The 135,982-nt window shown below is 42.9% G+C and overlaps 4 protein-coding genes across 11 annotated transcripts in view; 1 reads left to right on the forward strand and 3 right to left on the reverse strand.

Moving 5' to 3' along the window:
- Positions 1 to 8,605, reverse strand: part of TNS1 (tensin 1) — a 673,270-nt gene extending 664,665 nt beyond the window's left edge. For 3 of the 7 annotated variants that reach the window (XM_073634393.1, XM_073634391.1, XM_073634390.1), the window contains exon 1: positions 8,358 to 8,604. In XM_073634393.1, coding sequence (XP_073490494.1) covers positions 8,358 to 8,468 — 111 coding nt within the window. In that variant the 5' untranslated portion in view covers positions 8,469 to 8,604. Of the gene's footprint in view, positions 1 to 8,357 lie in introns of all 7 variants that reach the window. The other 4 variants (XR_012245040.1, XM_073634389.1, XM_073634394.1 and 1 more) reach the window with 3 other exon arrangements.
- Positions 8,606 to 34,023: 25,418 nt separating this feature from the next.
- Positions 34,024 to 77,139, reverse strand: LOC141147228 (keratin, type II cytoskeletal 8-like). Its single transcript, XM_073634401.1, is given in 10 exon segments — positions 34,024 to 34,443; positions 41,826 to 41,893; positions 42,944 to 43,164; positions 48,477 to 48,602; positions 53,854 to 54,018; positions 56,673 to 56,768; positions 58,893 to 58,953; positions 60,281 to 60,489; positions 76,746 to 77,052; positions 77,054 to 77,139. Coding segments are annotated over 10 exon segments (1,467 nt in total). The 5' UTR covers positions 77,125 to 77,139; the 3' UTR covers positions 34,024 to 34,300.
- A 2,760-nt stretch (positions 77,140 to 79,899) lies between these two features.
- LOC141147229 (keratin, type I cytoskeletal 18-like) lies at positions 79,900 to 121,557 on the forward strand. Of its 2 annotated transcripts, none has more exons than XM_073634403.1 (8): positions 79,900 to 80,446; positions 93,691 to 93,773; positions 94,100 to 94,256; positions 101,584 to 101,748; positions 103,234 to 103,359; positions 113,280 to 113,500; positions 116,284 to 116,327; positions 121,417 to 121,557. In XM_073634403.1, exons 1-7 carry the CDS (start codon positions 80,075 to 80,077, stop codon positions 116,318 to 116,320), a joined length of 1,161 nt encoding a protein of 386 aa, XP_073490504.1. In that variant the 5' UTR covers positions 79,900 to 80,074; the 3' UTR covers positions 116,321 to 116,327; positions 121,417 to 121,557. The 2 variants fall into 2 exon arrangements, with proteins under 2 accessions (XP_073490504.1, XP_073490503.1); XM_073634402.1 differs by having other exon boundaries at positions 116,284 to 116,312.
- A 12,635-nt stretch (positions 121,558 to 134,192) lies between these two features.
- Positions 134,193 to 135,982, reverse strand: part of ARPC2 (actin related protein 2/3 complex subunit 2) — a gene marked incomplete in the record, with an annotated part of 16,639 nt that continues 14,849 nt past the window's right edge. Inside the window, 1 exon segment of the mRNA XM_073635237.1 lies at positions 134,193 to 134,297. Coding sequence (XP_073491338.1) covers positions 134,193 to 134,297 — 105 coding nt within the window.

Consider the following 135,982-nt stretch of genomic DNA (forward strand, 5'->3'; position numbering starts at 1 on the left):
GCCACACAGCACAGCCCGGGATACGATACCCGAAGCTCTACTGCTTGATTAGGGAGATCTGTGGCTGGAGAGCTCCTGGCTGGGATGTGCGGTCCCCCCGTACACCTGAATAGTAGCGAAAATTAGCCGGAAACTCGGTAAAATCTCCAAAACTTTTTTATTGGCTACATGTAGAAAACACAGTGATACAGCGAACGCGGTTTTAGGTCGATATGGTATTAGTTGTAGCAACAGCTAGGACTAAGGTCACAACGCGTTCGAGGTATTCACTGTGTTTTCTACATGCAGCCAATAAGCCAAATTCTTATTTTGGAGTTTACCGAGTTGCCGGATAATATTCTCCACTATCCACGACACAGCCTTGTCTGGGGGGGGGGGGGGGGGGCTTGGGGCGCCGAACAGGGGGGATGGACTTTTCTCTGCTGCGGTTCAGTAACACTTACAGGTCTTGCTCCCCCCCCTCAGCCTGTGATTGAACAGGGAAAAGGAGAAAAAAGCAGACTGATGTGCTCATCTCTCTGCTCTCTCCTCCTGTCAGCATGCAACTTACAGCGTAGCACAATATATTGGTTATACATACAAGTTCTATATTGTGTATAAATAAGTGTATATTATACATATGCTATATAAATACATATACAATATAAAAAAAACGTGTATATTATACATATACTATATACTGTAAATTAGTGTATAATATATTCTATCGATAAAGAATATATATATATATATATATATATATATATATATATATATATATATATATATATATATATATATATATTTATTTATATTTATTATACACACACACACACACAGTATTTTGAAAATAAAATTGTAATTAAAAAAAAATGTAAAAATATTGAAAAAAAAGAGATAGATTATATCGATCTATCTATAAATCAGAATATATGTACATATCACAATAATGTACATATATTGCATAAACAAGTGTAAAACTAAGAGATATTATTATCTATTTAATCTGGGCCATTTGAGGACTCCTCGTTGCTGTCCGCACTCCTCCGGACCTCCTTGCTTTTGGGGTAACATTGGAACACTCTTTATGGTGGGATGCATTGCTATACATAGATTACATCAGTTATTGATATGCGAGTATACAACCACATGGGTCTCCTTTCTTTTGGATGACAGTTGTATATGCTATATATTAATTGTGGCTCTCTCTCTACAATCATAGTGTTACCTGATGAAGCTAATCGATGACGAAACGCGTCGAGACCCTTGACCACACCCTGTATCTCGGCCCTGTTTATATGTCGATTTATGTAAATTGGTCATTACAAATCATTGTAGTTGGGCAGCACAGGCTAAACAGTCCTCTGAGTAATCATAATTGATATACACCAAATCATTCATAACATTAAGATGACTCCCCCCCCCCCCCCCTCCCTCCCCTTTGGCCACCAAAACAGCCCTGACCCGTCCAGACATGGACTCCACCAGACCTCTGAAACCATCAGTAGCAGATCCTTTACGTCCTGTAAGTTGGGAGGTGGGTGGGGCCTCCACGGATCGGACTTGTTTTTGCAGCACATCCCACAGATGCTCGATGGGACCGAGATCTAGAGAATATGGAGGCCAAGTCAACACCTCAAACTCGTTGTTGTCTTCCTAAAACCATTTTTTGCAGCGTGGGAGGGTGCATTATCTTGCTGAAAGAGGCCACTGCCATCAGGGAATACCGTTTCCATGAAGAGGTGTACTTGGACACCAACAATGTTTAGGTAGGTGGTACGCGTCAAAAGGAACATCCACGTGAATGGGAGGAGCCAAGGATTTCCAGCAGAACATTGCCCAAAGCATCACACTAACCCCCGCCGACTTGTCTTCTTCACATCCTGGTGCCATCTCTTTCCCAGATAAGTGACACACGCGGCCATCCACATTACATAAAAGAAAAATGTGGATTCATCAGACCAGACCACCTTCTCCCATTGCTCCGTGCTCCAGTTCTGATGCCCATTGTAGACACTTTTGGCTGTGGACACGGGTCAGCATGGGCACCCTGACCGGTCTGCAGGCTACACAGCCCCCATACACAACAAACTGCAACGCCCATTTCTTCTGCTTTCAACAACTTCGGGGACAACATGTTTACTTGCTGCCTAATATATCCTACCCACTTTCAGATGCCATTGTCACGAGATAATCAATGTTATTCACCTTACCTGTCAGTGGCCATAAAGTTTTGACTGATTGGTGTATATATATATATAAAATTCATTATATGGTCAGCTTTAGACTCCAAAGTCCATTAATAATAATTCATAATGGGGAGAACAAGAAAAATTTAACACATTTTGGCTCAGAAAAACTCGCTTCTGCGGGGCTTTGGTGTGCGGTCATCTTTAGGCATCTAAGTCCCTCAATAATAATTCATAATGGGAGAACAAGAAATTTTTAACGCGTTTCAGCGCCTCAAAAGAATACTCCCTTCTTCCAGGCATAGATGTTAGGAATAGTTAGGAGGACTGAGTAACGGCACAATACCGGGATTGATTATTAGTTGTGTGAACAATAAAATCAGCCAGGATCACTGAGTCAGCAAAAATGGGTAGGAGTAGGAGGAGGTCTGTGAGTCCCTGAAACGCGTAGGTTGTTTCCTCTTCTCCCAGTGTGAATTATTATCAGCATCAATCCTCTCCCCGTCCAGCCCCAGGGACCCTTTTAATCGGGTCCTTACAACAAAAATCTTCCAATGGGGATGCTTGTTCCAGTGGCAGTTGCATAAAAGGGGATTTGCTCTCACTTCCTGTTGCGTCTCCGGAACAGGAAGTAAAGCTAAATCCTCACAGTGGGGACATGGAAAAAAAAATATTATATATATATATATATATATATATATATATATATATATATATATATATATATATATATATATATATATATATATATATATATATATATATATATGACACGGGTTCTGGTCATTTCCTACTCCTAAGGTTACTTGAGGAACTAGAAAGCTGATGCAATTGTTTGGCATTGTCTTACTGCTGAAATAACGCAGAGAATACTGGCCCAGTGGGTAGTCTGCCTGGTGCAATTTTTTAGGGCCTATTCAGAGCGCACCACATTGCACGGCAGAGCGCAACCCAACACATATTAAGTACACGGGTTCTGAGGCTAATTTATTGCAGATGAGGCACCAAGTGAGTTTAATTACCACCTTAATTAGCCACAGAACCTGTGCAATCAATATGTGTTCGGGTTTAAAGGGATGAGGTGGCAACACTAAGCGCACCGCTCAGCAGAGTGTACCGCCTAACGCACCACCCAGCACAGCGCACCGCCCAATGTACCGCCCAGCAGAGTGTACCACCCAACACACAGCCCAGCATAGCGCACCACTCAATGCACCGCACAGCCCAACCCACCAGAGCACACCGCTCAACGCACTTCACAGCGCACCGCTCAACGCACCGCCCACAGGAACGCACCGCCCAATGCACTGCACAGCAGAGTGCACCACTGAGCGCACCGCCTAACGCACTGCACAGCAGAGCGCACCGCTCAACGCACTGCACCACTCAACGCACCGCCCACCACAGCGCACCGCCCAATGCACCGCACAGCAGAGAAACCACCCAGCGCACTGCACAGTAGAACACACCGCCCAGCAGAGTGCACCGCCTAGTGCACCGCACAGCAGGACGCACCACAGGATGCACTGAAGTGGGGAAAAAAAAAAAAAGTAATGTGCATTTTTTTTATCCATTATAATGAATGGGTCGCCTTGCCGTAAGGCTCCTGTGTTAAACCACCACAACAGATATAAAAGTATGAATGGGCCCTTTATCAGAAACAAAAAAATCACCGACTGGAAAAGATCAGTTATAGCAACATGACTGACAGCCCGGCTTCTCCAAGAGCTTCTGCAGAAGTCGCCATCCCACCCATGAAGCCAGGACAAAACCTTCTCCCTCTATTAGGCTGGCCATACATTATACAATTTTCCTTTAGGATTTACCAAAACACTCTAATATGAGGTCACACCGAAACACTTCCAATTTGTATGGAATCAGGCAGACCCTTCCACTACCCAGCTGAAGGTAAATCTAAAGTTGAAGAAAATAATGCATGAATAACGCATAACACATGGTCAGCCCTTAGGGAGGTGGGGCCCTGTGATGGTGGAACTACAAGTCCCAGCAAGCCTGCCCCCTCACAGCAGCTGCCATAGGCTTGCATGACTCCGAGTCACAGGAAAACAAAGCGCTGTTTGTGTGCCGGTGTGTCTGAACCTGCCCAGATGACAGGCCTGCCGCTACAATGCTACGACTAATTAAAAAATGAAAATAAATAAACATCACAGCCCCTCCCCCCCCCCCCCCATCGCTGTGAGCCTCCGTCCTACAGAACACAGAACCGGATTGTCTGTACATTGATACCGACCGAAGAGACGCATTTCCAGAGACATAAAACAGTGCAACTTTCACCCGGAGCTCAATCATATCCCTATAGATCATATACAATGTATATACAGAACTCTACACCATAGATTGTATATTCCGAACACAATAATAGACATGTGCAATTCGTTTAGTTCCGAATTCATTTTTTAACGAATTTTGACAAATTAGTTAATTCCGAAATTTCCAAATTTTACAATTTCTGAAATTTCGAATTTCCTAATTTCTTATTACCGAACTTTTGAATTTTCGAATTTCCGAAAAAAGTGAAAAAACAAATGAAACGAAAACGAACTGATTTTTTGTCAGTGCACATGTCTACACAATAATATCCTTATAGATTATATACAATGTATATACATATATGATACATTTTATACCCGGAATCATAACCTTATAGAATAGATTACATTTTATACCTAGAGTGCAATCACATCCTTATAGATTAGATGCAATTTATAGACACGCTCCGGCCACTTTATTAGGTACACCTGTTCAATTGCTTGGCCATACAGATTGCTAATCAGCCAATCACATGGCAGAGCAACTCAATGCATTTAGGCATCTAGGATGTGGCAAAGACGACTTGCTGAAGTTCAACCTGGGCGTCAGAATGGGGAAGAAAGGGGGATTGACCCCGGGATCACACTAGTGCAATGCAGAGATTCCAGCGCCGGGTTCCCGCATCGCTCCTCTCCCGCAGGCAGCTCACACTGCCTTCTATGAACCGCTGCGGGTGACACCTCCACATAGCACCCAACTGTCCCTGATTTGGAGCAATGTCCCTCTGTCCCTCTTTCCTCCTCATTTGTCCCTCATTTTGGTCTGATCTGTATAGTTGTATATAAAATGCACTTTTTATATTTCAAAAAGTGTTTCCCAGTGCTAAACCTTTCATCCCATTTCTAAATTGCTGCATTTGCAAATTTTAAAAACTAATATAAAAGGAATAGTAGCGGTAAAAAAAAAGTCCTTGTGGATTTAAATTATTCTTTTTTTGGTAATTCTCCTTTAAGGGGGTGTGGCGGGGGGGGCGTGTCCTATGCCTACATACGTTTGCTAGTAGGTGTCCCTCATTCCCATCTCAAAATGTTGGGAGGTATGCATCAAGTTTAGTTGGCAGATCGCAGTGCGAACTGTGAACTTGCACAGGAATCGGATCGCATAGATGAGAACACCCAATGTGATCCGATTCTAGTGCAGGGAAAAAAGAAGTCCCTGCACTATTTTCTGTGCGAATCCAATGCGAGTTCAGCCATACAAGTGTATGGCTGAACTCACATTGCTCAGAGATCACCACCTGCGGTGCGGGTGCGAATCACAGGCAATCTCTGATATTGCGCTAGTATGAACTCGGGCTTAAAGGGGTTGTCCTATGCATTAAGGTGAAAAAACACCTGGCAGTGACCCCCCCCCCCATTTTACTTACCTGAGCCCTGGAACATGATGCGACAGGGACTCACTCTCTTCTCTGCCCGGGGTTCTCGGCTCTTGATTGGATAGATTGATAGCAGCGCAGCCATTGGCTCCCGCTGCTGTCAATCAAATCCAATGATGCGGGCGCTGGGGGGGCGGGGCCGAGTCGTACATTTGGAGGCTATGGACGCCGAATGATGGACTGGGGAGCGCGCCCGCAAGGTAACCCCCCCTTGGGAGAGCGCTTCTCCTAGGGGGTTATCTGATGTGGGGAGGAGCTGTGAGAGCTATTCACCGCTCCTATAGCGCCCCTGCCCATTGAAATCAATGGGCAGCACTGCCGTACTGCCGGCAAACCGCCGCTGCAGTGGCATTTTGCGGGCGGTTTTAACCCTTTTCCGGCCCTTAGCGGGGGTTAAAACCACCCCGCTAGCGGCCGAATAGCGCCACTAAAGCGACGGTATAGAGGCGCTAAAAATAGCGCCGCTATACCGTTGACGCCCAGGCGCTTTCAATGTAAAAGGGCTCTTACCATCACTTTAAGTGACTTTGAACGTGGGCATGGTTGTTGGTGTCAGACGGGCTGCTCTGAGTATTTCAAATACTGCTGATCTACTGGTATTTTCACACACAAGCATCTCTCGGGGTTTACAGAGAATGGTGGGAAAAAGAGAAAATATCCAGTGAGCGGCAGTTGTGTGGAGGAAAATGCCTTGTTGAGGTCAGAGGAGAATGGGCAGATTGGTTCCAGATGATAGAAAGGCGACAGTAACTCGAATAACCTCTTGTTACATCCAAGGTATGCAGAATACCATCTCTGAACGCACAACACATCGAACCTTGAAGCAGATGGGCTACAGCAGCAGAAGACCACACCGGGTGCCACTCCTGTCAGCTAAGAACAGGAAACTGAGGCTACAATTCGCACAGATCACCAAAATTGGACAATAGAAGATTGGAAAAACATTGTCTCGATTTCAGACGCGACATTCAGATGGTCGGTTCAGAATTTGGCGCATGGCTCCATCCTGCCTTGGGGAAGCCGTGTTTTTCCATATATTTTAGGGATGTTGGCCATATAAGTAGCAGTTTTACCTCCCATTTAATTTTTTTTTAAATATCAGTAAACTAGCGCTGCATGTAGCTCAGTAAAAAAAATTAAAATTGTGTTACTGGTATTTTATGTGCAGGTACACGTGTCAATGTAACCCCGCCCCCACATAGTAGAATATATTACAGATAGAAGAATTTTTTTTTTTTTTTGGCGCAGGAATTTTCTGCCCGGACTTTCCAGCGTTCGTACATCAGAATCAGGAGCAAGAACACTTTATATGTTGCTCTTACAAAACTATTTAAATATCAAAATATTGATATTCCACAATATTTCATCAGAATGCCATGTTTACTAAACAAAGTCATCAATACATCCTCTGTAATCTAATAATAATAATAATAATAATAATAATAATAATAATAATAATAAACGCATACACACAGTTGTATTATAAAACAGTGTCCATAAATAAAAAATACAAAATATTTGCAATTTAAAGAATCGTTCATAGAAAGCCGATCACTCCATGGAGCAGGATAAATGAAGATGGAAATCAAACCCCTCCTCCTATAAATCACAGAGTAGGCAGCAGTGGAAAATCTTTTTTTTTTCCCCCCATTCTTATTCACATCTACAGCAGAAAGTCTTATGGATTCAGCACAGCAGATGCTGCCAATAATCGCTCTGAAATTCCCGCGTCCGTTATCAATTCTATAGCAACTATAAACTTTCAGAAAGGTGAACTCCTTGCCTGTGAAACTTTTTTTAAAGGGATATTCCATTAGATAGCGAGGACTGGATGCTACTTTAGAAAAGAAGTGACGGATTTGGATCCTCGGGCTTTGGGTCCGTGTTCCAGGTGCTGGGATGGATTGTAGGAATGGGGACACAGAAGGGAGCGGAGGGTCATCCATGAGATACAATGTACCAAGGGTGAGATACAATGTACCAAGGGTGAGATACAATGTACCAAGGGTGAGATACAATGTACCAAGGGTGAGATACATTGTAACAAGGGTGAGATACATTGTACCAAGGGTTTACTAAACAAAGTCATCAATACAGGGTGAGATACAATGTACCAAGGGTGAGATACATTGTACCATGCGCGAGATACAATGTAACAAGGGTGAGATACAATGTACCAAGGGTGAGATACAATGTAACAAGGGTGAGATACAATGTAACAAGGGTGAGATACAATGTAACAAGGGTGAGATACATTGTACCATGCGCGAGATACAATGTAACAAGGGTGAGATACATTGTAACAAGGGTGAGATACATTGTAACAAGGGTGAGATACATTGTACCATGCGCGAGATACAATGTAAAAAGTGTGAGATACATAGTTACATAATTGGTCTGGTTGAAAAAAAGACACAAGTCCATCTAGTTCAACCAATACAATGTAACAAGTGTTGTACAATGTGGTGGTGGGGGGGTCTTACCTTGCTGAGGAGCCTCCTCTTCTCCTCCATGCTGATGGACTCATGCTGGGGGTCTGCAGACATCTGAAGGGGCTCCTCTTCACAGCAGATGAAGCTCACGGTGCATCCCATGCAGCCAGCAGAGGTAGTGGTGGGGCTCACCTGTCCCACACCCCAGAGGTAGAGGTTGGAGCAGAGCTGGGGGGGTGCAGAGGGGAGGCTCAGAGCCCAGCCTGGAGGCTCCCCATAGCTGAGGACTGTCACAGGCAAGGATGATGGAGACCAAAGCAGTTTGGAGAGTGGAGGGAGAAGAGGAGGAGGGGAGGGGGGGGACTATGGAAGTTGCTTGTTTTTCCCTCTCTGCTCCTCCTCCTCCCCTGTGCTCTGTTCAGGAAGTCACAGAGATGATCACAGACCTGACATTGCAGGAACACACCTCTGTGCACGCCGCAGCGCCCGACAGCCCCCCAGCCCTAAACTGGTCCTGAATTTCCCCCCCTAGATCCCTCTTTCCTCCACCGCTCGCCCATCTTTTGGGTCTGATAACCTACCTGCCTAGGACCATGTAGCAGTCTGTAGAGGAAAAAGTCAGACTTCTTCACACTTGGCCAGTTTCGCATGGTGCTATGCGTTCTAGGGGGCTGCATTCACACCTGAGCATGCAAATTTAAGCGTTTTTCTGCCATTTTTTTTGCGCGACTTGCACGGTTTTACACAGCGTTTTTGAGCTTTGGCGGGTTTTTTTATCAGCCGATAGAGAAAGCTATCATCTGTTCCATCATTTGTTGCTAAGTATTTCAGCTTTTTTAGTTTTTCCATTAGCTTTTATTTTTATTATTATTATTGTTCATTTATTATAATTTATTTTTGTTACGGTAAGGGGTTAGAGTTGAGGTTAGGCTTAGGATTGTTTATTATTATATACAGTGGGGACAGAAAGTATTCAGACCCCCTTAAATATTTCACTCTTTGTTATATTGCAGCCATTTGCTAAAATCATTTAAGTTCATTTTTTTCCTCATTAATGTACACACAGCACCCCATATTGACAGAAAAAACACAGAATTGTTGACATTTTTGCAGATTTATTAAAAAAGACAAACTGAAATATCACATGGTCCTAAGTATTCAGACCCTTTGCTGTGACACTCATATATTTAACTCAGGTGCTGTCCATTTCTTCTGATCATCCTTGAGATGGTTCTACACCTTCATTTGAGTCCAGCTGTGTTTGATTATACTGATTGGACTTGATTAGGAAAGCCACACACCTGTCTATATAAGATCTTACAGCTCACAGTGCATGTCAGAGCAAATGAGAATCATGAAGTCAAAGGAACTGCCTGAAGAGCTCAGAGACAGAATTGTGACATGGCACACATCTGGCCAAAGTTACAAAAAAAATTCTGCTGCACTTAAGGTTCCTAAGAGCACAGTGGCCTCCATAATCCTTAAATGGAAGACGTTTGGGACGACCAGAACCCTTCCTAGAGCTGGCCGTCCAGCCAAACTGAGCTATCGGGGGAGAAGAGCCTTGGTGAGAGAGGTAAAGAAGAACCCAAAGATCACTGTGGCTGAGCTCCAGAGATGCAGTCGGGAGATGGGAGAGAGTTGTAGAAAGTCAACCATCACTGCAGCCCTCCACCAGTCGGGGCTTTATGGCAGAGTGGCCCGACGGAAGCCTCTCCTCAGTGCAAGACACATGAAAGCCTGCATGGAGTTTGCTAAAAAACACCTGAAGGACTCCAAGATGGTGAGAAATAAGATTCTCTGGTCTGATGAGACGAAGATAGAACTTTTTGGCCTTAATTCTAAGCGGTATGTGTGGAGAAAACCAGGCACTGCTCATCACCTGTCCAATACAGTCCCAACAGTGAAACATGGTGGTGGCAGCATCATGCTGTGGGGGTGTTTTTCAGCTGCAGGGACAGGACGACTGGTTGCAATCGAGGGAAAGATGAATGTGGCCAAGTACAGGGATATCCTGGAGGAAAACCTTCTCCAGAGTGCTCAGGACCTCAGACTGGGCCGAAGGTTTACCTTCCAACAAGACAATGACCCTAAGCACACAGCTAAAATAACGAAGGAGTGGCTTCACAACAACTCCGTGACTGTTCTTGAATGGCCCAGCCAGAGCCCTGACTTAAACCCAATTGAGCATCTCTGGAGAGACCTAAAAATGGCCGTCCACCAACGTTTACCATCCAACCTGACAGAACTGGAGAGGATCTGCAAGGAGGAATGGCAGAGGATCCCCAAATCCAGGAAAAAAAAATCCTAAAAAGACTCATGGCTGTATTAGATAAAAAGGGGGCTTCTACTAAATACTGAGCAAAGGGTCTGAATACTTAGGACCATGTGATATTTCAGTTTTTCTTTTTCAATAAGTCTGCAAAAATGTCAACAATTCTGTGTTTTTCTGTCAATATGGGGTGCTGTGTGTACATTAATGAGGGAAAAAATGAACTTAAATGATTTTAGCAAATGGCTGCAATATAACAAAGAGTGAAAAATGTAAGGGGGTCTGAATACTTTCCGTCCCCTCTGTACCTGTAGGTACAAGCCTACAGAATGGGTTTACATCCATTTGAACCCCTAACCCTTAAAAATAAAATAAAATAATAGTAATAAATTATTTAATATTTTTTTAAGGTTAGGAATTCATTATTTATCTATCATTATTACATATTATTAGTTTTTTATTATTATTATTTTTTTATGATGAATTTTAGTTATTTGTGTATTCATTTTACATTTATTTATTCATATGTTATTAATATTTTATTTAAAAAAAAATTAATTAGAGCAGAAAATTGCGCAAAAAAAAAAAATGCAACCAAACGCGCAAATTCCCATAAAAACACGCAAATGGCACGTTTCCGTTTAATCCTATGGGGAAAAAAAAACGCCAAAAATGGTCAAAGCTGCCCAATTTGAGCTACAAATAAAAGCTCCAGAAATTTTTTGAGCGTCGGGCGACTTGGAGTGGAATTGTGAACCATCTCCATAGAGAATAATTGATTCTTTCTCCTCCAGCGTTTTGGAGCTTCAAGTTATAAACCACTGAGGTCTGATTGGGACCTTAGAGGGCGCTCACACCGTCGCGTTACCAACGCTTTACTTTCACATAGGCGCTGGCGGTGCAATTAATCTCACTGCTGTGTGGGATTCTTAGGCTAGGTTCACATCTGTGCATGTCAGGACCGTGCGCCAAAATCGCGCGCCTTCCCGACACGCACAGAGAAGCGCTGATCTTTAGCAGGCGCACAGGCGATGCGATTAAGCCTTAGGCCAGGTTCACTCCTTTTGCATGTCAGGAACGTGCGCAAAAAATCATGCACTTTCCTGACAGCCACAGAAACTTGCTAGCCTTTAGCAGACGCGCCGGTGGTGCCATTCATTTTTAGGCTTTGCATGCTGGGAACATGCGCCAAAACTGTGCATTTTCCCGACACGCACAGAGGTTGCTTTTCTTTAGCAGACGCACCAGCGGTGCCATTAATTCTTAGGCTGGGTTCACTCCTTTGCATGTCAGGAACGTGTAATAAATTGCTCTCCCCCCCTCCACATGCACAAGTTAGGTGTGCAAATCGCATGACAAATCGCACCGGTGTGAACAGAGGCTCAAAGTTTAATTGAACAAGTCGAAGTTAGTCTTTTTTTTTTTTTTTATGGCTGTCCCAGCTGCGGTTGTATTTCAGGCCAGTAAATCACCTTTTTTGCACAACTGTCCGTACCAAACTGTCCGCGGCATCACAGCGCCAAAGTGATAAACCTCGAATATTGTTTGCACAAGCAAACGGCGTCTTGTCCATCTGTCTTACACCTTAAGATTTCCGTCTCCTGCCCACAACCCGGAGGGGGGGGGGGAGACACCTGTCTGTGTGGGTGGTCCCCGGCTACAGGCTGCCAAGTTCAAATGAGTCAACTATGGGGAGGGGGAGGGGAGCAGGTCATTTGGCTACTCCCTCTACCAATGAAACACTAACGGGGGTCCCTCTTTTAATTACTAATTAATTACTAGCAGCCACTGAGAAAAAAAAACAACTAAATAAACGTTAAAGCGGGGTTCCACCCAAAAGTGGAACTTCCGCTCATCGGACCCCCCCCCCTCCCCTCCGGTGCCACAGTTGGCACCTTTCAGAGGGGAGGGGGGTGCAGATACCTGTATAATACAGGTATCTGCACCCACTTCTGGGAATAGACTCCCGCGGGAGTCACGCCCCCTCCCGCACTCCCCCGCTGTCTCCTGGGAAACACACAGGTCCCAGGAGATAGCGGGGACCATTGAGAACGTGCAGCGCGACTCGCGCATGCGCAGTAGGGAACCGGGAAGTGAAGCCGCAACGCTTCACTTCCTGATTCCCTCACTGAGAACGGCGGCGGCAGCACCACCCGAGGACAGAGGGATGGTTCAGTCTCGGGTGCCGCCATCGCTGGACCCAGGGACAGGTAAGTGTCCTTATTTTAAAAGTCAGCAGCTGCAGTATTTTGCGAGACTCCCACTTTAACTTTTTTTGCAGCAGTAGCAAAGTCTTGTACTGTGTTAGCCTCTGAAAGTTTGGCCCTTATGGGATACTAACTTGGCAAATTATAAGAATAAAGTTGAATTTGCATATATTTTGTCATGGCACTCAGGGTACTGTTCTTCCTACTGACATGAGACACTATTCTATCCACTGACACCAACGATGGGACACTATTCCTCCCACTGACACCAATGATGAGACACTATTCTATCCACTGACACCAATGATGGGGCACTATTCTATCCACTGACACCAATGATGGGGCACTATTCCTCTCACTGATACCAATGATGGGGCACTATTCCTCTCACTGACACCAATGATGGGGCACTATTCCTCCCACTGACACCAATGATGAGACACTATTCTATCCACTGACACCAATGATGAGACACTATTCTATCCACTGACACCAATGATGGGGCACTATTCCTCTCACTAATACCAATGATGGGGCACTATTGCTCCCACTTATAATAATGATGGGGTACAATTCCCCCCACTGACACCAATGATGGGGCACTATTCCTCTCACTGACACCAATGAATGGACATGATTCCTCCCACTGACACCAAGAATGAGGTATGATTCCTCTCATTGACACCAATGATGGGGCGCAATTCCTTTCCCAACTGACGACAGGCGCTATGTAATTAACTTACTGCCATTGACCCCAAAGCCAGAAGCATTGTTTACTCTACTGATGCTGGGGGCATTTTCTACTCTCACTGGCCACAGTCCGGCCCCCCTAAAGTCTGAGGGATGATAAACTGGCCCTTCTATTAGAAAGTTTGGCCCCCTGGTCTGTTCCTTGGAGGAAGAGAGCCGAATGTTGCTTGCCATCAGACTGAGGACATCTAGTGGAAAGAAAAGGAACTGCGAGGGAAATCTCTGGATTGAAGTTGGCTGATGCTGCTTCTTCTTCCACTGTCCAGTCACAGGCTGGGGGAGGAACAAGACAGGGCTGTGCTGTGTAACAGAGCTGTGTAAATTTCAACACAGGATGGACAGAAATACAAATCCGTTGTCAGATAATAAAAAAAATAGTCGTATATGTATCTCATCTTTTATTAAAGCCGCACTTCAGGCTAAATACACAGATGGAATACCTACAGTATAGAAGAGTGGTCTATCCATCCAGTCCTGAGATCTACACAGCACTGTCACACAGTACAGTGCTGGAAATCTTATCTGTAATCCTTACAGGTCTAGTCCCTCCCCCTCAGGCTGCGACTAGACAGTGAAAGGAGAAGCAGCAGACTGATGAGCTCATCTCTCTGCTCTCTCCTCCTTTCAACACAGAAGCAAAACCGACTGGCCCCTTGCAGAGATGTAACTAAAACCTTCAGGGCCCCGATGCAAGACACCACGAAGGGTCCCTCTGACCGTAGGGCCCTTCCCCCTGAGCCCGGGGGCCCTTCCCTCCAGGCCTAGGCCCTTCCCACTGTACCCAGGGCACTTTACTCCCGTACTACACTTCCAAAACTTTGGGTGCTTTGAATGCCATAGACTGCAATGTTAATTCACAAAAGTCGCAAACAAGTCTTCAGGAAATCGCAGGCAAGTCACACAACTTTGGGGGTCACAGCAGTGTGAACCTGTTCTGCAGCAGGCCCCCTTCTTGCCATCTTGAGCCGATCCACAGTATGGGAATGCCAGGGCCCCGATCTTTGTGACCCTGGTAGTTCCGTCACTGGCTTCTTGTGCTGCTTCTCCCTCTCAAATTGAGCTCTGCTGTGCAGGGACGTCTGTACTAGTTAAAATCCAGGTCCTTATATTGCTTGCATTTATTAATACGTTTGATGATCTATAGATGATATAGGTATATAACATATACAGAGTCACATTAATATGTGTATTTGTGATCAGCCCGGAGTTCAGCTCTAATGAACCCCTTTATTGATCCCCAAGGGTGCTTGAGAGTGCGTGGAATTCTTCAGGGTCACATGACAGCAGTGGCGCCGAGCGCAGGACTTAATTATTCCCCACAAGTAGGCAGGTACCGGCCGAGTCCCCTGATGAGGAATTTGATTTTAATGATTTCCAGCACCACGTGAAACCGAACGTCCGCAGCTCCGGGCGGTGGGGGGGTGATTAACAATCTCAGGACAAGGTGATTCCACACTCTGAAGAGAAACGCCACATTGTGCTTGTGGAGAAATAGATCACATATGTGCAGGCTGGATTAGAAAGAACTTGTATAAGGATAACTCTAAAAAAGTATAAAACACTCCACACAAAATATCTATAATAAGTATCTATAAGATAGATAGATAGATAGATAGATAGATAGATAGATAGATAGATAGATAGATAGATAGATAGATAGATAGATAGATAGATACTGAAAGAAATGAGAGAGAGAAATAGATGGACGACAGACATAGGTAGAGAGAGACAGACGGACAGAGAGAGAGAGAGACACAGGCAGACAGACAGACATAGGTAGACAGACTGACATAGGTGAGAAGGAGAGACAGACATAGGTAGAGAGAGACAGACATAGGTAGAGAGAGACAGACATAGGTAGAGAGAGACAGACAAGGGGACAGACATAGGTAGAGAGAGAGACAGACAGACAGACATAGGTAGAGAGAGAGAGAGACACAGATAGACATAGGTAGAGAGAGAGAGAGAGACAGGCAGACATAGGTAGAGAGAGAGAGAGACACACAGATAGACATAGGTAGAGAGAGACAGACAGACAGAGAGAGAGAGACAGACAGACAGACATAGGTAGAGAGAGACAGACAGGCGGACAGACATAGGTAGAGAGAGAGACAGACAGACAGACATAGGTAGAGAGAGAGACAGACAGACAGACATAGGTAGAGAGAGAGACACACAGATAGACATAGGTAGAGAGAGAGAGAGAGACAGGCAGACATAGGTAGAGAGAGAGACACACAGATAGACATAGGTAGAGAGAGAGAGAGAGAGAGAGAGAGAGACAGGCAGACATAGGTAGAGAGAGAGAGAGAGACACACAGATAGACATAGGTAGAGAGAGACAGACAGACAGAGAGAGAGAGACAGACAGACATAGGTAGAGAGACACAGACAGAGAGAGAGAGAGAGACAGGCAGACAGACAGACATAGGTAGAGAGAGAGACAGACAGACATAGGTAGAGAGAGAGAGACACAGATAGACATAGGTAGAGAGAGACAGACAGACAGAGAGAGAGACAGGCAGACAGACAGACATAGGTAGAGAGAGAGACACACAGATAGACATAGGTAGAGACAGACAGAGAGAGAGAGAGACAGGCAGACAGATAGACATAGGTAGAGACAGACAGACAGACAGACATAGGTAGAGAGAGAGAGACAGACAGACAGAGGTAGAGAGAGAGAGAGAGACAGACAGAGGTAGAGAGAGAGACAGACAGCGGTAGAGAGAGAGAGAGAGACAGACAGACATAGATAGAAAGACAGACCGACATAGGTGAGGAGAGACAGACATAGGTAGAGACTAGAGAGACAGACAGACGGACAGACATAGGTAGAGAGAGAGAGAGAGAGAGACATGGGTAGAGACAGACATAGGTAGAGAGAGAGACAGGCAGACAGACAGACATAGGCAGAAAGAGAGACAGACAGACATAGGCAGAAAGAGAGACAGACAGACATAGGCAGAAAGAGAGACAGACAGACATAGGCAGAAAGAGAGACAGACAGACATCGGTAGAGAGACAGACAGACAGACATCGGTAGAGAGACAGACAGACAGACATAGGTAGAGAGACAGACAGACATAGGTAGAGAGAGAGAGAGAGACGGACAGACATAGGTAGAGACAGACAGACAGACAGACATAGGTAGAGACAGACAGACAGACATAAGTAGATGTAGAGAGAGACAGACAGACATAGGTAGGGAGAGAGAGAGAAAGACACAGACAGACATAGGTAGAGAGAGAGACAGACAGACAGATATCGGTAGAGAGACAGACATAGGTAGAGACAGACAGACATTGGTAGAGAGAGAGAGGGACAGACAGAGATATATAGAGAGAAAGACAGAGAGACAGACATAGGTAGAGAGAGAAAAACAGGCAGACATAGGTAGAGAAAGAGACAGACAGACATATGTAGAGAGATACAGACAGACATAGGTAGAGAGGCAGGCAGACAGATATATTTAGTGACAGAGAGAGAGACAGACAGATATAGGTAGTGAGAGAGACAGGTAGAGAGAGAGACAGATATAGGTAGAGAGATACAAATAGATAGGTAGCCCTTTCCTCCCCAGCCTGGCAGTCCCTGGCCCTGCCCCTTTCATTCATTGGATTTCAATTCTTTCGGTCAGGAAAATTTTGGAAAGTTTTTGTTTCTCACATCTCCCAAAATGTATAAAAATGTATCATCATAGTTTGATTTTACAGTTCTGTCCCCTATGGCAGTGGTCATCAACCCTGTCCTCAGGGCCCACTAACAGGCCAGGTTTTATGTATTACCTTGGGGGAGATGCAGACTAGAATACTGCAATCACTGAGCAGCAAATGATCTCACCTGCGATGTATTTCAGTTATCTTGCAAACCTGGCCTGTTAGTGGGCCCTGAGGACAGGGTTGATGACCACTGCCCTATGGGGCATTGTACATCATGTAGTACTTGGTCCCGTGTTTCTAAGTGCTTTCTATACCTGGTTATGAAAGTCTGACCTCCAAAGCTCTGGCCAATCTGACAACATCTACAAGGGAGACAGCTGATTTATAACAGAAACTTGTCTTGGCTGTGAGCTCTTTCCCCGACACAAGCAACGGCAAGTGGAATGCAGAAGCTGAGAAGTCCCCCTTTCCTCTGCATTCCTCTTGCGGTTGCTTGTCTTGGGAAAGTGCTCATAGCTGAGACAAGTTTCTGTTATGAATCAGCCGTCTTCTTCATAGCTGAACCATGGCAGGAGTGCTGGAGGACTGGTCATACCTCATAACTATTGTTAGAAAGTCCTTAGAAACACGGTACTATGTGCACTTTGTACCAAAGAGGGAAGAACAGTAAAACAAACATTATAATGATACATTTTAAAATCTAAAGCAGGGACATCTAAGGGCTCTTTCACACGGGGGATTCGTATGTCCGTTTTTCATCCTTCCGTTTTCGGATGAAAAACGGACATACATGTATCCCTATGGAGCGTCGGATGTCAGCGGTGACATGTCCGCTGACATCCGACGCCGCTCCGATCCAAAAAGTGTAACGGAGGAAAAACCTACTTTTCCATCCGTTTTCGGATCGGATCGGGTGACGACGGACACTACGGTCTGTCATCATCCGATCCCCCATAGGGGAGAGCGGCACTCTGACAGGTCCGTAGCTGCACAGCGTGCAGCGATGGACCTGTCATCTTTCTGCTCAGCGGGGATCGGCGGAGCGATCCCCGCTGAGCCAGCGGGTGTTCACGGGGCGGATCATCACTGATCCGCCCCGTGTGAAAGAGCCCTAACATTCAACTTCACCGAATCCTGGCCTAAGCCAACAAAAATTGTCCAATTTTTGTAAATCTGACCCAGAGAGCCAAGAATGGCAAAATATTTTTTATCTCCTGACTTTTTGATTTCTCCTGATGCACTGGAGGTGTAGAATACATGTGCTATACGTGGCACCCTAGTGATTTGTATCTTCCATTCCTATTATTTAATAGTCTAGAGCAGTGGTCTCCACACTGTGGACCAGGGGCCGGATGTGACCCTTTGCTTGCCTTTAATTGGCCCCTGGGACACTATTCCTCTCACTGGAAATCAACTGTGGGGCACAATCCTCTCATTGACACCCACAATGGGCCACTATTCCTCCCACTGATACCAATGATGGGGCAGTATTACTACCACTAACACCAACGATTGTGTACTATTCTTCCCACTGGCACCAATGATGTGGTACTATTCCTCCCACTAATACCAATGATGGGGCACTATTCCTCCCACATACCAATGATTATTATTATTATTATTTAAGGTACTTATAATGATGGATCACTATTCCTCCCACTAATACCAATGATGAGGCACTATTCCTCTCACTTAGGGGAATGATGGGGCATTATTTCTCCCACTGACACCAATGATGGGGCACTATTCCTCCCACTGACACCAAAGGTAGGGCACTATTCCTTCCACTGACACCAATGATGGGGCAGTATTACTATCACTAACACCAATGATGGGGCACTATTCTTCCCACTAATACCAATGATGGGGCACTGTTCCTCCCACATACCAATGATTATTATTATTATTTAAGGTACTTATAATGATAGAGCACTATTCCTCCAACTAATACCAATGATGGGGCACTATTCCTTCCACTGACACCAAGGACGGGGCACTATTCTTCCCAACAATGCCAATGATGGGGCACTATTTCTCCCACTGACACCAATTATAGGGCACTATTCTCCCACTGAAATGAATGATGGGGCACTCTTCCTCCCACTGGAACCAATTATGGGGCACTATTCTTCCCACTGACACCAATGATAGGGAAGTATTCCTCCCACTGGCACCAATGATGGGACAGTATTCGCCAATCGCCACACTGACACCAACGATGGGACACTATTCCTCCCACTGACATCAATGGTGGGGCACTATTCCTCTCACTTAGGGGAATGATGGGGCATTATTTCTCCCACTGACACCAATGATGGGGCACTATTCCTCCCACTGACACCAAAGGTAGGGCACTATTCCTTCCACTGACACCAATGATGGGGCAGTATTACTATCACTAACACCAATGATGGGGCACTATTCTTCCCACTAATACCAATGATGGGGCACTGTTCCTCCCACATACCAATGATTATTATTATTATTTAAGGTACTTATAATGATAGAGCACTATTCCTCCAACTAATACCAATGATGGGGCACTATTCCTTCCACTGACACCAAGGACGGGGCACTATTCTTCCCAACAATGCCAATGATGGGGCACTATTTCTCCCACTGACACCAATTATAGGGCACTATTCTCCCACTGAAATGAATGATGGGGCACTCTTCCTCCCACTGGAACCAATTATGGGGCACTATTCTTCCCACTGACACCAATGATAGGGAAGTATTCCTCCCACTGGCACCAATGATGGGACAGTATTCGCCAATCGCCACACTGACACCAACGATGGGACACTATTCCTCCCACTGACATCAATGGTGGGGCACTATTCCTCTCACTTAGGGGAATGATGGGGCATTATTTCTCCCACTGACACCAATGATGGGGCACTATTCCTCCCACTGACACCAAAGGTAGGGCACTATTCCTTCCACTGACACCAATGATGGGGCAGTATTACTATCACTAACACCAATGATGGGGCACTATTCTTCCCACTAATACCAATGATGGGGCACTGTTCCTCCCACATACCAATGATTATTATTATTATTTAAGGTACTTATAATGATAGAGCACTATTCCTCCAACTAATACCAATGATGGGGCACTATTCCTTCCACTGACACCAAGGACGGGGCACTATTCTTCCCAACAATGCCAATGATGGGGCACTATTTCTCCCACTGACACCAATTATAGGGCACTATTCTCCCACTGAAATGAATGATGGGGCACTCTTCCTCCCACTGGAACCAATTATGGGGCACTATTCTTCCCACTGACACCAATGATAGGGAAGTATTCCTCCCACTGGCACCAATGATGGGACAGTATTCGCCAATCGCCACACTGACACCAACGATGGGACACTATTCCTCCCACTGACATCAATGGTGGGGCACTATTCTTCCTATTAACACCAATGATGGGGCAGTATTTTCCCCACTAAAACCAGTGATGGGGCACTATTCCTCACACTGACAACAATGATGGGGCACAATTCCCCACACTGACACCAATGATGGGACACTATTCCTCCCACTGACACCAATGATGGGGCACTATTCTTCCCATTGACACCAATGATGGGACATTATTCCTCCCACTGACAGCAACGTAGCGTTGGGGCACAAGTCCCTACACTGACACCAATGATAGGGCAGTTTTAAGCCCAAATGTAAAAAAAAAAAAAAAAAAAAAAAAAAAAGGGAAATGCTCATATTGGTATAGATGATGTCCCGGTAAGGAAAGGTGGAATTACTTTTTGTAAAACCAACATTCTTGCCCTATTTGGGTCTCACAAACTTGCTAACCCAGCCTTTTTCACCACCCGTAGTTTCCAGGGCATGCTGCGACTTGCAGTTCCTCTAGGAAAGGATGGCTGCCGCTCCACAAAGCTGACTTTTGATTGCGGCGTGTCTCATGGCCTCTGTCTGTGGCGTACCTGGCTTTCTGGACGTTTCCCTGGCTCACATTACAGGCGCGCTCTGTTCCCAGGACTCTCTACACTTTGCTGGTGAGACACGGGAGGGAAACGAGACACTGGATTTACTGAAAGAATTTCTAGGCTGGGTTTGCTGGGAGCAGATGAAAGGAGAACTACACATACCAAAGCGACAGAAGCTTCAGAATACGAAGCCCTCTTCTATAATCCTTTTACAGAATCTGTGCTCATTAGAGGCCGCGGGGTCACCCGCAGATGCAGTCTGGGCAATAATAAAAAGGACTGGCGGTCGCAAGATAAAAAAAAAAAATTGAAAAAAATAATTGCGTTCCAGGTGCATCGAAACAAAAGATGTGCGAAGGTTACAGTTTGTTTGAAAGCAGCCACAGCCTGAGTAGAATGGCCTGTCCTGTACCAGCATGCCGCAGAGAAGGACAATTCTCTGCAGAGCTGCTCCCTCCTTGTAATGAGGATTCAGAAGATGCAGTGCCTTGAAAAAGCTTTGAACATCTCACGGAGCTCTGTTCAATCCATCATCCGAAAATGGTAAGAGTATGGCACAACTGCAAACCTACCAAGACATGGCCGTCCACCTAAACTGACCGGCCGGGCAAGGAGAACATTCATCAGAGAAGAGCCAAGAGGTCCATGGTAACTCTGGAGGAGCTGCAGAGATCCACAGCTCAGGTGGGAGAATCTGTCCACAGGACAACTATTAGTCGTGTTCTCCACAAATCTGACCTTTATGGAAGAGTGACAAGAAGAAAGACATTGTTGAAAGAAAGTCATAAGAAGTCCTGTTTGCAGTTTGCGAGAAGCCATGTGGAGGACACAGCAAACATGGGGAAGAAGGTGCTCTGGTCAGATGGGACCAAAATATGAACTTTTTGGCCTAAAAGCAAAACGCTATGTGTGGTGGAAAACTAACACTGCACATCACCCTGAACACACTATCCCCACCGTGAAACATGGTGGTGGCAGCATCATGTTGTGGGGAAGCTTTTCTTCAGCAGGGACAGGGAAGCTGGTCAGAGTTGATGGGAAGATGGATGGAGCTAAATACAGGGCAATCTTAGAAGAAAACCTGTTAGAGTCTGCAAAAGACTTGAGACTGGGGCGGAGGTTCACCTTCCAGCAGGACAACGACCCGAAACATACAGCCAGAGCTACAATGGAATGGTTTATATCAAAGCATATTCATGTGTTAGAATGGCCCAGTCAAAGTCCAGACCTAAATCCAATTGAGAATCTGTGGCGAGACTTAAAAAAGTGCTGCTCACAGACGCTCTCCATCCAATCTGACAGAGCTTGGGCTATTTTGTAAAGAAGAATGGGCAAAAATGTCCCTCTCTAGATGTGCAAAGCTGGTAGAGACATCCCCAAAAAAGACTTGCAGCTGTAATTGCAGAGAAAGGGGGCTCTACAAAGTATTGACTCAGGAGGGGCTGAATACAAATGTACGCCACACTTTTCACTGGAACGCCACTGGACAGCAGCGTGTGACGTCACCAGGTCTGGCTCCCCACACTGCACGTGCGTCATCACACTGACGCGCGTGCGCGCATCGCCTAGTGTCGAATGGGCGGGTGGGCCCAAAATGCAGCCGATACAAGTGGGAGGCGGCGCTCTCGAAGGCCGGCCACTCCCACCAGGGGAGTCACATGGCTGCCGTTAAAAGGGGGAAAAAGGGGGGGCATACAAGGACCAAACGGCCAGGAACATGGGGTAAGCAACAGCCCAATACAGTATTGTAGATGAACAATCACATATAAAAGGGAAATCACAACTTTACAGTATAATGGTTGGAGATTAATAGTCAACCAACTTAAGTGCGATAGAAACAAAGAGCATAGTATTAAAGACAAAACATAAAATTTGGCAGATTTCAAACCAGGACAAGAAAAGACGGCTAAGTTGGACAGTAGGCTGACGATAAAATGGGCCAGTGTATGGTTTCCATTATTCAGTCTAAAAGGACTAAACAACGGTAAATGGAGAAAAAAAGGGGGGGTGGGGGATTTTGTGCATTTTATATACAATTATAGAGAACAGACCAAAATAAGGGACAGGTGGGAAGGAAAGAGGGACAGAGGGACTTTGTTCCAAATCAGGGAACATCCCTCAAAATCAGGGATAGCCCCTCGAAATCAGGGACAGTCCCTCGAAATCAGGGACAGCCCCTCGAAATCAGGGACAGCCCTTCGAAATCAGGGATAGCCCTTCGAAATCAGGGACAGTCCCTCGAAATCAGGGACAGTTGGGAGCTATGCTAGTCACCTATATATCCAGCATGGCTTGGAAGATGTACAAGGTTGTAGGCGCTCCTAAGGAGGAAGCAGACACAGAAATTCCTCTTCCATGTGAAGTTTTATCTGCAGATCAGAGTGTGAGTGTATAGAAGGAGTAGATAGGGGTGAATGGGAAACAGATTATTTCTGCTGAATCATTCTTCTCATCATTCACACTCCAGTGTCGGCTTGCAGTTGGGTTATTCTTTCCTTTGCTGGTTTCACAAAACTACATTTTTTTTTTTTAGTGGTCTAACAGACAGAAACAGATTTTAAAATGTGATTATTAAAGTCTAGCTAAAGCAAAAACTTGTTTGTTCATTTTGGTAGAGTGGGGAATGGTTAAAGCAGAACTCCGGGATCAGCAAATATCTAAATCCATTCATCATGTGTATTCTTCTTGCATCTCGGTGTGATTTGTGTATTTCTTCCAGATCTGTGCAGTAATCCAGTGTGAGACTTCCTGTAATAAAGACCGCTCACTGCTGCTCTCTCTCCTTGTGCAGGGGGACTGGTCTTGTCTCCGCCCCCTCCTGTAGTTTTCTGCAGGCAGCCTGTAGTGGGTGGAGCCTGCTATGCCCGTCCCACAGCTCTGCTCTCTCTCCTTGTGCAGGGGGACTGGTCTGGTCTCCGCCCCCTCCTGTAGTTTTCTGCAGGCAGCCTATAATGAGTGGAGCCTTCTTGTTCCCTCCCACAGCTTGGTAATGTACAGGGCAAAGATGATGTCACTGCTACACAAGTGGTGGAACTACCAGGGTCGCAAAGGTCGCACTTGCGACCGGGCCCTGGCGTTCCACCGCTGTAGGGGGACCCCAAGACTGCAGGAAGGGGGTCTGCTTCGGTACCGTAATAAAGGCTCCCATGATGGGAGTAAAGGGCCCTGGGATCAGTGGGAAGGGCCTTGGCCGGGGGGGGGGCCCTTTGTGCTTTCTTGCAGAGGGGCCCTGAAGGCTCTAGTTATGCCTCTGATAGGATGTAAGAGGAAATTTCTCCAAAGGAAGGAGACCCCCCCCCTTTCCTAGGCAGCTGTAACCATTACAGATGTATTTATTAAAAGTATTTTTTCTCCACCCCCCCACCATCATTTTCTGTAGAAAACAACAAACAGAGGGTGAATCTCCCCTGCGGGGGGACAGACAGCAATAAGGACAAGCTTTTTTGGTGCATTTAGATGCGTTCCGTTGTGTTTTTGATGTACTTTTCATCGGTCCATGGGCCCTGTCTGTCGGTCATGGGCCCTTTCCATCTGTCCATGGGCACTTTCCATCGGTCCTGGGGCCATTTCCATCGGGTCTAAGGCCCTTTCCATCAGTCCTAGGGCACTTTCCATTGGTCTTGGGGCCCTTTCCATTGGTCTTGGGGCTCTTTCCATTGGTCTTGGGGCCCTTTCCCTCGGTCCATGGGCCTTGTCCATCGGTCATGGGGCCCTTTCCATCGGGCCTAAGGTCCTATCCATCAGTCCATGGGCCATTTCCATCGGTCCTAGGGCCTTTTCCATTGGTCTTGGGGCCCTTTCCATTGGTCTTTGGGTACCTTTCCATCGTCCCGGGGGGCCCTTTCCCTCGGTCCATGGGCCCTGTCCATCGGTCCGGGGGCCCTTTCCATCTGTCCTGTGGCTCCTTCCTCTGGTCTGGATTTAAATGCCATAGACCAGGGCCAGGACAAGGGGTGGGCAGGAGGGACGACTGCCCTATCATATGATCTGGGGGAGGGGGGGTGCAACAAGGAGATGAGGGGTGGGGATTTGTGTTGGGGGGGAACTTGGGGTCAGCAGGGGGTAAGAATAGCTTTAGGTGGGGAAATGTGGGAAGGGGGATGCTAGGAGTGGTGATCTGGGGGGGGGGACTGGGAAATTGGGGGGTATTTGTGCTAGGAGGGGGAAATTGGGGGAGGCTCCTTTTGAAATTTACCAGGCTGTTCCTAACTGTTCTGCTGAAAATACAAAGGGCAATAGCTAAATCTCAGAATACACCCACAGCTGAATGACTTAATGCTCCCCTTTGCTTGCTGTTTACAGCTTTGTGAAGGTAAAAAAGCAGATGCAGCCTGTGTAGTCTATGGCATCCGTTGTGGTCCACAAGGTCATAGAACTTTGGATCAGAATACAGCACATGCAGATACTTTTCAAAGACAAAGCGACTAGGGACAATTATGGTCACTGTAAACTCCTAGGAGCTGTACAAAATATAAGTAAAAGTGAAATAAAAAAATACTATAAAAATATTAAATATAAACAAAATAACAAAATAATAGAAAAATAAAAGTAAACTAAAAGTTAAATAAAAATACAATAATAAAAATAATAAATATAAACAAATTAAGAAAAATAATAAAATAAAATAAAGTAAAAAAAAATAACAAAATAAAATAAAAATAAAAGTAAAATCATAATAAAATAATAATAAATGAATAAAAATATTAAATATAAATACAAATAAAAAAATCTTAATAAAAATAATAAATATAAAAAAATTTAGGAAAAATAATAAAATAAAATAAAGCAAAATAAATAATAATAAAATAAAATAAAAATAAAATAAAAAATTATAATAAAATAAAATAAAAATAAAAGTAAAATTATAATAAAATAAAAAAATAATAATAAATGAATTAAAATAATAAATATAATACAAATAAAAAATTATTAAGAAAAATAATAAATATAAAAAAATTTAAGAAAAATAAAAAAATAAAATAAAGTAGAAAAAATAACAATAATAATTGAAAATAAAAATAAATGTAAAATTATAATAAAATAAAAAAAAATAATAATAATAAATGAATAAAAATAAATATAAAAACAAATAAAAAATTATTAAAAAAATAATAAAATAAAATAAACATAAAAGTAAAACTAAAAATGTAATATATTGCAGCTTACCAATCATTAGATGTGGTGGCTGCATTTGTTTTCTTTTTTAAGGCTTTTTCCCCTCTCTGTATTCACCTGGTGATCTTGCCAGTAACACACTGGAATTAGAGCTGTATTAGAGAACTCCCCCACTCTGGATGAAGGCGCACAGGGGGCACAGCAGACAGCAGCATTTTCAGTCTGGGGGGACGGGGAGTGTTAGATGTACTAGCAGATTTAGATACACTAACAAACTGAAGGCAAACTCCAGCTCACACTTTATAAGCAGTTATAGCAAACAGTTCCTATTGGAATAAAGGTTTTACAGTAAGTAAATAAATAAATAAAAGCAGATCATTGTAAGCCCCCCACTGTCTGTAGTAAATGGTTTGTCTCAACCCAGTAACTGCTACATCTGCAGGACAGCTTGATCTGTTGAAAAACAACAGACTTACTGACCAGATCACCAGGTGAGGATAAAAGAAAACGAATGCAGCCATCACATCTAAGAATTAGTAAGCTGCAATATAATCAATGTTTGCTTTTGGGTTTAATACCGCTTTAATATCTTTTGTTTGCTTAGATGGCAGCGTAAATGTTGCACGGTAAAAGACAATTGCCACATTGTTTCAATCCTGCTCTACAACATGGCGATGATACTTCCTATAGGGCAGATTTTCTAGAACAGACCAGTGTGCGTCCGTCAGGCTTAATGTTGTACCAGAATAAGCCAAGACTTCAACCTTCTGCTCCCCGCGCCTCTGTGAAGTCAAGTCAGAGGATTAAATGGCAGTGCGGAGGCTCTTCCAGGAGGCTCTGGGCTCTGATCCATCCGCGATTAGCATTGTTGGCAAGACAAGAAGAGAACCTATGAAAGGCAGAGTGTTCCAGGTAGATTGTCCAGGAGGGAGAGAGGAAGGAGAGGCCAAGCAATTCGAAGGAGTCTGAGATCGCTGGGGAATGGGGGGGGGGCGAGAGGCCAATGGTGGAGGAACGGAAGTGTCAGATAAAGGGGGACCCAGATAACAATCCCGGAGAAAGTCAAACACTCAGCTGGATGTTTAAATGTAATGCAGATATCCATTATACTGAAATCACACTTCCTACATCCAGATACCTGATTGCCGGACTTCCACCCCGGGTATCACCGGCAGCAACCAGATATCACCATCATGTCTTCAAGACTCTTTTATAGCAGATAATGTATTAAAAAAAACAAAAAACCCTCTAATTCAAAATACACTAAAGTATTGGGACGCCTGCCTTTACACGCAGATGAACTTTAATGGCATCCCAGCCTTAGTCCGTAGGGTTCATTATTGAGTTGGCCCACTGTTTGCAGCTATAACAGCTTCAACTCTTCTGGGAAGGCCGTCCACAAGGTTTAGGAGTGTGTCTATGGGAATGTTTGACCATTCTTCCAAAAGCGCATTTGTGAGGTCAGTCACTGATGTTGGACAAGAAGGCCTGGCTCGCAGTCTCCGCTCTAATTCATCCCGCAAGGTGTTCTATCGGGTTGAGGTCAGGACTCTGTGCAGGCCAGTCAAGTTCCTCCACCCCAAACTCGCTCATCCATGTCTTTATGGACCTTGCTTTGTACACTGGTTGGATGTCATGTTGGAACAGGAAGGGGCCATCCCCAAACTGTTCCCACAAAGTTGGGAGCATGAAATTGTTCAAAATGTCTTGGTATGCTGACGCCTTAAGAGTTCCCTTCACTGGAGCTAAAGAACCAAGCCCAGTCCCTGAAAAACAACCCCACACCACAATCCCCCCTCCACCAAATGTTTTAGAGGGGTGGCCCAATACTTTTGGCAATAAAGTGTGGATGCATGAGTTTGGGGTGCAGGAACTTGACTGGCCTGCACAACTCCTGTCCTGCACTCAACTCGATAGAACACCTTTGGGATGAACGGACCTTATTTTGTACAGTAAACGTTTATGGGGAACTGTGTCAAATGCTTTTGCAAAATCCGGATACACCACGTCTACGGGCCTTCCTTTATCTAGATGGCAACTCACCTCCTCATAGAAGGTTAATAGATTGGTTTGGCAAGAACGATTCTTCATGAATCCATGCTGATTACTGCTAATGATATTGTTCTTATTACTAAAATCTTGTATATAGTCCCTTATCATCCCCTCCAAGAGTTTACATACTATTGATGTTAGGCTAACTGGTCTGTAATTCCCAGAGATGTATTTTGGGCCCTTTTTAAATATTGGTGCTACGCTGGCTTTTCTCCAAATGCGCTTCTGGAAGAATGGTCAAACGTTCCCATAGACACACTCCTAAACCTTGTGGAGGTCTTCCCAGAAGAGTTGTAGCTGTTATAGCTGCAAAGGGTGGGCCAACTCAATATTGAACCCTACGGACTAAAACTGGGATGCCATTGTAAAGGCAGGTGTCCCAATACTTTTGACAATATAACGTATACATAAAAGACACTTATACATAAAACCACAAAAAAGAAGACTAATACAGAAAACCACAAAAAGTACTTATACATAAAACCTCGACACAAAACTGCATCAGATAGTCAAGTCTGGGTTTAAACTGTAACCCATATGCCTTTTATTTAAATAAAGTGATATAAAAGATTTTTTTTCTTAAAATAAAAAAGAGTTTATACTTACCTGCTCAATGCAAAATATTGCACAGAACAGTCCATTACCTCCCCTTTGGCAGTCTCCTGTCGGTGCTGTCTGCTCCTCCTTCTGTCGGGTGCCTCCTTAGCAGGCCAGGTGTCTCCGTGCCTCATTAAGAACACTAGGTGGCGACCACTAATTCAGTAAACAGTACAGTACATAAACAACTATTGGTGCTTAGCTTCTGGGACACTGGTTCTAACAGTGAAGTCCAGAGTAGAGTAGGTCTTGATGCACAGGAGGACAGCTAGAAGGATCTCTGGGTAGGCACCACAGGCAAGCAGCTGGGGAGGTCCCAGAGCTGGTACCACAGGTGGGTGGCTTGAAGAGCTTCAGAGTTGGTACCACAGGCAGGTGGCTCGAGGAGCCTCAGGGCTGGTACCACAGGGGTGGTGGCTGAAGGAGACCCAGGGCTGGTACCACAGGCAGGCGGCTGGAGAAGCCTCAAAGCTGGTACCACAGGCAGATGGCTGGAGAAGCCTCAGGCTGGTACCACAGGGGGGTGGCTGCAGGAGTCCCAGAGCTGGTACCACAGGCAGAAGGCTGGAGAAACCACAGGGCTGATACCACAGGAGTGGTGGCTGGAGGAGTCCCAGGGCTGGTACCAGAGGCATGCGGCTGGAGGAGCCTCTGGGCTGGTACCACAGGTTTGCAGCCAGAGAAGTGCAGTTGTTTGGTAGAAATGGAGCAGTGTTCCCTGCAGTGGCTGGTTCTTCTTTGAGAGCTGTGTGCAAATGGGCATGTGCCTGGCTGCCTGGACGCTGGTATTAACAGTAGAGGTCTGTACATCTGGCTGCAGATCACATGCCTAGCCACCACTGCCTCATCAGGTCTGCAGAAAGGTCCCTTTGCAGCTGGCCCCTGGTCCTCTTCACTGAATGATGGTCAGCATCAATCAACCCACTTCTTGTGAGCCCAGGCTGTCATGGAACCGCCCCTTGGGAATGCATCACCGTATCAGCCTGGACTCAAAGTACAATACTGTTTGAGAGAGCAGTGCTGACATCATAACCGTCCACCACGTATGCCAAAGCAGAAGAGACCCTGGGGCATCACGTGACCTGCCAAAAGACTGCTGGATTTAATGTATGGGTTTATACTTTAACTAATATGTCATTTATTTAAGTAAAGTGATATTAAAGGTCACTATTCTTTTCTTAAAATAAAAAAGGGATTATACTTACCTGCTCTGTGCAACGATATTGCACAGAGCAGTCCCCTACCTCGACTTTGTTAGTTCCTGCTTGTGGTCTGGGTAGGTACCACAGGCAAACGGCTGGAGCGGGGGGGGAGGTTGTCCCAGGGCGGGTACCACAGGTGGGTAGCTTATAGAGCCTCACTGTTGGTACCACAGGTGTGTGGCTTGAGGAGTCCCAGGGCTGGTACCACAGGCAGGTGGCTAAAGCATCCTCAGAGCTGGTACCACCTATGCCAGAGAAGAAGCGAACTAGGGCATCATGTGACCCACCAAAAGTCCGCTGCATTTAAGGTAAGTATAAAGATAATATTTCAAAAACAGTTCAGGAGGGTGTGTGTGTGTAGTAGTTTTTCCCAAAGGGAAGTTCAATCAAAAAATTGATTGCTGAATATTTTTTAGCAGTGCTTTACAAGATTACCCGACACAGAATTGGTTGATTTACTAAAGACAAATAGACTATGCACTTTGCAAAGTGCAATTGCACTCTGCAAGTGCGGTTGCGTCAGAGCTTAGTAAATAGGGTAAAGCTTCACTTTGCAAAAAATACCCAATCACATACAAGCATTTTTGCTTGCACATGATTGGATGATGGAAGTCAGCAGAGCTTCTGTTCATTTACTAAGCTCTGGAGCAACGGCACTTCCAGGGTGAAACTACACTTTGCGCAGTGCACAGTCTATTTGCCTTTAGTAAATCAACCCCATACTGTCTAAACTGCAAATCTGAAGTTTGTAAGCGGATTATAATAAGTTTAATCAAATAACCATATTGCTTGCTTCCTTTTTTAGAGAAAACTGAATGCATACAAATCCAATTTTGTTCCCATTGTTCTTCTCTAGTTTTTTTGTGTTTTTTTTTTAAACAGTCCCAAAAATATTGCCTTATGAATTCTTTCACTTCTGAAGTCATTCACGTGGAGAAAGTTATACAGCATTACTAAGTAGTATAGTTGGACAACAGTGCCACCTGCTGTTTATCCTTTGCACTGCACTCTGCTTGTCTATCTGGAATGCTCCTACCCATTCATAAAGATTCACAGTACAACAATACACAGTATAAGCTGCAAATGTGAAGTTTGCAACCAGATTATAAAAAGTATAATCAAATAACCATATTGCTTGCTTCCTTTAGTAGAGAAACCTGAATGCATTCAAATCCAGTTTTGTTCCCATTGTTCTTCTTCTCTAATTTTTTTTTTTTTTTTAAGTCCCAAAAATATTGCCTTATGCATTCTCTGACTGCTGAAGACATTAAACTTAAATGAGTGGCCACGTGTCTTGTTAAACTCCCTTCTGCGAAAAAAGTTTTCTCCCTATTGTGGGGTCACCAGTACGGTATTTGTATATTGAAATCAGATCCCCTCTCAAGTGTCTCTTCTCCAGAGAGAATAAGTTCAGTGCTCGCAACCTTTCTTCATAACCAAGATCCTCCAGACCCTTTATTAGCTTTGTTGCCCTTCTTTGTACTCGCTCCATTTCCAGTACATCCTTCCTGAGAACTGGTGCCCAGAACTGGACAGCATACTCCAGGTGCCGCCGGACCAGAGTCTTGTAGAGCGGGAGAATTATCGTTTTATCTCTGGAGTTAATCCCCCTTTGAACCACCCTGACGGTATTCCCGAGTGTGGCTCGGGGTTAAATTTCAGCACCATTAGCGGTAACCCCGAGCCACACTCATGATTGCATTGCAGGATCCTGGTGCAGGTTACTTACCTTGTCCCCAGGATCCTGCGATGTCCCCCCGCGGTGTCTGCGGGCTCTGTCCTCCTCCTGAAGCCTCTCTGTGCCGGGCTCCGTTCCCTGCGAGCGACGCGACGCACGGGGGGAAAGGCCTGGCAGCAAATTTTAAAAAATGTAAAAATCATAACACATACAGTACTGTATGAAATCATTTCACATCCCTTTTTCTCCCCAGTGGTTTGTCCAGTGCCCTGCATGCAGTTTTATATGATATATACTGTTCTTTCTGCCTGGAAACTTGAGATTGTCCATAGCAACCAAAAAGTGTCCCTTTACGTCAAAAGTGGCTTTAGACCAGCTAGAAAACAGCGATAATAAATTAGAACACTTGCAGAATTGAGCGATAGTGAATCGTGGGGAATTAATTTTTTTAATATTTTTATATTATTATTTTTTTTAATTATTTATATTTATTTATTATATTATAATTTATGATTTTTTGTTTCAAACTTCATCATACCCGGGATATCTACTAGACTTCTTGTTTGGACAGATTTAAGTGTGTTATTGTTAAGAATTACAGGCCTAAAAATATAAAACGCCAAGTTTCCATGCTAAATAATTGTACCGCTTTCAGCACCTAAAATCCAACATAATCATACCGCCAGGGAGGTTAATGCATGCCAATATTCTGTTTGCTTTGTTAGCAGCAGCTTGGCATTGCCTACCATTGCTGAGCCTATCATCTACTAGGACCCCCAGGTCCTTTTCCATCCTAGATTCCCCCAGAGGTTCTCCCCCCAGTGTATAGATTGCATTCAGATTTTTGCCACCCAAATGCATTATTTTACATTTTTCTACATTGAACCTCATTTGCCATGTAGTCGCCCACCCCATTAATTTGTTCAGATCTTCTTCTTGCAAGGTTTCCACATCCTGCGGAGAAGTTATTGCCCTGCTTAGCTTAGTATCATCCGCAAATACAGAGATTGAACTCTTTATCCCATCCTCCAGGTCATTTATGAACAAATTAAATAGGATTGGTCCCAGCACAGAACCCTGGGGAACCCCACTACCCACCCCTGACCATTCCGAGTACTCCCCATTTATCACCACCCTCTGAACTTGCCCTTGTAGCCAGTTTTCAATCCATGTACTCACCCTATGGTCCATGCCAACGGACCTTATTTTGTACAGGAAACGTTTATGGGGAACTGTGTCAAATGCTTTTGTAAAATCCAGATACACCACGTCTACGGGCCTTCCTTTATCTAGATGGCAACTCACCTCCTCATAGAAGGTTAATAGATTGGTTTGGCAAGAACGATTCTTCATGAATCCATGCTGATTACTGCTAATGATACCGTTCTCATTACTAAGATCTTGTATATAGTCCCTTATCATCCCCTCCAAGAGTTTACATACTATTGATGTTAGGCTGACTGGTCTGTAATTCCCAGGGATGTATTTTGGGCCCTTTTTAAATATTGGTGTTACACTGGCTTTTCTCTTTCTTCTGGAAGAATGGTCAAACATTCCCATAGACACACTCCTAAACCTTGTGGAGGTCTTCCCAGAAGAGTTGAAGCTGTTATAGCTGCAAAGGGTGGACCAACTCAATATTGAACCCTACGGACTAAGACTGGGATGCCATTAAAGTTCATGTGCGGGGAAAGGCAGGCGTCCCAATACTTTTGACAATATAGTATGTGTGTGTGTATATATATATATATATATATATATATATATATATATATATATATATATATATATATATATATTGTATATGTTGTAGACTCTATAACTTTCACATAGACTAAAAAATACACATTGATTTGGGTTATGTTTTGGCCAAAACTTATAAAAAGAAAAAAAATATTTATTTGCCTAATTTTATAACAGCTACTATGAAAAAAAAAGATGTTTTTCCCCCATTTTTTTCTGTATTTTCTCATTTATATAGCATACATTTTTTTTTTAAACCCAGTAGTGATTAAATATGACCAAAAGAAAGCTCTATCTGTTAAAAAAAAAATAAGGCTAAAACATTCATTTGGGTACAGTGTTGCATGACTGAGTAATTGTCATTCAAAGTATGACAGCAATGAAAGCTGAAAATTGGCCTGGGCAGGAAGGGTGAGAAAGTGTCCGGTATTGAAGTGGTTAAAAACAAAAAGAACAAAAGGAGACATAGCGAAGGACTTTTTCTCATACAGTTTATTTGCAGTTTACAGATATTAAACGTCAATTGAAAACTGTTAATGTGAATTATTTCAATATAAAAAAGTAAATGGTCTGCATTGCTTGTAGCAACAGCTCTCATGTTCCTGGAGGAGGACAGAAAAGAGGAGCCCCCCAGTTGATCGGTATGGCAGACGGCAGCGTTTACCCCTTTGCATTAGTCGTCAGAGTAGGAATCAACATTTTACCCCCCCCCCCCCCCCCTTAGCATCAGCAGACAAGACAGCCCCAGTCTGGTTCACTCCTGCGAATAGTGACTGGCTTCGGACAATTTCTTGCCATCGGTGGTCTCGATGGTCTTAACGAGAACGATTTTCTTTGGGTTGGTCGATGGTTTGCGGGGCGGAGGAGAGGATTTCATGTCAAAGTTCAGAAGATTGGCTGCAGACACAAGTTTGGGCAATGATTGGTCAGACACATCGAGAAAAAGGAAAGATAAATCATACAATCAGGTCGATCGTACAATCAGGTTCGATCGCCCAAAGACCAATGTGATGTCTTTAAAGCTCCATTCCCACTTTGTGAAAGTTTTCAGAGATAAAAGAGAGTAGGAAAAGAATCAAGATCACAATATACAACACTGTAACAATGTAACCGTTCTCATATCCAGGACTTTTCCTGCTATCTCTGCTCTCGGCCATTTGCCTTCTTCCATCTGCCAAAAAAACACATTGAGGGCGATTTACTAAAACCCGGGAACACAGAATCTGGAGCAGTGGTTCATACTAACCAATCAGCTTCCATCTTCAGCTTGTTCAGTTAAGGTTTGAAAATGAAAGCTGGAAGCTGATTGGTTATAATGCACGGCCACGCCAGATTCTGGCTGCTCCAGTCTTAGTCATTTCCCCTCATTGCCTTCTGATAGTTCTGATTTTTTTTTTGTTTTTTTTTGGTTAATAGCAAACTGGTTATTACATTATTACTTTTCTCCTGTGGATAACATGTATCCCTGATTCTGTGCTCCCAACCCCTTTTAAATGACCCCCACCCCATTGCTTTCTGCTTATATATTTTGAATTTTTTGTTTTATAATTACATCTTCTGAATTCTTAGGCTGGGCAGTCCTTACTGATTTTGGAAAAAATGTGTCACTGGCGCAATATATATATATATATATATATATATATATATATATATATATATATATATAGATAGATAGATATGACTGTGCAAAGAAATGTTACAATACAAAGTGTAACTGCGCTGATTTCACCAATATTGAACATATCTTACCACAAAACACGTGAACAAATATTACATGTGATACATCAAAAATTATTAAATAATTAATACATGTAAACTCATTTTTCTTAGCCCAACATAGTGATAACGGAACAATATTAATAACCGCGTATTCAATGAATAAACAGTCCCATTGATCCTCTGTACCAATTGATCATCCGAATCCCACATGCAGAAATTCACATCCGTGACTAGAAATAACTTTTCACCAATTCGTGCGATACCGCCACCTTCTAGAATGGACACTCACCAGAAACAAGTAAAAATCTTAAGAAGCTTCCTGAAGACGCATGGTTGGATGCGAAACGCGTAGAGGCTTCTGGGTACACACCGGCGTCACTTCCTGCCCCAGCCCGCACCAGATCAGGGCTTTAATCGCACGGCGATCTCGGGACAGGGAAACCGCGCTAGCTAGCCCTGAAACGAACTGCTGGAAAGACTTAGTGTCGGTCCAAAGGCACTTTTTTTGTGAGTGTACATCTATGTGCCTATTTTATTGTCTTAAATAAATTTTAAACATGTTGCGCAATGATGGTTGTCTGCTTTCCATGAGATATCAAGATTAATGTGGAGATATAAGGAATAATCGTTGGCAACCAATTTGTGAATCTTCAGACATAGAGTGGAGTGGTTAACCCAGTATAAACCAAAGGCACATTTTTTACTTGTTTCTGGTGAGTGTCCATTCTAGAAGGTGGTGGTATCGCACAAATTGGTGAAATGTTATTTCCAGTCACGGATGTGAATTTCTGCATGTGGGATTCAGATGATCAATTGGTACAGAGGATCAATGGGACTGTTTATTCATTGAATACACGATTATTAACATTTTTCAGTTATCACTATGTTGGGCTAAGGAAAATTAGTTTACATGTATTAATTATTTAATCATTTTTGATGTATCACATATAATATTTGTTCACGAGTTTTGTGGTAAGATATATTTAATATTGGTGAGACCAGCACAGTCCTTACTGATGACATCAGCGCCCCCCCCCGCCCCTCTGCACCCACAGGCAATGTGGTGGTGACACCCCCTTAAAGGGACAGGGCCCTGACGCCTTAAACCTACGGTACTGTGCTCAGTTTTGCTGGGCGTCATTCAGCTTGGAAGACTGAGGACATCTTGTGGTGGAGAAGAGGAACTGGAGAGGGGCAGCTCTGGATCGAATGTTTATTATTGCGGCCTGAGCTGCTGTTTTAATACTATAGGACATGTTAAATTAATACAAATTTAGTCCAGAGTTTACCTTTAAGCCCCTACAGGCCACAATACATTATCTTGAAGAGTAAAACTGATATAAAAAGAATAAATAAGAGAATAAAGCATGTAGTGTAATTAGCATATTTGATACCAAGGGCTTTTCTGTATGACAAAATAATTTTCAGTAATAACGAAATCATGATAATAAATGCAGACAATGAAAATTCAAGTGTTCTCTTACATTGGGGGTCAAGAGTAAAGTTTCATCCCATATTGTTGGTAGAGGAAGAAGTGCCCCCTTACACTTTTGTTCAGAGGAGAAGTGCCCTCATACATTAGTGGTGTCATGGTTTAGCCTGCAGGTTCCTGCTTGTGAAGTTTTTGCCTCCTTGTTGCAGTGGTTCTGCTGGACCTGTGCTTCCACTCACATGTGCTGCTGGCTTCTGTGTTCACCTATGGGCGTGGCCTGTTCTACTGTGGCGCTACATCCCTTTCCCTTCTATCACTTCCAGATCCGCCTCCTTGACAGCTTCTCTATGTATAGACATGCTCTGTGCAGCCCGCGTTGCCTGAGCAACTTCCTAGTTTCTCTGTGCTCCTTTACCGCATATTACTTGTATTCTGTGTCTGACTTCCCATGTACCGTCCCCGGCTTTCTCTACCATTTTTGCCTGCCTGACGCATGCCCTGATCTTGGCTTGTTTCCCATAGCCTTTTTTGTTTTCTGCCATCTGGACTTCAAGTGACCTCAAGATTCCTAGTGTCCCTGGCTCTTCTGTCTCCTGCCTTCTGTATTCTGCACCTGCAAGCGGCCCCTGCATATTCAGCTGGACGTACCTGGGAGCCACGACCTGGTTCCAGTCTGCTGCAAGTCCATTCTCAACATCAGGGGCTCTGGTAAAGAAGCAGGATCAGGCCTAGACTCTGTGCCCCGGGAAACCCTGAGTTGGCCTTATACAAGGGCTCACTATCATAGCAGCCTGATAGTAGAAGGCCAACTTGGGGTTCCTCAGGGTGCAGAGTCTAAGTCCCAGCCTTCTTCTTGACCAGGGGCCCCTCAAGGTGGGGATGGCCCCCAGGTATGCCCAGCTGAAGATGTGGAGACCACTTGCGGGTGCAGAGTACAGATGGCAGGAGACAGAATAGCCAGGAACCCTAGGAATCTTGGGGTTACTTGGAATCTCTCAGAAAGCCAGAGACTCTGGGAACCTTGGGGTCACTACGAATCAGAATCTCTTGGAAAGCCAGGGACACTAGGAATCTTGGCGTCACTTGGAAACCCTCAGAATGCCAGGGACTCTATGAATCTTAAAGTCACTTGGAATCTCTCAGAAAGCCAGGGACACTAGGAATCTTGGGGTCACTCAGAATCTTCTTGGAAAGCCAGGAACACTAGGAAATTTTAGGTAATTTGGAGTCTCTCAGAAAGCAAGAGACTGTATGAACCTTGCAGTCACTCTGAATCACTTGGAAAGGCAGGGACACTAGCAATCTCTGGGTCACTTGGAATCTCTCAGAAAGCCCGGGACTCTGGGAACCTAGGGGTCACTCTGAATCTTCTTGGAAAGCCAGGGACACTAGGAAACTTGAGGTCATTTGGAGACTCTAGAAAGCCAGGGACCTTAGTAATCCTGGGGTCACTCGGAATCTTGAGGTCACTTGAAATCTCTCAGAAATTCAGGGATTCTAGGAACCTTGAGGTCACTCAGGAATCGGAATCACTTGAAAAGCCAGGGACACTAGGAATGTTAGAATCACTCAGAATCTCCAGAAAAGGTGGAGACACTAGAAACCTTGGGGTCACTTGGAATATCCTTAAAAGCTAGGGACACCTGGAATCGCTCAGAGTCTTCTTGGAAAGCCAGGGACACTAGGAATCTTGGTGTCACTTAGAATCTCTCGGAAAGCCATAGAAATCTCTAGGAATCTTGGGATCACTCTTGGAAAGCCAGGGACATCTTGGTGTCACTGAGAATCTCTCGGAAAGCCATAGAAATCACTAGGAATCTCGGGATCACTCTTGGAAAGCCAGGGACATTAGGAATCTTAAAGTCACTTGGGATCTCTAGGAAAGCCAGGGACACTAGCATTCTTAAGATCACTTGGCATCTCTAGGAAAGCCAGGGACTCTAGGAATTTAGGGTCACTTGGAATCTCTCAGAAAGCCAGGCACAATAGGAATCTTAGGGTCACATTTAGAATCTTCTTGGAACGCCAGGAATTCTAGGAATCTTGGGATCAAGCAGAATCTTCTTGGAAAGCCAGGGACACACGGAACCATTGGAGGACCTGCCTCCAGGAATACCCGCTGTTTCTCAGGCACTGTAAAAATTGTGGAATCAACCTGCGCTAATGAGCAAAGTGTATGAATAAAACAAGTGCAGCTGCAAATAAAACTCCAAATATCTATGAAGTGACAAACATAAAAAGTAAACTTAATTGCGCTAGCAAAAATGAAAAAATAAAGTGCTAAGAACACACCATACATATGATAACAGTGAGTGCATAAACATCTTATCCCAAAATGCGAGCAAAAATGAAAACAAAATAAAGTGCTAAGAAAGCACCATACATGTGATAACAATGAGTATACAATCATTAGTCATAGACAGAAGCCGTCAGTTAACAGTCTATAATAATGTGAATCCCATAAATTCAAGCTGAAAAAGTCCGCTCCATGTGTTTCATCCTCACACGCCAAGGGTTAATAAGCCAAAATACTTCTATTCGGGTATACAGTAACAACGACAAGAGAAGTAGTAGATGTACGCTTACCCCAGGTGTTGGACCTCCCCTGTGGCAAGGTCTTGTGAGCTTGCAGATTTCACCCTCTGCAGGGACAAGTTGTTAATCTCCTGGTCCTGGCAGCGTATGCCGCCGACTTCCGTATGGCCGGGATGATCCAACTGTTCGAACCTCAGAGGGGGGACTCAGGAATGCCAGAAACCCATAAACAGGAGAGGGAGGCAAAACGGAGAAAATACTCCAATAGTGTGATATCGTTTTTAAACTATTTATTGGTTAAAACATACCACAAGAGATCATATAAAACTCAAGTATAAAAATTCATTAAAAAAGCCGGCATATTCAAAGGCAGAACGCCCGTGCAAACAAATAATTCGAACACGTGATGGCTAGCACTGCGAGGCCACGCCCTACATGTTTCGTCATACGTGACGTCTACGCGTGCCCCCGTAGACGTCACGTATGACGAAACATGTAGGGCGTGGCCTCGCAGTGCTAGCCATCACGTGTTCGAATTATTTGTTTGCACGGGCGTTCTGCCTTTGAATATGCCGGCTTTTTTAATGAATTTTTATACTTGAGTTTTATATGATCTCTTGTGGTATGTTTTAACCAATAAATAGTTTAAAAACGATATCACACTATTGGAGTATTTTCTCCGTTTTGCCTCCCTCTCCTGTTTATGGGTTTCTGGCATTCCTGAGTCCCCCCTCTGAGGTTCGAACAGTTGGATCATCCCGGCCATACGGAAGTCGGCGGCATACGCTGCCAGGACCAGGAGATTAACAACTTGTCCCTGCAGAGGGTGAAATCTGCAAGCTCACAAGACCTTGCCACAGGGGAGGTCCAACACCTGGGGTAAGCGTACATCTACTACTTCTCTTGTCGTTGTTACTGTATACCCGAATAGAAGTATTTTGGCTTATTAACCCTTGGCGTGTGAGGATGAAACACATGGAGCGGACTTTTTCAGCTTGAATTTATGGGATTCACATTATTATAGACTGTTAACTGACGGCTTCTGTCTATGACTAATGATTGTATACTCATTGTTATCACATGTATGGTGCTTTCTTAGCACTTTATTTTGTTTTCATTTTTGCTCGCATTTTGGGATAAGATGTTTATGCACTCACTGTTATCATATGTATGGTGTGTTCTTAGCACTTTATTTTTTCATTTTTGCTAGCGCAATTAAGTTTACTTTTTCTCAGGCACTGCTTGAGTGAATGAGCCCAGCCTAAATAGAAAGGGAGATGCCCTGACTTGGCTGGTCTTGTAGCTAAACAAATCAGCAGCAGGTGATCATCACTAATCTTCATCACAAGTCCTGTGGGATAACAGGTAACAGCAAAGCCCTGCAAGTTAAGGTTAAGGAACTACATGTACCAGCCTGCCTGCTGGTCTTTGGGAATAGAGGTGACAGATCAGCTGCTGCATGAGAAATGTGAATGCCCTGAAGGTGGTCCGGATAACTCAAGAATCCAGGCAGCTGGCAGAAGGACCTTGCTGCTAGACTCCACCTATAACCGAGAGGTAACTTAAGGGTGGACCAGCCTTTTAATACATATGTAAGTAAATAATGCACATGTCTAATGTTCTTAGGTTATTTGTTTAGGGACTGAATTCAGATTTTATGTGTCCCGCACCTTTCTGTATATTGGTTTTAGGTGAGCATGACCTCTATAAATCTTTATAAATCCCTTTAATAAACCTCACCCATAACCAACTGAAAGACAAATGCAACAGCTTACGCCCAGAAATAAAAAGGCCTAATAAACAGAACTTTGTGTGAACAGGACCTGGAAACCCGATTAGAGTAACAAATACTGACACATTTGGCATCACTTTTGGGATCACAAGTTGACTGTTAAAAAAATAATAGTCTGTAGAAATGTGTGTGATCCACTGTGAGGACTTTATTGTCTACATCCAGATCTGTGGCTGTATGGGAGGGAAGACCAACTGATCAGAAAGACTTCTAATTGACCTGTAATGGGAAAAGGTGAAATCTCTCAGGGGGGCGGAGTTCTGACCCACCAAGTGTGAAATCTCTCAGGGGGCGGAGTTCTGACCCACCAAGTGTGAAATCTCTCACGGAGCGGAGTTCTGACCCACCAAGTGTGAAATCACTTAGGGGGCGGAGTTCTGACCCACCAAGTGTGAAATCTCTCAGGGAGCAGAGTTCTGACCCACAAAGTGTGAAATCTCTCAGGGGGGCGGAGTTCTGACCCACAAAGTGTGAAATCTCTCAGGGGGCAGAGTTCAGACCCACCAAGTGCTACAAATTCAGTCTAAAAAAAAGGGGTCACTCTTTTCAGGGAAATGTGGTTTTATAGAGTGGAGGGCGGTGATAGAAACAAAGACCTGGCTGCATAGAAGGAAAGAATGGATTGTACTGGAAAAGACCATAATAAAAAAGTGTGTGTATATATAGATATATATATATAGATAGATAGATATATATCTATCTATATATATATATCTATATATATAGATATATATATATATAGATATATATATATATATAAAACTTTATATTGAGTTTAATATTCAGAATTTCTGTACTTACCCAACTTGTCTATAGTGCTATTTTGGGTATTTTGGGTATTTTGGGTATTTGAAGGGTGGTTGTTCAGTCTGCAGGGAACAAATGCATGCTGGTTAAACAAATAGACATGTATACTCTGACTCCCACCTGTACATGATGACGAGAAAGGCCATCTTTAAAACCTAGGACCCCCTCCATACTTTTGCTTCATTGATGGAGAGCAGGAGACATTTAGTCCTCCGCCTAAACAACACAGTGCCCCCCTTAGGTTGGCGGATTTACTGCAGCTCACACTGGCCTACAATCATGCTGCAGAGAAGGACCCTTGTTCTTTAAGTGGAAGCAGCGGCCTCTCTCTCTCTCTGCAGAGGTCCAACACTCTCCCTCTGCTGAGTCAAAGCTACAGCTCTCCAATCAGCAGGCAGTATGAGCTTTACTGACTGGGGTAAGCAGGGGATATAGGACCTCTGCAGAAAGACCATTGCTTTTTACGATGAGAGCAAGGGGTCCTTTCTGCAGCATGCTGGCAGGGGACAGACTTTTTTTTTTTCACCCAGGCTGTGGCTGCTTTCTAAAGAACGCAAACTGTAAGGCTTTTTTTTTTTATGCCCCTGGAATGTATTTAACTGATTTAATTTATTTATAAACACAAAAATGTGTATTGACACAGTAAAAAATTCACGTAAGCTTCCTGTTTTCTTAAAGCGCTGAACTGCAGAAGAGGGACATGGCAGAACAGAGGGACTTGTATTTATAATAGTAATATTTTTTTTTTCCCTAGGATCATCAGCACCATCTAGTGGTAATGACGCCGTATTTGTCCTGATAAACCGCAATAAGAAAAAAAAGTATATTACTGCCACTAGATGGCGCTGCTAGGAAATAAAAGTAATTTATTTACGGAAATTACGATGAAGATTCCTTGTGCGATTGATTAACACATTCGCACAACAATTTTTTATACATTGACCACTTTGTTTGCAATAATTTGCTATGAGAAACAAACAGCAGACTTATCCTCCTATAGGATTTACCAAGCATTTTTGCTTTATGCGGTAAATACCGCAATAGTGAATTGACATTTTCAGGATCACAAGTCGGTATTTGGGAAAACGCCTTGATTTGCAGCGTTGGCTCACCTGGTCTCCTCCCCTTCCAGCAATTTGCGGTAGGTGGCGATTTCGATGTCCAGGGCCAGCTTGGTGTTCATCAGGTCCTGGTACTCCCGCGCCTTGCGGGCCATGTCCTGCTTTGCATTTCTCAGAGCCTCTTCCAGGTCCTGAGCGTGGGACTTGGCGTTCTGGATGGCCTGCTCGCCGTGGTCCTCGGCCAGGGAGATGGAGTGCTCTAGATTTGCACGCTAGAAGGAGAAGATCAGCAAGAAGACACGAAAATCAGATCTCTTTGTGTGGTTTAGAAAACTAATGTGAAGCCTGTAGTTATGCCAAATTACTTGTAGTCCATTGTATAGACTGCTGTATACTGAGTACTAGAGTGTCCCTAAACCCAAGAACAAAAAAATCGATAGTATTGCAACTTACTGGTCCTCGGTTGTAGTGGCTGCATTAGTTTTCTTTTTTCAAATTTTTTTCCTTTTGCTTAAACTTGGCAATCCTGCCATCCTAATTCACTTCCTGTTCTAGGTTGACAACTGTACCTGGGCAGCGTCGTCACTCTAGAAAAAGGAAGTGTTAGAATAATGGTTCCCAACCTATTTGAGAACAGGGCCTGGTAAGTAGACATGTGCACTGACAAAATTTGTTAGTTTTTGTTTTCGTTTCATTTGTTTTTTTGCTTTTTTCGGAAATTCGAAAATTCGGATTTTCACATTTCCGAATTTTCAAATAACCAAATTTTCTAATTTCCGAATTTCGAAATTTTGAATTTTCAAATTTTCTGAATTCGACAATTTGGAAATTCGAAAATCCGAAAATTCGAAAATCTGAAAAAAAAGAAAGAAAATCAGTAAAATTTGAAATAATAGCTAATTAATAATTATTAACTATTAAATTGTAGGTATTGGAATTTCCTTTCAAATTTGTCTGTTTGTGAACGTAACGAATACAAATTTATCTGAAGTTACGAATTATCCGAAATAACGAATGCCGCATCTAAACAAATGGAATGGAACAAATTAATAATAATAATAATAAAAAGGTTTTATTATTATTATTTATTATTATAAGATCATTACGTTCCATTCGTTTAGATATGGCATTCGTTATTTCAGATAATTCGTAACTTCGGATAAATTCGTATTCGTTACGTTCACTAACAGCCAAATTTGAAAGGAAATTCCAATACCTATAATTTAATTATTATTAGTTATTATTTCAGATTTTTGGGTTATTGAATTTTAGGATTTTCATTCTTTTGAATTTTCTGATTCTTACTTTCTTATTTTCGGATTTTCAAATTTCCAAATTTTAGAATTTTCAAATTTCCGAAATTTCGAATTTCAGAATTTTCAAATTTCCTAATATCGAATTTTCAAATGTTCAAATTTCCGAAATTTTGAATTTCCGAACTTCCAAATTTTGAATTTCCGAAATTTCGCATTTCTGAAACTTCCAATTTCTGAAATTCAGAATTTTCCAATTTCCGAAGATTAAAATTTTCGATTCTCCGAATCTCCAAAATTCCAAATTTTCAAATTTCCTAAATTTCGAATTTTTCAGAAATTCAGAAATTTGAAATTCAGAAATTCAGAATTTCGGAAATTCGGAATTTCGGAAATTCTAAATTTCGGAAATTCGAAGCTTCGGAAATTAGGAAATTTTGGAATTAACAAATTTGTCAAAATTTGTTAAAAAACGAATTCGGAACTTATTGAATTGCACATGTCTACTGGTAAGTTCTTCCAAAACCTTCCATGCCCCAACAGTAAAGGATAATGTTTATACTCACGTTTATGGGAATGGATGGGGCTCGGTGATGTTGTGGTGTGGATGGGGGCTGTTGAGTGGGTCAGGGTCGGTTCACACTGGGGCGACTTGGGATCCGACTTGTACGCCCTCAAGTCGCCCCAAGTCGCCCCAGAAATAGATTCAATGGGAGTGAACGCTAGCGTCTTAATAGACACTACTGAAGTCGCTCTGACTTCAGAGCGTACTCCCTGTACTACTTTGATCCGACTTGGTAGGCGACCTGTACCATAGAAATCAATGGAAGTCGCCTCCAAGTCGGATCTCTCTGTAAAGTCAAGCGACTTTGCAGGGAAAACCCCTCCCTCCCCCCCTCCCTCCCAGAGAGCTGATTGCCCTGTGATTGGCCACAGCCGAAGTCGCCTGTCATGGAGGCGACTTCAAGTCGCCTTGTAATTTGCTGAAGTCGCGCTGAAGTCGCCCTGAAGCTGCGTTGAAGTCGCGGTACAAAGTCGCGCTGAAGTCGTGTTGCCCCAGTGTGAACCGACCCTTAGGGGACTCTGATTTCTGGAGGAGGCTGGGGAGCACGAAGGTACTTTGGGACACTGTTGGAGGTGTGCAGCAGGCAGGGGGACATTGTGGGGGCTGAAGGCTCTCAGGGGGCACTATAAGACACTACAGGAGGTTGGGGGGGGCACTGTAAGGGCTAAAGGCTGAAAGGAGTCCTGAGGGCACTGTGGGCCACTATGGGAGGTTGGGGGCACTATGGAGGGCAAAAGCGCTGCAGCAGGGTGGGGAGCACTGTGGGTGTTCTCAGGGGGCACTATAGGACACTACAGGAGGTTGGGGGGCACTCTAAGGACTGAGGGCTGTCAGGGGTCCTGAGGACCCTGTGGGCCACTCTTTGAGGTTGGGGGGCACTATGGGGGCTGAGAACGCTCAGGGAGCCTGGGGGCACTGTGGTCAATTATGGGAGGTTGGGGGCACTTTGGGATCTGGGAAGTACTGTGGGAAATTAAGGGGTCTGCAGCTGGCTGAATGCCTGGGAGAGGGGAGGCCGTGGCTCAGCAGGGGACATGGCCTGGTGGTTGAGAGCCACTGTGTTAGGGCTACATAGGTCCTCATTCACACTGGCACCGGTAAACCGTTTATTAGACATGTGCAATTCGTTTGGTTCTGAATTCGTTTTTTTAACAAATTTTTGACAAATTCGTTAATTTGGAAATATCCGAATTAATGAAAACCCGTTTAACATATTTTTCCGAATATTCGTAAATTTGAATATTCAAAAATTCATAAATTCAAAAATATGAAAATTCGAAAAATTTGAAAATTTTAAATAATAACTAAGTAATAATAACTTAACTATTACTATTAAATTATAGGTATTGGAATTTCCTTTCAAATTTGGCTGATAGTGAATGTAACGAATACGAATTTATCCGAAGTTACGAATTATCCGAAATAACTGTATCTAAACGAATGGAACGTAACAAATTAATAATGATAAATAACAATAATAATAATATTAAAAACTTTTCATTATTATTATTATTTATTATTAATTCATTCCATTCCATTTGTTTAGATGCGGCATTCCTTATTTTGGATAATTCGCAGTAGTGGCCCGTGCACTGTGGGCACACGGGTGCCGTCCCCCCATCCATGCGCCCGGCCCCTTTCAGGACGCAGGACACATGGATTCCTATGGCTGGGGCGAGAGGGGGTGGTACTTTTTGAAGCACCTGATTAGAGCCAGAGGCTCTAATAGGCTTCAAAATAGGGTGGGCTCGGGGCACAGAGAGTGCGCCCTGATCCCACCCAATTGTGTGACGATAGCCAATTAATTTTCGCTATTTTCACACTAACCTTCCTCTCCACCAATCAGGAGTCAGGGCGTCAGACCTGTTTCCTGATTGGCCAAAGCACCAGGCCACCCTATTGGATGCCTGGCGCTTATGAGGAGGAGCAGAGGAGACACACGCTGGAGCGGAGGTCGCCGCCGCTCTGGTGCACTGAGAGGAGCTGCTGCCTGACGGTAAGTGCCAGGGGGGCCGTCTGTCAGAGCCGCGCCTAGGGGGGTTGGGGTTGCTGCCAGAGCCGCGAGCCCTGTGAGTGGGGGGAGTCGGTGGGCACAGTGACTGCATATGATGGGCACAAGTGGCTGCATATACTGAGCACAAATGGCTGCATTTGACGGGCACAAGTGGCTGCATTTGACGGGCACAAGTGGCTGCATTTGATGGGCACAATGGCTGCATATGATGGGCACAAGTGGCTGCATATGATGGGCACAAGTGGCTGCATATACTGGGCACAAGTGGCTGCATTTGAAGGGCACAAGTGGCTGCATTTGACGGGCACAAGTGGCTGCATTTGATGGGCACAATGGCTGCATATGATGGGCACAAGTGGCTGCATATACTGGGCACAAGTGGCTGCATTTGAAGGGCACAAGTGGCTGCATTTGACGGGCACAAGTGGCTGCATTTGATGGGCACAATGGCTGCATATGACGGGCACAAGTGGCTGCATTTGATGGGCACAGTGCCTGCGTTTGATGGGCACAATGGCTGCATATGATGGGCTCAAGTGGCTGCATATGATGGGTACAGTGGCTGCATATGATGGGCACAATTTGCTGCATATGATGGGCACAATGGCTGCAATTGATGGGCACAGTGGCTGCATTTGATGGGCACAGTGAGGCTAAAATTGATCGGGAAGGGGGGTTTCAGTATTTTTCTGTTTGTTTGCGCCCCCCCCAAAAAAATTTTGATCACCAGCCGCCACTGATGCACAAGTGGCTGCATTTGATGGGCACAATGGCTGCATATGATGGGCACAAGTGGCTGCATATGATGGGCACAAGTGGCTGCATATACTGGGCACAAGTGGCTGCATTTGAAGGGCACAAGTGGCTGCATTTGACGGGCACAAGTGGCTGCATTTGATGGGCACAATGGCTGCATATGATGGGCACAAGTGGCTGCATATACTGGGCACAAGTGGCTGCATTTGAAGGGCACAAGTGGCTGCATTTGACGGGCACAAGTGGCTGCATTTGATGGGCACAATGGCTGCATATGACGGGCACAAGTGGCTGCATTTGATGGGCACAGTGCCTGCGTTTGATGGGCACAATGGCTGCATATGATGGGCTCAAGTGGCTGCATATGATGGGTACAGTGGCTGCATATGATGGGCACAATTTGCTGCATATGATGGGCACAATGGCTGCAATTGATGGGCACAGTGGCTGCATTTGATGGGCACAGTGAGGCTAAAATTGATCGGGAAGGGGGGTTTCAGTATTTTTCTGTTTGTTTGCGCCCCCCCCAAAAAAATTTTGATCACCAGCCGCCACTGATAATTCGTAACTTCAGATAAATTCGTATTCGTTAAGTTAACTAACAGCCAAATTTGAAAGGAAATTCCAATACCTATCATGTAATAGTTAGTTATTATTAGTTAGTTATTATTTCAAATTTTCTGATTTTCTTTCTTATTTTCGGATTTTCGAATTTACGGATTTTCGGATTTACGAATTTCGATCATAACGAATGACCCGAAAAATGAAAATAAAAAAGAAAAGCGAATGAAACAAAAATGAAAACTAATGAATTTTTGTTGACAGTGCACATCTACCGTTTATATGCATTTGGAGGATAGTATAAATGTCTCTGATTGCATATATTTTTTTGTGCGGTCAGTTTAGTTGTGTTGGAAGAAAGTAGACTTGTGCATCCAGAATCTAATTAGACACTCTAAAGTTTATATATATATATACTTTAGAGTGTATATATACCTGATTCTTCAGGGCCTCATTGTCACTGTTGATGCGTTGCATCGTGCGATGTATATCTGATAGTTCGTTCTTCAATGCCTTCAGCTCGTCATTGGTGCGTTTAGACTGATTCATCATGTCCTCAATCTACAAAACCAAACAAAAAATGAATTACAGACTACATACCAAACTACACCGGACCTTCCTTTCTTAAAGGGGACCTTGCAGTAAAAATAGGTTTATCAAGGATTTTAAGGGACACCCAGGAGGACACCCCGAGAAGAGAACCTGCGTTTTCTTGGGCTTTTTCTAGGGGGTAGAGATGCGTACGACAGAAAAATGTGTTTAGTTTCAGATTTGTTCGTTAAGTTAATAGTTTCTATATATTCGTTATGTTAGAGTGATTCGTTTTCAGAATTGGTTTTGTATATTTGGATTCGGTTAGTATATTCGTTATTTTCAAATCAATTAGAATTTTCAGAAGGTAGCTATATTACTTCTATTCTATTCTCATCATCTTATTTCGCTTTTATACCTTACTATACTTATTGCAATAAGTTTCCATTTTGAATTCATTTAAAAATTTGTTTCGGAATTTTTTGAATTCATTTTTCAACTTTTTCAAATATGTTATTTCGTCATGTTATAATTTATTTTGGATTCATTGAAATGTATTTCTATTAGGATTCGGAAATTCGGATACATCCCAATCTCTGAATGACAAAAACTTTTCAAATTCATTTTTGAGTTTTTTAAATTCAAATTGGTTTTTCAAATTGAAATTCGTTACTATTGGGATTCGGAAATTCGGATACAACCGAATCTCCAAATAATGAAAAATATTCAAATTCATTTATTTTTATTTTTTTAATTTGTTATTTTATTGCGTTTTAATTTATTTTGGATCAGTTGAAATTCATTGCTATTGTGATTCGGAAATTCGGATACACCCAAATCTCTGAATAATGAAAGATTTTCAAATTTTATTTTTTTAATTCTTTTTTCAACTTTTTCAAATATGTTATTTTGTCATGTTATAATTTATTTTGGATTCATTGAAATTTATTACTATTAGGGTTCAGAAATTGAGATACATCCCAATCTCTGAATAACAAAAACTTTTCAAATTCATTTTTGAGTTTTTCGAATTCAATTTCGTTTTTCAAATTGAAATTCGTTACTATTGGGATTCGGAAATTCTAAATCTCCAAATAATAAAAAATATTCAAATTCAATTATTTATTTATTTATTTTATTTGTTATTATTTGTTATTATTATTTGTTAATTTATTTGTTATTTGTTTCATTACGTTAGAATTTATTTTGGTTTAGTTGAAATTCATTGCTATTGTGATTCGGAAATTCGGGTACACCCAAGCCTCTGAATAATCAAAGATTTTCAAATTCAATTCTTCTAATTCATTTTTGAGTTTTTCGAAATCAAATTCGTTTTTCAAATTGAAATTCATTGCTATTGTGATTCGGAAATTCGGGTACACCCAAACCTCTGAATAATCAAAGATTTTCAAATTCAATTCTTCTAATTCATTTTTGAGTTTTTCAAAATCAAATTCGTTTTTCAAATTGAAATTCATTACTATTGGGATTCAGAAATTCGGATACAACAGAATCTCCAAATAATGAAAAATATTCAAATTCATTTTTTTTTTTTATTTGTTATTTCATTACGTTATAATTTATTTTGGATTAGTTGAAATTCATTGCTATTGTGATTCGGAAATTCGGATACACCCAAATCTCTGAATAATGAAAGCTTTTCAAATTCAATTTTTCAAATTTATTTTTGAATTTTTCAAATCCCTTATTTTGTTACGTTATTTAGTTTCTTATCATTTATTTCGGATTCGTTGAAATTTTTTTCCTATTGTGATTCGGAAATTCGAATACACCCGAATCTCTGAATAACATAAATTTTGTCTGAATTTTGATCCGTAACTAAACGAATTACGCATGTCTACTAGGGGGTATCCTGCTCCAGAGGTCAGTCCATGACACCCTCCATGACTGAACTGAATGACTTTTGGGGGCATATTGGTCAAATTAGATAGATTTATTTTTTTTTTAACTTGAATAACATCCCAAGAAAGGTGACTATTGCAGCCAGAGCTGCACCTAACATGACGACTAATTTAAAGGGGCAAAAGAAAACCCCACTCTTATCTCTGGCACTCGTCCTCTCCTCACTTCTTTACTCGATATTTCTTTGTATTGGCATAGTGGTGCTTGCTGTACAGGGCCTTGAAAAAGTATTCATACCCCTTGAAATTTTCAACATTTTATCATGGTACAACCAAATGTAAATGTATTTTATTGGGATTTTATGTGATAGACCATCACAAAGTGGCACATAATTGTGAAGTGGAAGGAAAATGATAAATGGTTTACAACATTTTTTACAAATAAATATCTGAAAAGTGTGCATTTGTATTCAGCCCCCTTTACTCTGATACACCTAACTAAAATCTAGTGGAACCAATTGCCTTCAGAAGTCACCTAATTAGTAAATAGAGTCCACCTGTGTGTAATTGAATCTCAGTATAAATACAGCTGTTTTGTGAAGCCCTCAGAGGTTTGTTAGAGAACCTTAGTGAAAAAACAGCATCATGAAGGCCAAGGAACACACCAGACAGGTCAGGGATAAAGTTGTGGAGAAGTTTAAAGCAGGGTTAGGTTATAAAAAAATATCCCAAGCTTTGAACCTCTCACGGAGCTCTGTTCAATCCATCATCCGAAAATGGAAAGAGTATGGCACAACTGCAAACCTACCAAGACATGGCCGTCCACCTAAACTGACCGGCCGAGCAAGGAGAACATTCATCAGAGAAGCAGCCAAGAGGTCCATGGTAACTCTGGAGGAGCTACAGAGAGCCACAGCTCAGGAGGGAGAATCTGTCCACAGGACAACTATTAGTCATGTTCTCCACAAATCTGCCCTTTATGGAAGAGTGACAAGAAGAAAGACATTGTTGAAAGAAAGCCATAAGAAGTCCCGTTTGCAGTTTGTGAGAAGCTATGTGGAGGACACAGCAAACATGTGGAAGAAGGTGCTCTGGTCAGATAAGACCAAAATTGAACTTTTTGGCCTAAAACCAAAACTCTGTGTGTGACGGAAAACTAACACTGCACATCACCCTGAACACACCATCCCCACTGTGAAACATGGTGGTGGCACCATCATGTGGTGGGGATGCTTTTCTTCAGCAGGGACAGGGAAGCTGGTCAGAGTTGATGGGAAGATGGATAGAGCCAAATACAGGGCAATCCTAGAAGAAAACCTGTTATGCCCCGTACACACGGTCGGATTTTCTGAAGGAAAATGTGTGATAGGACCTTGTTGTCGGAAATTCCGACCGTGTGTGGGCTCCATCACACATTTTCCATCGGATTTTCCGACACACAAAGTTTGAGAGCTTGCTATAAAACTTTCCGACAACAAAATCCGTTGTCGGAAATTTTGATCGTGTGTACACAAATCCAATGCACAAAGTGCCACGCATGCTCAGAATAAATAAAGAGATGAAAGCTATTGGCCACTGCCCCGTTTATAGTCCCGACGTACGTGTTTTACGTCACCGCGCTCAGAATGATCAGATTTTCCGACAACTTTGTGTGACCGTGTGTATGCAAGACAAGTTTGAGCCAACATCCGTTGGAAAAAATCCTAGGATTTTGTTGTCGGAATGTCCGATCAATGTCCGCTCGTGTGTACGGGGCATAAGAGTCTGCAAAAGACTTGAAACTGGGGTGGAGGTTCACCTTCCAGCAGGACAACGACCCTAAACATACAGCCAGAGCTACAATGGAATGGTTTAGATCAAAGCATATTCATGTGTTAGAATGGCCCAGTCAAAGTCCAGACCTAAATCACATTGAGAATCTGTGGCAAGACTTGAAAATTGCTGTTCACAGACGCTCTCCATCCAATCTAACAGAGCTTGAGATATTTTACAAAGAAGAATGGGCAAAAATGTCCCTCTCTAGATGTGCAAAGCTGGTAGAGACATCCCCAAAAAGACTTGCAGCTGCAATTGCAGAGAAAGGCGGTTCTACAAAGTATTGACTCCGGGGGGCGCCATACAAATGTACCCCCCACACTTTTCACATATTTATTTGTAAAAAATGTTGAAAAACATTTATCATTTTCCTTCAACTTCACAATTATGTGCCACTTTGTGTTGGTCTATCACATAAAATCCCAATAAAATAAATGTATGTTTTTGATTGAAACCTGACAAAATTTGGAAAATTTCAAGGGGTGTGAATACTTTTTCAAGGCACTGTAAATGTGGATTATTATCTAATTACATTTTCTGTAGCAACCTCCTAGATAAGTTGCTAGGATGGTAGGTAAATGTACGGTATTTCTTTTTGGCTCTTCTGTCATCAAGGTAGCAGCTATTGGGCTGTTCTGGATCTCACAGGCTGCAGGTTTGATTGGTCTCCCCTGCTTTCTAGAGGCTTCAGGAACATAGGAGGTTGATCAAGGCAAATGAGCAACCTGGGTATTTATTGTGCTTCAGCCAATCCCTGGGGACGGTGTGCCCAGTAGGTAGCTGGAGAGGCATATAAATAGTGTGAGCTTTAGAACAGCGGGATCTTCCTTTCTTCTTACATAGAGACTGTTCAGGGAGGTCTTTATTTAGTAGTTCTTGAGCATCCCATCTCACCCCACACCCTACACACCCTTCCAAGTTCTTCAGCAAGAACAATCATTAAAAAAAAAAAAGACGTCCCCTAGATTGATTAATGAGCCGGAGTGAGAGAATTGTTGCTGTTTGCCTGGCTGCCTCTCCGCGAATCTTGGGAAAGAACCAGTTACAGTGGCTCCTTCGGAGGGTTAGTGCTACATTTCTAAAGCCGGGACCGGTGGGGTGGTGGAGGTCATATGGTCATATGGAGGTCATAGCCTACACACCCTTCCAAGTTCTTCAGCAAGAACAATCATTAAAAAAAAAAGACGTCCCCTAGATTGATTAATGAGCCGGAGTGAGAGAATTGTTGCTGTTTGCCTGGCTGCCTCTCCGCGAATCTTGGGAAAGAACCAGTTACAGTGGCTCCTTCGGAGGGTTAGTGCTACATTTCTAAAGCCGGGACCGGTGGGGTGGTGGAGGTCATATGGTCATATGGAGGTCATATGGAGGTCATATGGTGGTCAAATGGAGGTCATATGGAGGTCATATGGTCAGGTGCAGGTCATATGGAGGTCATAAGGAGGTCATATGGAGGTCATATGGTCATATGGAGGTCATATGGTGGTCATATGGTGGTCATATGGAGGTCATATGGAGGTCATATGGTCAGGTGCAGGTCATATGGAGGTCATACGGAGGTCATATGGTCATATGGAAGTCAAATGGAGGTCATATGGTTGTGGTACCTTGCTCTTGTACCAGTGCTCGGCCTCTTGGCGGCTCTTCTCCGCCATGGTCTGGTACTGGGCCCGGACTTCATCCATGACGTGCTTCATTTCCAGGTCTCGGTTATTGTCCAGCTCCACGGTCACCTTGTCATTGTGCACCTGGGACTGGAGCTCGTTTATTTCCTAAAAAAAAAAGTCAAGTCAGATTGATAGCATCGTATTGTGTTTATGTATATATTCTCGATTAAGTTAAAATGTTATTTTTGATCAGTTATGAAAGTCTGAAACATTGCCAGCCAGCCAGCAGGAGGAGCTCCTCCCAGGACTAGAACCTCTGTTAGGATTTTATTGCCCTATGGTTTAGGACAGTCTCGTGATATAGGCACCCCTGCCATACACCACAGCCAGCACCTGGACCTCTCCTCTATTAAAAGCCCAACTCTGGCCTCATCTCTCCTGCACCGGTGCTGCCCTCTTGCCATTTATGGGGGGGGGGGTTGTGCCTTTATAGCTTTTCAGATGTCTTCAGGTAGTAGACAGTTCTCAATGAAGCAGAGATCTATATACATCATTGTGTGTGAATGCAGAGCACTATCTTGATACTCCCTCAGGGGCAGGTCCAAGGCGTCCTTGGAACTCACAGGATGTCCTCCATCCTCCAGGTTAAATGACACTGTTTTTCATTTAACCCAGAAGACTGAGGACATCTAGTGGCAAAAGTGAATTAATGCAACACCAGAGAGGGGGAGAGTATTGCAGCCACAGCACTTGTTGGAGGACTATTTTTTTTTTCTTTTGGGTTCGTTCAATGAAAATGCAGCTGAATGGACTTTTTTTCAGTGTGGATATTGCTCCAAAACTGTTAGCCTAGCACAGTGATGGTGAACCTTGGCACCCCAGATGTTTTGGAACTACATTTCCCATGATACTCTTGCACGCTGCAGTGTAGTTGAGTATCATGGGAAATGTAGTTCCAAAACATCTGGGGTGCCAAGGTTTGCCATCACTAGCCTAGCACTTGGCTCGCGGTTGTGGGGCTGCCCCATTCACCTGGATGAGTTGTGCTTGGCAGCATTACTACCCACCGAATGCAACTGGGGGGGTCATTTTTGCCGTGATGCAAATTATCATGGCCGCAGTATGTGTATACTAGACACGTGTAATTCGTTTAGTTCCAAATTAGTTTTTTAACAAATTTTGACAAATTCTTCAATTTCCGAAATTCCGAATATTCGGAAATTGGAAATTTCGGAAATTCGAAATTCCGAAATTCAAACATTTCCGAAATTCGAAATTTCCGAAATTCGAAATTTCCGAAATTCGAAAATTCAAAATTAGGAAATTCCAAAATTCTAAAATTTGAAAATCCAAAAATAAGAATGAAAATCTGAACATTCAAAAGAATGAAAATCTGAACATTCGAAAATCTGAAATAATAACTAACTAATAATAACTAACTATTTAATTATAGGTACTGGAATTTCCTTTCAAATTTGGCTGTTAGTGAACGAATTATCTGAAGTAACGAATGCCGTATCTAAACAAATGGAATGTAATGATCTAATAATAATAAATAACAATAATAATAACAATAAAACCTTTTTATTATCATTATTTATTATTAATTTGTTCTATTCCATTTGTTTAGAAATAACTTTGTATTTGTTCTGTTCAGTAAACCGCCAAATTTGAAAGGAAATTCCAATACCTATAATTTAATAGTTATTATTAATTAGTTATTATTTCGAATTTTATTGATTTTTTTTCTTTTTTTCAGATTTTCGGATTTCCGAATTTTCGAATTCTGAAAATCTGAAAATTCAGAAATTCGGAATTCAAAAATTTGGAAATTCAGAATTCGAAAATTCGGGAATTCGAAAATTCTGAAATTCGAAAATTATGAAATTCGAAAATTCTGAAATTTTAAAATTCGGAAATTCGAAAATTCGGAAATTTGAAAATTCAAATTTTCTAATTTCCGTCAAAAGCAGAAAAACGAATGAAACGAAAACAAACTAATCTGTTGCGAGTGCACATGTCTATAGTGTATACCACCCAAATTACTGCCTTTGCAGTTTAAGTCGGGGCAAAAAAAAAACCCCCCGCCCGGCCACCTATTTTTAGCACCCCCAACTCCGAGTGTGAACTAGGACCTATGAATGGTAAAATTAGCTGTGACCAAAATGTTTATCCAGCAAGTTTTAGTGATATAAAAAGATACGGGATTGGCTGGTAATAATAGGATGGTGACATTTTAGGCTGAACTCCAGACCGATATAAAAGATACAATGTAATGCAGCTCTGTAATCATTAATACATCATCACATTTTTAAATTCCAAGCCATGTAAGTACCGTACCCTGACCTGGCATCAGCCACTTACAGGCTACCGTTCAGTATGTACAGAAGAGCTCAGACAGGAGGATGGAGGTGCTGGCATGGCATGCTGATAGGAGGAGACAGCAGAGTGACATAGGGCTCAACAATCTGCTGTTTCTCCTTTTCGCCAGTGATGGTGGGGAGTTTAGCTGAAAAAATTGAAACAAAACTGAACCTAAAAAAAGATCAGGTCCCCACCCTCAGCTAGCCTGAACTGTGAGGCAGAGCTGTGTAAATCTCAGGACTGGATAAATAGAAATACAAATCCTTTGGCAGCTCTTTTTTATGAATTTTTTTATTTTTTAAATGTTTGCCCCGTTCAGCGTTCCAAATTATCGCTCAAATGAAGAAATATATCTTCAAAATAAAATCTAAAGTTTTTTTTTTTTTTATACATAAGCGAAAATGAAAAACAGTCCGGCAAGCAAGAGCGACCAATCAGAAGAGAGATTCCATTACCTCCTTATAGACCTGCTTTAGATACTCAATTTCATCGGTCAGACTGTCCAGCTTGGACTCGTTGTCCACCTTGTTCAGGTAAGTGTCATCGAGATCCTGCCAGACACAGAGAGAGAATTCATCCCGTTCCCTACACATTAATACAGAGTCTACAGAACCACATTAGTTTCAGTGACCAAAAGAGCTGACAGTCTAAAAGCGGGGGTCTCCAAACTATGGTCAACGGCGAGATTTTATCCAGCCCTCTGATGTAAGGGGGGACTCTAATGGAATCTCTGATGTAAGGGGAACTCTGGTGGACACCCTAATGTAAGAAGGACTCTGATGTATGGGGGTCTCTGATGGGGACCCTGATATAAGTAGGACTCTGATATAAGGGGGGACTCTGATGGGGACCCTGATGTAAGGGAGGCCTCTGATGGGGACCCTGATGTATGTATGGGGGGGGGACTCTGATGGGGACCCTGATATAAGCAGGACTCTGATATAAGGGGAGACTCTGATCGGAACACCTGATGTAAGGGAGGACTCTGATGGGGACCCTGATGTATGGGGGGGGACTCTGATGGGGACCCTGATATAAGGAAGACTCCGATATAAGGGGGGACTCTTATGGGAAACCTGATGTAAGGAGGACTCTGATGGGGACCCTGATATCAGGAGGACTCTGATGGGGACCCTGATGTAAGGGGGCACTCTGGTGGGGACCCTGAAATAAGGAGGGCTCCAATGTATGGGGGCACTCTGATGGGGACCCTAATGTAAGGAGGACTCTGATGTAAGGGGGGTTCTGATGGGGATTGGGGATCTCTTAGATTGTAAGCTCTAAGGAGCAGGGCCCTCTGATTCCTACTGTATTAAAGTGTATTGTATTTGTACTGTCTGCCCTCATGTTGTAAAGCGCTACGTAAACTGTTGGCGCTATATAAATCCTGTATTATAATAATAATGGGGACCCTGATGTATGGGGGGGCTCTGATGGGGACCCTGATGTATGGGAGGACTCTGATGGGACCCTGATGTATGGGAGGGGGCTCTGATGGGGACCCCGATGTATGGGAGGGGGCTCTGATGGGGACCCCGATGTAAGGGGGGACTCTGATGGGAACCCTGATGTAAGGGGGGACTCTGATGGGAACCCTGATGTAAGGGGGGACTCTGATGGGGACCCTGATATAAGGGGGGACTCTGATGGGGACCCCGATGTAAGAGGGGACTCTGATGGGGACCCTGATGTAAGGGGGGACTCTAATGGGGACCCCAATGTAAGGGGGGACTCTGATGGGGACCCTGATGTATGGGAGGACTCTGATGGGACCCTGATGTATGGGAGGGGGCTCTGATGGGGATCCCGATGTAAGGGGGGACTCTGATGGGAACCCTGATGTAAGGGGGGACTCTGATGGGGACCCTGATATAAGGGGGGACTCTGATGGGGACCCCGATGTAAGAGGGGACTCTGATGGGGACCCTGATGTAAGGGGGGACTCTAATGGGGACCCCGATGTAAGGGGGGACTCTGATGGGGACCCTGATGTATGGGAGGACTCTGATGGGACCCTGATGTATGGGAGGGGGCTCTGATGGGGACTCCGATGTAAGGGGGGACTCTGATGGGGACCCTGATGTAAGGGGGGACTCTAATGGGGACCCCGATGTAAGGGGGGACTCTGATGGGGACCCTGATGTATGGGAGGACTCTGATGGGACCCTGATGTATGGGAGGGGGCTCTGATGGGGACTCCGATGTAAGGGGGGACTCTGATGGGGACCCTGATGTAAGGGGGCACTCTGATGGGGACCCTGATGTAAGGAGGACTCTGATGTAAGGGGGGGACTCTGATGGGCTCACTTTTATTTGTAATTTCTTTACTTTGTTTTACTGAAGTTTTTTTCTCCATTGTGGTAAATCACATCACGTTATTTAAAGAAAAACAAGTAAAATGTATTCATTCATTTATAGAACTGATTTTTTTTCTTCAGCCTGTGAATATTTGTAAATCATACAATGTGGCCCCTTGTCCTGAACAGTTCGGGGCCCCCCCTTGCTGTAAGGGCCGGGTGGGGCAGAAGCTGAGTATCCAATCAGTACTGTTGTGGAAGATACGAATGTTATAGAGACTCTTGGAGGGAATTGAGCCGAGGAGCTGAGCGCTGAGAGGCAGCAATGATCACACGGAGCGCCCCACACATAGATGGAGAATACAGGACAATACAAACCTTCTTTGTTAATACAAAATCATTTTCTAAATGGTTCCTTCTGTTAATTTCATCCTCATATCTGCAAAGAAAAAATAAAGAGCGTCAGTCAGCGGAGGGAGGGGCACAGTCACTGCGCTGTACTGTGATGTCACAGAGCACAAATATCATAGACACTCATTTATGCAGCTTAAATCAATGTTTTTTTTTCTTTCTTTTTTTGGCGAATTTTCGTTTTTGGGAATATCAGATTTATCCGAATTTCCAAATTACAATAGTTCCGTATTTAAACGGATCAGAGATAACGAAAAAAAAATTCGGACGAAATTCGAATTCGAATCGTTTTCGAATACTCTTCAAATTCGAAAAGTTTTCGAATTTGAAAACGTTTCCAATTTCCACAGAGAATAAAATAGAATAGAAAATAAAGGAATAGAATAGAAAAAAAAATAGACTAGAAAAGAATATAACAGAAAATAAAAGAATAGAAGCTAATAGAGTAAAACAGAACAAAATAGAATAGAAAATAAAAGAACAGAATTGACTAGAATATAATAGAAACAAATAGAATAGAATAACATAGAAAGAATATAACCATCTTCTGAAATTCGAATTTCAAATAGAATAAATGTGAATATGAAAACATAGGAAATGAATAGAATAGAAAAGAACTGAATAGAATAGACTATAATAGAATAGAAAATGGAATAAAAAAAACAACAATATAACAGAATAGAATAGTATAGAAAGAATATAACCATTTCCCAAAATTCAAATAAAATCAATTCGAATTTGAATAGAATAGAAAAGAATAGATTTGAATAGGAAGATGGTTATATTCATTCTTTTCTATTCTGTTTTTTTCTATACTATTGTGTTTTTTTTCTATTCAGTTCAAAAGGGGGGGCCCGGGATCCCTGCTGAGCAGGAGGTCCGGCTGTCTTATTGCAGACACGGATCTGCCTCCCCCCCTGCAACACTCCTCCAGCTGCACTGCAGGGGGATTGGTCCAAGCACATGCGCCCTTTCCTCCACAGCGCTACCGGCTTCCCTTCTCTCCTCTCCTGCCTGCAGCTGCTGCGGGCACACGGGAGGGGGGTGTTTCTAGCTGGAAGGGGCCGGTAAATATGTAATTGACTGGTTTCTTCTATTCCTGAATGAACAGTGAGCAATCGGTCCATTCGTCACTGAAGCATAGTAAACTGTGTTTACTATGCTTCGGTTTGTGAATGAGCAGGAAACCTCTGTGTGCTTCCTACTCATTCATCTGTGCAGCCGAGACTCTGCACATGCTCAGTGAGTTTCTTTGCTGAGCATTTCCTCCCCTATCACATCTGAGCAGCCCATGTGACTACAGAGTCCCACATGTGGGGCGTTTACAGCACAGGAGACCGTGGATAATCAGTTACCGGCTTTTCAGCTCCTCCACCACAGCCTGCATGTTCTGGAGCTCGGCCTGCAGCTTGTCCTTCTCATGCAGCAGTGCGTCTATCTGCTGCTTCAGGTGGTTGCCGGACCCCGATGTGATCTGGTCGATGTTGGACTTGTAGCTGTCCTTCTCCTTCAGCAGCTTCAGCTGGGTCTTCAGGATCTTGTTCTGCCTCTCCAGCTCCCGTACCTAGCAATAAGCAGATATCAGTTACTGCAGCCCGGGTCAAATGTTTTTTGAGAGCGACACAAATATTAATTTTCACAAAGTCTGCTGCTTCAGTGTTTTTAGTAGACATGTGCACTGACAAAAAATGTGTTCGTTTTTGTTTCATTCGTTTTCTTGCTTTTTTCGAAAATTCGAGCATTTGGAATTTGGAAATCCGAAAATTTGGATTTTCACATTTTCAGATTTCCGAATTGTGAATTTCTGAATTTTTGCATTTCCGAATTTCCAAATTTTCAAAATTCTGAATTTTCGAATTTTCAAATTTCCGAATTTCGGATTTCTGAATTTCCAAATTTTCGGATTTTTATTATTTCGAATTTTACTGATTTTCCTTCTTTTTTTCAGATTTTCGAATGTTCCGATTTTCGAATTTTGGAATTTTCGAATTTCCGAATTCAGAAAATCCAGGAATTCGAAAATTCGGAAATTTGAAAATTCGGAAATCCCAAAATTCGAAATTCGGAAATTCTAAAATTCGAAAATCCGAAAATTCGAAAACCTGAAAAAAAAGAAAGAAAATCAGTAAAATTCGAAATAATAACTAACTATTAAATTATAGGTATTGGAATTTCCTTTCAAATTTGGCTGTTAGCGAATGTAACAAATGCAAATTTATCTGAAGTTACGAATTATCCGAAATAGCGAATGGATAAAGTCATACTTGTTACGTTCCCAAACAGCCAAATTTGAAAGGGAATTCCAATACCTATAATTTATTAGTTATTATTTCGAATTTGACTGATTTTCTTTCATTTTTTCAGATTTTCAAATTTTTGCACTTTTGAATTTCCGAATTTTCGAATTCCGAAAATCCGGAAATTTGGAAATTTGAAATTCAGAAATTCGAAAATTCGGAAATTCGTAATTTCGGAAATTGAAAAATTCGGAAATTTTGGAATTAAGGAATTTGTCAAAATTCGTTAAAAAACAAATTCGGAACTAAACGAATTGCACATGTCTAGTTTTTAGATCTTTTTGTCAGATGTTACTATGGTATACTGAAATATAATTACAAGCATTTTATAAGTGTCAAAGGCTTTTATTGACAATTACATGAATTTTATGCAAAGAGTCAATATTTGCAGTGTTGACCCTTCTTTTTCAAGACCTCTGCAATTCCCCCCGGCACGCTGTCCATCAACTTCTGGGCCACATCCTGACTGATGGCCGCCCATTCTTGCATAATCAATGCTTGGAGTTTGTCAGAATTTGTGGGAGGTTTTTTGTTCACCCGCCTCTTGAGGATTGACCACAAGTTCTCAATGAGATTAATATCTGGGGAGTTTCCTGGCCATGGACCCAAAATTTCGATGTTTTGTTCCCCAAGCCACTTAGTTATCACTTTTGCCTCACGGCAAGGTGCTCCATCATGCTGGAAAAGCCATTGTTCTCCACCAAACTGTACCATTCTTTATTCACGGCTGTGTTCTTAGGCAGAATTGTGAGTGAGCCCACTCCCTTGGCTGAGAAGAAACCCCACACATGAATGGTCTCAGGAGGCTTTACTGTTGGCATGACACAGGACTGATGGTAGCGCTCATCTTTTCTTCTCCGGACCCAGAGACCCCAAAGAATCAGAAAGGAGATTCATCAGAGAAAATTACTTTACCCCAGTCCTCAGCAGTCCAATATCTTTCCCAGAATATCAGTCTGTCCCGATGTTTTTCATGGAGAAAAGTGGCTTTTTTGCTGCCCTTCTTGACACCAGGACATCCTCCAAAAGTCTTCTCCTCACTGTGTGTGCCGATGTCCTCACACCTAGCAAGCTCCGCACTGGTGGTGCCCCCGATCTCGCAGCTGAATCAACTGTAAGAGGCGGTCCTGGCCGCAAGGCTTCACTTCCTGATTCCCTTACCAATGATGGCGGTGGCAGCATCCGACGGTTCGGCCTCGGATGCCGGCATCGCGGGCGCCCTGGGACAGGTAAGTGTCCTTATTTTAAAAGTCAGCAGCTGCAGTATTTGTAGCTGCTGACTTTAAAAAAAAAAAAAAATTTGGCGTAACTAAACTAAATTTAAAGCGGAACTAAACTAAATTTAGTATTTAGATATCCGTAACCTTTGTTCACCTTTTCTTCTCCGGACAAGGTTTTTTCCAGAGGCCCCAAACAATCGGAAAAGGGATTGTATTTAGTATAGTATTTAGATATCCGTGACACTGTTTTGAGGTTGAATTTCTAAAACAAAAAAAAAAAGCAGCGGCAAGCCTGCCGATCTCACAGGATTGATAATCTGGCAGAAGACCGCTGCTTTTAAAAATTAAACATTAAAACAGTGTCACGGATTTCTAAATACTGAATTTTCACGATAGAAGCTCTCAGTTTACTGGTAAAAATAAGTGTGAAATGTAAGATTTCGGCGGGTGTAAAAAAAGATGTCCGCTTGGCGACTTCAGACTGTAGGCATGGTGTGGACGGGTGCGGGGTGTACCAAGATGGCCGCAATGGAATGTCACTTCCGTTGCATGATTTTCACGGGTCGCCTAATCTGACGGAACACAGGCAGGAGGGTGTTCTTAGCTGGGAATCCCCCCCCTCCCCCCTCCAGAAGACTCCTGGGATGTATGACATCATTTGCCTAGGCAAAAAAACAGGAAGTAACCGGAAAAAAAAATTATAAGAAAGTAAAAAAAGAAAAAGGAAATAGGATATACTTTCCTATCTATTTACTAATGCTAGCAGCAAAAGGATTAAAAATAATCAGTGTTGACTGAGAGAGTGAAGCTCTGCTTTATTTGCTATAATACAAGTGAGTACTGTCTGTGATACTTTTTTATATTTGCACTAAACCTGCGTGTATTATTATTATTATACAGGATTTATATATCACCAACAGTTTACGCAGCGCTTTACAATATAAAAATTATTATTATTACTATTACTATTATTACTGCTAGGACCGAGAACAAGAGGGTAGATGTTGGAAAGCTTGTCCTGAAAATGTAACTATAGTGTAATTAAAAAAAATAGTATCATGGAGAGTATTCAGATTTATTCAACTGCATCTCCAAGTCCCCTAGTTTTACGGTGCAATGTAAAAATTCTCCACTAGATGGTGCCAAGAACATTTTTTTACAAATACTGTATGCTTATGCTAACTGCCCCTGATTTGGAGCAAAGTCCCCCTGTCCCTCTTTCCTCCTCATTTGTCCCTCATTTTGGTCTGATTTAATCGCTGTATATCAAATGTATTTTTTATCTTTCAAAAATTGTTTCCTGATGCGAAACCTTTCATCTAATTTCTAAATTGCTGCATTTGTAAATTTCAAAAGCCAATATAAAGGAATAGTAGCGATAAAAAAAAAAGCACTTGAAGGTTTAACTATTTTTTTTTTTGTTTGTATAACTCTCCTTTAACCACTTTAAGACCGACCATCGCACATATACTGCGGCAGGGCGGCTCTATTGCGTGAAACGACGTACCTGTACGTCGTTTCATGCAATAGATACCGCGGGCGCGTGCCGCGGGAGCACGCACGCGCAGGCCCGGCAGACTTGATGATCGCTGCACAGAGAGGCAGAACAGGGCGGAATCCCCGTTCTGTCCGGGGACAGCATGGAGATCTGCTGTCCCTAGTGATCAGGAACAGCGATCTCTGTGTTGTCCCCCAGTGAGCCCACCCCCCCCTGCACGGTTAAAACACTCCCAGGGAACACACTTAACCCCTCGATTGCCCCCTAGTGTTAACCCCTTCCCCGCCAGTGTCATTTATACATTGATCAGTGCATTTTTTTTATAGCTCTGATCACTGTATTGGTATCACTGGTCCCCAAAAAGTTTCACTTGGGGTCAGATTTGTCCGCCGCAATGTCGCAGTCCCGCTAAAAAATCGCAGATCGCCACCATTTCCAGGAAAAACATTAAAAAAAAGAAAAAGTCCATAAATCTATCCCCATCTTGTAGACGCATTAACTTTTTTGCAAACCAATCAATATACACTTATTGAAGTTTTTTTTATACCAAAAATATGTTTCAGAATACATATTGGCCTAAACTGATTAATAAATTAGTTGTTTTATATATTTTTTTTTTGGATATGTTTTATATCAGGAAAAAAAATTTTTTTTATTTTTTTTTTTTTTTACATTGTGGGCCTTTAAAAAAAAAAAAATATATATATATATATATATATATATATATATATATATATATATATATATATATATATATATATATATATATGTATATATATATATATATATATATATGTATGTATATATATATATATATATATATATATATATATATATATATATATATATATATGTATATATATATATATATGTAGCAGAATACATATTGTCCTAAATTGATTAGGAAATTCGATTTTTTTTACTTTTTTTTCGGATATGTTTTATATCAGGAAAAAAAATTTTTTTATTTTTTATTTTTTTTTTACATTGTGGGCCTTTAAAAAAAAAATATATATATATATATATATATATATATATATATATATATGTATATATATATATATATATGTATATATATATATATATATATGTATATATATGTATATATATATATATATATATGTATATATATATATATATATATATATATATATATATATATATGTAGCAGAATACATATTGGCCTAAATTGATTAGGAAATTCGATTTTTTTTACTTTTTTTTCGCATATGTTTTATAGCAGAAAGTTGTCGGTCTTTTTTATTTATAGCGCAAAAAATAAAAACCGCAGAGGTGATCAAATACCACCAAAAGAAAGCTCTATTTATGGGGAAAAAACGACATCAATTTTATTTGGGTATAACGTTGCGCAATTGTCAGTTAAAGCCATGCAGTGGCGTGTCGCAAAAAAAAAAAAAGGCCTGGTCATTAAGGGGGGTAAAAATCCTTCTGGGGCTGAAGTGGTTAAGGGAGTGTGGCGGGGGGGGGGGGTGTCCTATGCCTACATACCTTTGCTAATAGGTGTCCTTTAAATGTTGCCAACCAACATATAAAACATAAATTAATTAATAAGCAGCTGTGGCTGCTGTTATACTCACCTGATTTCCGGAGCTGCCCCCCCGCAGACTCAACAGCTGGGCGCTGCTTGGCTTTTTTTGAGTTGAATGACGCCCAGCAGCACTCAACTCGCTTCCTGTGAGCCCACAGTGTCATGGCTCCACCCCCAACCCAAACTCATAAGGAGAATACTGCAGAGAGCGGCGCCCCCATCATTACATGGCAATGCCCAGCATTCAAGATCAGTCAAATAATCAACAGGTGAAAGAGAAGAAAAACTTTTTTTAAACTTTATATCAGAATGTCAGAAACATTTGTGTCCACTAGATGGCACTGCATGCTCCTTTTTTTGTTAAAGTGAATGGTTGTAACTTCATTAGAGAAGTAGATAGGCTTCCCACTGCTGGGTTCCAGCAATACCATTCGCCTGGCTGTTATACAGCCTCTCTGTTTATCTTAGGACCCGGGTTTTACTTTGTAGGCTCATTTTGAAGCCCGCTAGTTGAAGAACTACATGTCCAAGCATATTTATAGAAGAAAAACCAGTGGTTCGATCTATTAAAAGGCAGAGGGTGACAGCCAAGTGACAAGCATTTTCAGAAGCATAGGTCAGCAACAATAGAACCTTTTATCTATCATTTTCTTTAAATACGTCTATGGGGTAGCTGCATACTTAGGCTCAGCTTCCGCGGCTTTGCAACATTATCCAGTGGTTGCACACGAGTAATTGCACTGAGCCACTGAGAGCTCCCTCTAGTGGCTATTCAGCAAATGTACAAAAACAAGAATATGGAAGTGTAAGATGTTTAAAAAAAAAAAAGCAATATAAAAATATGATACATATTTTAAAAAATTATAAAAAAAAAAAAAGCCTGGCACAAAAATGGCAAACTTTCATTAAAATCAATAACAAGAATATGAAAGTGTAAGCCTTGTAAAAAAAAAAAAAAAAAAAAAAGTGAAAGCCATATAACAAATAAGACATACAGATATTTAAAAAAAAATACATAAATAATTTTAAAAAAAGAATGGTGTCAAAATGGCAAAATTTCACTGAAGTCTGAATCTCAGCAACATTTCAGAGACATAAAAATGTCTAAACTTTCTTTTTTTTTTAGTCATTCTCAGACTTGCACACAAGTAATTGCACAGAGCCATTGAGGGCTCCCACTAGAGGCTAATCTGCAAATGTATGAATATGGAAGTCTTGTAAAAAAAAAAAAAAAAAAAACGTGAAAGCTATATAAAAAAATAAGATACATATTTTAAAATGATTCAAAAATAAATTTTAAAAAATATTTTAAAAGCATGGAGTCAACATTTCAGAGAAAGAAAAACTTCTAAACTTCCTGTTTTTGGCGCATTCTCTTCCTGCTTTGTACGCAAGTAATTGCACAGAGCCATTAAAAGCTCCCTCTAGTGGCTAATCTGTAATTGTACAAAAAACAAAAAACAAGAAAGGTGAAAGCCATATAAAAAAATAAGATACTGTATATATTTTTAAAAAATCATTTAAAAATCCTCTGTTACACATGAGTTAAACGCTGATGAGTGCAATGTAAATTGTCTAATACTATTTGTGAATTGTTTATAATCATTTGATGACATAATTGCCATGAAATGTGGATTATTATATGAAAAATTCCAATACAAATGTATTTGATTAAAAAATCATTTTTAAAAAAAAAAACATAAATAAAAAAATAATTTAAAAATCATGGCGTCAAAATGGCAAATATCCTGAATTTCAGCAAAATTTCAGAGAAATAAAAACTTCTAAACTTCCTTTTTTTTTTTGGAGCATTCTCTTTCTGATTTGCACACACGTAATTACTGAGCCACCGAGAGCTCCTTCTATTGGCTAATCTGCGATTGTACAAAAATAAAAATATGGAAGCCTTGTTAAAAAAAACAAAAAAAAAAAAAACAGTGAAAGCCGTATAAAAAGATACATTCTCATTCTGCTTTGCACACAAGTAATTGCTCTGAGCAATTAAAAGCTCCCTTTTAGTGGCTAATCTGTAGTTCTACAAAAACAAGAATATAGAAGGCTTGTAAAAGAACAAGAAAGGTGAACGCCGTATAAAAAAGATAAGACACATATTTTAAAAAATCATTTTTAAAAATACATAAATAAAAAAATAATTTAAAAAGCATGGCGTCAAAATTGCAGAAAAAAAAAAAGAGTTGAGTGTACCATAACAAGAATATTGAAATTGTTGAATTGTTGCAAGCTTTGTAAAAAAAAAAAAAAAAAAAAGAACATCATAAAAAATAGGATCAACAATGTAAAAATAACTAAAAAAAAATTAACATTTTAACCAAAATCTTCTGATTTTCAGCAACATTTTGGAAAATACAAAAACAAAATTTCTCCTATATATATTATATAATAACTCTTATCAGGTAGACTGACTTTTTTCTTATCAGATAATTCTGAAAAAAGTCTTCTGCTGTGGGCACAGAGCCCTCAGGGGTTTCTTTAGCGATAAAATACAAATATACATAGAGATTATATCAGTCTACAAAACCGAAGCGGGGCGGGGGGGGGGGGCGTGGTGCCCAGGTCAGTGAGGAGTTGGCACGGCTTGGATAATATTTGGATGGGCACACAAGCAGGGAGGTTCCATGGCTGGGGATTACGCCTGCTGTGTTTACTGAGAGCGCTGATCACAATGGTCAGATAATGAAATACGATCGCTCCATTATTTGCCTGGGCTCCTACCGCCCTTTACCCACCATTATCCCTCTGCCCAGAGCCCTGCCAATCCCTCTCCTGCGGTTATCGGGTCACACGGGTTCATACAACAAGACGTGTTCTCAGGTCCGCCAGGAGCTCAGCGCCAGGCTGGGAAAATAAACTGCGACTTTAATTAAACTTATACAAAGTAAACATGAATCAGACGAGTTTGTTAAGGGCGAAATATTGGTGTGACTGCCATGCTGGGCAGGAAGAAAGCAAACCTGGGCTGAGGGATTTGGTGTTCTACAAAAAAGAACACTTACCTAAAAAATAAAATAAAAAATCCTATTCAAGTATTTATTCTTAAAGTGGTTGTAAGGGTTAAGTGTTCTTTACAGTAAGGCATTCTCTGCATACACCTTCCGGACCGAGTACATTGGGGGCGGATGAAACCTGCAGGCAAAGCGTCATACTGGTACGTCGCTGCTTCCGGGTTTAGGGTGCGTGCCTGCGCGGCACCCCCTCCAACACCTACTGTGATTGTTCATAGCGGGAGTCTGTCAGCGGGTCCCTGGCAATGATTCACATCCAGGACCTGCTGATCGGCTGTGTCCCTTTCAACACAGAGCTCTGTATAGAGGGAATGTTCTCTCTGTTTCTTATCCCTGCATAGCAGGGATAAGAAACAAAGAGATCTGTTAGTAAAAGCAGCACATATCACACACATTAACACTTGTGCGGCACACGGTTAACCCTTTGATCGCCCTAGATGTTAACCCCCTTCCCGTCCAGTGTCATTAGTACAGTGACAGTGCATATTATTAGCACTTATCACTGTATTAGTGTCACTGGTGATGTCAGTGGCAGTTAGTGAGTGCCCCCCCCCCCCGTTTTACTCACCTGAGCCCGTTCGTTCCCTCGGCGGAGACGCACTCACCTTCTCCCGACTCTTGATTGGATAGATTGATAGCAGCGCAGCCATTGGCTCCTGCTGCTGTCAGTCAAATCCAATGACGCGAGTGCAGGGGGGGGGGCAAGGCCAACATTCTGTGTCTATGCAGGCAAATGTTGGACTCAGGAGTGCGCCCGCAAGGTAACCCCCAGGGAGAGCGCTTCTCCCAGGGGGTTTACCAATGCAGGGAGGAGCCGCAGGAGCCGCCGGGGGACCCCAGAAGACGAGGTTCGGGGCCACTCTGTGTAAAACGAACTGCACAGTAGAGGTAAGTATGATATTTTTGTTATTTAAAAAATAAATAAATAAATAACGAAGGTTTACAATCACTTTGACATTGAAGTTAGGGAAGGTTCTTTGATTACTTGAACCTTTTTTTAAAGAAACGGATTGTAATAGTTATATCGGACAAGCATAGCTCCCAACTGTCCCTGATTTGGAACAATGTCCCTCTGTCCATCTTTCCTCATCATTTGCCCCTCATTTTGGTCTGATCTATGTAGTTGTATATAAAATGCACCTCCAAGACCCGCCGATCGTTCCCCCAGAGAGGCAGAACAGCGGTCTGCCTATGTAAACAAGGCAGATCGCCATTCTGACAGGGAAGAACACAGTGATCTTGTGTTCCTGCTAAGCAGTGTTCATCCAGTTAGTCCATCCCCCACACAGTTAGAAAGCATCCCCTTAACCCTTTGATCGCCCCAGGTGTTAACCCCTTCCCTGCCAGTGTCATTAGTACAGTGACAGTGCATATTTTTAGCACTGTCACTGGTTCCCAAAAAAGTGTCAAAAATGTCAGTTAGGTGTCCGATTTGTCCGCCGCAATGTTGCAGTCCCGCTAAAAAACGCTGATCACAGCCATTACTAGTAAAAAGACATAAATAAATAAATAAAAATGCCATAAAAATATCTCATAGTTTATATGCTTATTGGGTTATATACGCTTATTGGGATTTTGTTTTACCAAAAATATGTAGCAAACTACATATTGGCATAAATTGATGAAGAAATTAGATTTTTTACATTTTTTTTATTGGATGTGTTTTATAGCAGAAATTAAAAAAATATTGTGTATTTTTCAAAATTGTCATTCTTTTTTTGATTCTAGCGCAAAAAAATAAAAACCGCAGAGGTGATCAAATACCACCAAAAGAAAGCTCTATTAATGGGAAAAAAAGGACATCAATTTTATTTGGGTGCAATGTCGCACGACCGCGCAGTTGTTAGTTAAAGTAACGCATTGCAGAAATCACAAAAAATGGCCTGGTCGTGAAGGGGGTAAAACCTTCCGGGGCTGAAGTGGTTAAATGGTATTCCCCATGTCGCAAATGTACCGTATGTTGTCTAAATAGAATTTGGGATAGACGGATTTGACAGTTCAAGTCAATGGTCTCCTTCAGGATTTATGACATTGACACATTCATCACTTGCACCTCCCAAAATGTTGCATATATGCTCATTTGTCCTTATGGCCTACAATACGTGGGTCGCACTGTTAGAGTCATGAACGTCAAGATTAAGGAGAATGTAGCCAACATTAGGAAGGGATTTCCAAAACATAGTGTCTCCAAACATTACTTGGAGTTCCATGATAAAAATCCAGCGGGTACTATGTTTATTGCTATAGATAGATATAGGTTCACATCTCACTGGAGGGGTCATTTTGCTCTAGAATGGAGACCCAATGGATTTACGATTTAAAATGTTATGTCCCCTTTGGACTCAACGCCGATTGGGACGTGAACTGCTTCATCAATAATAATAGCTAAAAACCTGTTTGCTCTGGATCCATTTTTGGTTACTGGAAGAGCTTTTTTTCTGTTCTTTAATTGTTTTTGATTTTTGTTTTTCTATATTTATATATATATATATATATATATATATATATATATATATATATATATATATAAATATATATATATATTTTTTTTTACAAAGTTTTTGAATGTTTTTCTTATAACCTATCCATATTGAACTGTATGGTGTTATGTATTATGTTTTTTGTCCACAGGGTGGAGGCATTTTCATCTGCTGGATATTTAATTCAGATAATAGTTTCTTTTGTAATTTTTCATGCATGAATGTCACCTGCATGTTGGAGGCTGCAAGTTGAGATATTTTAGGGTAGTTATTTTGTTTTGATTTAATTTTTATTGCTTTAGGAGCCTTATTATCCTGTAGTGTGATAATGCGCTAACTCTCTCCTTCTTATGCTTATGTGAATTGTATCTGGTTGGTGGAGCGCATTCTGGAGACTGGTTCTGGCCGCTCACTTCTGAATGTAATAAGTCTTGATGTGCATGTTTTACTTCTGGCCGTTGGAACGCATTGATGAATATTATTTATTTCCAGACATTGATTTTCGGTTACCGAAGGGTCCCGTTTTTACATATAAAGGGGCGTGCTTTTGTCAGTAGGCCATGCCTCTGACGATGCCCTATTGGACGAAACGCGTTAGCCAGGTTTCTGGAGACACAAGCACGTGGCACCTTTCGAGTGTTTTATATTGATGCTCGTTTTTATCTACAATTGTAAGTACAGCCTGAATAAATTTCTTTATTGCTTTGAACGTACTCCACTATACGCCTCTTTATGTTTATCATACTGGCTTTTTCCTTGTGATCGGGGGAGCGGGCTAAGTGGAGCGCAATTGCCGGATATACTTATGTGGAGTCCTATTCACCGATTGCATTATGTTGTGGAGCCGTCCATCTGTTGCCCAATGCTGGAGATAGATCCTTGATATATGCCTTTCTTCTGGTAAGGAGATTAGACTAACATTGTGGTGTGCTGTAATCTCACACTGAAGCTGGTGCAGGGCTCTCATCTCCTCCTTTTAACATACGTTATGGACTGCATTTTTATTTGTTTCTAGCGCTGCGTATGGACTTTTATGTGATAGACCAACACAAAGTGGCACATTATTGTGAAGTGGAAGGAAAAAGACAAATGATTTTCCAAATTTTTTACAAATAAATATGTGTAAAGTGTGGGGTACATTTGTATGGCGCCCCCCTGAGTCAATACTTTGTAGAACCGCCTTTCTCTCTAATTACAGCTGCAAGTCTTTTTGGGGATTTCTCTACCAGCTTTGCACATTTAGAGAGGGACATTTTTTCCCATTCTTCTTCGTAAAATAGCTCAAGCTCTGTCAGATTGGATGGAGAGCGTCTGTGAACAGCAATTTTCAAGTCTTGCCACAGATTGTCAATTGGATTTAGGTCTGGACTTTGACTGGGCCATTGTAACACATGAATATGCTTTGATCCAAACCATTCCATTGTAGCTCTGGCTGTATGTTTCGGGTCGTTGTCCTGCTGGATGGTGAACCTCCGCCCCAGTCTCAAGTCTTTTGCAGACTCTAACAGGTTTTCTTCTAATATTGTCCTGTATTTGGCTCCATCCATCTTCCCATCAACTCTGACCAGCTTCCCTGTCCCTGCTGAAGAAAAGCATCCCCACAACATGATGCTGCCACCACCATGTTTCACGGTGGGGATGGTATATTCAGGGTGATGTGCAGTGTTAGTTTTCCACCACACATAGTGTTTTGCTTTTATGCCAAAAAGTTCAATTTTGGTCTTATCTGACCAGATCACCTTCTTCCACATGTTTGCTGTGTCCCCCACATGGCTTCTGGAAAACTGCAAACTTATGACTTTCTTTCACCAATGTCTTTCTTCTTGTCACTCTTCCATAAAGGTCAGATTTGTGGAGAACACGACTAATAGTTGTCCTGTGGACAGATTCTCCCACCTGAGCTGTGGATCTCTGCAGCTCCTCCAGAGTTACCATGGACCTCTTGGCTCTTCTCTGATGAATGTTCTCCTTGCCGGTCAGTTTAGGTGGACGGCCATGTCTTGGTAGGTTTGCAGATGTGCCATACTCTTTCCATTTTCGGATGATGGATTGAACAGAGCTCCGTGAGATGTTCAAAACTTGGGATATTTTTTTATAACCTAACCCTGCTTTATACTTCTCCACAACGTTATCCCTGACCTGTCTGGTGTGTTCCTTGGCCTTCATGGTGTCGTTTGTTCACTAAGGTTCTCTAACAAACCTCTGAGGGCTTCACAGAACAGCTGTATTTATACTGAGATTAAATTACACACAGGTGGACTCTATTTGCTAATTAGGTGACTTCTGAAGGCAATTGGTTCCACTAGATTTAATTAGGGGTATCAGAGTAAAGGGCCTGAATACAAATCCAGGCCACACTTTTCACATATTTATTTGTAAAAGATTTGGAAAACCATTTATCGTTTTCCTTCCACTTCAGAATTATGTGCCATTTTGTGTTGGTCTGTCACATAAAATCCAATAAAATTAATTTATGTTTTTGGTTGTAACATGGCAAAATGTGAAAAATTTCAAGGGGTATGAATACTTTTTCAAGGCACTGTATTAACTGCACTTTTTGATGATCTGTCTCTTTGCACTTTACAATCTGATGAATTAGTTGTTTGTACTTTACAACAATTATTTGCTGGGATTATATGCACTTATAATTTATTGCGCTGCTTTTTTTGTTTATTTATAACATTAAAAAAAAAACAGAACCTCTACAATCAATTTAACACAAAAAAGTTCCTTCTATTGCTCTCAGCCTCATCCAAATCTCTGCAAGTGTGCAACTTTGTAGCAAGACTTACAATTCAACACAGCCACAAATTGGTGGCAAGTGATTCTTGCTATCTGGGAAAGCGCCACGCAAGCTCACACATGTGCAGTGGAGAGCAGGCTGTGGCTCCTCAGAAAGCCACAGTCGGCTCCCATATCCAAGATGGCGGCACTGGTGACCTGAAGCGGTAAAAAGAACCGGTTGCGGGAAGACAGCGCTGGATTCCAGGCACTGATAAGTACCTGATTTTTAAAAGTCATCATCCACAGTATTTGTAGCTGCAGATTTTTAATTGAAAAAAAAAAATCTGAAGTTCCTCTTTAATGAATGAATAACATTCAACCTGGGCAGAAAACAGCATAATAATATTTCTTTTTTGCCCATATTTGTACAGAGTGAATATACATGCAGCTTCACAGGACAAATTGCTCTGCAAAAAAAAAAAAAACATACCCCCTTTTTTTTTAATACAAATATATTAACAAAATGGAATTGTTACCAAAACGATGTAGCTGTAGACAGCCTCGAGCCACCTGTGGCTCCATAGCTGTTGCCTAGTCTTCTCTGGCTAGCGTTGAAGGAACCCTTGAAATAACTTTCCGACTATATTACTATGACTATATCTACAACTCATGATACATTAGTGTGATGGTCTATGGCAGGGATAAGCAATTAGCGGACCTCCAGCTGTTGCAAAACTACAAGTCCCATCGTGCCTCTGCCTCTGGGTGTCATGCTTGTGGCTGTCAGAGTCTTGCTATGCCTCATGGGACTTGTAGTTCTGCAACAGCTGGAGGTCCGCTAATTGCATATCACTGGTCTATGGGAAGAATGCTCCTTAGACCCCATTCACACAGGGGAAACACGACTTGCAGGTCGCCTCAGCGAGGCGACCTGCAAACGACTGCCCGGGCGACTTGCAAAACGACTTCTGTATAGAAGTCTATGCAAGTCGCCCCAAGTCGCCCCCGAAGTCGTACAGGAACCTTTTTCTAAGTCGGAGCGACTTGCGTCGCTCCCCTTAGAACGGTTCCATAGCACAGAACGGGAGGCGACTTGTCAGGCGACTAGGTCGCCTGACAAGTCGTCCCTGTGTGAATGGGCTCTTACACTTGTGGTCATTGGGAAGCCTTACCCCCTTACAGATATCTAAAAAGATCAGTGGTGTCAGTGGAGAACTTATCTGAGAGGCAGAAATTGCACAAGGAACCCTCAGCAATGTCTGGAGGAACCCTAGGATTCCACGGAAAAGATAATAAAGATAAAAAATATGGAGTCTGCACCTGCCGAGTTAAAATACTGTATAATTTCCATATTTATTCATTCCATTGTTCCAAACCTTCAAGCCTTGAAGAAGAGGTGTTTGGTCCCCGAAACATGTTGGCTCTTTCTCCTAATTCATATTGGAATACATTTATATCAGGACAAATCATTTTTCAGTATGGAGCCTCAATCTAAGATCCACCAAACCAAGGAATGAGGGGAAATATTTTGACATGGAGAAGCTGCCAGTCAAGAATCCAGATATGCCCATCCAATCACCACTACCAATCCTATATTAGATGAGCCTGGGGTCCCAGTACTAATCTTCTTTGATTTCAACTAAAGTTCCAAAATATTGATAAACCCTTACCCTGTCTATAAAGTTGACAAACTGATTGTTGAGATCTTTTATCTGCTGCAATCAGGAATCCAGATACCCCATCCAAACACCACCACCAACACTACCGTATATTCAGAGGATAACCCTAGGATCCCAGTGCTACTGCTCTTTGGTTTCAACCAAATTTATAATGTATTCTCTGTGTGGAGCTTCAATCTAAGATCCACCAAATCAAGGAAATGGGGGAAATTCTTTGACATGAAGAAGCTGCCAGCCCAGTATCCAGATACCCCATCCAAAAGACCACCACCAATCCTATATTGAGAGGATGACCCTCGGGTCCCAGTGCTAATCTTCTTTGGTTTCAACCAAAGTTCCAATATAACGTGACACCCTTACCCGGTCTGTGACAAACTGATTGTTGAGCTCTTTGATCTGTCCAGTCAGCAATCCAGATACCACCACCTATATTAAGAGGATAACCCTAGGGTCCCAGTGCTACTGCTGTTTGGTTTCAACCAAAGTTACAATATTTTTTTGTTGTGGTGCTTCAATCTAAGATCCACCAAACCGAGGAAATGACGGAAATTCTTTGGCATGGAGGAACTGTCAATCCGGAACCCAGATACCTCATCCAAATACCACCAACACTCCTATAGTAAGAGGATGACCCTCAGGTCCCAATGCTACTCTTCTTTGGTTTCAACCAAAGTTAAAAAGTATTCTCGGTGGGGCGCTTCAATCTAAGATCCACCAAACCAAAAAAAATGGGAGAAATTCCGCACATATTTTTTTCGTTGTTGTGGCGCTTCAATCTAAGATCCACCAAACCAAGGAAATGGCGGAAATTCTTTGGCATGGAGGAACTGTCAATCCGGAACCCAGATACCTCATCCAAATACCACCAACACTCCTATAGTAAGAGGATGACCCTCAGGTCCCAATGCTACTCTTCTTTGGTTTCAACCAAAGTTAAAAAGTATTCTCGGTGGGGCGCTTCAATCTAAGATCCACCAAACCAAAAAAAATGGGAAAAATTCCACAGATATTTTTTTTGTTGTTGTGGCGCTTCAATCTAAGATCCACCAAACCAAGGAAATGGCGGAAATTCTTTGGTATGGAGGAACTGCCAATCCGAAACCCAGATACCCTGACCCAAAACACCACCACCACTCCTATCGTAAGAGGATGCCCCTTGGGCCCCAGTGCTACTCTTCTTTGGTTTCAACCAAAGTTACAATGTATTCCTGGTGTGGAACTTCAATCTAAGATCCACCAAATCAAGGAATCGGGGGAGAAATGGGAGAAGCTGCCAGTCCAGAATCCACATACCCCACCCAAAACACCCCCACAAATCCCATATTAGGAGGATAACCCTGGGGTTCTTACCTTGTCTATGAAGTTGACAAACTGATTGTTGAGCCCTTTGATCTGCTCCTTCTCCTCGTTCCTCATCTGGTGCAGTTTGGGGTCCACCTCCAGGTTGGGCAGGGAGGACAGCAGGAATGTGCTGGACCCCGGGGTCATTCGAGAAATGTTAAGGCCACTGCTGGCTCTTTGAAGCCCCGGTTGGTAGCCTGTGCTGGCCCGGAACATGGAGGGTCTTCCAGACAGAGAGCCATGGGAGCGGCTGCTGAAGCCCCTGGTGGTGCCATAGCGGTTGTTGTACAGACTCATGGCAGTGGTGGTTGGATGGCGGTCTGGTGGACGAAGATGGAACACTGCAGCGGTGAGACGTGAAGCTGTCACTCCGGCCACCCAGGCTCATGTGTCACCTGTTAGTCTTTCCTTCTTGTTTATTGACACAGTATTTGAATGAGCATTCCTCCTACAGAGGCTGGACCGGTTTCTGGCCCCTGTCCCACTCCCAGGTGACACCGCCTTATCAGCAAATAATACTTGTCCCGGCTTTGGCAGTGCTCCATGGGACTAACACAGACCACCAGTAACAAATACTGCCTCCAGTACAAGACCCCAACTGAAAGCAGGAGTAGAGGAAAAGCTGCTACCTATAAAGCAAGATCACAAAACAGATTCAGACGTTGCAGAAGTCACTTTTGCTTTTTATATTAATGTCGGCATCGCAGAGCAATCAGCAGTGGAAACTGACACTGGCACATTTATTGAAACCTAGTCATGTACTCCTCCATGCCTACTGATAACTATTAAAAATGGCTGCATCCAGATGAAGTCTGATCAGATGAAGGCTCAGCAGAGACATAATAAAAGTCTAACCTCATCTACTCCTTGTGCAGGGTGACAGGTCTTGTCTCCGGCCCCCCTTCCTGTCGTTTTCTGCAGGCAGCCTGTAGTGGGTGGAGCCTTCTGGGCCCCTCCCACAGCTCTGCTGTCTCTCCTTGTGCAGGGTGACTGGTCTTGTCTCCGCCCCCTCCTGTAGTTTTCTGCAGGCAGCCTGTAGTGGGTGGAGCCTTCTGGGCCCCTCCCACAACTCTGCTGTCTCTCCTTGTGCAGGGGGATTGGTCTTGTCTCCGCCCCCTGCTGTAGTTTTCTGCAGGAAGCCTGTAGTGGGTGGAGCCTTCTGGGCCCCTCCCACAGCTCTGCTCTCTCTCCTTGTGCAGGGGGACTGGTCTTGTCTCCTCCCCCCTCCTGTAGTTTTCTGCAGGCAGCCTGTAGTGGGTGGAGTCAGTGCGGGACAAAGTCATCTAGAGCCCAGGGTGAACATGCACATGCCCAACTGCACCCCCCCCCCCCCAAGATGCATGGCCATTATGTCGGCAAAAGTTCCCCCTCCCCCACAAAAAAAAATTGAACACAATTCTGCATGCTTATGCCCTAAGCATACATCCCCCTCCTGCTGACATCCCCCTTTCCAGCACAAACTTTTGCCCCCCAACACAAATCCCCCCCCCCCCAAAAAAAAAAAATCACCCCTCCGAGCACAAATCTTCTACCCCTGAAATCTCCCCTTCAAGAATACATCCTCTCATCTCCACTCCAAATCCCCTCTCCCAGCACAAATTCCCCCCGATTCCCCCTCCAAAAAAAAAAATCCCTTCCTAGCACTAATACTTCCCAATCATCTTTACTAGCATAAATGACCCCCCCCCCATCCTCCCCTTGTCCCATCCCCCATCCCAATCACCACTCCCACCCAAATTTCTTCCTCCAATTCTTACCCCCTGCTGCCTCCCAAATTGCCCCTCCCAACACAAATCCCCCCCCCCCCCCAACCTTACATGATGCCACCCCTTGTCCCGGCCTTGGGTGGAGTCTTCTGTGCCCCCTCCGCTCTCTGCACACAGGCTGTGTACAACACATTGATGATGTCACTGCTACATTTACAAGGTAATATCTGGGTTTGCAAAGGCATTTGTTGCACACCATGAGGATTTATATCCTTCGTGGCCATTGGGAAATATACTGGAAAAAAAAAAAGTTTTGGTGCCCGGAGTTCAGCTTTAAGATTCTCACTAATACTACATAGGATACCAAAGACTATAGAGCCACGTGGAGTGCAACTTTGGAAGGGTGAGACTTGGATGCGCCTTTGACCAATGATAATGGACAATTGTCACATGTATAACATTCGGGTGCGACTTTCCTGCGACTTTTGAGGGTTTAGCCCACGTTCACACCGGTGCGACTTGTCATGCAATTTGACAGTTCCAAATCGCTTGACAAGTCCCCCCCCCCCCCATTGCTGGCAATGAAACCACTCATATCGTCGCAACTTTTTACCGATTTCATTGTGACTTGCATAGAATTCTTTTAAATAAAATTGGCAGTGCAAATCGCACCGATGTGCGGCTTTGAATTCACTCTGAAGTAGTGCGATTTCAAAGCCGCGCCAGTGTGGACCAGGGCTAACATTGCAGTCTATGTCATTCAAGTCGCATGAAGGTCAGACCAATGATAAAGGACAACTGTGGCATGTAGAACATTCAGGTGCGACTTTCATGTGACTTTTGGGGGCTTAGCCCCCCCCTTCACACTGGTGCGACTTGTCATGCAATTTTTACAGTTTCAAGGCACTTGACAAGTCGCACCCCACTGCCGGCAATGGAATCGCTCATATCGCCGTGACTCATGTCGCAGCGATTATAAAAAAGGTTCCTGCGCTACGGTTTTCATTGCGACTTGCATAGACTTCTTTTGAATAAAAAAACGACAGTGCAAATCGCACTAATGTGCGGCTTTGAAATCACTCTGAAGTATGAAAATTTCAAAGCCGCTCCGGTGTGAACCGGGGCTCACATTGCAGTCTATTGCACTCAAGTCGCACGTAACCCCTTTAAGCTGCACATGTTTGAACAGCTGTCATAGGCTGCGACTTGTCATGCGACTTTAGTGCCCAAAGCCCCATGACAAGTCGTGCAAGTGTGAATGTTGCCCAAAAGATGTAGGGCAGGACATGCTCGATCTTATTATTCCTAACAGAGAGAAAGAGGACAGGGCATGCTGGGATTTAGAGTTCCTCTACAGCTGGGGGTGTCAGATGGCTGAAAAGCTTCACATCTCACCTGTACATGGAGGCGGGGTCATACCTGAGACAGGCCCGCCCACTCATTACAGCGACAGTATATGTACACAGCACCTGCTGGCATGCAAACACAGGCAGTCACAGCTCCCTGCCCTTGCATGCTTCATCTGCTGCAAGTGTCCGTACAGATCCCGGCACACCTGTCCTGTCTGTCCCTCTATGTGCATCGACCTGTCCCCGCTCCTCACCGCTCCGTAGACACCTGAACACGCCAGCCATGTCCTTCCAAATGTCTTCAGGTGCCCCCAGTTGGAGGAGCAGTGCCTCCAGCCAGGCTGGAGAGTACAGGCTGTCGGGGTCCAGGCTCCAGGCTCTGCGCTCCGGGATGGACCCATCATCCCTAAGGTCCACCATGGATTCCTCTCTCCTCGCCATGCGCTCCAGCATGGACTCTCTGCTCCAGAACAACCACCAGGAAGCCATGCAGGGGCTCAACGAGAGGCTGGCGGGCTACCTCCAACGCGTCCGGGGGCTGGAGGAGGAGAACCGCAAACTGCAAGAGGAGATCGATGAACAATCGGCGCAGAAGAGTTCGGCGGCCCGGGACTGGGACACGTACCAGGCACCACTGCATCAGCTCCGCAAACAGGTAGGACAAAACCATAAATGTCAGCCTTGACCACTTAAAAAATAGCGCCCGTTCGTCTTTCGGACAGTTCTCCTCCCACAGTGGGTACCAGCCCCTTTCAGAACACATCCCACTCCATGGAACCGTCCCAATAGCAAAATTAAGGGGGGCGCACACCACATAGATCAACCACATCCGCTGGTCAGCTAACAGAGGCTTCAGCTACAGTCCCTAAATCTTGGCTACCCTCTGCTAACGCGTTTCGCCCTGATTGGGCTTAGTTGTAGAGGTTGACCAGCCACAGGTTGATGGGTCCTTAAACACTTCTGTGCTCAGCCCTAGCCGATGGATAAATTTCACCAATATGGGCAACTGGCACGGGTGATAAGCTCCAATACCTGTGGGGGACAACAGAAGCTGTCTATGGGAGCCAGCTGGATGAGGCCTTTGTGTAATTGAATCTTCCATCCCAAGTAGGTCCCTTCGTGAAAGCCATATAACTATTCTGTAAGTGGGGTTTTCCTCTAATCCATGAGAGTGTGGTCTTACTCTAATCTACAAGAGTGTGGTTTTACTCTGATCCTGCCCTTCTCAACCTTTTCAACGCAGAGGAACCCTTGAAATAACTTTCTGGTCTCAGGGAACCCCTGCTAAAAATGACTATATCTACAACTCATGATTCATTAGTGTGGTGGTCAGTGGGAAGAATGCTCCTTATACACTTGTAGCCATTGGGATGAATTACCATTACAAATAGCTAAAAAGATCAATGGTGTCAGTGGAAACTTACCTAAGAAGCAGAAATTGCTCATTGCTAATGAACCCCTAGGAACCTCTGGAGGAACCCTAGAGTTCCATGGAACCCTGGTTGACAAAACCCTGCTCTGATCTAAAGGAGGGTGGTCTAACTCTAATCCAGGAGAGTGTGGTTTTACCCTTATCCATGAGAGTGTGGTTCTACGCTAATTCATGAGAGTTTGGTTTTATTCTAATCCAGGAAAATTTGGTCCTACTGTAATCCACAAGAGTGTGATCTTACTCTAATCCAGGGGTCTCCAAACTTTCTGAACAAAGGGCCAGTTTACTGTCCTGCAGACTTTGAGGGGGCCGGACTGTGGCTAGTGTGAGTAGAAAATGCCCTGACATTAATGGGTGTAAAGAATGCCCCATCATTGATGTTAGTGAGGAATAGTGCCCCATTTTTGGTACCAGGGAGGAAACTAGTGCCCCATCATTGGTGTCACTGGGAGGAATAGTGCCCTACTGTTGGTATCAGCGGAAGTATTACTGCCCCATCATTAGTGAGCGTGAGAAGAACAGGGCCCTGCAGTTGGTATCAGTGGGAGGAATAGTGTCCCATCATTGGTGTCAGTGAGAAGAATAATGTTCTGTTGTTTGGGGTCAGTGGTAGGAAGGAATTATGCCCCATTGTTGGTGTAGAAAAAATAGTGCTTTGTATCAGTGGGAGGAATAGTGTCCCAAGGGCCTGATAAAGGTAAGCAAAGGGCCACATTTAGCCCCCAAGCCACAGTTTAGAGACCAGAGTGTGGTCCTACTCCAATCTACAAGAGTGTGGTCCTACTCCAATCTACAAGAGTGTGGTCCTACTCCAATCTACAAGAGTGTGGTCCTACTCCAATCTACAAGAGTGTGGTCCTACTCCAATCTACAAGAGTGTGGTCCTACTCCAATCTACAAGAGTGTGGTCCTACTCCAATCTACAAGAGTGTGGTCCTACTCCAATCTACAAGAGTGTGGTCCTACTCCAATCTACAAGAGTGTGGTCCTACTCCAATCTACAAGAGTGTGGTCCTACTCCAATCCACAAGAGTGTGGTCCTACTCCAATCCACAAGAGTGTGGTCCTACTCCAATCCACAAGAGTGTGGTCCTACTCCAATCCACAAGAGTGTGGTCCTACTCCAATCCACAAGAGTGTGGTCCTACTCCAATCCACAAGAGTGTGGTCCTACTCCAATCCACAAGAGTGTGGTCCTACTCCAATCCACAAGAGTGTGGTCCTACTCCAATCCACAAGAGTGTGGTCCTACTCCAATCTACAAGAGTGGTCTTTCCATAGGTGTGTGCAGCCTATTGCAGTAGGGTGTTCACCACAAAGCTCCGACACATATGCGTTTGGCATATTTACCGGTCTCTTACCTGCTCTCCATCCTGAAACAATGGGAGGAAGGGGGAGCAAAGGAGCACATGGGATAACCGGGCAACAGAAGGAAGAGGAACAGGGAAATGAGGGGTGGCGGGTTGGCATATATTAGTACCAATCCCCTATATTTTCCTCCTGTGGCAGCTGAATGTTGACAAAAGGGAGAGGAGAAGCCTACTTTCAGCTGCTGCAGGAGGAAAGTACAGATCGGTTCCACTAAATTCCACCCATGCCACCTTTCCTGTCCAGGTTCTGAGGGTCGGCAAGGAAGGGTTGTGGTTTACCTGTCACTTGCCCACCATTGACAGGTTGCCAACCCCAGGATTAGGGTGTGCCCAGGCACACCTTGCACACCCCTTGCGCACGCCTATGGGCCTTCCTCTAATCCATGAGAGTGGGGGTTGATTCCAATCCCTCAAAGTACCAGCGTAAAAATAATTGAGTGGTAAAGCAAACCTACCTGAACAGAACTTTGACCCGTCAGAATGGTTGGGTGGCACGAGAGACCAGACTGGTCATCTGAGGACCTCTTAGGGGTTCACAACATGTACTACTAAGAGAATTATAATTGTAATAATGGGCACTCATATCATGGAAGAACTATTAGGAAATGCCATATGTAGGATATATAAGGGGGAGGGGGGGCCTAATTAGTTTTGTGGAGGCGTAATGACCCCTTAGATCCTGGCTCTGGCGCACAAGGGAAGATCAACTTTAGCCATTTAGCAAATCAAATATAATTTCAATCAAACCTGTACTTTGCCTGATCTACACAAAGTAAGAGGATCTCCTTGTAGCACTCAATACAAAGTATTTATATTTACAAATCATCTCCAGCCAAACTTGTAAAAAAAATGTTTAGGACAGAGCAAGGAGGGTTAGAGCCTCTGTCAAGTTGAATTGCTTAATTGCTGTGGAAGCTGCCTACCTACCAATCAGATTCCCTACAGCGGGGGTCTCCAAACTTTCTAAACAAGGGACCAGTTTACTGTCCTTCAGACTGTGTGTGTGTGGGGGGGGGGGGGGCAGACTGTGGCCAGTGGGAGTAAACAATGCCCCATCATTTTTGTCAGTGGAAGGAATAGTGCCCCATCTTTGGTATTAGTGGGAGGATTAGTGCCCCATCTTTGGTTTCGGTGCGAGGAATAGTGCCCTATCATTGGTATCAGTGGGAGGAATAGTGCTCCATTGTTGGTGTCAGTGGCAAGAATTACGCCCCCGTCTCTGGTGTCAGTAGGAGGAATAGTGCTCCATCACTGGTATAAATGGGATGAATAGTGCCCCATCATTGTTGTCAGTGGGGGGAATAGTGCCCCATCATTGGTGTCAGTGGGAGGAATAGTGCTCCATCACTGGTATAAATGGGAGGAATAGTCCCCATCATTATTGTCAGTGGGAGGAATAGTGCCCCATCATTGGTGTCAGTGGGAGGAATAGTGCCCCATCATTGTTGTCAGTGGGGGGAATAGTGCCCCATCTTTGGTGTCACTGGGAGCAATAGTGCTCCATTATTGGTGTCAGAAGCAAGAATTAGTTCCCCCATTGTTTGTGTCAGTGGGAGGAATAGTGCCCCATCATTTGTGTCAATGGGAGGAATAGTGCCCCATCTTTGGTGTCAGTGGGAGGAAAAGTGGCCCATCATTTTTGTCAGTGGAAGGAATAGTGCCCCATCTTTGGTATCAGTGGGAGGAATAGTGCCCCATTGTAGTTGTCAGTAGGAGGAATAGTGCCCCATCATTGGTATTAGTGAGAGGAATAGTGCCCCCATCATTGGTGTCAGTGGGAGGAATAGTGCCCCATCATTGGTGTCAGTGGGAGGAATAGTGCCCCATGCACTGGATAAGGGCCACAGTTAGGAGACCACCGATCTACAGGGACCTCATCAACACAATAGTGTAATAAATTTGAATTAAAATCGATCACCTATCTCCTAGTGTCATTGATCGACCCCCTAGAGCAGATGTTTATTGCTATTGCTGTGATATAAACCTATAGTAAATCTTAGGTCTATTCTACTCTATCTAAAATGTAAAAAAATGGCAGAATTCGGCTTTGGGTTCCCCACCATCTCAGTTCACCCCCCCCCCCCCATCCCCCAGCCCCATCCCCCTCCCCCCCTCCCCCGGAGCATCTGAAGAGTTCTGTACTTCATAGAATTGGGCAGCACATAACTCTCGGCTCTCGGCAGTGCGGAGCTCGGGGGCCAAGCTGTACATTCCCAGGCTCAGGTCTTGTCAGGACAAGGGGAAGTGAGGATCCCCCCTCAGCTGGTTTCCAGATGTGAAAGTTGCAGAGGGGGTTTTAGGGGGGATGATAAAAAAAAGTGAAAAATAAATAGAGATTAAAGCTGAACTCCAGGCAGATAGAACATAAATCAATTAACCATGAATAAAACATTGAATGTGTTTTTAAATACAAGTAATATAATGAACCTGATATCAGCCTATTGCAGTCCCCGTACAGCTGGAGTGTGAGAGGAAGAGGCAGTACAAGGAGTCAATCAGTGCATGTCCTGACAAATAGCATGCTGATCGGAGGAGAGATCAGAGTGACAAAGAGATAACCTCATCACTGTGCTGCTCCTCCTTTCACTGTCCATTCACAAGCTGAGGATGGGTCTAGGATGCCCTGTACCCACAGGATACGAGTTGAATGTTGGCTTTTAGACTGGGGAAACATCTAGTGGCAGAAGAGAAGTACTGCAGTGAAAATCTCTGGATTGAGGGTGAATATAAAGCTGCTTTTGTTATTTTATGTTTTAATGGAACCTTCCTTTTTATCTTGTTGTTTTTTGGCTGGAGTTCTGCTTTAAAGCGGTCCTAAAATCTTGAATTTTTTTTTTGTTTACCTTAAAAGTGGCTCTAAAGCCTCAAGAAGGTTTTCTTCCTAAATGCATTCTATGCATCACCGTAAAAAAACTTCTGTGCTGCAGGAGCTCCCCAGACAACCCCGCCCCCTCCCTCCCTTATTCTTACCGGAGCCTGATCCAATTCAGCTACATGCACGAGAGCACCGCTGTCTCCCTCCTCATTGGGCAGTGGCAACCATTGGCTCACGCTGCTGTCAATCAAATGATCGGGGGGGGGGGGCTGAGTCGCCCGGTGTCAATGGACACAGACTGAGCAGCTCGGGAGCGAGCGCACACACAGGTGCCGAAGTGCAGTCGCTCGAAGAGGAGGAGCCTGGAGCATCGGCGGGGGACCCTAGAAAAGGAGGATCGGGGCTGCTCTGTGCAAAACCATTACACAGAGCAGGTAAGTATAAGATGTTTGTTATTTTGGTTAGAAAAAAAACAAGGATTTTTAATCACTTTAATGCAGGGGTCTCCAAACTTTCTAAACAAATGACCTGTTTACTGTCCTTCAGACCTTGGGGGGGGGGGGGGGGGGCAACTGAAGCCACCAGGAGTAGAAATGCCCTGGTATCAGTGGGAGTAAAAAAAATGCATAATTGGTTTCAGTGGAAGAAATAGTACCCAATCATTGGTGTCAGTGGGAGGAATAGTGCCCCATCGTTGGTATCAGTGGGAGGAATAGTGCCCCATCTTTTGGTATCAGTGGGAGAAATAGTGCCCCATCATTGGTATCAATGGGAGGAATAGTGCCCCATCTTTGGTGTCAGTGGGAGGAATAGTGCCCCATCATTGGTGACGGTGGAAGGAATAGTGCCCCATCATTGGTATTAATGGGAGAAATGGTTCCCCATCATTGGTGTCAGTGGGAGGAATAGTGCCCCATTATTGGTGACGGTGGAAGGAATAGTGCCCCATCATTGGTATTAATGGGAGAAATGGTTCCCCATCATTGGTGTCAGTGAGAGGAATAGTGCCCCATCATTGGTGTCAGTGGGAGGAATAGTGCCCCATCATTGGTGTCAGAGGAAAGAATAGTACCCCAAGGGCCAGATAAAGGCAAGCAAAGGGCCACATTTGGCCCGTGGGCCACAGTTTGGAGACCCCTGCATTAAGGTAAAAAATGTCTCACTAGCTGTATTGTCCTCTTACCTCCCTTTAGTTTTCATGCACACTGGACGTTGAAATAACGTTATAAAAACGCCAGTAGCTTTGCAGTGAGTCTTTCAACATTTTTTACCGTTTTTGCAATAGCGTTTATTAGCGTTGTTCCGCATTAGCGGTTTTCTTTTCAATGGATCAAAAACGTTAAAAAACACTGGTGAGCCATGTTTTTGAGCGTTTATTGACGTTTGGCGTTTTTGAGTGTTTTTTGTGGTCAGAAAAACGACTCCTGGACACAACTGTAGGGCGTTCAGAAAACAGCCCATAAACTCCACTGCTGATTAACGTCCATAAACATCCATGTGTGCATGGACACATAGGATAACATAGAGGGGAGTTTACAGGCTGTTTAAAAAAAAAACGGCCAAATTCCCAAAAACTTCCGTTTATGAGCTTCATTGTGCATGGAGCCTTATATTTACCATCTGCTGTCAATCAAATCTTGAGTGGGGGCAGGGCTGAGCCATGCTGTGTGTGTCAATGGATGGGCACAGCCTGGCTTGGGAGCGGGCTCGCAGGTGTGCCACCGTAGATTGCTACTTCCTATGATGTCACACAGAGAAGAGGAGGAACCGAGAGCGCTGGCAGGGGACCCCAGAAGAGGAGGTTTCGGGCTGTTCTGTGTAATACCATTGCACAGAGCAGTTAAGTATAACATGTTTATTATTTTCATTTAAAAAAAAAAACCTTTACAGCCCCTTTGATTGTAGAGTTTGCTGTCAAGTGAACTTCTTATTTTGCCTGATTCCGGTTCTGCGCTAATCCTCCTTCTAAATACTATGGGGCCCAGCAGCATAGAGGAGCTTTTCAAAACCCCCAAAAAATATACCCATAACCAGCTATTTGAGTTACTGTGTGTGCATAAGGGTGATGCCGGGATCCTGGGACACACCGTTACTGGGACTGAGGTCCAAAGTGTGGGACTGTCCCGGCAAATGTGGGACAGTCCCGGTAAATTCGGGACATTTGACATCAATGCAGCTTTAGTTTGAAATTACTTACAGGTAGTATTTAAAATGCAAACAAGTATGTACAGGCCAATTCTATATATTCCTAGAAAAATATTCAACAACGAAAGCCAAGGGCTACCCATAAATGGTGAGCCTGCTGGGCCCCTCCCACAGCTCTGCTTTCTCTCCTTGTGCAGGGTGACTGGTCTTGCCACCCCCCCTGTAGTTTTTTTCTGGGGCAAACAGAGTAGATTTATAATTATATCCTTTGGAGGTAATGATAAATGTTACATAGTTACATAGTTGGTAAGGTTGAAGACACCAGTGCATTCAGTTCAACCTGTGTATGTGTGTGTTCATGGCCAAATAAAAATAGATAAATGTTCAAATAAAGAATGAAAGAAAAACAATAATTAAAAAAAATTCAATGCAAAAAGAAAAAAAGATTTTTATATCTAAAGTTAAGCTTTTAATGGCTACTTCTCAGTTATATTCTGTATTGTAGATGGTGTCAGGATTCACATAGAGCGTACAGAGGAAATTCAGATGAATCCATTTTATTAGAATAACTGGTTTGTCCAGTTGTATGTTTGCTTTTCTTTTCTGTCATGAAGATTACAATCGATTCTCACCACAACAGGCAGTTCTGGGCAAGACAGGGAGGGAGAATGCCATTGTCACTCTATTTAACAATTCCAATGTATTTATTTATTTTTTGTAAGAATCTTCATTACATTTTTTTTTTATCTCATGATAGATTGAAATGTGAAAGGAAAAATTGCATACTACAAATTTCAACCACATTCAGGGCTAATGTACACATGCATTTATTTTATTTATTTATTACATTTATTTATTCAATTTAGGGCTAATGTACACATGCATTTGTTTTATTTATTTATTACATTTATTTATTACATTTAGGGCTAATGTACACATGCATTTATTTTATTTATTTATTACATTTATTTATTTAATTTAGGGCTAATGTACACATGCATTTATTTTATTTATTTATTACATTTATTTATTACATTTATTTATTACATTTAGGGCTAATGTACACATGCATTTATTTTATTTATTTATTACATTTATTTATTACATTTAGGGCTAATGTACATATGCATTTATTTTATTTATTTAATACATTTATTTATTACATTTATTTATTACATTTAGGGCTAATGTACACATGCATTTATTTTATTTATTTAGTACATTTATTTATTACATTTATTTATAACATTTAGGGCTAATGTACACATGCATTTATTTTATTTATTTATTACATTTAGGGATAATGTACACATGTATTTATTTTATTTATTTATTACATTTATTTATTACATTTAGGGCTAATGTACACATGCATTTATTTTATTTATTTATTACATTTATTTATTTAATTTAGGGCTAATATACACATGCATTTATTTTATTTATTTATTACATTTACTGTATTTATTTATCACATTTTAGGGCTAATGTACGTATTCATTTATTTTGTTTATTTATTACATTTATTTATTACATGTATTTATAAAATTTCAGGGCTAATGTACACATGCATTTGGGATGGGTTTACCATGCATATGTCACGTGCGTACCCTGTGCTCACAATGCCTTCAAAGGAGGGATAAAAGCAAAGAAAACAATTCTCCCAAACTGACTTCAGCTGATCTTAAAGCTGAACAAAATAAATATTGTCTAAATACAAGCAGCATTAGTATTGTTAGGCGAACCTTGACGTCCTTTGTGTATTATCCTCCATATCGTGTAGTTGTCCATCTTGAAATAACTCCTGGACTTTAGAACTCCTTGTAATAAAGACCGCTCACTGCTGCTCTCCCTCCTTGTGCAGGGGGACTGGTCTTGACTCCGCCCCCCTCCTGTAGTTTTCTGCAGGCAGCCTGTAGTGGGTGGAGCCTGAAGGGCTGTGCTCTCTGCACAGGCAATGTGCAGCACAGTGACAATGTCACTGCTACATTTACAATGTAATCTCTGGGTTTGCAAAGGCATTTCAATCAGCCATAGTGGATTTATATCCTTTGTGGCTAACTGTGCCCTCAATTGCTGCCACTGTGCAATCAAACGCTGCCACTGTGCCCATCAAACGCTGCCACTGTGCCCATCAAATGCTGCCACTGTGCCCTCAAATGCTGCCACTGTGCCCTCAAATGCTGCCATTGTGCCATCAATTGCAGCCACTATGCCAAACGCTGCCACTGTGCCCATCAAACGCAGCCACTGTGCCCTCAAATGCTGCCAGTGTGCCCATTAAATGCTGCCAGTGTGCCCTTGAATGCCCCCAGTGTGACCCCCGCCTGCTCGCAGTCTGCCCTGGCACTTACCCTGTGTCTGTGAGGCAGCGGGTGACGGCGACGAGCGGGGTCCCCCATGCGTCTCCTTCCGTCCTCATCTCCCGTCCTCTCCTCCTGATAGGCGTCCAATAGCAGCGCCTGTCGTTTCAGCCAATCAGGTGACAGGTAACAGACCCGAGCACCTGATTGGACACAGACAGAAATTAAAACACGTCTTCTAGCAGAGGACAGAAGAGTTAGAACCTTTGTCAATGTCCCCATTAGGCAGAGTTCTCCTTACTTCCTGCCCAAGAAATAAGTCTTAGAACAGAAAGTAGCGGCTTTAAGGAGTTAGTCCAACCAACATCGGTACCGCAGTTATAGGTGAAACCTCCTTGAGTAGCTCACTGACTTCTTAGATTTCCTGAGGACCTCCCTGCAAAAGTTCCCTACTCTTCCTTACCTTGGAGTTTTGAGTATTCCCATCCAGTTTTGAGGCGTTCGCACTCTTTACATTCTCCTTGTCGTAAATTAAAATAAAAAGCTGTCAGGAAGATTGTAATGGCCCCACTGGGTGACCATTTTTGGAAGTTCAATCACCGAGATCTCAGCACTGGAGTCCTTCAGAGATAACTGTGGTGGTTGACCTTCCAGGAATGGAAGGTCAACAAACCCGGCAAAAACGTTTGCCAACAAACTCGGCAATAGAGTTTTTGCTGAGTTGACTCTTAAAGGGTAACTCCACTTTCGTGGGGAGAAAAAAAAATAGCAAATAAAGAAAAAATAGTAAGTGTTGGGCAGGTTCGAAAACATGGTCCAATTGCCATTGGTAATCAGGGCATCCTAGCCCTGCTCCCCTCCTCCCACCTTGTCTTTGTAGGGCCAAACTGGCAATTTAATAGAGTGCTCTATGGTACTTGGAAATTGGGATGTCCCAAGGGTGGTCAGATGATGCCTTCAGTCCATCATGGACTTGATGGCTTTTGCTAGTGCCAGGACTCGGTTCTCCCAATACAAGTCTATGCAAATTCCAAAAGCAGCTTGAAAAAGATCAGTTGAACCCGCCACCACCAGATAATTCTGATTGACCTCAGAGGCATTTCAAACTAATGTCAAATGCTCCATCAACACGGCCCTTGGAATGCTGAACCGTCAGGAGCAGGGGGCAGAAGGATAAAGCAAAAAAAGACCAGAACACTGCCTAAAGGGCCAGCAGCCACTGTTCTCTTGCCTGGCATTTTCGTATATTATAATTACCAAGGATCTTAGCGTTCTCTCCTGTACCGTAAACACGGACATTGCGGCCACAATGTCTTCCCCCAAAATAAATAACACACCCAAACAAAACAGTTCTGTAATGTGGTGTAGCTCCAGATCTTTCCACATCTCTTGGTAAGGCAAAACCTACCCGACTCCTTTGTGATTTCTAAATCAGCATTTCTAATCCCTTTTACCATGGAAGTATCTTTAAAATTCATGTCTCAGGGAACCCTGCAAAAATCAGTATATCTACCACTCATGGTGTGGTGGTCAGTGGGAAGAATGTCCCTTACATTGGTGGTCTGTGGGAATAATTCTTCTTACATTGATGGTCAGTCCGAAGAACTCTCCTTACATCGGCGGACAATGGGCAGAACGCTCCTTACATTGGTGGTCAATGGGAAGAATGTTCCTTACATTGGTGATCAGTGGGAAGAATTACCCTTACATCAGTGGGAAGAATGCTTCCTACATTGGTGGTCAGTGAGAAGAATTTACTTTACATTGGTGGCTACTGGAAAGAATGTCCCTTACATTGGTGATCAGTGAGAAGAATGTTCCTTACATTGGTGATCAGTGGGAAGAATGTTCCTTACATTGGTGATCAGTGGGAAGAATGCTCCTTACATTGGAGGTCAGTGGGATGAATGCTCCTTACACTGGAGATCAGTGGGAAGAATGCTCCTTACATTGGTGGTCAGTGAGAAGAATGTTCCTTACATTGGTGATCAGTGAGAAGAATGCTCCATACATTGGTGGTCAGTGGGATGAATGCTCCTTACATTGGTGGTCAGTGGGAAGAATGTTCCTTACATTGGTGATCAGTGAGAAGAATGTCCCTTACATTGGTGATCAGTGAGAAGAATGTTCCTTACATTGGTGGTCAGTGGGAAGAATGTTCCTTACATTGGTGGTCAGTGAGAAGAATTTACTTTACATTGGTGGCTACTGGAAAGAATGTCCCTTACATTGGTGATCAGTGAGAAGAATGCCCCTTACATTGGTGATCAGTGGGAAGAATGTTCCTTACATTGGTGATCAGTGGGAAGAATGCTCCTTACATTGGAGGTCAGTGGGATGAATGCTCCTTACACTGGAGATCAGTGGGAAGAATGCTCCTTACATTGGTGGTCAGTGAGAAGAATGTTCCTTACATTGGTGATCAGTGAGAAGAATGCTCCTTACATTGGTGATCAGTGGGAAGAATGCTCCTTACATTGGTGATCAGTGGGATGAATGCTCCTTACATTGGTGATCAGTGAGAAGAATGCTCCTTACATTGGTGATCAGTGAGAAGAATGCTCCTTACATTGGTGATCAGTGAGAAGAATGTACCTTACATTGGTGATCAGTGAGAAGAATGCTCCTTACATTGGTGATCAGTGAGAAGAATGCTCCTTACATTGGTGATCAGTGGGATGAATGCTCCTTACATTGGTGATCAGTGGGAAGAATGTCCCTTACATTGGTGGTAAGTGGGAAGAATTCCACTTAAATTGGTGGTCAGTAAGAAGAAATTCCCTTACATTGGTGGCTACTAGAAAGGATGTCCCTTACATTGGTGGTCAGTGGGAGGAATGCCCTCATACAGATAGCAAAAAATATCATTGGTGTCAGTAGTTACATATCATATTGCTCTTTGCTCATAAAAAATCCCTAGCAACATTTGAAAGAATTCCAAGGTTCCATAGAACTCTGGTTGAGAAAGGCTGGTCCAAATAGAAACTGTGAAGGAAGTTTATACTCAGTGGAGGAATGGAGAATACGATGGTCTTCTCTAAACATAAAATGTCTGAGTTGACCTTAATGCAGCTGTATGTCACTTACTAGGTAGTTATAAAATGTTTTGTTTGCTGCTGGAGTCACCAATGACTGTTTTGAGACCTGGTTTACCAGAATCCTCATATTTCAAAGTTCCTGGGAATCCTATAGGGTGTTAGAAAAAGACTTTTAGGGCAAGGCAAAGATGTGTTAATAGGACAATGCATGCTCCAGGAGAACTTATGATGGTGGGTTTCTGGGGAGTCGGATGGGTTGTTCGAGGTACAGGCATTATAGCTAATTATGAAATTTTCAGGCAAAAATTTCTGAAAAAAAAAACAAACAAACAAAAAAAAAAAAAACCTTCGCTTTTATTTGCTTTCTCAAGGGCAACTCTAAGGTTAGAGGCTCCTTGAGGTCACACAGTCATTGCCCTATCAATTGTCTGACAGCTCATGTCTTTAACATAAGCTGTTTCCCAGTTCCTTAGTGCTTAGAACAATATAATACAACAGAATGGTGGTTAATTACTCTGGAACTAGCCTCCTCTGTTATTGCATATGGTTATGTACACTCAGGAGTCAGGAGACCTCATTAGTTTACTCCACAAGATCAGGCGGTTGGCCAGGTAGCAGTTGTCCAACCTCAAAGGATCTCTCAGCTCCAGAGTCATCCTGAAGTAAGGAAAGCTATGTGGGGAAATGATAAAGTTTGACAAGTAAGTCCTCACAATTATTTATCAGTGAAGATTACAATTCTTGTATAAGCTCAGTGGTGACAGGTGCTCTTTAATTACTGCTTTTCTATTTGTAGGTAGAAAATCTGAACATGGACAACGCTAAACTCCTCTTGCAGATTGACAATGCCAGATTAGCAGCAGATGACTTCAAAGTAAAGTGGGTATTATGTAACTAATATATATTATTTATTATATTACATATACTGTACATATATATATATATATATATATATATATATATATATATATATATATATATATATATACTATCTAAAATATACTCCACTCCCCAATTTTGAAGGTAAATCCTTTTTTCCATTTCACTGTAATAGGGTGTTTCCTATCACAGCTCCCTCCTGATATAAGTATACAGATGTCAGCTGCAGCACCACTTTGTGGTCCAATCTGATACCCCCCCCCAGTCATATAGAGATCAATGTTCACTATGAGCCTCCCTTATATATCAAAGCCGTCTGATTGCAGGTTGGAAGCAGAACAAGCCATATGTGACGGGGTGCAGAAGGACACACAGGGCCTCCGCAAGATGATCGATGATACTAATTTCCAGCGGATGAAGCTGGAGGCTGAGGTGGAGGCACTGCGGGAGGACCTGGCCCACCTTACTCAGGATCACAAGGAGGTGAGAAAAAAAATAAAGTTTATCACAAATGTATTATTTTTCCAATTTGTTTTCCAAATGAACAAGTTATATATGACAAAGGATTTCCAGAGAGCTGCGGGGTAACCTAAAGTGGCAGTAAAGTCTAAAGCAGCTCATAGATGATTCGATTCTCTTTCCTTCCACCATTTTAGCCATTTATCCAAGCAATACTGTATTACAGTCCTGCTGATCTCCGGCAGCCTCTTTGCAGGCATGACCTGCCCACATGCACTCCAGCGATGGCGGCATAGCATTTCTCAGAGTCGGTTTCCTGATGGTGACAACAGCGGACAATCCCTATGTAATGTGTGTTTTGGTACAGCCACTTGTAGTCTCCATTGGCAGAGCAATAGACAGGGTGACAATGCAGGACAGGGACACAGTATTGCCCCCCCCCCTTACCAAAAAGTGCCTAACCAAGGACCTTCATGGCAGGATCAGCATGGATTACCTAAAGGGTAACTCCACTTAGTTTTGTTTCGTTTAGATTAGTTAATCTAAATAGATTAACTAGATTCGGTAAACTAAATAACTAGATTAACTAATCTATACAAAACAAAACTAATTTTTTCGTCATGCACATGTCTATTTTTTATTTGCAATTTTTTTTTAAATTCGGTTGATTCGTTCAATTTGTATCCGGACTTCGTTTTATGTCTTCTTCCAAATTATCTTCGAATTTACCTTTTTTTTTTTCCGATTCGAATGCGGAAAAGTGAACAAACAAAAGAAAAATCTTCACCACATGATTACAATGACTCTTTAACTACTTGCCGAAAGGTGGCTACAGCGCCAGCCTTAATTGCCCGATAGGGCGTCCATGGGCGTCCTCCCAAGCAAGCGCTGTATGCGCGTTCCTGCGGGTCGCACGCAGCGCGCTCTGTGATCACCGAGTTTATGAGACTCGGCTGATCACAAATCTGAGTAAGGGGTCGATCCCGGCTCCTTACCACGTGATCAGCTGTCAGCCAATGACGGCCGATCACGTGATGTAAACAGAAGATCGGTAATCTGTAATTTTTTTCCCCCTCACGCTATCAGCGTGAGGGGAAAAAAGAAGCCGATCACCGGCTTCTGTCAGAGGGACATCGTTCCCTCACACAGAAAGCCTCCGCTAAATTTTGTGTGCCTACCAGTGTCAGCTGCCAGTGCCCACTGTGCCACCTACCAGTGCCACCTATCAGTACCCCATAGTGCAACCTACCAGTGCCCACAGTGCCACCTATCAGTACCCCATAGTGCAACCTACCAGTGCCCACAGTGCCACCTATCAGTACCCCACAGTGCCACCTACCAGTGCCCACAGTGCCACCTACCAGTGCCCACAGTGCCACCCATCAATGCCCACCAGTGCTGCCAATCAATACCCATCAGTGTCTCATAATCAGTACCACAGATCAGTGCTGCCTATCAGTGTCACCCACCAGTGCCTACCAGTGCCACCTATCAGTGATCATCAATGCCCATCAGTGCTACCTATCAGTGACCTTCAGTGCCACCTATCAGTGTTCTTTAGTGCCACCCATCAGTGCCACCTATCAGTGCCGCCTCATCAGTGCTTGTTAGTGCCGCCTATCAGTGCCCATCAGTGCAGCCTCATCAGCGCACATCAGTGAAAGAGAAAAAATCACCTGTTTTGAAAATTTTATAACAAACTATGAAATAGTTTTGTGGGGGGTTTTTTTCAAAATTTTCGGTCCTTTGTTGTTTTATTTAGCAAAAAATAAAAAACCCAGCAGCAATTAAATGCCACCAAAAGAAAGCTCTATCTGTGTGAAAAAAATTATAAAAATTCCATTTGGGTAAACTGTAGTATGACCGCGCAATTGTCATTCAAAGAGCGACAGCGCGGGAAGTTGAAAACTGTCCTGGGCAGGAAGGGGGGTTTGAGTGCCCGGTAAGCAAGAGGTTAAATCACCTTAACAAAAACAGCAATTATTTTCAAATGGTGCTCCAATAACACACACAGTCTTTGACTTCAGAAATCTGTTTACAGTTGGAATTCAAATGGAATTCGATGTAAAATTCGATTTGAATATCAATTTGAATTTTGGAAAATTCAGACAAATTTCGTTTCGTTATTCGGAACATTTCCTGTAAACTTTGTATATACTGTAATTCGGGTATTCGGATATATCTGAATCTCCGAATAATGAAAAACTTGTCCGAATATCAATTCGGAATGAAACGAACCGCACATGTCTAAAAAATAATAATATAGCAAATACAAAAGTCATATTGTAATTGAATGTTATTTAACCACTTCAGCCCCGGAAGGATTTGCCCCCTTAATGACCAGGCCATTTTTTTGCAATATGGCACTGCGTCGCTTTAACTGACAATTGCGCGGTCGTGTGACGCTGTACCCAAACAAAATTGATGTCCTTTTTTTACCCACAAATAGAGCTTTCTTTTGGTGGTATTTGGTCACCTTTGCATTTTTTTTTTTTTGCGCTATAAACAAAAATAGACCGACAATTTTGAAAAAGAAAACATTTTTTTTACTTTCTGCTCCAATACATATCCAAAAAAAAAAATATATAAAAGAAAAATGTATTCATCAATTTAGGCCAATATGTATTCTGCTAAATATTTTTGGTAAAAAAAAAATCACAACAAGCGACAGCGTGTATTGATTGGTTTGCGCTAAAGTTATTGCGGGATAGATTTAGGAACTTTTATTTATTTTTTATTGTTTTTACTGGTAATGGCGGCGATAGCGGGACTGCGACATTGCGGCGGACAAACCTGACCCCAAATGGCACTTTTGGGGACCAGTGACATTATTACATTCATCAGTGCTTTAAAAATGCACTGATCAATGTATAAATGACACTAGCAGGGAAGGGGTTAACACTTGGGGGAGATCAAGGGGTTAAGTGTGTTCCCTGGGTGTGTTCTAACTGTAGGGGGGATGGGCTCACTGGGAACAGAAGATCTCTGATATGTCATTAGAAAGAACAGGGAATCGCCTTGTTTACATACACAGCGATCGCGGGTCGTCGGCAGATATCGAGTCTGCGGGACCCGTGGGCAGTATAATGGCGGTGGCTGGTCGGCATGAGGTTAAAATGACCTTTCCTTTTCATTAAGGCAGCACTTTAATTTTATATAAAATGTAATACGGCTACCTGGAGGTGTTCTGTACACAAATGGTATACAGGACCCCCCACCCCCAGAAACATAACTTCCTGCTTGTGTAATTAGCTCACTGATTTTCCCAGAAGACTACACTAAGATACAAGTCAGATTTTTGGGCATCCCCCGCAACGAAAATTTTATTTTTGGTGTGATACTCCCAAAAGAAAAAAAATCACTTCTAAAGGGATGCAGATCATGCTACTTTCCTCATTAGAGCCCTGCAAGTGCGGCAGCTGATTGATAATTATAAAACCATTGCCATTCACATTCACTTTGCATGGACACAGACAAACAGCTATTTTTTCAGAATAACATAAGGTCGGAATCTGCAACAAAGTTTGTTAGGAATCCTTGCAATGTACAGAGATCAGCCAGAGGGGAGTTTTTTTTTTTTTTTTTTTTTTTCTCTCACAAAAGTAGAGTTACTCTTTAATGAAAGCGGCAGATTTATAAATATTGAAAATTCCTTTTTTTTTTTTTTTTTTTATGTTAAAGCTTATATGAGATTTTATTGATTGGGTTTCCCATCTACTTTACTAGAGCCGGTATTCATTGATAATCTATTTACTTATGTATATAATAGACGATGTGGCTCTGCTGGGATTGGCGGGGTTAATAATCTTTATAAAGGACTCTTTTTTTTTTTTTTTTCTCTTTACACATCACAATGTTTATTTAAAAGGTGTACAGACTACTTTATCTGGACTAACCCATTACTGTGTATTTCCCTCTTCTGTTGCATCAAACCTGCAGGAAATGGTGACATGGAATGACACGACGATAAATGATTGCTTTACAATTGTTAATAATCGGGGTCAGCATACTCTTCAACCATTTGTCTTTTTGCACACGTGGTAAAATCTGCATTTTTTACTGGAAATTTCCTTAAATCAGTGTTTCTCAACCAGGAAGACGCAGCACCCTGGATCTATCTGAGTTCCCCCGGGGGGGGAATGAGCATGGAACCCAGTTTGTCCTGCATTAGGGTCATTAGTTGGGGCTGGTAGGACGGACGCCAGAACCATAACAACCACTGGCTCTGTGATGGGGGGGACTTAAGATGTGATGGGAGCACTCATATATAGGGAGCCCCTGATGTATAAGGGCAACTCTGATGAGATGAGGGGCTCTTATGTATGGGGGGGGGGTTCTGATGTTATAGGGTGACTGTCAGGTGAATGGGGAATGCTGATGGAATGGGGAATTTCTGATATGATGAAGCGATGCTGATGGGAGGACATCTTATATAATGGGGGCTCTGGTGTGATGGGGGCCTTTTATTGGATGGGGTAGGCTTCTGGTTTGATGTGGGGACCTCTGATGTGATGTGAAGACCTCTGATGTGATGGAGAGCCCTCTCATGTGATGTGAAGACCTGTGATGAGATGGGGAGACCTCTGATGTGATGTGAAGACCTCTGATGAGATGGGGAGACCTCTGATGTAATGAGGAGACCTCTGATGTGATGGGGAGACCTCTGATGTGATGGGGAGACCTCTGATGTGATGGGGAAACCTCTGATGTGATGGGGAGACCTCTGATGTAATCGGGTGCCCCTGATATATAAGGGCAACTCTGATGGGATAAGGGGCTCTTATGTATGGGGGAGGGCACTGATATATGGGGGGGGGGTTCTGATGTTATAGGGTGACTGTCAGGTGAACGGGGAATGCTGATGGAATGGGGACATTCTGATATGATGAAGCGATGCTGATGTGATGGGCGGACCTCTTATATAATGGGGGGGCTCTGGTGTGATGGGGGTCTTTTTGATGAGGTAGCTTCTGGTTTGATGTGGGGACCTCTGATGTGATGGAGAGCCCACCGATGTGATGTGAAGACCACTGATGAGATGGGTAGACCTCTGATGTAATGGGGAGACCTCTGATGTGATGGGGAGACATCTGATGTGATGGGGAGACATCTGATGTGATGGGGAGACCTCTGATGTGATGGGAAGACCTCTGATGTGACGCGAAGACCTCTGATGTAATGGGGAGACCTCTGATGAGATGGGGAGACCTCTGATGTGATGGGGAGACCTCTGATGTGATGGGGAGACCTCTGATGAGATGGGGAGACCTATGATGAGATAGGGAGACCTCTGATGTGATGGGGAGACCTCTGATGTGATGGGGAGACCTCTGATGAGATGGGGAGACCTCTGATGTGATGGAGAACTGCTCCGCAGCCATCCCGGAGCTGTGTGAACCGGCTCCATTGAGAGCCGGCCACAGTCTCTTGACATGGAAACTCGCATCCAATTTGCACCAGTTTGAACCCAGACTAAAATGAATTTGAATGCACACAAACACAAAATAATACCTAATTTAAACACTAAGGCCCCTTTCACACTGGAGCGGTTTTCAGGCGGTATTGCGCTAAAAATACCACCTGAAAACCGCCCCTAAACAGCCTCCGCTGTTTGTTCAGTGTGAAAGCCCGAGGGCTTTCACACTGAAGCAGTGCGCAGGCAGGGCGGTGAAAAAAGTCCTGCAAACCGCTTTTTTGGAGCGGTGAAGGAGCGGTGTATTCACCGCTCCTTCACCTATCCTGCCCATTGAAATCAATGGGACAGCGCGGCTATACCGCGGTAATACCGCGGCTATAGCCACGCTGTACGAGCGGATTTAACCCTTTTTCGGCCGCCAGCGGGGGTTAAAACCGAACCGCTAGAGGCCGAATACCGCTGCAAGAACAACGGTACAGCAGCGCTAAAAATAGCGCTGTTGTACCGCCGACGCCCCCACCGCCCCAGTGTGAAAGGGGCCATACCAAACATATCAAGCCTAAAATTGTACCCATGAAATTGCAAAAAATCTAAATTCTCCATAGGCAATGCTTTAAAAGCTGTTACTGGTCATCAGCTTAGAGTCAATTGTGCATGATGGCCCTAGAATGATTGATCTCACTCTGACATGAGGTCATCACACTTGTAGTCCATTGATACTATCTCCAGCCCCGTAGCTGAAGGTCCATACCGAGACCTCTGATGTGATGGGGAAACTTCTGATGTGATGGGGGGACCTCTGATGAGATGAGAGACTTCTGATATGATGGGGAGACTTCTGATGTGATGGGGAGACTTCTGATGTGATGGGGAGACTTCTGATGTGATGGTGAGACCTCTGATGAGATGGGGGACCTTTGGAGAGATGGAGAGACTGCTGGAGAGATTTGGAGACCTCTGATGTGATGGGGAAACTTCTGAGATGGGGGGACCTCTGATGAGATGGGAGACCTCTGATGTGATGGGGAGACCTCTGATGTGATGGGGAGACCTCTGATGTGATGGGGAGACCTCTGATATGATGGAGAGACCTCTGATGTGATGGAGAGACCTCTGATGTGATGGGGTGATGTGATGGGGAGACTTCTGATGTGATGTGAGACCTCTGATAAGATGGGGAGACCTCTTGAGAGATGGGGAGACCTCTGATATGATGGGGAGATTTCTGATGATATGGGAGACCTCTGATATGATGGAGAGACCTCTGATGAGATGGGGAGACCTCTGATGTGATGGGGAGACCTCTGATGTGATGGGGAGACCTCTGATGTGATGGGGAGACCTCTGATATGATGGAGAGACCTCTGATGTGATGGAGAGACCTCTGATGTGATGGGGTGATGTGATGGGGAGACTTCTGATGTGATGTGAGACCTCTGATAAGATGGGGAGACCTCTTGAGAGATGGGGAGACCTCTGATATGATGGGGAGATTTCTGATGATATGGGAGACCTCTGATATGATGGAGAGACCTCTGATGAGATGGGGAGACCTCTGGAGAGATGGGGAGACCTCTGATGTGATGGGGAGACTTCTGATGTGATGAGGAGCTCTGATGAGATGGGGAGACTTCTGATGTAGCTGAAGGTACATACCGAGGTACGGACCTGAGGCTGGAGGAATAGTCTGCAGGATCCAGAGCATTGCACCAATGATCCACTTATTGTGACCGCAATGCTTTGCAGGCTGAAATACAGAAATATTTTTTTTAACTTTTTTGCAATATTAGCCTATTTTTTTTAATTTATTTTAAAAAGCTGGCGTTCTCCTTCAAAATACACAAATGGCAAACAACGCTCCTTCACTTAGAATTTTGGGTGAAATAAACAATGTTTGTGTATGTGGATAAATCGCCTCTGTTCTGTCTACTACAGGAAGTAGCCGCTCTTCAGGCCCTCATCTCCAACAACAATGTGATGATAGAGGTGGACGCCCCCAAGAAAGGCGACCTGAACGACAGCATTGCTCAGATCCGCAGCCAGTATGAAAAGATGGCCGAGCAGAACCGCCTAGAGGCGGAAAATGCCTACAAAACTAAAGTAAGAACGCTACTTCTGTCTAAAGTGTACATGTACATCAATCACAATTTTAACTTCTAAAAAGTAAAAAACGAAAACAAAAAAAAACACCTGAACTCATTCTATATCCGTCTGGCTTTAACTGCCTCGGTATTTGTACATCATTTAAAATTTTAACTACTGTGTGCGTCCATTCCTACTCATCCACATGGCAAAACTGAGCATGCCTGAATCCTGAGAGTTTTACTTTACCCTTCATCCTCTCGCCTCCTGAGGATTAGCCATGCAGTACACCCAGAGCAGTAGGCTGGCTTGAAGGATGGGAGGGGGAGGAGTCAAACTTGACAGTTACAGGAAAAGTCAGAATGGCATTTAACTTTAGCTGCTTAGACCTATGGCTGTTTAGATCCAGCAAATTGGTCTTTCTAAACTTTATGGACTGCAATACACAGCTGCAGTGCATTGCAGTAAGTATAAGCATATGTTAAAGCAGATGTAAACCCTCACCTTGTAAAACAATCCATTCAGCTTAAAATAAAAATGAAAAGCAAAATATTTGTGTATAGATGTATAAAAAAAAATTATAAATACCTTTTTTCACCCTTTTTTATATGTGAATTACATACCCTCTGTTCTCAGCTGCATAAGAGCTGGGGGTGGAGAAACAGCAGCACACCGATCTTCCCAGTAAATGTCCGTGCAGGGGAGGTGTCAGTACAAGCCTGATCATTGGATTAGCTCCCAGCACAGTTAAAAAACTGACTACACTGTGCTCTCATGCCTAGTGTGGTCAGTTTTTAATGGGAAAGCAGACACACTGGCAGGAACACCAGGGATTTCACACAAAGGAAGCAATACGAAGAAAACAGGATACTTTTTCATACAAGTTCATGGCACAGCAGGCACATATCGGGAATCTGAAATGTTGGGTTGACATATTCTTTAGGTCTGGCACCCCCTGTTTATATCAGCTGCTTCTCAGGCTCTCATATGTGACTTGAAGGAAAAAGACTGGGAGGTCGGTCCCCAACCGATTACCCATAAAGGGAATTTTAAAGGACTATCTCGGTACCAACTTATACAGCGTATATATATATATATATATATATATATATATATATATATATATACGCTGTATAAGTTGGTACCGAGATAGTCCTTTAAAATATATATATATATATATATATAATGTGAATGTACAATGTATATGTAACGTGCTGCGTAAATTGACGGCGCTATATAAGTACCTGAAATTAAATAAATAAATAAATATAGTGACTTGGTACAAAGTTACAAAGTAGCAGTCTGATCACTAGGTGACTGAGGAAATGCTTCCTCCTGCCTGCAGAAGACTGATGACCTCAATCTCAGCCACTGGACTGGGGCTCAAGGATGGCTTTTTATTGATAAGTTGCAGCTTTTCAGGAAATTGATACAGTTGCTGTATTTTGTGACATGCCAGGAACTAATCTCTGCAGACTTGTAATAAATAACTCCTCCTTTCAGTTTGATGCTTTGTCCCAGGAAGCGAATTTGAACACGAAAGCTCTCGAACAAGCCAAGAATGAAGTGACGGACCTGCGCCGTCAGCTGCAAGCTTTAGAGATGGAGCATCAGAACCTGCAGAAGACGGTTAGAATCTTATATGTGTTCTCATCATGAAATGATAGACACCTGAGCTAGGCAGCCTTGTAGTCCTTAAGCCGCCAAATGTGTCAGCATGCAGCCACAGGCTATGGTTGATCAGGGCCTGCTGAGACTTGCGGTACCACCAGCAATGGAGAGCTGTGCTTTATACAAGACTCGTTATCTTTTATTTAATTCAGGGGAGGGCTGCCTGGGAACAGGCAGTGCCCCACTTTACATTTAGGAAGCTATTTCCCATTTATAAAGGAGGACACTCCCTGATCCTGTAAACTTTAATGGTTTTATTTCAATATTTTTTTTAATGTTCTTTTTAATATCTATAGGTTTCTCAAATGACATTTTATGTTTATGTATTTACTATTTATAGAGCATTTTTTTGTTTTTACAAATATGCATACACAGTGGATTCACAGACCAATATAGGTTTTCTAGGGAGAGAGAAGCAGAAGCTGTTTGCCTTCACTCTCTCTCTCTCTCTCTCTCTCTGATTAAAAACTCCCTATGGTCTGAACACACCAGGGAGGGGGGGGGGGCACTGCTCTAACACATTAACTTGTGTGGGTAAATTTCAGCTTGAGTACTTGAGCTCTGTGAACAGACTTTAAACAAAGAATGTAAAGACAGCCTAGAGAACTTGCAAGGGAGGCGACAGCTCAACCTACTGAATGAAAATGAGAATAAAAAATATTCAAGTTATTATTCCTTTTCACTTACCCCCCTCCTCCAAGACATTCCTTTTCTAATTTGTACCCCCTCACTGACCCACCCACTTACCCTACATATTGTGTGTGTGTGTGTGTGTGTGTGTGTGTATATATATATATATATATAGAGAGAGAGAGAGATCTATTTTGAAGGGGGTGTCTAGTCTTGCTGTGGGGGGGGAACTTATGTTGCTGGGAGGGATCTACTATTGAGGGAGGGGTCTATTGTTGCCAGCTGCTAGATTTTTTTTTTGGGGGGGGGCTCGTCCGGGATAAGAACCCGGGACCCTGTGACTGCTCTATTGTTGCTGGTGTGGGTCTATTGTTACAGGATGAGGGGGGATGGTTTGTTGCTGGGGGGGGGAATAAATTGGTGCTGGGGAGGTCTATTGTTGCTGGATGCAGGGAATCTATTTTACTGCTTTTTCTGGTTATCATTAAATTCCATACAAATGATTTAGCGCCACGGAATGAATGGTTATGTATTCTCTAAAAGGAGTAGGGGGCAGAGATAAAGGGTGACTGGCAGTGTTAATTTTGTCGACTAAAATATCTAAGTCGACTTAATCAATACTATTTTAGTCTACTAAAATACAACTAAAACTAAAACAATTCAGATGAATAAAATACGACCAAAACTAAAATGGCATTTTAGTCAAAAGACTATGACTAAAACTAAATAGAATGTATATCACAACGGCTAAATCTGTGTGTGTAGTGCATGTTCAAACTTTAATACCATAAATAATAAACATGTTATTAGATTTTTACTCCCGGAGTATATAATATTTTTCAGTTCTATAGAAATAATGCATTCAAATTTAACTAAACCCATTAGCGTTTAGTCGACTAAAATGTTCTGGAGATTTTAGTTGACTAAAATACAACTAAAACTAAAATAACTCAGATGACTAAAATATGACTAAAACTAAAACAACTCAGATGACTAAAATACGACTAAAACTAAAACTAAAACAACTCAGAAGACTAAAATACGACTAAAACTGAAATGGAATTTTAGCCAAAAGACTATAACTAAAACGAAATCTAAATTTGATGTCAAAATTTAACACTGGTGACTGGGAAGGTGGGAGTAAGTATTCTATTATTGTCCAAGCAGTCACCACACTCTGTCTTGTTCAATCGTTCGACCGGCCATGCCCTTTCTCAGGTACATATGTACCCAATGAAGGGTGGGGATGCTAGAAATTGCTGTATTGTACATTTCTGTGTACTTGGATAATACACTTTTTCAAAGATTGAGCAAGACAAGGTGTGTGGTGACTTCTGGAACAATATATGATTTATGACCGATTGGAGCCTCTCAGTCTCCTGTCCCTGGTGAGTGGTTTAATGACTACACATGGATACCGCATCTTACTTGCTAAGGCCTCTTGCACACGATACTCCTGTTTAAGCATCTATTTGTTCAGCATGTTTGTATGTATTTGCGCGCATTTTTGCGCATATGCGTTTACGCAATTTGGCGCAAACGTATTCTCGCATTCACAATATGTTAATGGACATGTGCACACAAATGTGCAAGCAAATGCGCGCATGAGGCGTAAATTACTGACCAAAAATGCAGATTTTTCTAGTTTTTTTTTCACTAAAGAATACACAGCGCTTGTTTAAGCGCCCATGTGCATAGGCACATTACAATGAATGGGCTGTATTTTAGCTCAGTAAAAAAATAAGCTCTACTGATATTTTTCAAGCTGCAGTGTGCAAGAGGCCTAATAGATGTACAGTATCTCACAAAAGTAAGTACACCCCTCACATTTTTGTAAATATTTTATTATATCTTTTCATGTGACAACACTGAAGAAATGACACTTTGCTACAATGTAAAGTAGTGAGTGTACAGCTTGTATAACAGTGTAAATTTGCTGTCCCCTCAAAATAACTCAACACACAGCCATTAATGTCTAAACCGCTGGCAACAAAAGTGAGTACACCCCTAAGTGAAAATGTCCAAATTGGGCCCAATTAGCCATTTTCCCTCCCTGGTGTCATGTGACTCGTTAGTGTTACAAGGTCTCAGGTGTGAATGGGGAGCAGGTGTGTTTAAATTTGGTGTTATCGCTCTCACTCTCTCATACTGGTCACTGGGAGTTCAACATGCCACCTCATGGCAAAGAACTCTCTGAGGATCTGAAAAAAAGAATTGTTGCTCTACATAAAGATGGCCTAGGCTATAAGAAGATAAGTTTTTTGGAACCTCTAAGGGGATTTTTGAGGCAATGAAATATAGATTGAAAATTAGATTAAAAAGTCAATTTATTAGTATAAGTCAAAATTAAAGGGATACAAAATCATTACAGTAATAACACATAAATAATAACAATTCAAATTTTAGGCCAAAATATAATCTGTACTAAGTAGCAATGATTCCATAAAAGAGAGGTGTAGGAGAAAAAGTGATGTATCTCACTACTAGGGATGAGCCGAACACCCCCCTGTTCGGTTCGCACCAGAACATGCGAACAGGAAAAAAGTTCGTTCGAACATGCGAACACCGTTAAAGTCTATGGGACACGAACATGAATAATCAAAAGTGCTAATTTTAAAGGCTTATATGAAAGTTATTGTCATAAAAAGTGTTTGGGGACCTGGGTCCTGCCCCAGGGGACATGGATCAATGCAAAAAAAAGTTTTAAAAACGGCCGTTTTTTCAGGAGCAGTGATTTTAATAATGCTTAAAGTCAAACAATAAAAGTGTAATATCCCTTTAAATTTCGTACCTGGGGGGTGTCTATAGTATGCCTGTAAAGGGGCGCATGTTTCCTGTGTTTAGAACAGTCTGACAGCAAAATGACATTTTGAAGGAAAAAACTCATTTAAAACTACTCGCGGCTATTGCATTGCCGACAATACACATAGAAGTTCATTGATAAAAACGGCATGGGAATTCCCCAAAGGGGAACCCCGAACCAAAATTAAAAAAAAAAAAATGACGTGGGAGTCCTCCTAAATTCCATACCAGGCCCTTCAGGTCTGGTATGGATATTAAGGGGAACCCCGGCCAAAATGTAAAAAAAAAATGACGTGGGGTTCCCCCTAAATTCCATACCAGACCCTTCAGGTCTGGTATGGATTTTAAGGGGAACCCCGCGCCAAAAAAAAAAAAAAAAAACGGCGTGGGGTCCCCCCAACAATCCATACCAGACCCTTATCCGAGCACGCAACCTGGCAGGCCGCAGGAAAAGAGGGGGGGACGAGAGTGCGGCCCCCCCTCCCTCCTGAACCGTACCAGGCCACATGCCCTCAACATTGGGAGGGTGCTTTGGGGTAGCCCCCCAAAACACCTTGTCCCCATGTTGATGAGGACAAGGGCCTCATCCCCACAACCCTGGCCGGTGGTTGTGGGGGTCTGCGGGCGGGGGGCTTATCGGAATCTGGAAGCCCCCTTTAACAAGGTGACCCCCAGATCCCGGCCCCCCCCTGTGTGAAATGGTAAGGGGGTACATAAGTACCCCTACCATTTCACGAAGAAAGTGTCAAAAATGTTAAAAATGACAAGAGACAGTTTTTGACAATTCCTTTATTTAAATGCTTCTTCTTTCTTCTATCTTCCTTCATCTTCTGGTTCTTCTGGTTCTTCTGGCTCTTCTGGTTCTTCCTCCGGCGTTCTCGTCCAGCATCTCCTCCGCGGCGTCTTCTGTCTTCTTCTCCTCGGGCCGCTCCGCACCCATGGCATGGGGGGGAGGCTCCCGCTCTTCTCTTCTTCTTTTTTTCTCTTCTTCTTTTCTTCTTTTCTTCTCCGGGCCGCTCCGCAATCCATGCTGGCATGGAGGGAGGCTCCCGCTGTGTGACGGCGCTCCTCGTCTGACAGTTCTTAAATAACGGGGGGGCGGGGCCACCCGGTGACCCCGCCCCCCTCTGACGCACGGTGACTTGACGGGACTTCCCTGTGGCATTCCCCGTGACGTCACAGGGAAGTCCCGTCAAGTCACCGTGCGTCAGAGGGGGGCGGGGTCACCGGGTGGCCCCGCCCCCCCCCCCCGTTATTTAAGAACTGTCAGACGAGGAGCGCCGTCACACAGCGGGAGCCTCCCTCCATGCCAGCATGGATTGCGGAGCGGCCCGGAGAAGAAAAGAAGAAAAGAAGAAGAGAAGAAGAGAAGAAAAGAAGAAGAGAAGAGCGGGAGCCTCCCCCCCATGCCATGGGTGCGGAGCGGCCCGAGGAGAAGAAGATAGAAGACGCCGCGGAGGAGATGCTGGACGAGAACGCCGGAGGAAGAACCAGAAGAGCCAGAAGAACCAGAAGAACCAGAAGATGAAGGGAGATAGAAGAAAGAAGAAGCATTTAAATAAAGGAATTGTCAAAAACTGTCTCTTGTCATTTTTAACATTTTTGACACTTTCTTCGTGAAATGGTAGGGGTACTTATGTACCCCCTTACCATTTCACACAGGGGGGGGGCCGGGATCTGGGGGTCACCTTGTTAAAGGGGGCTTCCAGATTCCGATAAGCCCTCCGCCCGCAGACCCCCACAACCACCGGCCAGGGTTGTGGGGATGAGGCCCTTGTCCTCATCAACATGGGGACAAGGTGTTTTGGGGGGCTACCCCAAAGCACCCTCCCAATGTTGAGGGCATGTGGCCTGGTACGGTTCAGGAGGGAGGGGGGGCCGCACTCTCGTCCCCCCCTCTTTTCCTGCGGCCTGCCAGGTTGCGTGCTCGGATAAGGGTCTGGTATGGATTGTTGGGGGGACCCCACGCCGTTTTTTTTTTTTTTTTTTTTTGGCGCGGGGTTCCCCTTAAAATCCATACCAGACCTGAAGGGTCTGGTATGGAATTTAGGGGGAACCCCACGTCATTTTTTTTTTTAAATTTTGGCCGGGGTTCCCCTTAATATCCATACCAGACCTGAAGGGCCTGGTATGGAATTTAGGGGGACTCCCACGTCATTTTTTTTTTTAAATTTTGGTTCGGGGTTCCCCTTTGGGGAATTCCCATGCCGTTTTTATCAATGAACTTCTATGTGTATTGTCGGCAATGCAATAGCCGCGAGTAGTTTTAAATGAGTTTTTTCCTTCAAAATGTCATTTTGCTGTCAGACTGTTCTAAACACAGGAAACATGCGCCCCTTTACAGGCACACTATAGACACCCCCCAGGTACGAAATTTAAAGGGATATTACACTTTTATTGATTGACTTTAAGCATTATTAAAATCACTGCTCCTGAAAAAACGGCCGTTTTTAAAACTTTTTTTTGCATTGATCCATGTCCCCTGGGGCAGGACCCAGGTCCCCAAACACTTTTTATGACAATAACTTGCATATTAGCCTTTAAAATTAGCACTTTTGATTTCTCCCATAGACTTTTAAAGGGTGTTCCGCGGCATTCGAATTTGCCGCGAACACCCCAAATTGTTCGCTGTTCGGTGAACTTGCGAACAGCCAATGTTCGAGTCGAACATGAGTTCGACTCGAACTCGAAGCTCATCCCTACTCACTACCCCTTGAGGTCACCAGAGGTGACAACCGTAGTGTGGAGTAGTAGAATTCCAACGCATTTCAACATACATATTTCACAAGTCTTCTTCAGGGAAATACATCACAGTCTAGAAAACCAAGAATCATAATGTTACAATCAATAGAAAATATATATAAATGTGTATATCCTCCATCAAAATGAGATTATCACAGACACTCACGTCCTCCCAGGGCATCTCAAAAATTTATTGTGATCACTCATGTCAAGATAGGGGGTCCCACACCTCAGGATGTTGATACTGTCCTATAACTCTACAAGACGACTGGATACTGAAAAGATCCCAGTGTTGGGCGTTTTGCAGCATAAAATAGCTGTCTAGAAAAATAGGGCAAATTAATATCCGATAGTGAGAGGAGCGGAGAGAGAGAGAGAAAAAGAAGAAAAAGAAAAAAAGAAAAAAGAGAAAGAAGAACAAAAAAGGAAAAAAGAGAAAAAAGGGAGAGAGAAAAAAAAAAAAAAAAAATTTCAATCTATATTTCATTGCCTCTAAAATCCCCTTAGAGGTTCCAAAAAACTTATAAATTGTTATATGGGATGACGGCAATGACACATCCACACCACCGAGGTCATATGTATATATAAAAAAAAAAGGCTATAAGAAGATTGCCAAGACCCTCAAACTGAGCTGCAGCACGGTGGCCAAGACCTTACAGTGGTATAACAGGACAGGTTCCTCTCAGAACAGGCCTCGCCATGGTCGACCAAAGAAGTTGAGTTCACGTGCTCAGCGTCATATCCAGAGGTTGTCTTTGGGAAATAGACATATGAGTGCTGCCAGCATTGCTGCAGAGGTTGAAGGGGTGGGGGGGTCAGCCTGTCAGTGCTCAGACCATACGCCGCACACTGCATCAAATTGGTCTGCATGTCTGTCATCCCAGAAGGAAGCCTCTTCTAAAGATGATGCACAAGAAAGCCCACAAACAGTTTGCTGAAGACAAGCAGACTAAGGACATGAATTACTGGAACCATGTCCTGTGGTCTGATGAGACCAAGATAAACTTATTTGGTTCAGATGGTGACAAGCGTGTGTGGGGGGCAACCAGGTGAGGAGTACAAAGACAAGTGTGTCTTGTCTACAGTCAAGCATGGTGGTGGGAGTGTCATGGTCTGGGGCTACATGAGTGCTGCCGGCACTGGGGAGCTACAGTTCATTGAGGGAACCATGAATGCCAACATGTACTGTGATATACTGAAGCAGAGCATGATCCCCTCCCTTCAGAGACTGGGCCGCAGGGCAGTATTCCAACATAACGACCCCAAACACACCTCCAAGACCACCACTGCCTTGCTAAAGAAGCTGAGGGTAAAGGTGATCCTCAAATGGAAGGTGGAGGAGCGCAAGGTCTCCAACATCCACCAGCTCCGTGATGTCGTCATGGAGGAGTGGAAGAGGACTCCAGTGACAACCTGTGAAGCTCTGGTGACCTCCATGCCCAAGAGGGTTAAGGCAGTGCTGGAAAATAATGGTGGCCACACAAAATATTGACACTTTGGGCCCAATTTGGACATTTTCACTTAGGGGTGTACTCACTTTTGTTGCCAGCGGTTTAGACATTAATGGCTGTGTGTTGAGTTATTTTGAGGGGACAGCAAATTTACACTGTTATACAAGCTGTACACTCACTGCTTTACATTGTAGCAAAGTGTCATTTCTTCAGTGTTGTCACATGAAAAGATAGAAGAAAAGATTTACAAAAATGTGAGGGGGTGTACTAACTTTTGTGAGATACTGTATATGAAAAAAACTATACAGACTATACCGTAAAATGTTTTATAAACCTAAAGTAAAGGAACAAGAGATAACGAACTTCAAAGTAGAAAATAAATATGTTTAATTTAGGTTTGATTTCAGCCTTTAACCACTTAAGGACCGGAAGGATTTAAACTCTTAATGACCAGGCCATGTTTTGTGATATGCACTGCGTCACTTTAACTGACAATTGCGCGGTCGTGCAACGCTGTACCCAAACAAGATTGATGTCCTTTTTTCCCCACAGATAGAGCTTTCTTTTGGTGGTATTTGATCGCCTCTGCAGTTTTTATTTTTTGCGCTAGAAACAAAAAAAAGAGCGACAATTTCAAAAAATACACAATATTTTTTACTTTCTGCTATAAAACACATCCAATAAAAAAATGTAAAAAAACAAATTTCTTCCTCAGTTTAGGCCGATATATATTCTTTTACATATTTTTGGTAATAAAAAATCTCAATAAGCGTATATTGATTGGTTTGCGCAAGTTATAGTGTCTACAAAATAAGGGAAAGATTTATGGCATTTTTTTCTTTTGTTTTTTGTTTTATTAGTAATGGCGGTGATCAGCGTTTTTTTTTTGCGGGACTGCAAAATTGCGGCGGACAGATCAGTCCCTTTTGACAATTTTTTTTTTTTTTTTGGACCATTGACATTTATACAGCGATCAGAGCTAAAAATAGCCACTGATTACTGTATTAATGTCACTGGCAGGGAAGGGGTTAACACTAGGGGGCGATCAAGGGGTTAAGTGTGTCCTAGGGTGGCGTTTCTAACTGTGGGGGGGGGTGGGATTGACTGGGAATAGAGAGAGATCGCTGTTCCTGATCACTAGGAACAGACGATCTCACTGATCTCTCCTGTCAGAACGGGGATCTGCTTCGTTTACACTGGCAGAGCCCCGTTCTGCCTCTCTGAGGAGCGATCGTGGGTGTCCGGCCGACATCGCGGGCGCCAGACCCGCGCATCAGCTCCCCCTGCTGTGCGCCCCACAGTGACTCATGCAGGAAAGGACGTACGGGTAAGTCATTTTGTGCAATATATATGTGATGGGCAGTCCTTATGTGGTTGTAAACCCTTACATATACCTACCCAGTGAAGTGACTGGCATCAGTTCATACATAGAGATGAAACAAATCATCCTACACGAGTTGTACCTGTTTATCTGCAGCATTCTCTTCTCTACATCCATTCAAAGTGCTGAATTTATAAGCTTGTCTGAGAGTTCAGAAAAAACGGGGCGAAGAGCTGAATTTACCCTCTGCAGAGCTCAGTAAAGAGAGTTCTGAGAGCCGATTGGAGGGAAGAGAAGGTAAGGGAACCCCCCCTCCCCCCGCCTCCACACAGGAACAGAGCTGAGGTTGTCAATCTGCTGGTGCTCCCTCCGATGTCACCATTTTTCTCTTGGTGTCAGGAAAAATTGTCAGTAGTGGCTCATGCTGATAGCAGAGGAACGAAGCAGCAGACAGAAATGACACTTGGTGCTCTGGATTGAGACAAGTACACACTATAGGGGGGATATGTTTTGTTCATATTTCATGTCTGAGGTTTACAACCACTTTAGGGCCACATTCATAGCGGGAATGAGAAGAAGCAATATTATTGTCTTTCACAATATCCCGTCCCGATAGTGACCCTCGGCAGTTGGAGTCAGAGAGCCTGCCCAAGGTCAATTGTTGTAACCTGCCGGGGAATCTATTGTCACTAGCAAGATCTATTGTGTAGGGGATGTCTATTCTTGCTGAAGAGGTCTATTGTTGCTGGGGGGGTCTTATGTTGCTGGGTGGGATCTCCTGTTGAAGGCGGGGGTCTATTGCTGCTGGGGGATTTTTTTTCTTTTCTTGGGGGCTCATCCGGGATATGAACCCGGGACCTCTCGGAGCTGGGAGATCTATTGTTGTTATAGATACTTGATGTCATATTTCCAATAATTCTGTTTTCCTCCAGGTGGATTCTTTAGACCACGTCCTGAAGGATACAGAAGATCACTACGCCTCCCAGTTAATGGAACTGAACCACATGCTTGCCGGACTCCAAGACGAGCTGGCCGCCTGCCGATCCGACATCGAGCGCCAAGTTCGAGATTACGACGCCCTGCTGAACTTGAAGTCCAAGTTGGAGAATGAAATTCACGACTACCGAACGCTGCTGGAGGGTGTCACTGACAAGTGAGACAAAGGAGGGTTCCCTATTTCCTTGGGCGCTGTGGGCTGCCATTTACTTTAAGTCCAAAGCAAACTTTTAAAATCTGTTGCAATCCTAACACCCCTCCCCCCCCCCAATCCAGTCTTTTTCCACCCAGGAAATCTGTCATGAGAAGTATGTGGTCTGCCATTACTGACCTCTGTTCGAAAAGTCTAGGTCGCTTGTAGACATGTGCAATTGGTTTAGTTCCGAATTCGTTTTCTTAACTAATTTTAACAAATTAATTTCGAATTCCAAAATTTGGAAATTTAAAAATTTGGAAATTTAAAAATTCGGAAAATTTTAAGATTCGGAAATTCAAAAAGTTGGAAATGAAAAAATTTGGAAATTCAAAAATTCGGAAATTCAAAAATTCTAAAATTTGGAAGTTTGAAAATCTAAAAAGAAGAATGAAAATCCGAAAATCTGAAATAATAACTAACTAATAATAACTATTAAATTATAGGTATTGGAATTCCCTTTCAAATCTGGCTGTTAGTGAACGTAACGAATACAAATTTATCCGAAGTTACGAATTATCTGAAATAATGAATGCCGCATCTAAAAGAATGGAAAGTAACAATCTAATAATAATAAATAATAATAACAATAATAAAACCTTTTTATTATTATTTATTATTATTAATTTGTTCCATTTCATTTGTTTAGATGCGGCATTCGTTATTTTGGATAATCCGTAACTTCAGGTACATTTGTATTCGTTACATTCACAAACAGCCAAATTTGAAAGGAAATTCCAACACCTATAATTTAATAGTTAGTTATTATTAGTTAGTTATTATTTTAAATTTTTACTGATTTTCTTGCTTTTTTTCAGATTATCAAAATTTTCGGATTTTCGAATTATCGGATTTCCGAATCTTTGAATTTCCGTATTTTCAAATTCCAAAAATTCGGAAATTTGAAAGTTCGGAAATTTGAAAATTTGGAAATTCGGAAATTCGACAATTCAAAATTCCGGATTTTCGAATTTCCGAAAAAAAAACAAAAAAAAGCAAAAAAAGAATGAAACGAAAACTAACAAACTTTTTGTCAGTGCACATGTCTAGTCGCTTGTCATTCTGAGCCTCCATACTTGATTTAGAACAAGCATGCAGCAAGTGAAGTCAGATTTCCCGATGTGCCATTTTTTTTTTCCAGTTCAGTGACTCAAAGTTTTTTTTTTATCAGAGGTTCAGCATGACAGCCAGGCAATTAGCTTTTTCAGCAGTAGGTCATCACTGGCAGACCACATTTCATTCTCAGCAGATTTCCTTCCTTTCTTAAAGCAATGTTTCATTATTAACCGTTTTGCGCCCCCGCCCAACGTCATATGACGTCGTCGACTTTGAGCGGTTATATCTGAACAATAGGTGCAGCTACAGGCACCATTCAGATATCTTCTTTTAGAGCCGGCGATTCCCTTCACCATAAGAACAATCATAGCGACCAGTGACGGATGTTGACGATAAGAGATTTCGGGTGGGCCAGATGGTCCCCGAAGTCTCTATGATCATTCGGAGGCCGGACGCGATGTTATAACTTCATGCCCGGCCTCTGCATTTGAAAAAATGCCGCCGCCTCGGCTGGGAAGCTGAGATCTTTTTTTTTTTTTTTTTTTTTAATTTCAGGCTTCCCAGCTTAGAGGAGAAATCTGGAGACTTATTGACCCCATATGTCACTGTAAAGAGGACCTGTCATGCCATATTCTTATTACAAGGGATGTTTACATTCCTTGTAATAGGAATAAAAGTGATCAAAAAATAAATGTAAAAAATGTAAAAAAGAAAGCATCAAAATAGAAAAATAAAACTGAAATTAACGATAAAAAAATATTTAAAAAATGTAAAAAAGAAAGCATCAAAATAGAAAAACAAAAGTAAAATTAACGATAATTTTTTTTTTTAAAAATGTAAAAAAGAAAGCATCAAAATAGAAAAATAAAAGTAAAATTAACGATAAAAAAATATTTAAAAAATGTAAAAAAGAAAGCATCAAAATAGAAAAATAAAACTAAAATTAACGATAAAAAAATATTTAAAAAATGTAAAAAAGAAAGCATCAAAATAGAAAAATAAAAGTAAAATTAACGATAAAAAAAAATAAATAAATAAATACAAATTTAAAAGCACCCCCGTATGCTCGCAGAAGCGAACACATGCGTAGGTCCCACCCACATATGTAAACAACGTTCAAACCACCCATGTGAAGTATCGCCGCAAACGTCAGGGCGAGAGCAATAATTCTAGCACAAGACCTCCTCTGTAACTCTAAACAGGTAGCCTCTAAAAAAAATATATATATCTTAAAGCGTCGTCTACGGGGATTTTGAAGCACCGATATTTGGCGCCGTTCCACAAACATGCGCAATTTTAAAGCGTGACATGTTAGGTATCTATTTACTCAGCTTAACATCAGCTTTCACATTGTTAAAAAAAATGGGCTAACTTTACTGTTTTTTTTTAATGCATTAATTTAAATATATTTTTAATTTTTTAATAAATTAATTCATTTAATTTCCAAATAAAAGACGTTTGAAAAATTGCTGCGCAAATACCACGCGAGATAAAAAGTTGCAACGACCACCATTTTATTCCCTAGGGTCTCTGCTAAAAAAAAAAAAAAAAAAAAATGTATAATGTTTGGGGGTTCTGAGTAATTTTGTAGCAAAAAAAAAAAGATTTTTACATGTAGGAGAGAAGTTTCAGAATTGGCCCGGTAGGCAAGTGGTTTAAATACATCATGTGACGGATATTTTCTATTGCAGAGATGGACCCGAGAATCCGGGACAAGGGGGTAAGTGAGCTTTCGGTAAGCAGAAAAAGAAGGTAGTGTTTTTTTCCAAAATTCTAAAACATGTAAAGCTATTTGCTTTGCTAATAGCTGCACTCCAATCATGTAATCATCAAATGCGTTTTTTAAATGCACCTTAATTTTGTAATCTGTACAACACAGCTCAGACTGAGAGAAGGGCAGCATCAAGGACCAATCAGCTGTACCTTGCTGGCTTAGGACTGGAAGGAAGATCAGGGTGGGTAGAGGGGGATGGGCTACTGCAGCTCATTCACTAATCGCAAAGTGAGGGAGGAGAGGTTACTGGCTTGCTTAGCCGCAGTTCAGAAAAGTTAGGAGTTTTGAGTAGAGCTCTCCAATCAGCAGAGAGCGTTACGGATTGCAAACTTATAGACGTGACCCAGCGGGGAGAGGGGGGGAGTGTCGGAACTCTTCAGAGAGACCACTGCTTCCAGAGAGGGCAAGAAGTCCTTTGATGCAGGGGACAGGCTCTTCTACTCAGGCAGTGGCTGCTTTCTATGGCTTGGATTACTTTACACCTAGGCGTGTGTGTGCCTGCCGCGTTTTGCTGGGACATGGGAGCCCATTCATTTGAATGGGCTGCCGTTGCGCCTGCGTTTGCACCTTTTTCAAAACGCGGCCTGCAGGGAAATTGCGTGGTCATTTTGACCAAGCAGTTTACCTGCGGTTCCTGTACCCGCAAACGAGCTGCATTTTTATATATGAGTGGGGGCGCCATTTAGCATGGCAGCCCCCAACGTTTTCAATGCAGGCGGGTGCGCAGAATCGCTGCGATTTCCACACTCGCGTAGATATGAACCGAGCCGAAAAACAAACTGCAGGTCAGGTTTGCATAACCTTTTTGATTTGACAAACCTGGAATGTTTTTAGCTGAAACTGAAAGTTAAAGCTGAAATGTATGCATGGAGAACCTTCCCTTGTTTTCTTCATCAACATGCACTTTAAAATGTTCCGTAAAAAACATTTTAGAAATGCCTCTTCTGAGACCCAGCGACATCATTCTCTGCTTCGATCTGCTGGTCTTTTGTGAGAGGGGCTAACAGGCTCTTGTAAAAGTCACGGCACCCAGCCTCTCTTTTTCAAGAGTGTAATATTAAAAAAAAAAAAAAAAAACACATCCCAGCATCCCTTTAGACATGCTTCTCCCTGGTGGCGGCTGCAAACTTAAAGTGGAGTTCCGCTTTAAAAAAAAAAATTAAAAGTCAGCAGCTACAAATACTGCAGCTGCTGACTTTTAAAAATCGGAAACTCACCTGTCCCGGGGTCCAGTGATGCGGGGGAATGAAGCCCCGCCCATCTCCCCCTCCTCTCTGCGGCGCCGGCATTCTAATGTGGGCGCCCGGCTGTGGCTTCACACCTGGGCACCCACTGTGCATGCGCGAGCCGCGCCGTGACCGGCCGAGCAATCATCTGGGACCTGTGACGTGTCCCAGATGATTGCTGAGAGGGGGGGGGGGGGGGAAGAGGTGATCTCCCTTCCGGTGCCCCAGGAGGAAGTGGGAGCTGGGAACCTTTAAAAAGAGGGTATCTGTCCCCCCCCCCCAAAAAAAAAATGACATGCCAAATTGGCATGGCATGTCAGGGGGTCACCTCCCTTAAAGCGGAAGTTCCATATTTAGGTGGAACTCCACTTTAAGCTGTGCAATCTGCTGATCAGTTGCTTGAGCATGCACCACTAAAGGGATGCTGGGGAGGCGTTCTTACACTTAATGCTCACAAACACAACCATTGAGGGCAGGGAAAGGGGGATAGCTTTTATAGGTGGGGCAACATCAGTATGGGTCAAGAGGAATGGGGATGATGTCATTCAGATTGGTAATGATAATACGAATAATAATACTTAAAGAAGATTCGTTCTCTCCCTCTCTGTATGAAAGGGGTCTAAATGCATGAAGATAAAAAGACTTCTGTGTGCAGCAGACCCCCAATATTTACCTGAGCCCCATCTTGATCCAGCGAAGTGGGACAAGAGATTCGGCTCTCCGGGACTCTCCCTCCTCATTGGCTAAGACAGCAGCAAAGCGCCATTGGCTCCCGCTGCTGTCAGTCAAAGTCAGCTGAGGAGAGAGAGGGGGTGGGGCCAGTCCATTGCTCCATTTCTAAACGGACACAGAGCAGCGGCTCGGCTGGGATGCCCCCATAGCAAGCAACAGGAGGGAGGAGCCAGGAGCACCGGCGAGGAACCAGAGGAGATTGGGGAATTTTGTGCCATTCTACTTTGCAAAATCTCTTAAACTCAATCAGGTCGGATGGGGACAGTCGGTGCACAGCCATTTTCAGATCTCTCCAGAGATGTTCAATCGGGTTTAGGTCAGGGCTCCTGCTGGGCCACTCAAGAACATTCGCAGAGTTGTCCCTAAGACACTCCTGTGTTGTCTTGACTGTGTGCTTAGGATGGTTGTCATGTTGGAAGGTGAACCTTCAGCCCAGTCTGAGGTCCCGAGTGCTTTGGAACAGGTTTTTATTGAGGATATCTCTGAACTTTGCTCCATTCAGCTTTCCCTCAACCCTGACCAGTCTCCCTGCTGCTGACAAACACATGCCTGACGAAGGCGTCCTACGCGGCTCCGAAAAACACTACACTGCTTTGTGATGTGATCTTTTTTGAATAAAAAAAAAAAAAAAAAAAACTTTTGAACAAAATAGATGATCCTTGGTGTATTGGCGAATATCTACATATCATATAAGTTCCAGTATCCAGCTGGTGATCACTACAGGACCCAGTAGCCTAAAGAGCTTATTCCAGGAACGTGTGCCATGAGAATGTGGACTACTGCTGACAAACACCCCCAGACCATGATGCTGCCACCACCATGCTTCACTGTTGGGATGGTATTGGGCAGGTGATGAGCAGTGCCTGGTTTCCTCCAGATATAATGTTTAGAATTGAAGCCAAACAGTTCAATCTTAGTTTCATCAGACCAGAGAATCGTGTTCCTCAGTCTGAGAGTCCTTCACGTGCTTTTTTTTTTTTTTTTTCCAAACTCAAAGTGGGCTTTCATGTGTTGTTTTTACTGAGAAGAGGCTTCAGTTCATCCACTCTGCCATAAAGCTCAGATTGGTGGAGGGTTGCAGAGATGGTTGTCCTTCTGGAATTTTGTCCCATCTCCACCCAGGATGTTCATCGGGATCTTGGTCACCTCTCTAAGGCCTTTCTCCCTCGATTGCGCAGTTTGGCCGGGCGAACAGCTCTTGGAAGTCCTGGTTTTGTCAAAACTCTTCCATTTGAGAATTATGGAGGCCACTGTGCTCTTGGGAACCTTCAGCGCAGCAGAAATATTTTGAAGCCCTCCCCAGATGCCTTGTAATAACCCTGTCTCTGAGCTCTGTAGGCAGTTCTTTTGACTGCACGGCCTTTGCTCTGATACAGTGTGCATTGTCAGTTACAAGGCCTTTTATAGAGAGGTGTGTGTGCCTTTCCAAATCATGTCCAATCAATGTAATTTACCACAGGTGGACCCCAATCAAGGTCTAGAAATATATCTCAGCAATGATCAAGAGAAATGGAAGGCACCTGAGATAAATATCAAGTGTTGTTGCAAAGGATCTTAATACTTATACCAATGTGATATTTCAGTTTTTCCACACATTTGCAAACATTTCTAAAATTCTGTTTTCACTCTGTCGTTGGGGGGGGCATCTGTAGATTAAAGAAAAATAAAAAAAAAAGAACCTAACCACTTACGGATGGCCGCACGCCGATATATGTCCTAAGTTTGAAGAGGAATATCGTTATAGCAGCAGCTAGCTGCCATAACCCCGGTATCCTCTTCTTCGGCTGGCGGTCCGCTTCCCGATAATAGTGGTCTCTGCGGCGGATTCGCCGAGAGATCACTTTTATTGCCAGCGGGGAGAGGGCCCCTCCCGTCGCGCTACAGTGCCCTCCACCGCTTACCAGAGCCGTCGGCAGCGGCGATCGGATCCTTTCTGATGCTGGGTATGGAGACGAGTGAGGGGAAGATGGCCCCCACCCGTCTCCATACCATTGTAGGGCGGAAGCGACGTCAAAACGTCAGTTCCGTCCATAGATCTTAAAGGGCCATTTTTTTTTTTAAATGACAAAATTTGTATTTTTATTTTTTTTATTGCATTTTAGTGTAAATATGAGATCTGAGGTCTTTTTGACCCCAGATCTCATATTTAAGAGGTCCTGTCATGCTTTTTTCTATTACAAGAGATGTTTACATTCCTTGTAATAGGAATAAAAGTGACACAATTTTTTATTTTTTTTTTAAAAAGTGTAAAAATAAAAAAGGGATAAGAAAAAATAAATACATTTTTAAAACGCGCCCCATCCCGCCGAGCTCGCATGCAGAAGCAAACGCATAGGTGAGTAGCGCCCGCATATGAAAACAGTGTTCAAACCACACATGTGAGGTATCGCCGCGATCAGTAGAGTGAGAGCAATAATTCTAACCTTAAACCTCCTCTGTAACTCAAAACATGGAACCTGTAGAATTTTTTAAACCTAGTCTATGGAGATTTTAAGGGTAAAAGTTTTCGCGAGCGGGCGCAGTTTTGAAGCGCGACATGTTGAGTATCAATTTACTCGGCGTAACATTATCTTTCACAATATAAAAAAAAAATAAATAAAAATTGGGCTAACTTTACTGTTGTCTTATTTTTTTTTTTTATATTTAAAAAATATATAAATATATTTAATGTAAAAAAAAAAAAAAAAAAAAAAAAAAAAGGGCGCTTGTAGAACCATTGCGCAAATACGGTGTGACAGAAAGTATTGCAACGACCGCCATTTTATTCTCTAGTGTGTTAGAAAAAAAAAAAATGTACACTGTTTGGGGGGTTCTAAATAATTTTCTAGCAAAAAAAAAAAAAACAAAAACGTTTTAACTTGTAAAACAACAAATCTCAGAAAGAGGCTCGGTCCTTAAGTGGTTAACAACTGTAGTATCAGGCTGCAACAAACATTGAAAAACGTGAAGGGGGTCTGAATACCTAATGAATGTATTTATTTTTAGGAGGCCTTTGCTTCCTTTATAAATAAAAAAGGATTATACAGATATTTATGTCTGGTGTAGATTACAATTATTGGAAATCTGACAGGTCCTCTCTGTCTATCCTGCAGCACCGAAGACTGTTCAGAAAGTGACAACCACCCAGCAGGAGATCATTGATGGGAAAGTTGTGTCCTCATCATCAAAGGAAGTTGTTAAATAAAAGCATTGTGAGATTAGAACTTCTGTAAATAAAAACTGCATTGCAATTATTTTTTTTATTTGGTTTCATGATCTTCTTTGTTGGTGATTTCCAGTCCACAATAATTAAAAGCACACTTTTTTTTTTTTTTTTACTCAACAAAACACATTCCCCTCTGGGTGATCTCTGTACATTGCAAGGATTGTAACAAAATGTGTTGTAGGTTCCTACCTTTTGTTATTCTGAAGAAATCCCTGTGTTTCTCTGTGTCCATGTGTAGAGTAAATCTAATGGGAGTGGCTTCATGATTATCAATCAGCTGTGCACCTGCAGGGCTCTAATGAGGAAAGCTGCAGGGCCTGCATCCCTTCAGCCGTGGTTTCCTATAGGGAGTATCTTACCAAAAATGACATTTTTGCTGCAGGAGACACCTAAAATCTGACTTGTATCTTAGTACAGGCTTCTGGGAAAATCAGTGAACCAATCACACAAGCAGGAAATTAGGTTCCTGGGGGCGGGAACTCTGTGTACAGAACACCTCCTGGTGGCCATATTGCATTTTTTTTAGAAAATTACAGCACTGCAGATTGAAAAGGAAAGGGAATTTTTAACAAGATTCAAAAACAATATATGACTTGTGTCGCAAATTGTATACACTATATTATTTTTTCTTTATTTGCCCTTTTAATGGTTCATCACTCTGCATAGAGCTGCTAGAATGCACAATGAGTAATATTAAAAATTATTATTTATCGGGTTTTAAAAATTCTTTCAGTCCACCTGCAACAGGACTACACTCTTTAAAGTATGGCATTTACATGCTCTGAACAAGCAAAACATTTAGAATAAGCCCTCATTCACCTCAGTCGCTATAGGCATTGCAGAGAAATTCATCTCCAAAGTTTACAACAGAGGCCCTACAATTAACGCCTTTCTCCTTTTACTATAGCGGCAAAGACTTGGCAGCATTTAGCAGGAGCTTCAAGTTGTTTTGCCACCAAAAGCCCTGACCTGTCAATGCATGGACTCCACTAGGCCTCTGAAAGTATCCTGTGATGTCTGGCACCAAGCAGTCAGTAGAATATCCTGGAGGTTTTGGAGGTGGGACCTCCACAGATCAGACGTATTTTTCTAGCACATCCCATAGATGCTCGATTGGACTGAGATCTGGAGAATTCAAGGGCCAAGTCAACACATCAAACCATTCTTGAACCATTTTTTCAGTGTGATGGGGGGGGGGGGGGGGGGGGCAGGACACTGCCATCAGGGAATACAGTTTCCATGAAGGAGTGTGTACTTGGTCACCTACAATGTTTAGGTAGGTGGTACATGTCAAAGTAACATCCGCATGAAAGGCAGAAGCCAAAAGGTTTCCCAGCAGAACATTGCCCAAAGCATTGCCACCTTCTTCCATTGCTCTGTGGTCCAGTTCTGATGCTCGCGTGCCCATTGTAGGTGTTTTGGGCTGTGGACACGGGTCAGCATGGGCACCCTGACCAGTCTGTGGCTATGCAGCCACATACACAACAAACTGCAATGTTCATTTTTCTGCTTTTAGCACATCAAGTTCAAGGACAACATGTAACGAGGTAATCCATGTTATTCACGTAACCAGTCAGTGACCCCTCCTCATTCGCTGTGATTGACAGCAGCAGAGGCCAATGGCTCCCACTGCTGTGTCTCAGCCAACGGAGGGAGAGGGAGAGAGAGACCGACCCAGGGGAGCTTCTGCTCGCATGCACATCACTGGACCAGGCTAAGGCAAGTATGGGGGGGGGGGGCAGAATCGGAAATTGCACACTGAAGGTTTTTTCCCTTCATGCAAGCTTTCGGCCATTAGAACCACTTTAACGAGGGAAAGTGGCAGTTTTCTATGCCTCTGCCTATGCAGGGATTACACTACACAAGCAGAGCCTGCAGGGTTAACAATTCTCCTGCTCGGATGGACAGAGAGAATGAAGCATGCAGCTCCAGTTTTCCTGTTCTCTGTGCTGTGTCTGTCTCATCAGAACAGAGAAGTGGGGTCCCTCAGAGGGTCATGCACCCCTTTTGGTAATTAGAAGCAGAATGTACTTAATTTTTTTTATGTTTAGAAGAGTGGTGCAAGCATTGTACTTGCACCACTCATTAATAAACCCCCCCCCCCCCAACCAGTGTTTCTGTGGAGGTGGCCATCTTGGTGGGGGCAAGTTTTGGCTCTCTCGTCAGAGCTGAACCCTCATAGGTTTAACAAATCGGGTCCATGTTAACTACCAGACCTCTTGTTCTCCAACAACACAAACACAGGGAACTGGATAGAAAGATTTATTTAACAATTTGAAAAACATACCGTTCGATTCTTACCACTGTATGCTCACCAGGACTTTTGTCTTTGATAAGAAAACAAAAAAAAAAAAAAAAAAAAAAAAATATATATGACAGAAAGCAGGACATGGCGGGGAAAAAAAAAAAAAAATATATATATATAAATTGATAAAACAGGAGATAAAAGGTCACCGGTCTGTTTTTTATTACTTTTCAGTCTTGGCAAAAGCACAGCTTCAAATACATGGAATTTCACGGAATTGTACCCTGGATCGCAAACCCGGGGGGAACCGTTCCACTCGGGAAATCTGGCGCTTCGGCAGTGAGGAGCGGCTAATCTTGGGGTCAGCGAGAAAACGTCTTCCCCCTGTGCATGGAGAGAAAAGAAACAGGTTTTGCTTTGCATGTAAAAAAATAACTTTTTTGTATTAAATTCCCACCCGGAGCACTGCGGACAGTGTGAAGGTTCTCTCCCTGGCTACATACCGAGTACTTCTATAACCTGAAAAGGTTCAAGTAGAAATCCAGCCTAAACCTAACTAGCCCTAAAAAGATCCCCTCCCCCCTCCTAACACCAATGCTGACTAACCTGCGTAAAAGAAAAAAAAAAAAAAAAAAATGTATATACTTACACATTTTCAGCCTGCTCTGGTCAGGTCACGTGATCTGGCTCCCCTGTGTCAGTCAGTGATGGCTGCAAGCAGGGCCAAGACAAGGGGTGGGCAGGAGGGGCAGCCGCCCTGGGTGCACTGAATAGATGCAGGGTGGTACACCCATTCAACGGCATGTATTTATTAACAGGGAGGGAGGGGGGGGGGTGCAGTTCTGGATCCTTGACATGGAAGCTGGGCGACCCTGTGCTGGTTCTGGCTGCAGGGGAGAGGAGGGAGCACCGACAATGGTCAAGGGAGCCTATGGGTAATGTCACCACTCTGGGAATTACCAGCCGCTGTTGAACTCGCTCTCTCTCCTCTCCCCTGCAGCCGCTGCTGACTTACACATGGGATCACAAGACTGCTCCGGGCTGAAAATAGGCAAGTATACACAGTTTTCTTAACACCAATGCTGACTAACCTGTGTAAGAAAGCTGTATATACACTTGCTTATTTTCAGTCTACTCCCAGTCACGTGATCCCATGTGTCAGTCAGCAGCGGCTGCAGGAGAGAGAGCTCAACAGCGGCTGGTAATTCTGGGAGTGGGGACGTTTTTCCATAGGCTTCCATGACCCAGCCATTGTCCGTGCTCCCTCCTCTCCCCTGCAGTCAGAACCAGGAAAGGGTTGCCCAGCTTCCATGGCAAGGATCCAGATCTGCGCCCCCCCTCCCTTACAGTTAATGAATACATGCCGTTGAATGGGTGTACCACCCTCCTTCTATTCTTTGCCTCCTTGCTTCACTGTGCCCAGGGAAGCTGCCCCACCTTCCCACCCCTTGTCTTGACCCTGCTTGCAGCCATTACTGACTGACACAGGGGAGCCAGATCACATGACTGGAGCAGGCTGAAAATAGGTAAGTATATACAGATTTTTTTTTTTTTACACAGGTTAGTCAGCATTGGTGTAAGGAGAAGGGGGTGGGGGTGGGAAATGTTTAAGACTTAGTAAAGATGCCGGCACCTCCACCCGGAGCCGATCTGGTATTTTTTAAGTCAGTCATATAATAAAATCTGAAATAATGTCCGATACACTACGATATGTATATACACTACCGATTCCACCACCCTGTGCCTGGATTGGTACACATACCCTGATAACATTCCCTGATATATCTGTGCTTGTATAAAAATATACAGAAACTCCGGTAATATAGTAATAAGGGACTTGCAGGATTCTAAAAACACAGGCAACACAAGAAACAAACATTCAATAATTATCAATCATAGGTTTACCAACAGATAAAAATGGATCCACCATATTTGCAGTTAAAGCCCAGGGACCCTTTCACACGGGGCGGACTCCGCACCCCACCCTGCTCAGCGGGGAATCCCTCCACCCATCCTCACTGAGCGGGCAGATGACAGGTCCGTGTCCGCTCTGCATAGGACATAGCCCTGCGGTTGTCTATGGGGTGATCATATGGAAACGGACCGACCTGTCTGTTTCCATCCAACTGTCATCCAATCAGATCCACCGAACGGATGGGGAATGGAACCCTATCTATCTGTTTTTGGTGGACAGGACCAGATCAGATGGTGGTGGGTGTCCACGCTGCTCCATAGAGAACAATGGCTGGTCTGATCAGCTATGCCAGAAAAAACAGACAGGCTGGTGAAAACCAGCCCAACTCCAGCTTTACTATCACTATAAAAACTGAATGTAAAATATAATGTTGGTCCTGCGCTTATGGCAATAAATGAGATGGAAAATGAACTGCTGCCGGTACAACCACCTAAGCGGAATGTATGTGCAAGTGTTAAATAAGAAGCACTAGGTGCAGCGCTGTATATATAGGTCGACCGATATGGGTTTTTCTCTGGCCGATGCCAAAGCCGATATTTAGAAATCGCGGTGGCCGATGGCCGATATATGATGCCGATTTTTTTTTTTTTTTTTTTCCTTCATCTCATAAAATCTAACAGTTAGACCCCTTTCACACTGGGGAGTTTTTCAGGCGCTTTTGGGCTAAAAATAGCGCCTGTAAAACGGCTCCCCTGCAGTCTGTGTGAAAGCTCGAGTGCTTTCACACTGAGGCGATGCGCTGGCAGGATGTTAAAAAAAAAAAGTCCTGCAAGCAGCATCTTTGGAGCAGTGTATACCACCACTCCTGCCCATTGAAATGAATGCGCACCGCTGCCGAAGCGCCTGCAAAGCGTTTCGGCAGCAGCGCTTCGGGGGCGCATTTAACCCCTTCTTCGGCCGCTAGCTGGGTTATAAGCGCCCCGCTAGCAGCCGAATAGCGCCGCTAAAATGACGGTAAAGCGCCGCTAAAATTAACAGCGTTTTACCGTCAACGCATGCCCGCTCCAGTGTGAAAGCAACCTTAAGTAATAAGTGATACAGAAAATTTTTTATATTTAAACATTTATTAAACAAAACAAACCTCCAATCAGTTCACTTGTATGTAGAATTTAGATTAAAAAAAATAACTATATCTTAAAATATTAAATACACAAAAACAGGTAATCAAAACTTTTGGACGAAAAAAAATGGGCTAACTTTACTGCTTTTTTTTTTTTTTTTTTCCTTAATTAGTGTATTTAAAAAAAAAAAAAAAAAAGCGTTTGAAAGACCGCTGCGCAAATACCGTGTGACATAAAATATTGCAACAACCGCTATTTTATTCCCTAGGGTCTCTGCTAAAAAAAAATATATATATAATGTTTGGGGGTTCTAAGTGATTTTATAGCAGAAAATACAGGATTTTTACTTGTAAGCAACAAGTGTCAGAAAAGATTTAGTCTTTAACCGGTTCAATACAGGGCAATTTCACCCCCTTCCTTCCCAGGCCAATTTAGTTTTCAGCGCTGTCGCACTTTAAACGTCAATTGCGCGGTCGTGCGACGTTGTACCCAAAAAAAATTGACGTCCTTTTTTTCAGTGGTATTTGATCGCCTCTGCGGTTTTTATTTTTTGCGCTATAAACAAAAGAAGAGCGACAATTTTGGAAAAAAAAAAAAAAAAAAAAAAAAAAAACACAATATTTTTTACTTTTTGCTATAATAAATATCCCAATTTTTTTTTTAAAAAACATTTTTTTTCCTCAGTTTTGGCCGATACGTATTCTTCTACATATTTTTGGTAAAAAAAAAAAAAAAAAAAAATCACAATAAGCATATATTGATTGGTTTGCGCAAAAGTTATAACGTCTACAAATACGGGATAGATTTATGGCATTTTTAAAAAAAAAATATTTAATTTTTTTAGCGGCGATCGCGATTTTTTTTTGGTGACTGTGACATTATGGCGGACACATCGGACACTTTTGACACATTTTTGGGACCATTCACATTTATACAGCGATCAATGCTATAAAATTGCATTGATTACTGTGTAAATGTGACAGGCAGTGAAGGGGTTAACCACTAGGGGGTGGGGAGGGGTTAATATGTTTCCTAGGGAATGATTCTAACTGAAGGGGGAGGGGACGCACTAGGGGAGGAGACTGATCAGTGTTCCTCCGTTCTCAGAGCTGACAGGCTGTGGATCTGTGTGTTTACACACGCAGATCCACATGCCGGCCCGGTTAACGGGCAATCGCGGGTGCCCGGCGGGCGCGCCCCCTAGACGGCCGGGAATCCCAGGACGTCATATGACGTCCACCCAGGATGGGAGATCCCATCTGTGGACGTCATATGACTATGGGCGGGTAGGGAAGTGGTTAAATGGTTAAACTGAAAACTTCTCCACAGAGTTCAGTCTATTGATAAAAGAACCTGAAAGAGATACAAATGTATCTTCTTATCAGACTTGGCAGGCTGCCCAGAGGAGGAGAGAAGAAAACTTCAGACAACTTGCAATTGACTTCTATTACAGAAGTCATTTGCAAGTCCCGCTGAATCGGCTTTTTTTATCAGCACAATCAGCCGATGCCGATTAAGTAAAAAAAGCCAAATATCGGCCGATATATCGGTCGACCTCGAGATAGAGAGATATATAGAGATATAGAGATATATATATCTATATCTACACATACATACATACATACATACCATATACACACACACAGTGTGGACAGAAAGTATTCAGACCCCCCTTAAATATTTCACTCTTTGTTATATTGCAGCCATTTGCTAAAATCATTTAAGTTCATTTTTTCCCTCATTAATGTACACACAGCACCCCATATTGACAGAAAAACACAGAATTGTTGACATTTTTGGAGATTTATTAAAAAAGAAAAACTGAAATATCACATGGTCCTAAGTATTCAGACCCTTTGCTGTGACACTCATATATATAACTCAGGTGCTGTCCATTTCTTCTGATCATCCTTGAGATGGTTCTACACCTTCATTTGAGTCCAGCTGTGTTTGATTATACTGATTGGATTGATTAGGAAAGCCACACACCTGTCTATATAAGACCTTACAGCTCACAGTGCATGTCAGAGCAAATGAGAATCATGAGGTCAAAGGAACTGCCTGAAGAGCCAAGAGACAGAATTGTGGCAAGGTACAGATCTGGCCAAGATTACAAAAACATTTCTGCTGCACTTAAGGTTCCTAAGAGCACAGTGGCCTCCATAATCCTTAAATGGAAGACGTTTGGGATAACCAGAACCCTTCCTAGAGCTGGCCGTCCGGCCAAACTGAGCTATCGGGGGAGATGAGCCTTGGTGAGAGAGGCAAAGAAGAACCCAAAGATCACTGTGGCTGAGCTCCAGAGATGCAGTCAGGAGATGGGAGAAAGTTGTAGAAAGTCGACCATCACTGCAGCCCTCCACCAGTCGGGGCTTTATGGCAGAGTGGCCTGACGGAAACCTCTCCTCAGTGCAAGACACATGAAAGCCTGCATGGAGTTTGCTAAAAAAACACCTGAAGGACTCCAAGATGGTGAGAAATAAGATTCTCTGGTCTGATGAGACCAAGATAGAACTTTTTGGCCTTAATTCTAAGCTGTATGTGTGGAGAAAACCAGGCACTGCTCATCACCTGTCCAATACAGTCCCAACAGTGAAGCATGGTGGTGGCAGCATCATGCTGTGGGGGTGTTTTTCAGCTGCAGGGACAGGACGACTGGTTGCAATTGAGGGAAAGATGAATGCGGCCAGGTACAGGGATATCCTGGATGAAAACCTTCTCCAGAGTGCTCAGGACCTCAGACTGGGCCGAAGGTTTACCTTCCAACAAGACAATGACCCTAAGCACACAGCTAAAATAACAAAGAAGTGGCTTCACAACAACTCCGTGACTGTTCTTGAATGGCCCAGCCAGAGCCCTGACTTAAACCCAATTGAGCATCTCTGGAGAGACCTAAAAATGGCCGTCCACCAACGTTTACCATCCAACCTGACAGAACTGGAGAGGATCTGCAAGGAGGAATGGCAGAGGATCCCCAAATCCAGGTGTGAAAAACTTGTTGCATCTTTCTCAAAAAGACTCATGGCTGTATTAGATCAAAAGGGGCTTCTACTAAATACTGAGCAAAGGGTCTGAATACTTAGGACCATGTGATATTTCAGTTATTCTTTTTTAATAAATCTGCAAAAATGTCAACAATTCTGTTTTTCTGTCAATATGGGGTGCTGTGTGTACATTAATGAGGAAAAATATGAACTTAAATTATTTTAGCAAATGGCTGCAATATAACAAAGAGTGAAAAATTAAGGGGGTCTAAATACTTTCCGTCCCCACTGTATATAGCGCTTCACAATGTAGAGGGGGGACAACACAATTACAGTACAATAGAGAAGTGACAGGAGGGCCTTGCTCGTAGAGCTTACATTCTAAAAGGGAGGAGGTGGTGGTACAAAAGGTAATACATGCGGGGAACGATTTGATGGGGGTGTTCTATTAGGTTTATACACACTAAGGGCCAGTTCACACCACATGCAGTCCAGTGTGTTTTTTTTTTCAGCATCAGAAACACTGGAAAGTAGGTTATACGTTTTCCAATGGCAGAATTCACAACAGTGCGGTCAGTCCTAGGAAAAAAAAAAAGGAAGTAGAACCTGTTGCATTTTTTTTCTGCACCGAACTGTACTGGAACATGGTAAAATGAATCAAAAACGCACTGGAATGCACCAAAAAAAAAAAACACATGCCAGAATGGACATGTCCCCATTTAAGGTGAAGAAAAAATAAATAAATAAAAAAGAACAAATTAAAAAAAAAAAAAAAAATAATAAGAGGAAAAAAAAAAATGCACTGGAAAGCATCAAAGACGCACTGGAAATGCATTCAAAACGTGTTTCTATGGTGTGAACTGGCCCCAACTCCTGTGCATGCTGCCAAAGCTTAAAGAAGACCGTGTGAAGACGTCAGTGGCGACGAGGGAACTCATGATCATCGCACACCTGGATAGGAGGTAAGTAGCAGACTTAAATTCTGCTTTAACTTGTACTTTGCAAGACTAAAGCCGACTTACACATGGATCCAAATTCATCCGGTTCAGCAGGAACCAGCTAACTGTGATCCATGTATGGGCAGGCTGGTTGTACAATAGTTGATACAACAATCGTCTTCTGTAAAACCTGCCTGTTGGAAAGGGAAAAAAATAAAAATAAAATATTCATGTACGGGGTGCCTTAAACCTTGTTCCAGTTTGATAAAGTTTGTAGAGTTAAAGGAGTAAAAAAGCGGAATGATGTTTGTGCATTCCATCTAATAACCTAAGCAAACATGAAACATGGCTGACCACAAGTATGTGCTGATAAGATCCGTATCGCCGTTCACAACAATGGCGGAATGCGGCAATCCCCACCTAGGCAAATTTGGCCAATGTTTCCGCGTACATAAACATTTCAGGGTGTAGAATAAGGAAATGTTGATGTACAAGTCCTTACACCCATTAACGTTAATCTACAACAGATCAGATCAATCAGATCACAATGGTCATATATCTTTGACACGATGACCCTGTATATTGCCACAAGTACATAATTAAGCCCCTTCCTACTCTGAATAGTTACGGCACTCAGAGACCTGCGACCAGCTCCGCTGCCAGTCTGGTATTCTGCTAAACCGGTCTTGGTATTTCCTCACCAACTACAAAGGCAGTAAAAGAAAAATCCTTAACCACATGCCAAACAGGGCCAATTCCGACACTTCTCCCATATATGTAAAAATAAAACATTTTTTGCTAGAAGATGACTTATAACCCCCAAACATTATAATATATTATTTTATACACACACAAATCCCTGTGCTGACGATCGTGCGTGGCCGGCGGCCATCGCAACCGCCGGCCACGCCAATCAGGTCCCCCGCCGTGCAGCAGGCACACACCCTCTGGTGGCTCTTAAAGGAAACCCCGTACAGGTACGGGGGTTTCGCTCAGGGGTGCCATTCTACCCCCGTAAATAGATGTGAGCTGGTCGGGAACCGGTTAAAATTGCACACGCTCGTAGAATGGCAGCAAACTACAGTACTTAAAAATCTCCATAGGCGACGCTTTAAAAATTTCTACAGGTTACCAATTTAGAGTTACAGAAGGCCTAGTGCTAGAATTATTGCTCTTGTACTGACAGTCACGGCCATACCTCACGTGTGGGTTTGAACACTGTTTACATAAGAGGGCATGACCTGCGTATGCATTTACCACTGCGCATGAGTATGGGGGGCGCTTTAAAACTTATTACTTTTTTTTTTTTACACTCTCCTTTAAAGATAAAAAATTTTGATCACTTTTTTTCCTATCACAGGAATGTAAATATCCCTTGTTCTAGAAATAAGCAGACAGGTCCTCTTTATGGAGAGATCTGGTGTCAATCAGGCCCCAAATCTCTCCTCTACAATGTAAAGCATTAGATTAAAAAAAAAAAAATTAATAAAAAAAAAAAAAAAAAAAAAAAGTCTGGTTAACATTGGGCTGGAACCGGGATGGATGTCTTGTCGTCGCTCCAGTCCTGGACTTAGACCATAGAAATGAGTGGAGGCCTTTCTACCGCTCATCTGTTACCAGCCACCACAACCGCTGCACCGGGTTTCGGCAATAACTTCCTGTGCTGCACACACTGTTCACAACTATGAATGTAGACTACAGAACAACTCCACCCCATGTTATGAATAAGAGAAGGGGACATGTTCTATAGTCCCGTTCTAGTGTGACAACTGTGCTCCTCTATAGATAAAGTACTGCGAGTGAGCATTGTCACCCTAGGACAAGAAATGCGCTACTGGCAGGATCAAACAGGTGAAAATTTAAACTGAACACAGAGAAAGGAAAATATTGGCTAAATACAAGAGTTGTGTGTTCTTCTTGAATCTCGGTGAGCTTTGTGTAATTCCTTCCAGATCTGTGTAGTAATCCAGTGTGAGACCTCCTGTAATAAAGACCGCCCACTGCTGCTCTCTCTCCTTGTGCAGGGTGACTGGTCTGGTCTCCGCCCCTCCTGTAGTTTTCTGCAGGCAGCCTGTGGTGGGTGGAGACTGCTAGTTCCCTCCCATAGCTCTGATCTCTCCTTGTGCAGGGTGACTGGTCTTGTCTCCGCCCCCTCCCGTACGTTTCTGCAGGCAGCCGGTAGTGGGTGGAGCCTGCTAGGCCCTCCCACAGCTCTGATCTCTCTCCTGCAGGGAGAATGGTCTCGTCTCCACCCCCTCCCGTTGTTTTCTGAAAGCAGCCTGGAGTGGGTGGAGACTGCTGGGCCCCTCCCATAGCACTGCTCTCTGTACAGCACAGTGATGAGGTCACTGTTACTTCATAGTGTAATATTTGGTTTTGCAAAGGCATTTGGTGTTCTGAAAGTGGATTTACAACATTTTTGGTCATTAAGGAATGTATATACACAGGCATACCCCACTTTACACACCCTCATTTACGTACACTCGCGAGTACGGACATACCCATAAGTGTACGTAAAGTACCTCGCAAGTACGGACACATTGGCGTCGAAGGAAAATCTTGATCAGCTTGACATGGCACTGCTTCCGAACCATAAGTGACAGGGACACCAAACTTTGGGAGCACCAAGAGGGGACCCAGTATTAAAACATATCTGGTGTTGGGGTCGACCAGCTTGCCTAGGTAATCTATCATGTCGTAGTCCTGGGTCCCCTAGTTTGATGTCCCTGTCACTTATGGTTTAGAAGCAGTGCCAAGCTGACCAAGATTTCCCATAGAGCTAGTGTATTTACATGCATTGAGAAGTGGGAAGAAAAAAAAAAAAAAAAAAAAAGAAAAAGTATTGCTTCACTTTAAAGAGGAACTGCAGTCTGCTCAAATTTGTAATAAAAACATCTTTGCCATTTTGAAGCTTCCCTCCAACCACTTTGCATATTTTATATATACTGCGATTCTGTACTTGCCAAATATGCTGCAGAAACCTCCCTCCACTGAGTCTGGCTGCAGCCATTCTAAGTGTGGGCAGCTGAAGCCTGTTCACTTCCTGGATTTACACAGACACAGAGGCACACCTCCAGCTCTCATTGGCCCTCTTATGACTCACCCCCCCCCCTCCATTCCTAGCAAACTCACGAGAGAGAGAGAGAGAGCTGGGCATGATGTCATAAGCCTAGGCTAATGACCAAACAGGAAGTGGGTTGTATAAGGTGCAAAGTTCAAACAACAAGGGCAGAAGATTTAATAGATGGAAAAATTAAAAAATTACTGAAGTTTCGCTTTAAGTAAATTTTCGTTTTACATACATGCTCTGGTCTCATTTTGTACGTAAAAGTACAAAATGAAAAAAAACAAAAAAAGACTAATCCTAAGGACTGGTGAGCTGTAAAATATCTAATATTTTATCTTGGGTTTAAATACACTTTAATGGATGGAAGACCCCGAGGGGTTGAGGCGTGGACACTTACGTTATAGTTTTCATCTCCTTTTTTTCTGCGTCGGGACGAGCTCTGTTCAGGACCTTCAGGAAGTCAGATGTCTTAGCTCTCATACGGGTGTGGATGTAAGCCTGGTAAAAGGAAAAAAAAAAAAAAAATAAAAAAAAAAAAAGTATGAATAAGAAAAAAATATAAAAAAAAAAAAAAAAAAAAAAAAAAAAAGAAGAAGGAGGAAGACCACAATCCCAGAACCATCAGTAAATAATTTTAGCATTATATTTCATACTAAAGATGTTGAGGATCTGATACACAGAGATGAGCCTTTCTGACTGCTGAAAATGCTGAATATAGAAAATAATGACAGCAGAAAAAGGCCATGTTGTCCAATGAGTTTGTCTATCTCACTACTAAGGATAGTTTTGTACTTTTCTTCTGCTAGTTTAAAGTCATGTCCTCTTGTTCTTGATCCCATATTGAAATACTGCCCTCCTGAACCTTATTCACTCCCTGTACACACTACATTGCCCAATACTTTTGGCAATTTAGTGTATAGTATTCCCTCCTTACATTGGGCTGAGTTCCATCAATTAAACCAGGGGTGCCCTTAATGGCATTTGCATTCACTGAGCAAGCAACAAATGCTGAAGTAAATGCATTATTGTTCCAGCTTTTAGTGATTGCAGACTGATGAAAAAGTCATCACTGTGCTAATCTGTGCCCTTGTCAACCTAACTTAATCTAACACTAACATTTATCTTCTCCTCCCCTCCTCCAGTCTCATGTTTGTATAGTTTGTTTTTTACATTTTTTTTTTTTTTTTTTTTTTTTTTTTTTTTTTTTAGGGACCATGTACTTAGAGACTGACTAAGTTCCTGCAGTCTCTCGATGAATACAGAATGAGACCTCCTGCTAGCGATTCCTCTAGCGATATAAAGATCTACATTGGGGAATCAAAACCTCCAACATTCCGGCTGGTAATCCCTCCAGTGATAACGAATATCGTGGAACCAGGACATCCTCCTCCTCCCGATGTTAGACCTTGTGACAGAGGCTTTTGGAGGGGACTGAATGCCAGCCTCTTGCCAACCGATTATGGGCCCTGGCATTTGGGGGAACAGTGCTCTTTGTGAGCTTGCCTGGGGACCCTTGAGGTGGCATTACTTTAGATTCAGGTCCATGTCCCCCAAGACACACAGACTCTGGGGACCCTGGATATACCATTGTGATGGGAGTCACTAATAGGGGCACAAGGTGAATGAGAGCCCCACGATGAGAGAGAGAGAGAGAGAGAGAGAGAGAGAGAGAGAGAGAGAGAGAGGAGAGAGAGAGGAGAGAGAGAGAGAGAGAGAGAGAGAGAGAGAGAGAGAGAGAGAGAGAGAGAGAGAGAGAGAGAGAGAGAGAGAGAGAGAGAGAGAGAGAGAGATTATATACATATATATTTATTGTGTGCGGTCTCATTGTGTTGTGTACTATTTGCTGTGCTAGTTTAGGGTGGGGCTGTATTCCAATGTTCTATTGCGTCTGATATTCTGGGATGTTTATCCTATAGTGGGGGGGGATTCCTCCAGCAGCCCCCTGCTGATAAGATTGTTTACTGATAAGTTCGAACACACATGACTTGTGTGTCCATTGTCATTGGACAGTTTAACCCGTCCTCTTTTCCAAAGGTGGGGGGGGGGGGGGGGGGGGAGTGAGTTATTTTATCTGCTGTGTCCATGTGTGATAATAAACGAGTAATAATAAATGTGATAATAAATTATCCTCAAGACAGAGCCTTGTCTCGTATTTGGGGGAGAATTATTCGTATGGGTTTCTT

This window comes from Aquarana catesbeiana, linkage group LG06 (genome assembly GCF_042186555.1).
Source record: "Aquarana catesbeiana isolate 2022-GZ linkage group LG06, ASM4218655v1, whole genome shotgun sequence".
Lineage (NCBI taxonomy): Eukaryota > Metazoa > Chordata > Amphibia > Anura > Ranidae > Aquarana > Aquarana catesbeiana.

What these genes read in the sequence shown, in the direction of transcription:
- LOC141147229 (XM_073634402.1), top strand. Translation starts at nt 80,075, where the DNA reads ATGTCCTTCCAAATGTCTTCAGGTGCCCCCAGTTGGAGGAGCAGTGCC. An exon ending in CTGGAGGGTGTCACTGACAA is followed by an intron (nt 113,501 to 116,283) that starts GTGAGACAAAGG and finishes TTTCTATTGCAG; the next exon opens with AGATGGACCCGAGAATCCGG. An exon ending in CGAGAATCCGGGACAAGGGG is followed by an intron (nt 116,313 to 121,416) that starts GTAAGTGAGCTT and finishes TCTATCCTGCAG; the next exon opens with CACCGAAGACTGTTCAGAAA.